At 40.6% G+C, this 113,155-nt stretch overlaps 8 protein-coding genes and 10 pseudogenes across 8 annotated transcripts; 16 read left to right on the top strand and 2 right to left on the bottom strand.

The window, feature by feature from the left end:
- Positions 1-6,479: 6,479 nt before the first annotated feature.
- slc5a3b (solute carrier family 5 member 3b) lies at positions 6,480-13,781 on the top strand. Its single transcript, XM_069153976.1, has 2 exons — positions 6,480-6,779; positions 9,434-13,781. The coding sequence occupies exon 2, from the start codon at positions 9,729-9,731 to the stop codon at positions 11,862-11,864; it is 2,136 nt and encodes a 711-aa protein (XP_069010077.1). The 5' UTR covers positions 6,480-6,779; positions 9,434-9,728; the 3' UTR covers positions 11,865-13,781.
- A 9,170-nt stretch (positions 13,782-22,951) lies between these two features.
- casq2 (calsequestrin 2) lies at positions 22,952-28,295 on the top strand. The gene is made up of 11 exons (XM_069153978.1): positions 22,952-23,474; positions 25,226-25,310; positions 25,468-25,568; positions 25,689-25,800; positions 26,263-26,336; positions 26,413-26,543; positions 26,657-26,702; positions 26,805-26,859; positions 27,297-27,397; positions 27,555-27,629; positions 27,761-28,295. The coding sequence occupies exons 1-11, from the start codon at positions 23,238-23,240 to the stop codon at positions 28,046-28,048; spliced, it is 1,305 nt and encodes a 434-aa protein (XP_069010079.1). The 5' UTR covers positions 22,952-23,237; the 3' UTR covers positions 28,049-28,295.
- Positions 28,296-31,431: 3,136 nt separating this feature from the next.
- vangl1 (VANGL planar cell polarity protein 1) lies at positions 31,432-52,443 on the bottom strand. Its single transcript, XM_069153975.1, has 9 exons — positions 52,283-52,443; positions 46,806-47,057; positions 45,458-45,629; positions 39,183-39,611; positions 38,906-39,081; positions 37,243-37,376; positions 35,468-35,618; positions 34,283-34,517; positions 31,432-33,471 (listed from the first exon to the last, which is right to left on the bottom strand). The coding sequence occupies exons 2-9, from the start codon at positions 46,874-46,876 to the stop codon at positions 33,211-33,213; spliced, it is 1,629 nt and encodes a 542-aa protein (XP_069010076.1). The 5' UTR covers positions 46,877-47,057; positions 52,283-52,443; the 3' UTR covers positions 31,432-33,210.
- Positions 52,444-54,926: 2,483 nt separating this feature from the next.
- LOC138200703 (helix-loop-helix protein 1-like) lies at positions 54,927-57,375 on the bottom strand. Its single transcript, XM_069153576.1, has 2 exons — positions 57,198-57,375; positions 54,927-56,424 (listed from the first exon to the last, which is right to left on the bottom strand). The coding sequence occupies exon 2, from the start codon at positions 56,396-56,398 to the stop codon at positions 56,048-56,050; it is 351 nt and encodes a 116-aa protein (XP_069009677.1). The 5' UTR covers positions 56,399-56,424; positions 57,198-57,375; the 3' UTR covers positions 54,927-56,047.
- A 5,886-nt stretch (positions 57,376-63,261) lies between these two features.
- Positions 63,262-64,514, top strand: LOC138201613 (NAD(P)H dehydrogenase [quinone] 1-like; annotated as a pseudogene).
- A 954-nt stretch (positions 64,515-65,468) lies between these two features.
- On the top strand, positions 65,469-66,784 carry LOC138201612 (NAD(P)H dehydrogenase [quinone] 1-like; annotated as a pseudogene).
- A 1,093-nt stretch (positions 66,785-67,877) lies between these two features.
- Positions 67,878-69,110, top strand: LOC138201611 (NAD(P)H dehydrogenase [quinone] 1-like; the record flags this gene model as incomplete). The annotated part of the gene is given in 8 exon segments (XM_069155229.1): positions 67,878-68,049; positions 68,147-68,277; positions 68,378-68,491; positions 68,567-68,620; positions 68,669-68,719; positions 68,811-68,930; positions 68,932-68,986; positions 68,989-69,110. Coding segments are annotated over 8 exon segments (819 nt in total), but the record flags the coding sequence as incomplete, so codon positions are not given.
- Positions 69,111-69,238: 128 nt separating this feature from the next.
- LOC138201610 (NAD(P)H dehydrogenase [quinone] 1-like) lies at positions 69,239-71,355 on the top strand (annotated as a pseudogene).
- Positions 71,356-72,537: 1,182 nt separating this feature from the next.
- Positions 72,538-73,494, top strand: LOC138200702 (NAD(P)H dehydrogenase [quinone] 1-like). Its single transcript, XM_069153575.1, has 5 exons — positions 72,538-72,619; positions 72,707-72,837; positions 72,930-73,043; positions 73,119-73,211; positions 73,303-73,494. Exons 1-5 carry the CDS (start codon positions 72,538-72,540, stop codon positions 73,492-73,494), a joined length of 612 nt encoding a protein of 203 aa, XP_069009676.1.
- Positions 73,495-73,731: 237 nt separating this feature from the next.
- LOC138201609 (NAD(P)H dehydrogenase [quinone] 1-like) lies at positions 73,732-75,836 on the top strand (annotated as a pseudogene).
- Positions 75,837-76,810: 974 nt separating this feature from the next.
- Positions 76,811-78,089, top strand: LOC138201608 (ribosyldihydronicotinamide dehydrogenase [quinone]-like; annotated as a pseudogene).
- Positions 78,090-79,059: 970 nt separating this feature from the next.
- On the top strand, positions 79,060-80,348 carry LOC138201607 (NAD(P)H dehydrogenase [quinone] 1-like; annotated as a pseudogene).
- A 1,229-nt stretch (positions 80,349-81,577) lies between these two features.
- LOC138200701 (NAD(P)H dehydrogenase [quinone] 1-like) lies at positions 81,578-82,496 on the top strand. Its single transcript, XM_069153574.1, has 5 exons — positions 81,578-81,617; positions 81,702-81,832; positions 81,928-82,041; positions 82,115-82,216; positions 82,308-82,496. The coding sequence occupies exons 1-5, from the start codon at positions 81,578-81,580 to the stop codon at positions 82,494-82,496; spliced, it is 576 nt and encodes a 191-aa protein (XP_069009675.1).
- A 2,762-nt stretch (positions 82,497-85,258) lies between these two features.
- On the top strand, positions 85,259-86,539 carry LOC138201606 (NAD(P)H dehydrogenase [quinone] 1-like; annotated as a pseudogene).
- A 1,050-nt stretch (positions 86,540-87,589) lies between these two features.
- LOC138201605 (NAD(P)H dehydrogenase [quinone] 1-like) lies at positions 87,590-88,865 on the top strand (annotated as a pseudogene).
- Positions 88,866-89,839: 974 nt separating this feature from the next.
- Positions 89,840-91,113, top strand: LOC138201604 (ribosyldihydronicotinamide dehydrogenase [quinone]-like; annotated as a pseudogene).
- Positions 91,114-91,239: 126 nt separating this feature from the next.
- LOC138201603 (NAD(P)H dehydrogenase [quinone] 1-like) lies at positions 91,240-94,937 on the top strand (annotated as a pseudogene).
- A 9,614-nt stretch (positions 94,938-104,551) lies between these two features.
- Positions 104,552-110,192, top strand: ackr3a (atypical chemokine receptor 3a). The gene is made up of 2 exons (XM_069153974.1): positions 104,552-104,657; positions 107,582-110,192. The coding sequence occupies exon 2, from the start codon at positions 107,651-107,653 to the stop codon at positions 108,782-108,784; it is 1,134 nt and encodes a 377-aa protein (XP_069010075.1). The 5' UTR covers positions 104,552-104,657; positions 107,582-107,650; the 3' UTR covers positions 108,785-110,192.
- Positions 110,193-113,155: the final 2,963 nt, after the last annotated feature.

Raw genomic sequence — 113,155 nt, 5'->3', positions numbered from 1 at the left:
CGGGGATTTGGTATAATCCAGGATGTGCAGTGTTTACAAACCTCTCACCTTACTGGCAGATATTTGACCATATATTTCAAAGCAAGCCGCATTAACTATCCGGGTTATGATGGCAACTTTAAATTTAAGATTAGCCGTCATTTTTTTTTAATTGTTACTGACAATAAAAAATATGAAGTTCTCACGGTGTCAGTTTTGTACCATCAAAATAGATAGCTTACATCTAACAGTCCAATGTAGGTAATTTCATAGCAAATATTTATCAATAAACATCTCTTTTTTTTTTAGCTTCAATAGGCAACAAACCTCGAAACAAAGAATCTGCCTGTTAAATTATTGACCCAGAAAGAACAGGCTGCTTTTCATGTTTTCATGCACTATATATAAAAAAAAAAAGACAGTGCTTTGTGTTGCATATAATGTATTCAAATATAGTGAAGCTGGCTGGTGGAGCAAATTCATTTTATATAGTTTGGGGCCTGTAAGCAATGCATTTGATCTTATTAGCATGCCACATGTTATGCATGTAAAATGCTGCAAGGTAACTAATGTTTTCAAGATAAATGCAAAGGGTTAAAAAGTAGGTGCTGCAGACCCCAACTGCAAACTAGTATATTTCATACCGATCAAACTGTTTGAAGTCTGTAAGGAATCTCGACTTTCTTCTTACATATGATTGAAATGTGAGATTTTTTTTTTAATTATTATTATTATTATTATCCCTGCACACACTATAGGTTTCTGAACTGTTACATTCATATTTAATAGTTAAAAAAAAATCTGACATCATGACAAAACACCCTTGTATTGGATAAATGTAACGGTTCTTAACATTATGTTTTGTATATTTTATTATATAATATGTCTTAATTAGAACTCGTCCGGTTATATAATGGCATTACATTTGCTGAACTTGTACACACACAACCTGCAAATACAAGTTTATGTCTGCAGATGGAGCTCTTGTAGTGGCAGATATTTTTTATTCTTCCTCTACCACAACCGCTGAAACTCAGGATGTGACAGTGGACAATGATTTTACAGATGTTCTTATACCTTCCAGGCTTTTGTGATTTTTTTTTTTGCATTGTAGAATCGTTTCAAAAGTAGTAAAGATGTACTACAATTTTTTTTTACACATTTTTAATCATTTAAATGTGCTTCTTGCCATTTGGTGTAACATTCACCTTGGCCTGGAAAGAGTTTTCCTGAAAGAAAGAGATATAACACTTTGTAATTCACTGACTATTTCACTGACAGTCATTTTTTACTGAAATAGTTCACAGATAACCTTGAAGTCGAAGAAAAGAAAAAACTTTATATAGGCCGAGTGAGAAAACCCAGTGAAAAGTACAAGCTCACCGTGCTCCAAAAGTGGAGCAGTGATAAACCTGTTATTTCTACTATGTAGTTGTATGTTTATCTTGAAGTCAAAAGAGGTAGAGAAAAGCCCTGCAGCGAACACATGTCAAAAATGAATACTAATACACTGTTGTTGTTTTTTTGAAGAACTTGTTATTGTTATTTTTTTATTATTAAATATGTGTCATGTGCAATAGTTTGGGCGCCCTAAATGAGAACTGAGTAACCCCCCTGTGGCAGATATCACAGCTTACAAACAGTTTTAGATTCCAGTTAAGAGTCTTTCTCTTCTTGATTCATCTCGTGTTAGTTTCTGTTCAACATTTTATCAGTTTCATCTGAAGGATTTATTGGTCTTCTGAAACATGTCTTCACTTCCAGTTTCCCTTAAATTAATTTCCAAATGACATTTTATGCTCTTCCCCTTTTTTGTAGTTTAATTTTAGATTCTCAGTCGTTTGCTTAGAGGAACCCGTAGCTGTTGACTGAAAGTAACCACAGGGTTTGAAGAGTCAGAGAATTTAGAAAGCTTAGGAAGCTTGGAAAATGAAATCAGCTGACGCCTCATAACAACTCTTGTCCTTCGAGTTTTATAAATAGAAGGGCCAAATGTTTGAATATGCCACATTTAGTTTAATTTAAAGAAAGAAAATCTGTTCAATAAAATTTAAAGAAAGGATAATTTCCCACTTGTTGCTGCAAGATTTGAATTACAAATTGACTCTTCAAAAATTAAAATAAAAAATAGGCTATTTTCCCATGACCAAACTTTGGCGTACAGGTTATAATAAGTGATCTGAAAGAGGTTTCATTTTTCAAACTTGGTCATTACTTTTTTAATGCATTCATTCGATCGACACCAAGGTTATTTGGCAAAATATAAATATAAAAAACCTTTTTATTTTATTTCATTCTATTTTATTGTATATACTGTGCATTTTTATATTTAATATTTTTACTGTTATTTTATTTCTTTCCTGTATCTATAAATGCTGCTGTAGCGAAAAAGATTAATAAAGTAACTATCTATCTATCTATCTATCTATCTATCTATCTATCTATCTATCTATCTATCTATCTATCTATCTATCTATCTATCTATCTATCTATCTATCTATCTATCTATCTATCTATATGGAAGCCTAAGCCATGGACTTTCTCTTGAAGATTGTCTGTTACCATGGATACACATTAGAGATTATAAACTTCTAAGCATTTCAAATATTTGTTGGACTGCGCAGCCTTTGTAGCTCTATAAATTTAGTGTTTTCTAATCATTTACACTAATACAATGTCTGAACCCGGTCTGAACATTTCTTGTTTAGAAAGTTCAAGGTTCCTTGTAACACAAACATTTTACAAGTATCCTTGTAAGACCTGTTATCCAGGTTCACCAACTAGTGTTGTGAAATCAGCTAACTCAAACATAATTGGTTTCGATGCTTAACATGTTTGTGACACAAAAGACGAGCTATGATTATGTATGTACTGTACACACGAAAAGAGGTGTTTGTAATCAGCCACAACAAAGTAGTACAAGAGGAACAAGAAACAGCGGATTTTATATTAATATCTGCCCTGCGTTTTGCTTCCTGACACTGAAAAAGTATTTTAATATTTAGTTACATGAGTTATATATGACCCCCAGAGGCCGAGCTTTTTACTGAATAATATATGCCAGTGTTTATTCACAAAATTGTCGGGTGATTACACACGACACAGTTATGTTGCTTCTCACGTCCTTTGGGACTCTTCCGTATTGACGAAGCTGTCAGCTCACTCGCTGTTTAAATTGCGAGGATGCTTCATTTCAAGGCCTGGACCAAGGATGGACCATTTCACCTGAAAGTGAAGAGCATATCTGTATCGCTGAGTCAGCAGACTTCTATGATTAGCTTACCTCTGTAAAAAAAAAAAACGCATTTTCCTGTGAAAAAAATTACATCTTACATAAGTAAGTCAGACACAAGGCTCTGAAGGTAAATGACTCTTTTATTGAAACACAACATAAACCTCTTACTATTGCCAATAGATTACGTATCAGTTTGTTTTTTTTATGAGATATGTCACATGAAAAACATTATCCTTTTGTAGAGTATTTAAAGTCATTCTTAGTTTAATACCGATTTATGAGTCTATATAAAATGTGCAGGGATTAGGATCAATTTTAACCCCAATTTTAATCAATTAAACTTTTCCTAAAATAGAAAAATGCTTTGGTTATGTTACGTATCCAATCCTCTTACAAAAATCCCGCTTACGTTACCACTAGTGTGGCTATTAAGCGCTGCATTTGTTTATGTCTGAAGGGGGTTGAGGCAAACCTTGAGCTGACCAATGACAAGTCACAGAGAGCTAAGAAAGAAGTCTGCTTAAAATAACTGACTGACCCTGGAGCCAGCTTCAGTTCCACCTGGTCTTCTTCTGTTTTTCAGCAGCAGAGAAAGCTGCGGTCTTCTACCCAGAGACCTATAGATGGGAGGCACAAAGAAAGGTATAAACATTAAAACTGATATACAAACCCCCCAAAAAGCACATCAATAATAGAATGAAAAAAAAACTGTGAATCACTGGTGGGTCCACATATTAAAGTGACCCTGCAGGTGTCACTGGGATGATGAAGCAAAAGATGACCAAACTGTCAAACTGCATTTTCTCTGATTATTAATGTGTTGGGAGATGAGCCAGGCCCGCACAGGATTAATCGCTCATCGCACAATAAAAATGGACATTTATGTGCAATATGCTGACAAGGGCAACAAACTCAGTGACTGACAACATATTTTTAGAGCCAGGTGCTGCAGTTGCTCTCCAGCTTTAATAGCCAGTTTATGCTGTAACTTTCTTTTGGCCAAATAAAAGATTTATCAACGACACAGAGGTTGACACCCTAAGACATACCGTGGGTTGTGTAAAGATGTACTGAATCATTACTGCCCTGAATAGCAGAAATGACAAAAAAAAAAAAAATAAATAAATCATGATTTGCAACAAACAATATACCAAGGTCAGATTAAAAAAAAAAAAAAAAAAAAAAGGACAAAACTACAAAGTGTTTTTATACAATATTTACCTACTTTTTGAATTAACATTAAAACGTGGTGACAGAGAGGAATTCCTGCATAGGCCATGTCTTTATTTGATTTGGTTAGTGAGTCTCTGAAGCTCCTTGTATGTACAGTAGGTTATTCATTTAGTCCATTGATTTATTCTGGGACGTTATAGCCTATTTTAAATTCAACTTCAACTTGAATGTACTATGATGTCAAATGCTGGTGGTTTAACAAAAAGGAGGTTTTGGTTTGTTGTTGTTCTGCTCTGCCACTGGAACTTACTCTTCCTTTAATGTATACACAGAACAAGACGACTGCAATCCAGTTTCCTTTCTCATCCCAATAACACTGCAACACTGCGTGCAAATACATTTGCGTGAGTAAACGACTTTACGTCATTCATTCTCTCCACAATTAACGTGAGACCAGAGACAAAAGAACCATCGTAAGAAACCACTATTTTCTGAACGTTTGAGGCTAAATAGGCTAAATGAAACTTCCCAAACAGCGTTTAGGAAAAGTCCATAGCGGTACGATTCACAAAATAAACAAGCAAACAAACAACAAAAGGAGCAAACTGGTTCATACTTCCTGCTCAAGCCAAATCACATCACTGCGTCGCTCAACAACTGCCAGACACGAACTCGCGAGACTTGCTGGGAAATGCAGTTTTTCACCGAATGGAAATTTCCAAGATATGCGTTTAGAAGAGTGAGTGGAAATTTACTCTGTTTCTCTGCCTTGCTCTGTCTGCCTTGAGGGATGTTTTTTTTGGAAGTCAGACGATTTAACCATCTGACTGTTGACGCTGCTGTCAGTTATCATTATGATTCCTAAAGGCTTTGATTGATTATGACAGTTGCATTTATTACATTTTTATCATTTTTATGTTGTTACACGTCATGTTATGCTACATTGTTTTTGCTGGTATTATTAAAACTGCTAATAGTAGTGGTAGTGGTAGTTATTTTAGGTTATAGTTAAATATATAGCCTATTAAATGTGAATGTGTAGCCTCAGTATAAACAAATGTAATGTGTGCACACATTAGTAAGCACAAACATTTAGGGTGCATATTCAGCAGCTATATTTAAGTCCCTGTCTGCACGGGAGGAGCTGTTGACGATAAGAGAGATTTTCATATTCTTTCATATTTCATGTAATAGGATTATCATTTTTTTTTTTTAAATAGTAAACCCTGCATGGCTTGACCTCCAGAGTATTATGTTGTAATACAGTGATGGCACAATAGTTGGTGGGGCGATCGCTCCTATTGCTAAAACAATGACAATTATTTCCTCTTGATGATTTCCAAAAAACAGCTTCATCAGAACCATCCCACTTATAAAATAAAAACTTGTGTTGTTGCAAAAGCAAATAATGCATAACTTGATATGCCTAATGGGCATTATTGCAGGCAAATGCTTCAGAATATGTGGACCTCTGAATAAGTCAAAGGGAAATGGGTAAAACCTTTGAAAACTCCTTGCCTGGTATTAAAAGAGGCACTTGTTGGCCCTTTCTGGATTTTTCCAGATTACAAATGTCATCCGAAATCTGATTGGGATGTCTGTAATCCATCAGAGCAGAGGTTTGTAGTATTTTCTGTGATGTGCAACCGTTCAGAGACATTAGCTTATAGCCAAGTTATTTTAGGTTAATCAGCTACCTTGTGATTTTATATAATAAAAGGTTTGTTTGATAATCACTTGTGTTGAAAAGTCAATAAAAAGTTACTCTTTTAGTTAAATGTCTAATAATTTAAAGAAACATCTTGTCATCTAAATATTTACTAAAGTAGGTATCTCAATGTTTAGTGCAGCAGTCAATGTTGTTGTTTTTTTTCTTTTTTTTTCTTCCAGTTTTATTTAATATATAGGCCTGGGTGTAATTTGTTTTGTCTCTTTTTCAAGTTAAAAGAGTCAAAACCAAAGTGTGGCAATGCACTTTCCTAAATAAAAGAAAAGGAAGTGTTGTCATGTTTGGTGGACCATAGCTTCCCGTATGCACCTGTCCATTCTCCTCATCTTCACAGCTCAACAAAGGAGAATTTAGCTGGAGAAATATCTTGTAGGCGTCTTGCACCCAAACGCGTCACGGGTGCGCGGGGCGTGGAATCCAACGGACATAAGGAGGACGCGAGGCTGCATTGTCTGACGGGCTTTGAATGTGACACGGGAGGAAGAACAACTGGCTGTTGGAAGTCCAATCAACAAACTCCCAACTGCGCGGTCCGAAGAAGCGGCGGTGCTGTAGGTGGACGGGTCTTCGCCAAGGGGTCAATTCTTCTTTCTTCACATCTTCCATGCGGTGCGTCGAGTGCCGCTTCAGCGTCTGTAGCGTCTGCTAACACTAGCCTCCAAGGTACATGCATTGTGTTTTGACGGTGCAGCCGGCGGGTTTGTTTGTAACCACGACGTGACTGTTTTATTATTTAAAATGCATGTCGGTGTGAAGCGTGTTTTCGGTAATGGCACCTCTCTCTCGATAATTGATTATCTTGTCTTAACTGATTGTCAGACCTACATTTGAGCTTGCCCGAAATATGTTACAGGAAACGCATGTTTGAATTAAATGCAATTCATGACTGACTTGTTTGCCGTGTTTAATCCACATACCCGAGTAACGATGGCTAATAGTTTAGACTACAAGCTCCTTTAAGATCCGCAGCTTTTTGCAGTCGGATGAACGTGTGAGTCTTCTAGAAATTTTCCTTCCACCTGATTGGTGCGTCTGTGCCCACGCGCCTAGCCGTGAACTGATGTCGCCTCTTCCTTTGAATTCACAAAGGCAGTCTCAGGCTGTCAGCCTCATCTGGCCATGAACTCAATCGGCATTGTTCTGGACATTGTGCTTGCTGCTTCAGGACGGAGTCAGCTGTCCTTCACAGTGTGCCCATTATTATGACAGAAAACAGAGGTAGGGTTTCCCTTTTAAAGGGGTGTCCACATGTGTCACTGCTGCTCATCTGAAATTCAGTTTCAAAGAATAAACTGATCTGTAAATGTTTTGACTTTACTTGTTTGGTGCAGTTGATATTTAGTCTGTGGACTGTGCTATACCTCTGGGCATTGATCTAACTTTCTGGCATTCATACATGGAAGAGCTGGTTTGTGTATCTCTTGGCTTTTGAATACCTGGCTGCCATAGACTTCAATGTTAAACCTTTTTTTTTTGCAGCGTTCCCCACTGGTAGAGGTCAGTTGCAGGCTTCTCCTCTAATACATATTGCAGAGCAGAATGGGGACGGAAATAATTGCTATTGTTATTATTTAAAGGTCCCACTTTGTATAAATTAAGATTTAATTTTTTTTTTTTTTTTTTTTTTTTATAAGGCAGATCAAGGTGCAATAAATACTGCTAAAGTGTCAAAACGCTCAGTCCATTGAAAAATGCAAAAAGCCATTACTCTGTAAACTGTGCTGTTGGTACTTTTGTAAGTTTGTGATATGTCTGCCGTCAGCACGGCCCACTGTCCAACCTATCATATGGAAAAAAAAAAAAAAAACACTAAGCGGCCAATATATAATGGAGCTAGTAAAGCTTCAACACTGACTATTTTCCGCGTCACTCAGAAAATAGTCAGCCAATTGGAAGAAAGGGTCATTGATATCAATGCACAGACACAAAACAGCCTGTTCGTGGTCGAGCTCCAGAGAAAAGATTAAGAGGGAAGATGTTTAATTATATTAAGATGTCTTTTGGTACTTAAAACCACAAAGATACCTTCTTGTGTAGATCCAGACTGCAAATAAAACACTGGAAAACTGGTAAGATATGAGACCTTTAAACTTGATACAAAGTTAGTGTCCCTTTGGCACTGGAGGCACTATATTTGATCTTTTTGGCAAAAGGCTGAATGAGGACCATCTAAATATGTCCAGGCATACTGGGATGATAGTGATTATATTTGAATCCTTCATTATATAACTTTGCCAATAAAACGAGTTTCTTGGGCAGTGTACGTTGAGCACATGGCGTGGAGATGATGATGAGGTAAAAGGAAAACAAAGACCTCTTTTGTAGAGAAAGATGGTTCTGCATAAAGCATGGTTGTGAAGACGAAGGCGTGGGGTGATTTTTCTGCCATGCAAGACATCAGAGTGTTTTAGTGTGTTTGAGACTGACACAAAACATTTGCTCACCAAGCATATTACTTTTTTGGTGACATTGGAAGTTATTGAAACCATCTCCGTATCATCTCATGAGTGTCTGTTTAATTTGGATTATTTAGCATGTATGGAGAAAGTTTGGTGGTGCCATTTCCGGGTTGAGCAAACAGTTATTTTCATTTCTAATCTAGGTCCTGAAGAGGTCAGTGTAACAGCTTTAGGTGTGTGTATTAATTGTGGTATGATAAAACAATAAAAAAAAATAAAAATAAAAAAAAAAGGCATTTAGAATTGGTCTTTGTTTTGTGTGAATAGGTAATGTCTTGTTTGCTTGTGGGTCCCTTCACTTATTATTTATTAATGGCATAAAATCGAGGGTCAAAATTCTGTTGTAGAGAAGCTGATTATTTTTTTTGACTACCTACAGTATATGTACCATGTTTATAATCTTCAAAAATTATAGTAGACACAAGTCAGGCTCCATATTAGGTAATGTAGCAATACATAGTCTTTGGCTACACATTTTTGACTCTCGATGTCTTACGTAATGTGTCTTTGAAGTTTTTAGTGGAATGGTTTGAGTTATTTTGTATTTAAAACAATTGAGGAGGAAAGTCATCAGCAGGCTTAAACCCAAGGACTCGCCCTGCAAGTGCTGCAGTTGCAAAACTGAATTAAACTTGTTAATTTTCATGTTGTTTATAGAGCAATGTCATATTTCATAATTTTGTTCATTAGTGATGTTGATAATTCTAAAGTGATGTTCAGTTTGATGTTGGTAACGTTGTGTTTCTGTCCTTTTTGTCTGAGAGGCTGTTGTAAAAGGTAATGCGTTTGTGTTCAGTGTTTTTCCCCCTCAAATCAAATCAATGCCCTAATGAGGTGTTTGTCTTTGCTGTCTTGCAGGAATGTTAACTCTAGGCTTTTCTAGACCAGAGGCCTACAACATCCTCCGCTAAAACTAGAACGACCTCAGTGCCGGTGGATAATCCCATCCGAAGCACACCTAGTGTATTTGACCTGACGGTGGATCCTACAGCTTCCATCCAGACAGCAAACCAAAGCAGAGCATTTCCCCTTTTTTTGTTAATTACATCCATAACCTTGACTATATACATTCCTTTTTTGGAAGGATTTGTGTAACTGTGAGCTTTCCAAGAGGGAGATTTTTTTTTAATTTTTTTTAAAGCAATCTGTAACAATGGGTCCCGGAATGGAAGCAGCGGACATAGCTGTGGTGGCACTGTATTTTGTGCTGTTGCTAGTCATTGGGTTTTTGGCTATGTGGAAATCCAATCGGAGCACCGTGAGCGGCTACTTCCTGGCTGGACGCTCCATGACATGGATAGTGATAGGTGCATCGCTCTTCGTCAGTAACATTGGCAGTGAACATTTCATAGGTCTGGCTGGCTCAGGAGCAGTGAGTGGGTTTGCTGTAGGTGCTTGGGAATTCAATGCACTTTTGCTTCTGCAGCTTCTTGGCTGGGTGTTTATCCCTGTCTATATCCACTCGGGAGTCTACACCATGCCTGATTACCTGTCAAAACGCTACGGTGGCAACAGGCTGAAGGTTTACTTTGCTTTCTTGTCTGTGTTACTGTACATTTTTACCAAGATTTCTGTGGACTTGTATGCTGGAGCTCTGTTTATTCAAGAGTCTTTGGGGTGGAACCTTTACGTGTCTATAGTTCTGCTCATCAGTTTCACTGCTTTACTCACCGTCACTGGTGGATTGGTGGCAGTGCTGTACACAGATGCCCTTCAGGCAGTGTTGATGATTGGTGGAGCCCTGACCTTGGCCATCATTAGCCTTGTCAAAGTGGGTGGGCTAGAGGGTGTCAGAACTAAGTACCTGCAGGCAGTTCCTAATGTTTCTGCTATAATGGCCAGTGGAAACTACACTTACTCGCCTTCCTGTCGCATTGAGCCCAAACCAGATTCGCTGCGCCTCCTCCGAGGTCCCCTGGATGAAGTCACCCCTTGGCCTGGCTTCATTTTTGGCCAGACCCCTGCATCTATTTGGTACTGGTGTGCGGACCAGGTCATTGTTCAGAGAGTACTAGCAGCAAAAAACATTGTTCACGCTAAATGCTCAACACTCATGGCTGGCTTTCTCAAGATCCTACCCATGTTTTTAATCGTCATTCCGGGAATGATCTCCCGCATCTTGTTCCCAGATGAGATTGCCTGCATCGGGCCAGAGCACTGCATGGCTGTGTGTGGTTCTGAGGCCGGCTGCTCAAACATTGCCTACCCACGCCTGGTCATGGCAGTGATGCCTGTGGGACTCAGGGGACTGATGATGGCCGTCATGATCGCTGCCCTGATGAGTGATCTTGACTCGATCTTCAACAGTGCAAGCACCATCTTCACACTGGACATCTACCAAACTGTTCGGAGTGAGGTGTCTCAGCGGGAGCTGCTGTTTGTGGGCCGCATGTTCGTTGTGCTCATGGTGGGGATCAGCATTGCCTGGGTCCCTGTCATTATTGAGATGCAAGGTGGACAGACGTACATCTACATCCAGGAAATTGCTGGCTACCTTACTCCACCAATCGCTGCCCTCTTCCTGCTTGGTGTGTTCTGGAAACGGTGCAATGAGACAGGTGCATTCTGGGGAGGGATGACAGGTTTCACACTCGGCGTTACACGACTGACCCTAGCTTTTATTTACCGCCAGCCTCGCTGTGACCAGCCAGATAATAGGCCTGCCTTCATCATTAATGTTCACTACATGTATTTTGCCGCCGGGTTGTTCTGGCTTTCAGGTTTGGTGGCGGTGGTGGTCAGTCTCTGCACCCCTCCACCAGAGGAAGAGCAGGTTCGCACTACGACATTGTGGGGGCTCCGCCACATTGAAATGGTTCCAATGAAGGGCCAAGAGGAAATGTACCGACTGACCGAGAACAGCCAATGTAATGGCGATGGAAGCCTCCGTAAAGAAATGCCCCCAGATGTCAGAAAGGAGATGTGTTTGGACGGGGCGGACGTTAAACTTCTGGTCCCATCCACTGACCATGACCCAAAGACCCCGAGTACAGAAACATCGCCTGCCACCACCCCTGCAGAACAGTTTGGTAATGGAAGGATGGAGATGAACACAGTGGAGGAAAGCTGCCATGGAAATGGGGAGACCAGTCGTTGCATGCGTTTAATGCACTGGTTTTGTGGGTACGACGAAGGACCACAGAGTGCTCAGCAAAAAGTGTTGCCAGAGGATGCCAGAGTCATTGCCGAGTTGCTGTATGAGCCACCGAGAGTCAAACTTTTCCTCAACTTGGGCTTGTTATTGGTCTGCTCTGTGGGCATTTTCATGTTTGTTTATTTCTCACTGTAGTTGACCGCTGCACTGAACTAAAGGGGGACTGGTGTGAAGGAGGCGGGTTTGTGGGAGGTGTGGAGCTGTTACAAACAGTCGAATTTTTAGAGATTTGAGGAGATTCGTCTGTAATATTTACAGTTGTCTTTTGTAGCACCCTAACAGGGATCTAAGCTTATTCTAATCATTGAAAAAAAAACAGATTAAAAGGTACTTCTCTATGACTCTTGACTGGCGTGTGCATTTTGTACAGCGCTTGTTGTTAATCCTGCATCAAGAATATCTATTGGGATTTTTAGAGTCATTATACTCAAAGTCAATTTAATATTTGCCTTACGTGATATATGCCCTTGTGTCCTGCGATATAAGCTTTTTCTTTCACTCTTGTTGACAGTGACTGTAGGCTTAGTAGCTGGTGTAGCATATACAATGTATGTCTGTCTTAAATTTTAAGTTATAGACCATGATTGTTTTATACTGAACACTTGTTATTATTATTATTATTATTATTATTATTATACTACAGTAAAACTTCAAGTAAGTAATACATTTTCATTGTGTTTTGGATTGTCTTTTCTTTTATTCTTGAGAGAATGAATAGAAATTATATCCAGGGCTCTGTTTTGTAAGGGGACCATTATCATATTGCTAATAGGCATTGCTTCACTGCCGGTGTTGTGTATATAATCATTATGTTTATGATGATTTATTAAAATTGTTTTATTTTTTTTATTATTTGTTTTGACTGGCGGTTTTACATTTTTGTCATCTTACAGTTCACATTTGGTATTTAAAATATGTACATCTTTTGCAACAGGAAAGAGAGGCAAAAGAAACACAACATTATAAATTTCCACTTTTTAAAAAGAAGGTACTTCCAGATTGGCTGTTAAATATGTTGTCATTGTTGACCAAAATTACAGTCTTGTCTGGAGCTGTAATGTTATTTTTGATTTTTTGTATACTGTGTTTCCTACTGTTGTGTTTTTTTTGGGTGTCTGGCTGCATTCTGTGTTAAAGTTCAAAACCAACATACAGCTTTTTAATGGACTACTATTGTATCTTAAGAAAAAGCCACAAGTACCAATGCTCATGATTCTGTATCCGTTTATATTACATGCATATCTCATCTTATTTCACATCATCAAAAAGTGTGTTGAGTCTGTTAACATTATGTAAAATAATATTTCAGAGTTCATTGAATTACCCACAGCATACTGTTAATCTATAATAGGCTATTTCTTATGTACCTGTGTGTTAATGTATTTAGTGTACTGCTGTGCTGAAATGTCATTTAATCTAGTTTCAAGTGCATTTTTTTTTTTTATAACCGTTATACCAAATGTGTCTTAGTAAGCAATGCTAAGGGGAAAAAAAGATAAAAAGTCAAAGAACACAAACACTAAGTTGTTTTATACCCTGAATGTTTTGTGCCGTGAATACCACATCTGTTTAAACTCATGTCATCAATCAGCTTTGTCATGTATGTCTTTAGTTGATTTGATAATGCAAAACAGAAATGACCTTTCAGATTTCGTTGCAGGATTAGCACATCACTTGATGAACTTATTTGTTCGATTTTTAAAGATACTTCAACCAGCTGCATAAGGTTCCTGGCCTTCTGGGTTGTGGTCATCACTTCCACAGCGTAATGTGTCCACATATCAACACCTCACCCTCAGAAAAATATGGGTTTTAGAATTTAGCACCAGTGTTAAATGGCTTCTGTCCAAAACAGTGCAGAGTCATAATGTGAAAGGCCAATCCTTCTTAATGTCAGTCATAAATGATGCATAACATGGAGGATAGTTCACAGATGATCTCTGTTTGGGAAAGAGCTTTAAAACTTTTACTGTCTTTCTGAGAGATTAAACATTGTTATTTTTATGGATTTTATTTTTAGAGATGGGAAATAAAGTTTCTGTGGAGACCAAATGACGAATGTGTTTTCATTCTTTATATTCTGAGAGAAATTAAACGAGAGGATAAACTGAGGAACTTTTATCTTTGTGTCAAGTCAGGTGATTTGTTGACTTGTGGTGCAACAAACACTGTTGCAACATCAGAAACATTTTTACCTATAAATTGATTATGAGCTGGTTTCAAGATAGAAGAACTCAAGAATCTGTTTTAAAGAAAGCAGGTCACATTAGTTGTGTTCCAGACTTTGCAATTCCTCTTATGTGGTTATGTTGGTATTTACACTCATTTTATTACAACTTCTGAATAACTGCTTTGTTTGGCAGTGATGTTTTACAACTTCATTCTTTAAATTAATTCATATTGGGTTCAGATAGTATTAATGTTACCATCCCTTACCAGTGTTTCCTGTGCAGTATACAAGACTCTGTGATATTTTTGACCATGATTACACAACCTCCGGCAATGCCTTATTAATCTGCTAAGCGCCAGACGAGGATTGGGCGACTCCATGCTCCTTTACATAAGATTAAACCAATCAAAAAGCCAGCATCAGTGTTTTACAAACCTCAACTTCACACCAATTTATCTCCATACATCTGTTTATCCTCTGCCTCCCAAAGCCCACACCTCTCTAACTTCCCATGATTAAGAGAGGATTAAAAGTTAGCTCATGAAGTTAGACCTTTGTCACGTAATTCTGCTTGGTATGAAGCACACATGCCAAAATGCAAAATTTAGCAGTTTCAAATTGGATCACAGGGTTAGGTAATGTGTTGACTAAGAGTGACAAAATCAACACTGTTGAATTAATCTCTTGGTCAGAGGGTGGCATTTAGAGGCCATGATCTGTTTTCCTATTTAGACTCATTTGAGTGATGTCCTCTGAATCCTCATAGCAACATGTTAAAATGAAGCACGCACACTTCAAAGAGCAGCGTGTGGCAATAAACTTGAGAAAATCACCTACAATCCTCACAGGTTTTGAGCAGGGGCCTTCACCAAAACAGGTAAACAAAGTAGGTAGGTAGGTAGGTAGGTATTTACTTTATTAATCCCCGAAGGGAAATTTTTTTAACAAGGACTCAAAACGAAACTTGGAATGAAACCTGAAACCTGGCTTTCACTGCCACACATGATTATGGAAAGCGCAGTTGTGTTTTAATGTCATATTGTTGACCTGTGCAGGAAAATGTGATTAATAGTTGTACATCGTTCACTCGACCATGAATGTGAATGACTTTGAATGTTTGAACATGACGTGAGGACGACTTGAATTCACGTCTGCTCCGAGAGAAGTACGCCGTTCTACCATAAACCAGGTATAAGGTCAATAAATGAGTAATTGTAGATTAAATGCCAACGATGTTGTATATATATATATATATATATATATATATATATATATATATATATATACTGTATTGTATATACTGTATATACTGTTATTTTATTGCTTTTTATTGCTTTCCTGTATGCTGCTGTAGCGAAAAAATTTCCCCTTGGGGATTAATAAAGTAACTACCTAACCTACCTAACCTAACCTAACCTAACCTAGGCCGACCGGATAATTCCTCCTTTATGGCTACTTTGGTATCACTTTATTTATTTATAGTGGTCTCAAGTAACTTGCAACATCTACTGAAGTGCTGGGCTTTTGTCAAAGTCAAAGTCAACTTTAATATCAATCCCCCATATGTACAAGACATACACAGAAATCAAAATATTGTTTCTGACAATCCCACGGTCAAACAAATAAATTTGTTTGTATGTAGCAATAAACAGACCAAAAGAAGCAACGTGTTATCTGACAAATCATTTTTGTCTTCAGATCAATGACTACCAATCAGTTTTTTGTTCTTTTAAAACCAGCTACGTTTATTAAATATGTTACATTTTAAGGATATAACTTCCTACTAATCAGGGAAGAAATTAAAATGACCTGCATCTGGGACCAGCTAAGTGCCACTTGTACTTTAATGCATAAGCCATGATAATAGTATTGATATAACTGGGTCCTTTCTACATTATTGGTTCATTTAACTTTAGCTGACCTAAACATCAGTTGTCGCTAATATATTTACTGAAGCAAGACTGTAAATACAGAACTTGTAATGGAGGATTTTCCAGCGCTGTATTGCTATTTTTACTTTTGTAAACAACCTGAATGTTTCCTCCACCTCTGTACAAAATTGCACAGATGGATAGCTCTTATTTAACACTCACTACCTGTGCAAAATAAGCTGATCTCGAGTTTCACTGTTAAAGCCGCAGACCAGAACTTCACACACACATCTCCCCAAGAGGAAACTAATGATATTGTCCTTGTGGAAAAGTACTGGCATCCGGGCCATGCTTTGTTCATTGTCTATTTTGGACAGTGAAAACAGGAGCAATTGTCTGAGGCTAATGCTCAAAATGGATGGATTAGATGGAATGAGTTAGGCAATATGCATTACAGTCTGTGAGCAGCAATGTGAAAAATATTTGTTAATCTGAACTTTGTTTTTGAATTTTTATGCTTTTCAGTTTTGTTTTTGTAAATGCTTGTATGCAGGTTTTAGAGTGATCCACTATGCCTTGACCCTGCAGCTGAATCCAGGTGTATGCACGTTGCATCTTCTGGAATTTTGCAAGCTGCTTCAAAATGCCTTTAACCGCATCATGTTACTGACAACAAAGAGGCAGAAACCAAAGTACCATTCATGTAACAGCTGGCTTTGAGATAAGTAGCAATTAAGCAGTTTAGGGGTGGAGAATTGTGGGTTTCAGGACTTGACTTCACTCCCCCTCATACAAAGATGCAGATTTCTATCTCTCCTACCAGGATGATCCACTCAATGTCAGCTTTGCAGGGAGTAGGCACATAGAAATTAGGATTCGACCTCTTAAAATCCTTTGTTGTTATTAAATGAATACTCGTACTTTAATTCTCCATGCTATTAGTTTACAGAGGTTGCAGTTGTCTTCCAGTCTGGCCTGTCAATAAGGTATGCCGTTCTGCCAAAACATGCCAGTCTGTTGAATGTAATTCAGTGTTTATGTGCAACAATGTTCCAGGAAATATGAACTTCACATTTTTTAAAGACTGAACCACTATGTACTTCAAGTCATTTTTATGATACCATTTTTTCAGTATGGTGATGTAATTTATATGAATGCATCGTCATCTCTTTTGAATAAACTGGATGAAGTCTATCATGCTGCTACATACACACCATTGTAACTTGTATGAAATGGTTTAATGGACTCATGTTCATTTTCATTGCGAAACCTTTACTGGGTAGAATACCATGAGGCATCCATGAGGCATTATCTTATTTGCTATCATGTTGCTTCAACAGCTAGAACACTAAACATAATGAGTAGAGAAAAGTCCCCCCTCCCAGACAGATGTAGTATCGGCCATTAAGTCTGCCATTTTCTTTCATGCACCACAAGCTTGGAATGAGCTTCATTGTATAACTTGAAATCTTTACCCGCCCTTGACAAGTTTATTCTTAAAATTAGTTTTAGAGAACAATGTGATCACTTTTGACAATTGCAATTATCTTATCGGCCTTTGATGTTTTGTACTTTTATGACTTATTTTTTATCTCATTTTGGTGCCAGGCTTTATCAGGATTCCCAGGCAAAATAAATATTATGTCCAAATGGGACTCTTCTTGTACTTAAGCAGACAAACAGGAGCTAGCCAATCAGCCCATTTGGTGACGTCTGTGTTTAAAAACAAACCCTGATGGTTGCCAGTGGAAAGGAATATCACAAGATGTCATCAACTTCAGAAACTTTCCGGGATCTCAGCAAAATCCTCAGATAAGAGATCAAAGAATATTGATACATTATGGGAGTGACTATCCTAGTATGTATTGTTTGTCTGATGAATATCATTAAAGTATAAAATTTTAATCGATGAGATGACGGGTCTGATTTACTATATGAGCTGAGTCAACAGTAGTTGTTACTAGTTGTAGAAAAATACATATTCATTTTTCAAAAATCGGTTTACTTTTCTGCTTCTATGTTTATGTTCCTAATAGGTTTACAGCTACTTTGTACCCGGAGATTTTGAAACTTTAAAAATGTATTTTTTGTTCGTGCCCATTGGGGTGACAACAGAAGCAGTCACGTAGGAATGTGTGTGACCTTTCAAATATACAGCAAACACATAGTCATTGCATTCCTGTCGTTCCCCCTTCACAGCCTGGACTAAACTATGGCGGCATGCCTGGGATTCTGGCATTAATCCATGGAATAGGGCTTCAATGGGAAAAGGACATATTCACCTCCTGTAGAAATAACAGCAGGAAGAGTAATGTCTAGGGCCGCGACATAATGACTGTGAACCATTGAGGCAAACACCAGTGAGGCCTTTCATTGTTGTTCTGGGTCAAACTGAGCAGTCACAACAAAATTCTTGATCAGCTTTTAAACAACACAGCTTATGATGATAAAGAGTTTGCTGATATGGAAACTGAGTTATGGATTCGCTATGCAGGGGGAAAAAAACAGCAGTTTAGTGAATATGTCACAAAGAAAAACTTATCAACACATCTCATTCTTGCACTGTATGTCATGATGTGTTGGCAAGAAAAGCAATCCTTATCACTGCTCTCACATGGTTTATTATTATCATGTGACTGAGCTCACTGAGCAGCTTCCAGGAAATAGGTGAAAGTGAATGGAAAATCTTGAAGAGTAAGTCAAGCCTTCTCTTTCTGTTGGGTAACCCCCCCACAGGGCCTGACCGTAATTTCCCCGCTATGCTTGGCATTTTTTCCCGGGAGAAGAATTTTTCTGGGAGAAATGTTCTAATTTAAAAACAATACTTTACTAAACTATAAGTAGCATTGTTCCCATGGGGGTGGCAATATAAGTAAAGATTCCCATCAAGAGCACATACGCATAATTTTGGGGATTATTGTCAGGTCATAAAAGATCTGACGATCCAGGATTAAAAACATTGTCTTGTACATTTATGGTGTGGAAGCAGAACTATTTTCATTTACAGTAATTAAAGGTAAAGGTATTCCTTTTGAGAGGCTACAACTTCCTGAATGTCTTAGTTTTGAAAGAGGCTTAATTGTAAAGTGTGTTCACTAATGCTGCAATATGACAGTGTTATTGCTTTTAATATGTACAAAGAAAGCAAAGGAATATGAAATATTAGTCTTAACAAAAATGAAAAAAAGACAAATCAATGCACAGATTTGTCTTTTTTTCATTTTTAATGCTGTTCTTTTACCCCAGTGCTGTCTACTAATTTACTATCAATGTTACTAATATGTGTTTTGTGCGTGAAGCATTCGTTCAGGTTAGGGGTAGAGCACGGAAGAAAAATCTACGAAACCAGCTTAAGTCAATTTCCAATGGCAAGACTTGCTTTCCATGAGCCAAGGTTTAGTCAAATCATGATTTATATTCAGTTACAAAATGAAATAAAAAAAACAATTGCAAAACTCTTTCAGGATCTCTTTTTTGAAAATGCATAACATGTCATCACGAGTTGTCAGCGCAAGGCTGACATTTCCAACGGTTAACACTATTCCTCACCGTGTCTCTGGTTCAGGTGTATTTATTTTTGCAGCCGATCAATTCCAAAACAGCAGGGCTCAGAGAGAGGGAGGGGGTAACAAAATAAAGAAGTCCCAAGTGTATGTGTGGAAAAGTACTGCAGTGTCTTCTTCCAAGACACAGCAGTAGTCAAAAACAAACAAGGAAGTAAAGGACAGCTCCCCAATCGAACAGGCTACAACTTCACATTTCTATTGAGTTAAGAGTTAGAGGAACCTGCTGCATTAAAAATGTTCAGCTTTTACTGTAACTGAATTCCTGAGCAGGTGAATGACTACACTCAACCAGCTGAAAACTCGTTGAAGTCGTGATTATGATTACGTAAACGTGATTGCCAACTCTTGTGAATCGCAAAACAAAAAATGACTTTATGAACAGCATCCCAATGACCCTGCACATACACACACATGGGATGAGTGTGTTCCCACCTGTAAAATGAAGGGAAAGTACATAGCTTCAATGTGTGTGTGTGTGTGAATCAGATTTTGAGACTGTATGTAACGTCTGAGCCTAGCTGAGGGTTTATGGTTCGCTGGCTCTGGTGGCACTGCCCTTCTCTTTTGCATGTCACTCTCGCCGTGGGCTTTTTGTTGCTGTTCTAGTCCATCTCTGTCCCCTGTCGTTTAATCCAGCCATGCTCGTAATGATGTTAGATGGCCTATGGCTATAACAGTCACAGTTTAGCTGTCCTTAACTTGTTTACACCCAGTTGGAGCTGTACTCATAACATATTCTGTCACACTTTAATTTCAGATTAAATTCCAGAAAAGGTATTATAACCTTACAACCCAAAACTTGATCTGATTTATAGTTCAAAATTACTATATTGATAACAGGCGTGTCAACCATTAGTAGGATAATAAGTTGTTAGCCTCAAGTCATACAGTAAACCCTTAAGGGTGCTCCATTAAAAAATGTTGAAAAATAATACAAAATTATGCTTTAAAGGCGAAATATATACTTTCGACATGAATAAATGTTGCATTGAATAGATACTGTATTTTTGCATTCAGTGTCATATTAAGGGTGAGGCAGTATTTCTGTCCTTCATTGCGAAAAGCATCAGATGTTCTGGTCCCCTGCTGTCTGTTCATTTCAACACACATTGTGTTGTAACAAGCTTTCATCACACTGAGCCATGAGGGAAAAAACTTCTGAAAACTGACCAGAGATTAACAAAAAAATAAAACACAGTGTCATTGCAGAGATTTTTTGCAGTCTTTGAATTTTTCTTTTCAAAAAACAAAACAAACAAACAAACAAAATAAGCATTTTGCACAAAGGCAGTCCTGCACTAGCAAAGTATGACATTCCCTTCTTTTTTATTTTACAATAATTTTGACATGAGAGCAGTTTAGACACTGAAATAATTCCATATAAATTGTCTTTCTCCTCTGGCTGTGAAATTTTGCATGTTACAAACTGAAGTTGAGTTCCTCTTTTCTTGGTGTGTGTATCTGTTTCTTTGTGTTTGTACTCTGTGCATACTGATCCACTTTTCGCTTGTTTGTCTTTAAAGAGAAGACAGCAGCATAGCGTCCACCCGCTGGCATTGCACAGCAAAACATAAATGATCTGGGAATGATCAGAGGTTGGGGGAGTTTTCTCCTTCAGCAATGTGTCTCTGTGGGGGAAGAAACACAACTCCTTCAAAGAGTCACAGGATACAGTTTCAAGCATTCTTGTAAGAAAACAGATAATACTCTGAAGTGTCCTTGAGCAAGACAATGAATCTCTAATAACTCCTGCCTGTTGACACTGACAACTCACAAATCACCTTAGATAAGGACCCCATTTCATTTCCTTCATTTAGCTAATATGTAACACATATGTGTGTTTATGGGACTTAACAGGAAGATTAATTTGAAGAAACTTCTGACATATTTTCACTCTAAAAAATTGTGCATGTGAATATGGTTCTTAAATGTGTTGCATTATACTGCCATCTGGAGTGAGCTCCTATAAAATGGCTATAGAACGCAAGCAATGATTATGAAGACTTGGACTTGGACACCTGCCCATAATAGTTTGCAACTTTGTGATTCCTACACTGCAGCAGGATAATGAGCCAAAACACACCTCAAAGCTTTGTGAGACCTACTTGAAAACTTTAGAAGACCAAGGAGAGATGACTGTCGGGGAGTTTCCTCCCCAGACACCTGACCTCACCCTTACTGAACACTTGTGGGGCACTTGAAGACTGAAAAACCAAACATTCCTGACAGGTTAGCACTGTCACCTCACAGCAAAAAGGTTCCGGGTTCGAATCCGGTCCTGGGCCTTTCTGTGCGGAGTTTGCATGTTCTCCCTGTGCTTGCGTGGGTTCTCTCCGGGTTCTCCGGCTTCCTCCCATCATCCAAAAACATGCACCTCAGGTCAGGTTACCTGGCGCCGCGCTAGTGGCAGCCTGCTGCAGCAGCTCCCCCCTGAGAGCCCCCCTGCTGTAGTGAAGAAATTTCCCCTCGGGGATTAATAAAGTGTATAAAATCAAAAAAATCAAAATCAAATCGCAAGAAGCTTTTTTATACATTGTATACATTGATTTATACATGTTGAGTTGACATGGTAATCAGGTTTTAACAGGTTTGTGGAGTCAATGTAAACTTGAGTGCTACAAGAGGGGCCAAACCAAAATGCTAAATAAAAGTATAAGAGAGCTATAAGGGATCCAGTAGTATAAAAGTCCCAGTAAATCATTTAAATCATCAGTGAGTCAACTAATATTTTTTTAATGCCATCAATTAAACCTGTAATTTTCCTGCTATGATGTGCCAAAGTATCTGCTGAGAAAAGGGCATGTCCCTGCATGAGGATCACAAGTTTCAGGAGCTTTATTACTGTGGCTCTTCTGATTCAGTAGCTCATACCTACTTCTACCAACAGAGCGCAGCAGGACCTTTTACACAACTCGTGTACTTGAGACAAGAGCAGAGATGAAAAAAATAAAGGTGCAGCTGCTGCTGAATTGTCAGCAGTGTGGACAAAGTTAACGTGGTTATTAGGTATGAAGTTTAGGTGGAAAATCTTTGAGTAAGTGTGTAGGTTTGAAAAGACTGGAAAAATAAAGGAAACTTTAGAAATAGGGTACATTCAGTAATGCCAAACCATCAAGACAAGGAAAACCACACCTCAATCAAAGCAAAAGTTATTATATATACTGTAGATATTCAGCCCCTGGTCAGATAGCACATTGCACGTGCCAAACACATACAGACAAATTGTTTGATGTGTCTTTTGCACACCTGTTGGCAGAATGTCCCATAAGCTGTCACCTAAAATACACCAACATGTTTTACTGTGGCACCAAACCTCATGTCCAGTGTTTCTGCTCTTCATAGACTTTAACACTTCAAAATAACTGAACCCCCAAATCTCATGGGTTCAGCTCTCTCCTCCAACATCAATGAGTTCCTCAAAGAGAAATCACAGGGAGCAAGTACATCATTATTAAACCCCCAACGTCATCCTTTGCTATCTCCCTTTCTCACTTGCTGTTTTATTTTTAGCATTCAAACAACTGGTCTCCTAAAAATGGGCCTATCCTGCATGGCTAGGGAAGAGGATTGCTGCTATGTATGGTATCCACCCTCCCAGTACCTCACAGGCCTGACAGTGCTCCTCTTTTGCCTTTGTGTATGCAGAGAGGAGGCATGAAGGAGTAATCACAGTGGGAGAAAGAGTTTCTGGGTCTTGAGGATACTTTATTGTTGGATTTCTTTGGACAACTGGGGATGCTTGAGAATTGACACTGCCGGACCACTTTTTACCTCAAAATCTTCTTGCAGCACTTTTTACATTTTCCCATCCTTTCACGGGCCTTTAGTGACCTTTCCAGTTTTTCAGTTTCATACTCTGAAAACCAAATCATACTCTGGGGGTGTGTGGTGGCTCTGGACCATGCTCTCCCTGTGGTTGTTCCTGCTCCCTTGCCTGAGCCTTGTGCCTCTGGCCTCAGCTGAAAAGGGCCTGGAGTTCCCACAGTATGACGGGAAAGACCGGGTTCTTGATATCAATGACAACAACTACAAGAAAGCCTTGAAGAAGCACAGCATGCTTTGTCTGTTTTACCATGACCCAATACCAGACAGTAAGGAACTGCAGAAACAACACCAGATGACTGAGTTGGTGCTGGAGGTAAAGTATGAGGAGGAAAAAAATGCATGAAGTTAGGAAAGAAGAGGTGTGGGGTCAGATTAAATCCAGTCAAACACGCTCGTATCAGAAACTCCTTGTTGGTAATAAGCAGAGAGGCAACTGGTGAGATATAAAACTCCACAGCTTTCAATTCTAATGTCAGTCTGTACAAGTTACCTCAAGGTCAGTACTCTCTGAGTGCACAGTAGTGGCAGTGAGATGCAGCACCGTCACTTAAGGTTATTGCAGCCTAATTCAATGTGCACTTCCATCCCTTAGAAATGCACTAAGCCAACTCTCCTTGTTTCACTCCTCTGATGGCAGAAACAGGCCAAGAGCTCATGTGTATTATGTTTTTCAGCCACTCGCATGAAGGGCACAGCTACCTTTTCCTCTCTGCTGTCAAAGCAAAATTAAGACTGAAAGGTATTTTAAATTTGAACTCAACTAAGCAACTGGAAACATTTCTAAATGATACATAAATCAAATCTCTCTGTTTGAATCTCATATAGTAGGAAACTGTGCACTGTGCCTGATCTCATATTACACACGGCTGGAGGGCGAGTGCTCTTTGATATGTTGAAGGTAATCTGAGCTCAGACGTGCAGTCCTGATATTAGCTTCACTGATTTTACACGACACAGGTGGGCCCTGCTGCTGAAGTCAGGCACCCATGAAACCACTTCCAACGAATTTGTAAATGCCAATCACCGTCTACTATACACGAGTGACTGCTGGTCAATGGTCTTAATTATTTTTATACCATAGTGTCCCGTGGAGATTTCCTTCTGACAAACAAATCGTTCACTGTTTACCTTTACATCTTTTTGATGGCAGTTTGCTTTACTGCTATTGCTGCTGCATGGAATAGTGTGAAACTGACAGGTACATCTAAATTGCACTGCCTGTACACTGTGTACACTCTGCACACCTTCATGTGTGCATGAGTGCCCTGGTGAGCAAAACAAAATGGGATCCACTTTTAAAGGAGCAATGTGTAGGATTTACTGGCATTAGCGGTGAGGTTGCAGACTGCAACCAACCCGTACACTGGCCACGAAACTCCTGAAAAACGCAAAAGGCCATCTCCAGATCCAGTGTTTGGTCTGACTCTTCTGAGCTTCTTCAGAAACATGGAGGTGCAACATGGTAGGCTGGAAGAGGAGTCACTCCCTAGATATTAAGGTTTCCTTCTGAGGTAATGAAAACACATCAATTCTTAGTTTCAGGTGATTACACACTAATGAAAACATGATTATGAATATTGTATTCCATTTCTGCCAACAAGGCCCCTTAAATCCTACACACGCATCCATTAAATTCTCTACTACATACCACTTGTGGTCCATAACTGCACAGGATACTTTCAGCTTCATTAGCTTGTTCCATCCTTTGTGGCAGGAGAGTCCAAATATTACGAGAGCTCATCTACTGTACTTCACACAACAATTGCCAAGCCAATTATATACACGCTTACTTTGGTTATATTTAGAACAAAGCAGTCTGGGTGATTATGTAACTCTATCTCTATGGCCTGTGGGCAGCTTGAGCACCTCTGTCATATTGCCAACTTTGGTACTGCTGTCAAGCGCCCATTCATTTTTTCAGAAAATGCAGCCTCATTTGACATTTTAACTGAACCGGTGTTTTTGTTTCCAGAACTCTTTATTGGTTTTGCTTCTTTTCATCTAATGTGCTCAGTTCTGTTTTTACAATAAAGTCCTTCATGATGTTTTTTCTCTTGGCTGCAGCTTGCTGCTCAGGTCATGGAGGAAAAGGACATTGGGTTTGGAATGGTTGACTCCCACAAAGATGCAAAGGTGGCAAAGAAGTTAGGTGAATATTCACGCCTACTTGTTATTAACTGATCTGATAGGGACTGACAAATCTTGAAAGAGAACCGCCTTTGATCACAATTATGTAGTTAAGAGTCAAATAACTTTAGGAACAGTCTGTAAATGTAATTAATGGTATGTTTTTCCTTTGATCACAGGCTTGGACGAGGAGGGAAGTGTGTATGTTTTTAAGGCCGATCGGGTGATCGAGTTTGACGGCTTGCTCTCTGCTAACACTCTGGTGGAGTTCTTGTTGGATGTGAGTGGACTTATTTGAGGGGCAGATTCCCAGCTGCTAGTGCTAATCACCACCTGCCAAAGTTACAAGCTCACGGTGTTACCAGCTAATCTTCTCCCCAATCTATCTGTTTGTCTCCAGCTGTTAGAGGAGCCAGTGGAGGTGATAGGAAATGCCCTGGAGCTGAGAGCCTTCGATCGGATGGAGGAAGACATCCGACTCATCGGTTACTTCAAGAGTGAAGACTCTGAGCGTGAGCGTTAATGGTTGTAAAATGTTTTTTTTTTTTTGCAGCCTGAATACATCTCACTGCTTTGTGAGCTGGGTCTGTGATTGGCTCTCTGTGGCTCATGCCCTTCATTATAACATGAGTGCATTTTAACCCCCTCATCTCCATGGATTTACAGATCCATTTTTACCACTGCTACGCACGCAGCTGCCACTGCCTGGTCACCTCTCACGTGCTCTGGAACAACTGAGTCTAGTGTAGTTTACTTGCAGTGATAAACTCCAGCTACATCACATCTGACTGACTGTGGGAGCTTAAAACTGAGGTTAAAGTTGAGCTATTTCCACTCCCTGATGTGCAAATATCCAGTGTACAACAGCCAAAGAAAGGAACAACAGATGTGTGATCATGAAAACAAGAGTACAAGAAAAATGGAGCACTGAACTGTACATAACCCTTCCTTTTTCCTGTTGTTTATCATCTCAGACTTTGAGGCTTTTAAAGAAGCTGCAGAGCAGTTTCAGCCCTACATCAAGTTCTTTGCAACATTTGAGAAATCTGTAAGTCACAGGCAAACACACAAACACGTAAACAGACAAAGGATTCCTCTTTAATGATATCTGTTTGCTGCTTTAGGTGGCCAAGGAGCTGACTCTGAAACTAAATGAGGTCGATTTCTATGAACCGTTCATGGAGGAGCCCATCACCATCCCAGGCAAGCCTCACTCCGAGGAGGAGCTGGTGGAATTCATAACTGAACACAGACGGTAAATCGGAATAAATTTTGCACTAAATGTGACTCCTTTTTAGTGATTCATGTTTTTGAGGTGTATTAAACAAACATATTTTCTAACACCTAATGTGATCTCTGTGCCATCAGACCAACTCTTCGAAAACTACGTGCAGAAGATATGTATGAGACCTGGGTGAGTGATGGCTGCCTGGCTGCAGAAACAGAAACAACAAACAATAACTTTAGTTTTCCCTGACAGTGACAATAATCTGACATTTCTCTTTCTTTCTCTCAGGAGGATGATATTGAGGGCATTCACATTGTGGCCTTTGCGGAGGAGGAGGACCCTGGTGAGAGCCTTCTTGTATAGTGGTGTACTGCTGTTTGTTATTAAAGGGAATATATGAGACTTTGTAGCATATTTCTGTAGCCATAAGAGTCTCACAGAAATGTATGCAGTAACTCTTCTGTCCTGACAAACCAAGTGAGTGATAAACCAACAATAGGAATAAACAAATATAAAAGGTTGTAAACAATGGCCATAAAACAGTGATTAAAAGGCAGGTTGATTTACCAGTTAGAGATCATCTTTTAGATGTGCTCTCAGATTGTCCGGCTGCCCGTCCCAAAACTAAGAACTTCCTCACCAACAATTTTTGGCAGAAGTCCTGAGGGACCTTCTTGTTTATTCACCACAAGCATGCCTCACAAATAAAGACAATGCAGTGCAGTGCAGATATAATATAAGAGTTATAAATTGTTATTATATGAATTTGCTTTCTTCCAGATGGTTATGAGTTCTTGGAGATCCTGAAGGAGGTGGCCAGGGACAACACTCACCTACCTGACCTCAGCATCGTCTGGATTGATCCTGATGACTTCCCCCTGGTGCGCCCAACATTTCTACACTTAGACAGACAGAGATGCAGGCAGACAACATAGCAGTGAAACATAAAAATAGGAAAGATGTGGATAGATACAGTATTGGGATAACAATGTGCAAAACTTATGCTATCTAATTTTTTTTGTCATTGACTCCTTTCAGCTGATTCCTTACTGGGAAAAGACTTTCAAGGTGGACCTGTTCAGACCTCAGATTGGAGTCGTTAATGTTACAGATGTAAGTCCCCGACAACATGTCCAACTTGTCGTGGATGTTGACAGTGTCCTGACAGTGTTTAACCTGTGTGTGTGTTTGTGTGTGTGTGTGTGTGTGTGTGTGTGTGTGTGTGTGTGTGTGTGTGTGTGTAGGCGGACAGTGTGTGGATAGAAATGGAGGATGAGGAAGATCTGCCCACAGCTCAGGAGCTGGAGGACTGGATTGAAGATGTGCTCTCTGGCAAAGTCAACACTGAGGACGATGATGATGATGATGATGATGAGGATGAGGACGAGGATGACAATGATAATGATGATGATGATGATGATGAGGAGGAGGAGGATGATGATGATGAGGATAATGATGAGAATGATGACGAAGATGACAACGGAGAGGAAGAGGATGACGATGAAGAAGATGATGAAGATGATGATGAGTAATTCAATGCCTGAGAAAATTAAACGTTACCTCTTTTTCAGTCTTTATTCTTCAGGTTGAGCCTAATATGGATTTCAGACAGATAGAAATAACTTTTCACTGAAAATTGAAGATTTGTACTGAATATGTGCCTGCTAATAATATTAAGTATATTCAATATCCACAAATGTCAGTTTTTGACCATGTAAATACGCCTTAATGGGTCTTTAAATATCTGGACCACTAATGGAAAAATATAAATAAAAAAGCCGTGAGTGGCATTTTGTGGGTGCAAGCTCTTTTACGATCAACAGAGGGAAGCAGCTCAACTGGCAAAAAGTGTTGAGGATGATAATATAGCTGGTAAGTAGCTATATGTGGATTTAACATAAACATCTATTACGTTTTGTGTTAATTGGATAAACCCATTGCCATGAGCGATAGATAAAAGGAAAAAGTCAGACAGAACTAGACTCAAAGGTGAGCGGCCATCTGCCGCTGGGGTAAGAGGAAAGCAGAGAGAGAAAAGAACAGTATAGAGATACAAGAGACAATACGTATGTTTGTCGGGGCCAGTAACCACATGCCAGTAACATGTAGCTCCAGGGCCAAAGATACCTGCAAAAGAAACCACAAAACTACGGTAGCGAGGCGAACAGCGTCGAGAAACACCAAACAATGAACAAAACTACAGGAGACAGAAGGCATATAGATAATGAAATGCAATGGTGGCCTATAAGTGCATGGAGAGTAAAAGAGAGAGAAGAGGTGCCCGGAGCATCATGGACGGTACCCCAGCAGACTATAGATTTCTGCTTTAAAGAGTGCATTTGCGTCGTACCGAGGAGCCTCATTTGATTTAATACTTTCTTTTTCAGAGGGGCAACATTCTCCAGCGTTGTGAGTAACGAAGCTGCAGCACGATCGACATGATCATTGTTGTATCCCCAATTGTTTTCCCCGAGTCCGTTGATAGAGGCAGTCTTTAGGCAGTTTTAGTTCTTAGCTTATTTTTTTATTAAGCATAGCATACAAGATATCTTGCATAGCATACAAGACATCTTGGAGAGCCCAACATCAACCAGAGGTCTCTTTGTTGGAGTCTCACTTCCCCCTTTCCGGCACATACACTTATACTATAGGAAGAGGCGTTACATACGAGGCGGGAACATTTGCATATGTTTGTCTCAGTACTTTTCCACTGTCCTCCGTTTAACCCACACCTCCTTTTGCCTGATAGCGAGTTGCACCCCACGTGACCCCGACGTGATAAGTTCCTGCATAAGCAATGTGTTCTACAATGCTTACAGTCAGTATATATTTTGAGCTTCTGTGCTAGGTTATGTTCACAACAATACAACACATATATATATCACATCATATCACTTACATATAGGTAGTACCATCAACTACCAATCTTAAGGTGTAGACAAAAGGCTGTGTATGTAAATGAGAGTGATACTGCTTGGCCAAACCAAAAGGTCACAGGAGGTGGTCTGCAACCTGTGGGGTCACATACTGTTGTTCTTTGAGGCATTAACAGAAACAGACGGCTGTCTGGAGGACTCCAGGGGGTGAAGGAAGACAACCCCCACCTCCACCAACCAACAAAGGATACATCAATACACATGACTTTTTGGTGGAAGACAACCACCACCCCCACCAACCAAGGAGCTTACAACATATGAGCCCTCATATGCACTAAGCAGATCGATATCCCACATCATCTACCTGTGTGGGAATTTCGGTAGCTGCCCTCCATTGTATTAATGCCTGCCATTGAAGTAAATAATAATTGAATCACTTCCTTAGATTTGGTTACAGCATTATCGGACATCCACTGTAACAGAAATTGGCCCCATATGTTGAGTATAACATTACAGTAAATTCCAATGTCATAAAAAAATGGTCAGACAAAAAGGGTTTTGAGGATTCAAGGATTAAATGTTTAGTATCTACGCGCTATATGTCAGGTCAAGATTGAGAGTGTGATTATAGCGATGAGCGGGTGTATTAACATTTTGAGAAAAGTCAGGAGTAATATATAAAAATCTGAATCAGTTAGAAACTCAGAAGTAGGGTGGACGATAAACAACAATAAAACAATAAAAAGAACTATGAAGCCACACATGAAGCCTACATCATTCTCTGGAAACTACCTCAACAGCCAGAGGTTGAATGACAACACGCGACCCAACATGTCGTCACGGGTCAGAAAATGAAGTGGTCCGGAGAAAACAACGGAAACATTGTTCTTCCACATGAATTTCAGTGACCTCCAATTGCCGTAATCAGGTGTTCTTACCACATTTGACTGTTTTTGTGAAAGGTGTTTGTGGTAGACACTGTAAAATTAAAGGTCCAATAATATCAGTAAAAGCATTATTTTATTTTGCTGCACAGGTGTCTTGAGCAGGGGATGAGAGTGTACCCCGTTATATGATATTTCATTGATCGATTTGCTATTATCACCAGAGTGGTGGACTATTGTGTTTCCCATTACAGGTGCACAGTTCTATATGCTGCACCCACACGTCATGCCCCGTAGAAGAATAGTGGTGAAAACATCATGAACTTTAGCCTACAGTAGATTCCAGGTTAGGCGTGCAGACATTTTCTGCAGCACACCAATGACATTACATGTGCAGGCAGATGTGGCGTTTATGTGCACTAAATACATAATGTGCACGCAACCTATCAATTCATGTGAACCAACCTAGAGCCTGTGTCTCTATTGTGAGTCAATGTAAATTGTTGACATGCTTAGGTAGGAACTGAGGTGTTTGATGATAGTTGGCTGAATCATTTGACACCTCATACCCATATTTATGTAAAAAAACCATTTCTTTTATATCAACTCCCTTTCAGGTAATTCAGCTGAAGATGTAAGATGTGTTTGGTTTACCTGGAAACATTTTCTGCCTCAAGGGTTGTAGCTTTGAAATTTTAAAACCACATGCTAACATTTTCTATTTTCAATGGCAAACATGTAATTTCTACTTTAATCTCTCACTATATCTCCATTAGGTTCATTTGTCACTTGAATTAATGGGGCAGGCAGCTGGTGCACATATCGACTATACACCACTGGATAGACACAGGAGAGGCCACTTGGATGTAAATTCCTCCGTTGCTTTTTCTTATTTCTTTTCTGCGACTCGTAGCCTGCTGAAAGAAAAGAATGACATACAGAGGCGGGAGAGGTTTTTGTTTATCCATGGATGGATGCATCCAAGAATTGGTAGTCATCATTAAGCTACTTAGACTTCTAACAGTGAAAATACCTTCTGAATACCGGCTGAAACAGTCCTCTAAAGCTGACCATTTGCTTTACTTGGTGGCGACACGCTCGTTATTTACCATTACATTAAAATATAACAATAATCAAATGCCGTGAAAAGGTCAATACAAATATTTATTTTTTTCTTTTACAAATGTGACTTTGACACCGTTGCTGTATTTTACATGTAATGTTGTATAAAAGAAGACAAGTTAAACTTGGAACTCATTACTTGTCAGCTGCATCACATTTGGATGACTGGGAAAACAATCTCTCTTTTCTTCATTATGTTCTCTTTTGTTTCCCTCTTTTTCTCTCTTCTCTCACACACACACACACACACACACACACACACACACACACACACACACACACACACACTGTTTGCAGAAACACGCACACTTGAAAACTGCACATATATGCTGAGCACATCCTAAATATGTATAACTGAGGCACATGTGTAGTCAGGAAAAAAGGTATTTACAGCCATCAACACTCTTAAACAGTCCTAAACAAAACTACAGCGCCAGTGAGCACAGTAACACTCTTGTAAATATAAATTTACGACACAACAAGCCTCATAAATACAAAGTGTGTTTAAAAATACAGATCAAATGTTCTTACACAGTAACAGTTTGATTGATGCTCGGGACAGTGTTCCAGTAGCGGTAGGTAGGTGGCAGTAGCGTGACACTGTGGTGTCATCGGAGAAAATACTGACAGTAGAAATACTGACACTGGGTTGAGCTAATTTGCACTAAATTATTCATTTTGCATTAATTTTTTAAACACTTGCCAGCATGAGATAAATGGCGATTAATAATGGAGAGCCATTTGGGCAGAATGCCCCAAACTCTTGCGCCAGAAATCTGGTTTTAATCAATCATTTAGGTTGTGCATTGCGTTAAGCTCATGGCGGAGTGTACGTTCCTTGGCCGACAAGATTTATAGTATGCAAAGGTGTAATGAGGGGCATAAATTCAGTGGCATATGTTCTGAAATTACACAGCATGAAGGTAAAAGTTAAACGTGAGAATGAAAAGGTCAAGCACATGAACCTCATAGCTGTCCAAACATTACGACTCTTTGCTGGCCTAGAAAAAGATCTGTGTACACTGCACACAATTAACTGTACAAACACAAAGAGTGGTGCTTCCTCACATTCTATTTACTAGACTACCTGTACTGTGGTTGGCATTCAGTCCATGAGACTCATGGGATTTGTCTGACAATTACAAGCATGTCTTCGGCTATTTACAGTCCAGTTATCTCAACAAATACAGCGCAGACAGGCAAGGTAAAAAAAAAAAATCATTCAAGCATGATTTTGGTATAAAAAGGTCTGAAGGGATAAAGTATATTCGCATATAAATACTGTACATACATCTGCAATACAAGACAATTAAATAATATTTGCTACGACTGAAAAAAAAAAAAAAATTCTGGTGAAAGGGGGTCGCGAAATGTCCTGGTCACCGCAGTGACACTAAGGAGAAAAAAACAAACTGGTTAAGACAGACCAGAGTGTAAACTACAATTAAAAACAGTTGCATCCTAAAATCAAACAATCCTCCTAAATCCTGAACTCTCCTAGGCAGGCACACACTGGCACATGCAAATAAAGAAAGACGAGAGTTTGTGAGGGTCTGTTTGTGCATAGAGGAAAACTAAATTGTGTTCTGATAATGTCAGGACAGAGAAATCCAAGCATATTTCCCTCTGTTTTTCTGTCTTTTATCATCCTTCAAGTCTCCCAAGACAAAGACACAAAGATACTTTATGTGAGAAAACGATATAAACAAAAGTACAAAAAACAGTACAAAAAGTTATTTTTGAAAAATTCAGTTGAGTAACTGTAACAGTTCTGTACGTCCAGAGCAGCAGCACTGGTCCTCTGTGCCGCTGTTAAACTGAGGTTTCCGATTGGAGCAGCAGTATAAACTTGTGTGACTTGGGGTCGATGAACTCTTCAGTCACTCGGATGTAAGGGATGCTCTTGACGGTGACAGCTAAGCTAAAGTCAAGACACCTCAGCAGGAACTCTGCCCCCTCCTTAATGCCGCTGGTGACCGACGCCTCGCTGACCAAAGTCCACTGATCAGCCATCCAGCGTTCAGGACCGTACTGCAGGGTTGGACCAGGGGCTAGATAGGCCTCCAGGAAGGCCTGGGCACACAGAAACAGATAATGATACTACAATATGCACATAGGAAATCATTCTTAAAGCAATACTGAAAAGTTTATTTTAAACCTATTGATGGTAAAAATGATAATTCAATTTTATTATAACCTACCTGGGTCGTATTTGCATAGTTTTAGTCACCATTCCTGCAGAAACAAAGTTCTCCTACATTGAATAATGAGATCTGAGTTTTTTTGAGTTCTTCATACCACTGAGTGCCTACATTTGTGCTATAAAACTAGCAAAATAAATGTTCTTGCTTCATTCTTTCAGTCTGGTCCTTCCCTGTTTTACTCCTTCCACCCAGCAGAAGTCATCAGTGTCTCTGTGCCCGGTTTCCTGTCTGCCCCATGCACCTCACCTGTTCTCCAATCAGCCCACATGTACCAACCTCCCAGCAGTATAAACTGTATGCAGTACCTCCTGTTTCCCTCTACTCTTTATCAGTTCATTTTGAGTGATTCTTGTTTCTGCAATCCTGATTGCTGCTAGTTTCTGTTGCTAGTTACCTGCCTGACAGACTACCAACATGCAAACCAGCCTACAAGCTTTTTTTTTTTTTTTTGCATTTCAAAATCTATCTAAACTACCCCTGCCTGGTTTTTCTGCATTTGGGTTCTTTCTTCCTGCTTTCCTGAACGAATCTTGACACTTTGGATGGAGTGTTTGGTATAACCCTGTTTCTCTGCCTGCACTTCCAGCCTTTATCTTTATTGCTTCTTTTAATAAAAGACACATTGATACAAAAAAAAAGAAAAAAAGTGTGGGCATGTATGCTATCTGGGCCAAGCTGACCTTTGGGCTCATGTTATTGACTAGACAGAAAGCCAGGTGCTTCTGGATGCTCTCCATGCTGTGGCAGTGCTGCCTCCTGGTGGTGCGGAGGTACTTCTGCAAGGCACGAGCCATAGAGGGAAATATGGCCAGAGCTGCTTCACGGACATCCATGATGTCAGACGGTGTTGCGTTCTCGTCCTCTTTCTTCATGCGCCGGACATGTGTGAAGGCCTCCTCCACAGCCACTACCAGCCTGACAGAAAAGGAAATACACAGCAGTTTGAATTCTGTTAGCTCTCCACACTTCCTCATCAATAATCAAGAAGCAACATGGTAATGAAGCAGTCCCACTGTATTTCAGACACAGAATACTGCTGGCATGTCTGTCTGTTAAAATAATAGCTTTCTGTCATTCTGACAAGCAAATGTTACAGATGTTTTATACAGCTTTATTCAGACATTGATCAAAAGATGCTTTAGCAATATTAAGAAGGAGAAAAGTGCTTTTTGTTCACTCGCTTACTGTTCATTTAGTTTGGCATTAAACTCTTGATTAATGACCATTAAAAGGTTGTAGGACGCTCCCACCACCCCCGCCAAATGAAAACCCAAATCAATTCTTATAAATTTCATTATTTATTTGACAGTAAAACTCTCTTGCCCATTACATCTCCAACAGAGTAAAATCACAGAATAACAATATAATAAGTTGAGAGAGAAGAAAGAAAAGTGTTGTACGAGGTATTTGTGTATTCACCCACGAAGCTGTGTATGAAGGAACGTCAAAAATATTCAGAAAGGTATTTTTTGATTTCCTTTTTATTGACATCATGAGAAAAGTCTGGTCAATAACTTAAAATTGTGTGAATGAGGTGTTTTAGGTTAAATTGAAAACTTAAAAAAAACATTTAAACTTTTATATTCTTACTATAGCTTTTGCATTAAGGTGACATCATTCAAAACAGATTTGTGCCATTGTCAAAGTGTTTCTAAAATGTTTGACCCAGTAAGACTACCGTTGTGACTTACACATGAAAGTGATTCGAACTTGATGAGATCAGCATCGGACATTTCCATCAAATTTGCATAATGAGGTGCACGTCTGACATTAGTTTTAGATCATTTAGCTGGCCTCTGTCCATCCCTCTTGTCTCCCTGTGTATGCGCCCTCTAACATGCAGACATTTTGTTTCCATCACCCACCTGGCTCTGCGTTTGCGGACTCTTCTCTCGTAGTCTGCCTCCTCATAGTACAGCTCATTGTGGGCGCTGTCTTTGCGTTTGGAAGCAGCTGTAACCATGGCCCGTGACTGATTTCCATTACTAGGCTGAGCCCCCGCTGTGTTCCCCGGGGCTGCACCGGGAGGAATGGACAAAGGTAAATTGGTTATATGATTCTGAGCTGTAGGAGCCCCTAACTCACCAGTCCCCCCTTTAGTGATTAATGGGCCGTGTCAGGATCGCGGAAGGAAAAACTCACCTTGGAGGAGATCTTATCGGAGGAGGTGTGAAACAAACCGTGTATCAACCTTTCTGATCAGTATCATGCCCGATTTATCTTCCACTCACTTTTGAGAAAAGACTTGAGAACTATGCATGTTACTTATCTGGGGCATTCTGCCAGTCTCAGTCACAGAGCATTTAATTATAGCACTGAGAAAAGAGGTAAATTCCACTGGAAGCATCCACATTCCTCTTTATTGGGGCGGTTTGGATTAAATATTCATCATTTTACACATCAAAGGCCATAGTTCTGTCTGATCTATGAGTTTTCTGGTTTGTGTCACGACCCCATAAAACTAATGGAGCTTATACAGCAGTATATTAGACTTCCAGGGGTTTCAGTGTGGGGGAGTAAGATTTGGTCCATATTCATGATCAGTAAAGTTTGGGGGAGGCTATAGGCAGTAAATGCTGCAGGTCAGGTAAGGATAGAAATCATTAATAATCCGATCTGCATATGTGTGTTTATGCGTGTGTGTGCAGGTGAAATAGAGACACTGACTTCAGTGATAAAATATGGATGAAAAATCATCCAAGTGTGTACTGTGGAAAGAATGCTGTCAGATAATTTGCACAAGAAGCATTGTACATTTTTTCCACTGAAAATATGAGTAAACATCGGCCTCCTTGCCTACATATTCATGCTATGAGTAGAGTGACTGCGAATGAGTGAATGAGAATGAGAGGGGTGTGCGTGGGGATTTGACGAGAGGAAAAAAGGTGAGAACGGAGCGTAGCTGGAGACAGGCTGAGTGTGAGGATGGAGAAATGTGGTAGTACGGGAGAAACGAGCGTTACTCTGATGAATTATTTAAGGTTTGAAATTCCCTGGCCCCCTAGAGGCCTTTCCATTGCTCTTTGATAGGGAAGGGGGTGGGGTGGATGGAAAGTGCTATGAGGACACCATATCCCATACTGCATCCCTGCTATAGAGAACAAATCCACAGTGTTTTGCAGCGGGTGGAGGATTAATGGGTGGTGAGGGAAAAACCCTTTTAACTACAGGAAGAGTGCAATATGTGGCATTACAGGATGGGTGTACTGGATGTGGGTGCCGGGAGGAAATATATCAAGACCATTATAGCGTCACAGTTGGAGTATGTGAGTGTCTAAGTGTGTGTGTGTGTGTGCTGCAGATGCAACATATACTTTATGCCAGAGATGACGGCTTCAGAGTGCAGTAAAGATGGAAGGAGCTGAACCGTGAAATTAGTCGCTATCTGTGACAAAGTGCCGTGTACAGTGATGGCAAAGACTTTTATCTGTACTTACTGTCCAAAAGGTATGTTCTCAGTTTGTTTTTAAAAGCTGCTCATGGAAGAGATGGGGATGGAAAAGAGATCATTGCCACAAAAAAAGCAGAATGAGCACTAGAGCGGGTAAACAAGGAAAAACAAAGGTAACAACAAAAGGGACATCAGCAGAGATGTTTTATGGTATAGGAGGAAATTATTGGAACACATGAGGCGACTAACCGTCTACGTTGTAGACCTTTAATCCAGCCAGGTGTTTGGCAGCGCGGTGCTTGGAGGCAGAGAGCAGGGCTGGGTTATGTAGAGGAAAATCTCTGTAGTAATACTCTAAAATGAACAGAGCAGCCCGTTGAATGCTGTGAGACATGAGAGACACAAGGAGAAAAGAAACACAGTTCACATTAAAGGTGACCGACACAGTTTTAAAAAGTTCAACCTGGAAAAGACATAATAAAGAGAAAAATAATTTTAAAAAAGGCCAGAATTTGAAATGACGGTTCTCCCACTGCAGGTCGTCCCCCTCCCCTCTCTGTCCTAAGCCCCTCCCACCAGACGAGCATAAACACACGCACGCCCTTCAATCACAAAGTTCTCTCCAACTCGGAAATGCTTTTCTAATATCAGCACAGGTTTTTTTTGTGTTTATCGGTATATTGGCCATCAAGAATACCGAGACAAATCCTGTTGGACTGGTGGACCACCAAATAATCCCTCAGGTTTTTACTGACCCTGTCTGTCACCTTGCGAGCCTTCACTTTGAGCCTGTCATTCAGGGTGCACATGCAAGTCAGTCCAGCCTAATTGCATCTATTGTCAGACTCTCTTTTAGACTCTCTTTGAAGTCCATCTTCCTGTTTTTTTGGGTTGCTTTGCAATGCAGGTAGTTGCTGCCAATACTGGAATAGCACATTTTCTCTAGGATTTTTCACAACTGAATCAGGCTTTATATGTGAGAGGAGGTGCATCTGCATTTGTAGGACAGCCAGTAGGAACATCCTATCTCTGAAATGACCCGTGATTGGCCTAAAGTCTCCGTTACAGGGTCGATTTTCTAAAGCCTGAATATAGAGCCAAGAGGAGGTGCAGAAGGCTTGTGTTCTCTCAGATCACTTGAAATACAATATGCTGAAAGATTATAATGGAAATTCTGCTCAGTGATACCAAAAAGAAAAAAAAAAAAGCCTATTCCAGCTTTAATACTGCCCTTTAATCCAGTGAAAAGTAGACACATCTATTGATGTGTTTTTTTTTTTTTTTAGATACAATGAAGATATAATGACGATCTCTGTAAATGTTGTCGAAATGTAAAGACACACTTAAACCGCTGACAGTGGTGAATAAGTGAGTCAGGTAACACCCTCATTAAGTTCTTGTTCACCATCTTTAAAATTCCTTCTGAATCAGAAAAAGACCTCTTTTAAACCCATGAAGATTTTAGCCTCATCACGCAAACCTTATATATATATATATAGATATATAGATATATATCTATATATATATATATATATATTGATGTCTCTCATTTCTGTTGTATTCATATACTTGTTCAAAGCAGAAACAAAGTAAGACAGCCATAGGACGAGTGCCTCTGTCCGGCACTTTCTCATCCCTCCCCCCACACTCCTAGAATAGCCTAGTAGACGAGGAGACTGCTGAGTAACTCAATTACAGCCTGTGCCAGTCTTCCCTGCGGACATGAGCCTCCAATTACACCCATACTTCAACAAAGAGAGTGTAATGACTGTGGCCAAGTGCCATTGTGTGTCTCAGTGTGTACTCGACAGAAGGGTCATAAACATATGTGACACTGTGAAATACTTATTCTATATTTGTTTCATTGGAAATCAGCGATAAGGTTATGACATTGCAAGTACAGCACGCATACCTGAACTGTCCGATGTTGTAGTGGCGCGTCTCTCCGTCTGTGGAGCGCATGACACACACGCTGTAGCAGGGCTGGAGGTGACGGAGCTCCAGTAGCACCACTGCCAGGTAGTGAACAAACAGCTGGGAGTCCACGAGGGACACGGCAAACTGAACGATACCGTGGTAATCCTCGTCCTGCGTAAACCACATCACAGGTTCAGTAACATATTGACTGCTGTTTGATGAAAACTTTGTTTAAATCAGAATTAAACATAATAGCACACTCTCTAACCCACCTGTGCATCCAAGATCCGGACGCCATAGAAGAGCCAATAAGACATGGTGAGCAGGAGTGTGAGTGTGGTGAGGAAGGCACGATACACGCACATCCTCGGCAGGCTGGCCCGGCTCGGACGCAGAAACAAAGCCCAAACAGCCACCAGGAGAATGAGGAGTTTGAAGGAGATGGAGAGGAAGAGGCCTTCGCAGGCTGCGCCACAAGCCTGCAGCCTGTCGGGCCACATCACCGCTGGAAGAAGCAGGAAGACCAGCGGCGTGGCCAGCACCAACAGCCCCATGCATGAAGCCACAGCCAGGGGAAGGTAGCGGCGGAAGCCTTGGGTCCGGTCCTGTATCCCCTTCCCCAGGCCGACCACTTCCTCCTGGGAAACACTGAGCTCTGAGGTGCCGGTCACAGCGGTGGTGGTTTCTCCCCAGTTATCATCCTGAAAGGAAAAACGGAACGAAAGATGAAGGAAAGGTGTGTTACATTTAGATGTGCTGGATTGCCAGTTTATCGAAATACATTTATTTTTATTTTTTTTCAAATATTCAAAGCTGCATCAACTGATTTTTTGGAGCAAGTTGTGAACTTTGTATGTTTTTTTGTGCTCGGTATGGGCTCATCAGAGCCTTTTTTTTTTTTTTTTTTAAATCAATCACAATGACTGCTTGCTTCTGCTGGAGACAGGATTGAGAAGAACAGAGGAGTGATAAGATCACAATCTCTGGTTCAGTATGTCGAAACAATGAGCTGAAAGACTGCTGATTTGGGTGAAAATGTTCAGTGGCTTCACCACTTTCACTGAAACATTACACCTTTTCCATTGTTGATAGAAAAATATTGTCCTTAGATGAAAATCTTCTGTCTTAGAGCAGCTTTAGATGTTATTTTTTTTTTGTTTATTGTTTTTTTAAAGCTGTGAGTGCCTCAAAAAAAAAAAAAATCTGTTCATCTATATTGTTTTGGGCTAAAGGAGAAAAACATATATCTAAAAACCTGGCTGAATCAAGGCCCTTTAAAGTAGCAGAAAAATGGACAAATACAGTTCATGAGAAATGGGGCAAATCAAATAACTGATATAAATCTGAATCACACAGATGACAGTGGTTTCATCTTCCTCTCCCACTCCCTACTGTGCACACAAAAGCACCACAGACTTTATGCACCATGAACACAAGACATCCTTCATGCTATTAGAGTTTTCCCCTCATTATAGCAAACCTTTAAAGTCCTGCTGAAGTAATAAGGGATGACAGGATGGGAGTGCAGTAGGGTTCATGCTGGCAGAAGGATGCAGACAACAACATATTAAGGTACACACAAATGCACACATACCCACACACTGAATAACAACAACAAAACCTGAAGCTTTCCATTCCCATCGTCGCAAATCGAATTTTTTTTTTTCTTTTGCTAACAATCAGGGTCATTTTAAGCACAAATCTTTTCAACAAAGAGACAGACGGAGAATAAATTAGTGACAAGTCTACTTTAAAGAGGCATTTATTTTATTGTGTGCCTGTCATTAATTCACGTAATTAGCCATTCATTGTCCCCCAGAGTGTCACGGCGATGTACCAAGTACAACCAATCACAGGAGCAGCAGCTGCAGAGAGACAGAGACGCGAGCTGGAACAATGACAAGCTGAACAGATAAGCCTTCATGGCTTCACACACACGTGCACACACAAACACCTGAGCACATCAAAAAGCATGCAGAGCCCTAAACTCAAGCCGTATGAGTCTGATGAAGCTGCTGGGAAAGCAGACAGGCTGTTAGTAACACAGGCAGAAGACGGTCACATTATTTGTCAGCTGCCCAGAATGTGTGCTTCTCACTGTAAACTGGGTCATTAAAGGTTATTAAGGAGTTAAAATAAGCGTTTACAGATTAAGTGAAGCCTGCTGCTATTTGTGGAGTGTGGAATATGAACTCAATCTTGCTTTTCCATCTTTTCAATCACGAAAATGCAACATGAATCTCTGAATTCTGTCCTCCATTGCGGTTTACAGCTAATTAACTCAGCCTCGCTGGAGGAGCCAACAGGAGCCAGAAGACGAATGAGCATGAGAGTGGGAGAGGGCAGGAAAGTCAGAGAGGGGGGGATGGCAGCAGTTAAGGTGTAAGATAGCAGCAGATGAATGGAGAGTGAGAGACGGTCCGGGTGGTTGGGGGTGCATAAGTGTTTCATCCTATATGTGTCTGCCAGACTAATGTGTGAAAGGAGAGGTCAGCTATGAACTGTAAACGTAGCGTCGGCTCCACTTTCATTTTTATTCAGCTCACATCTCTCCTCTTCTGCTCCATATCTTTTTTAAACCAACCCCCAGTGATCGGGATCCCGACCTGATCACAGGATCTGTGAACCATCGATGTCATTCCACACTTCAGAGAGAGATTATACAAGCGGGAATACAAAAACAACATCCAGTTCCTTGAACATAGAGGCATGTTTACATAGATAGTAAACAAACAGGAAGCTAAATGTGAAAAATGGCTCCTTTGTTTTCTATTTGCATTCTCAATCCACACTAAACTGATGATTTCTCACAATAATTTTGAATAAATCTTGTTTTTTGTGTATAGGATGAAACATCGCTTTTTAAAAATTATTAGATAAACATTTTGAAATTATATAATTTTTCATTTTTAAATGTAATTTTTCATTATACTTTAATTATTTTATTGTTTAGAATCTAATTCTTTAATATATAATTATGATGAATCAGGACAGTTGAGTCCTGCTTTACAGTGAAACTAAGAATACAAATTCTGTTTTAAATGATTTACACGAGATGATTATTCCTTTAGATCACTGCACAATTATAAGTTCGTGATTAAACTGATGTCCCAGAGAATTATTATTTGGGTCAATAACAGGTAGCACTTATGACTTTATGTTTGTTTTATTTTTTTATGAAACAGAAAATGTGACACAGCAGACTGGGTAAATACCTCTTTGACACTGTTATCAATGCTATTATCATATATAATAAAAATACTGCTGATGCTTTATTTAAATCTCTGGATCCAGAAGTTGATCAGCATATTGACAAAAACTAAAAGTATATTATTCATTCTAGTTAATCTGCAGTACAGGAATCACATCTGAATATGTTTGAATGTAGAAAGAGACCTCAAGATTCATGGCTCACTATTTAACTCATTATATATTTCTAGTTTTATTTGTACAAAACCAAAATCAAATGACAAACAAAAAAAAAAAGGTGTAAAAATGACTTTTTATTTTTTTAGTCAGTGTTTTGTGCAGGACTCTTTCTTGGCTCGGTACAGTGATTGTGGGAGTCTCCACTGCTTTCCTGACAGCTGAACTAAGCTTCATACTGAACAAACAGATGCATTACTGGGATTAATCCTCTCATCTGTCACTCAGCAAGAAAGTAAATAAGCATATATCCCAAAATGTCAAATTATTTCTTTTAAACTCTTTGTGATCACAGAGAACAGGAGGGGACCCATCACAGGTTCAACTCCACAGAGACGGACTCCCCTTCTCCTCCTCCTCCTCCTCCTCACCAGATGTTGGCTGTGAGGCTCAGTTTTGTTGTTTTCAGAGATTTGCTTCATTCTATTTTCATGTCGTTTAGGAGTTTTAGTGTTTTTGTAGTCATTGCCTGGTTGATGTGGAACTTTCCACTTGTAAAATGTGTTTTACAAAGTGTGTCTTAGTCTTAAATAACTATACGTTTTATACAGTAAATTTGAGCATATGCACCCGAATAGTTCGTGTTATAATTCAGCCTCCATCTAGGACGCGTGATTCTCCCAACAATCTATTTGTCAAGGCGTTAATACACACAAGCTTTCATGCTGATGACTCATTCAGAAGAGGAAAACAGTTTATCATCAACTGAGCTAATACACTGTGAAAAACAACCGTTAAGTCTCAGTGGATTAATCTTGAAGATTAATGCGACACGAATCAGGCCTGATCTTTTATATACAGTGTATTGAAGAGAAAGTAATTGGGAGATAAAAAAACAAAACAGAGAAGGGTTACAGGAGAGCGAGAGAGAACGACATGACTGCTGCCTGCATGTTTGGCAGTCTTTTCATCTGGCAGAGGCTGAATATGGATTACGACTGGGCCTGGTCTACCGTCACAAAAAATAAACAACACACAGCAAGCAGTCTGCCAAATACAAAACACAATGGTTCAGCCCCTACTGGCCTGGATGGAGGTTAAAATGACATTTACACGTTGGTTTGTTTATGTTGGTCAAAGTGTGTGCTCAAATTAGTTTTGCTAAAATGTATTTGAAATAATTATTAACTGGACCTGCGAGACACAAACGTTTAAAATGCTTGGCAGGTTTTACTTCAATCTACTGCATTCCTTTTATTGTGGGAGTTTTTTTTTTGTTTACATCTAATTACAAGCTGCTGGTGTGGCAGCTGTGAGTACGTGTATGTGTGTGTGTGTGTGTGTGTGTGTGTGTCCATGTCATGAAGAAAAAGGGCAAAGACGCAAGTAGTGACATGCTAAAACAAGAATATCATATGCTTTGGTGTTGCTGGAGTTAACACTGTGAGGAAACTGAAGCTGCTCCCTCCTGGCACAAAGTCACAAAGTCGAGTCACAAAGCAGCATGGACAGTCTCAGTAACAGAGTTGGCGCTCTCTCTATGACTCAGAGGGAAGCTGTGCTCCAAGATCGTATCCTTATGTCATAGGCATGCGTGTAAACATGGAGGATTATTCATATCAGCTTTCCTCAAAGTGGCATTTGGCTGGTAGCTACGGCTAATCTCGGTCTGTGAGAATGTCTCTGCTCTGGAGACTAGTTAATATTACAGCAGCTCTGGCATCTAACAAAGCAGCTCCAAAACGCATCGGCTGGAGCGGTGAACGTGGTGACGGCGGTAACGGCGGTGGTTCTGCTGTGCCATTTGGACTCATTTGCCTGCAGGGCTAATGCAGTACAATGGCAGATCACCTTACACTGCCGACAATGGACACAAGCTCCAAGCTGGCAATCACATGTCAGCCTGGAATGTGTCTTTCCCGCCAGAAGGGGATGCTGAGCAGAGATGGCAAAATAGGTCAGACCTCTGAAAGATGGTCAGAAAGTCCATTTGAAGACATGTTTATGTCCTAATCAAAATAAATAATGTTATTAGCTTTGGAAAGTACATTTTTCAAATCAGCTTGTACTACAAAATATACAGTTTCTACAAATATTTTAAACATACAAGCTAACAGTAGGCAATATACACCATGCTAAATTGTTCTATTTTTACTAGAGATTTCAAGTAGGTCAGAGACACTGAAGGCAGCCAGAGGCAGAGTTCTCTGAAAAGACGAATATCTATAACTACTCTGGAGGAAACTCTTTCTTTCTCTTCTTCCTGTTCTTCTTGCTTCTCCTCCAGCTTGCTGTAACTTCAAGTGCCTATGCACTGAAAACAATTGTCCTATTGTCCTAAGCATAACAACTAGAAAAAGCTAATCATCTTCCTTCCAGCAACAATGAAAACAGACATGTAAATCTACAAGTTGTCATTTTTTGGGGCCTGGCGTGTCACAGTTCCACTTTTCATGCTGAATTAAGCTAACCATCTGCTATCTGTAGCTTCATACAGGCAGATATCAGACTGGGATAGATCTCCTCGTCTGAATTTCTGCAAGAAAGTGAATGGATATATAAATATTGAACTATTTCTTTACACAATGATCACAGTATTTGGCTGCATCTGTAATATTTGAAGCACTGACTTAGTGAAATACCCACTCAGTCTTTCAGCTGCATTGTCACAACATATTGCCTCTCCGTCTACTTAAAACCTATTTTGCTAACAGAGCTCAGGAAAATCAGCTTTATGGAACGACTGGTACCAGTTTGCTTTGCTTTCAAAGCCATCAGGCATGACAGTTACACCCGGTATCTCTCACTCACACACACACACACACACACACACACACACACACACACACACACACACACACAGCGCTGTCCTGTCTGTACAAATCCATCCAGGCCCACGAGGGGGATGCTAATCCTCTGACCTATTTGATCTCTTGTCATCATTGTGATTATATGTCAGGCAATGGGCAGCCAGCTGTGTGAGGACGAGTTTATAAGGTCACGATACAAAGTTCATACATGGATTACTGGGTCTACCTAAAGGAACGTGATGACTGCAGACACAGTTTCAAAGTACACCGCTCTAAAAAACCAACAACCTGCATTCTTTCACAGCATCCCATTTTGCCAGTTTTGAGTTACTCCAATCTGTACGTCGACAGACTTCAATAACAACAAATACCTGGGCCTCATCTCCATGATCGGATGCTGGTGTGGGTTCTCCAGGCAGCGGCTCTCCGTTGTGAACGGGGGAGTCCTGGGACGGCGTGTCGGGGGGGTTGATGACGACAGATCTCTCAGAGCGACTGCTGTCTTTACTGCTGCTCGCTTTGTGTCGCTCACGACTTCGTTCTCTGGAAAACAAGCGCGTGCACACACACACACACACACACACACACACACACACACACACACACACACACACACACACACACACACACACAATGAACATAGAGAATGGTACAAGAGGAATATTGTACCATAAAGTGTATTCACACATTATTAATATGGAGATTAATTTCCTGCTAAATATTTTATCGATAAAAGTCCAAGTGTTGTTCAACAAACAATCCACAACAACAGCAAAACAAAGAAAATCTCTTTACATGGTTATTTTACTTGTAAAAAATTACAAAACATCTCCCATTTGAAAAGCTGGAACCAGTGAATGACTGACACAATGAAACAGTCAAAAAAAATAATTTAAAAAAAATCAGCCAATACCGTTTCTATTGTTAAAGAAAAAGAAAATTTAACCAAGTACTGTAATCATTTCAGGTTTATACTTATGCACACAAGCAAATTATTTAGCTTATTTATGAGCACACTGACACAAAACAAAAATAATTCATTTTTGATTAATCAAAGCACCAGCGCAAAAATGAAAAAAATAAATAAATAAATAAAATAAAATAAAAAATCCAGTTTATGAAAACTGATAATTAGCCACTTTGTGTGTTTTGTTGGTCACGCCCAGAATAATTTGGGTCTTGAATTGCTCGTTGGACAAATTAATCAACTCCTGACATATATAGGAAAATGATTAGCTGAAAATTGAGAGAATAAGAAGCAGATAACTCAACAATGAAAACAAATGTTAGTTGTAGCTCGTGGAAAGCGTAGGGAAATGAATATGCATGCAGACAATCACAGGCGTCAGGAAAGGAAAAGACGAGAATCAAATGAATGAGTCGACCGAGTCAATCACTGAAATAGGTTAGAGCCACTCAGCTGTGACGACCCTAATCCACAAAGTCTGTCCGTCTCAATCTCTCGCCTCTTCCCTCTGTGTCTGTCTCTGACTCTCTCATCTCATTGTCTACAACCAACATGTAGCTTCCTCAAACAAACACAGCCAACTAAATACTCACTGAAGGCATTCTAGTCAAAATATCAAGGCCATTGCCGGAGTCGTAAAATACAGCATATGGTCGGGTAGAAACACATTAAAATCATGGGAAGGTCAGTGAGACAAAGGGCGAGAAGCGGACAGATGGAACGATGGAAAGGCTACCAGACAGGAAACATACCCGTGTCGGTTTGATCTCCCAGAGCGGCTGGAGTGATAGGAGTAGCCAGAGTGGGTCGACTCGGTGTCCATTCCAACGCAGTATAGAGCCGGCGATTGGGCGGGGGGGGATGAGGAGAGACGTGTCGTGTGGCACAGAGGGGAAGTTGGCAGTGGCGTTCAAGAGGAGGGAAGGGTTGCTATAGAGACAGGCCTCAGGAATCCTCGACGACTGATGACTACCCCAGAGAGCTGCTTTGGTAACCACATTGACCTGAGGGACAGACAGAGAGAGAGAGAGAGTACAGTAGGGTTGCGACAAAACGTCCGTGCAACATCTAAAGAATAATGCATTAGATGTACGAAGCAGGCTTCTGACTTTCTGTTGAGGACTGGGCATTTTCAAAGGGAACAGAATGATATTTAAAAGATTAGTGTCATAGTGCTCTGCTGTATTGTGGGAGTGGTTGGGCAGATTCAGTAGATTACCTGTCATTAATATATCGACCAGGCAGCTATATTCCTGTCCACCTCGGTAAAGTCTCTTTTTCACGTGCCTCACAGCTATAAAATGGATATTTGATATTTAGGAATGTTCAGAGTGCGTCCTGAGCTGCAATTTTCTACTCTGCCCCCCCAATCTCAGAATAATTTACAAGACTAACTTTATTTGGAAACACTGACTTGAAACCAGGCATGCAAACACCACATTCAAAACATGTTTCATGAAGATTGTAATGGTTTTAAACATTAAACATTTATAGCTCTCAAATAGTCAGTTTGCCTAAATGCTGCAATACTTGTAGAGTCTGTCTTGTAAAAATGTTTGCATCTCAGGAGATTTCCTGGTTAAACAAAGGTTACATAAAAATAAATATTTTTCTTTGTACAGAATCCCACAGACATATATTAGGAGCTTTGGGGGAAAAACACAGACCAGTGCATCTAGTTACCACTAGATTCATTATGCTATCAGAAGTTTACAAGATGCTTGATAGCCATGGCTGCAACTAGGATTGTATTGACACCAATGAGCACCCCCTCCCTCCTGCCTGCCTTCCACCACTGTAGAAAAATATTGACCAGAAACTAAAAGGAAGGTCTGTATTTGATTCATATTTATTCAATAATTCAATTGTCCTTTCTCGCAGTTTCATCCTAAATGAAGGTCTGAATTCCCTTTTACAATCTTCTCCTCATGAAAAGGAATACAAGTCTGGGGGACAAATCCTTAGGTCTTCATTTATCTGTTCATTTTCATACAAAAAAAGTAGACTAATTTAAACATCTTGAGTCTGAAAACACTGCTATCCACTTAAAAAAATATCCAATATGTGCACATTTTTAATTAAATCCCCCTCTGGTTGGTAAAACCCATTGATTCACAAAAAAAAAAAAAAAAAAAAAAAAAAAAGAACAAACTCCAGTACTTTGTAAAACGAATTAATTCTAAGCTGTGCTGTACTATTTGTATTATTAATAATGCATTTTTTTTCCCATTTAGGTTGGATAAACAGCAATTTGGACAAGATTTAGAAGCACCTCTGAATAATGACATCATGACTTCGGACTGAATCTGCCAGACTCACTTCCTGGGCCTTAATGTGTGTTGTGTGATGCATGCGTGAGGATGTCTCAGTGCTTCACCATGCATGACCATTCATTTAGACCTCAATCTACACCCTGTCTGTCTCCCAGCTGTTGTCCTGACAACGACCTGCCAATCACCATCCCTTGCAGCCCCATTTCATTTTATTAACTGGGATTATTCTCTCCATCATTTACAAGATATTTGTTATCTCCATAGCCAATGGTGCATATAAACACTAAAATGGTGCATTCAGCATATTGGGATGTGAATGCCATGGAGATCATGTCAGGAACATTATGGCTATAGAGGAAGACATTGCTATGAAGCTGATTTCCATTAAAATGGGTTTGAATGTTTTCTTTCCTTCCACTAGCCATCATGGGAAATGTCTCTGTCGTTTAAGAGAAACCACACATTTTACATTAAAGATTGTCATATAATGCATGTAAATTACATCATAACATTATTACAACCTAAATAATTAGTTGTGTCAGACAAACACTAATTCGTATCATCTTGCAGATCTCTGTCATCCATGTGTAAAATGCAGTACAATTTCTGTGATAGCGGCTGCGTCAGTCACCAGTGGTACAGCTGCTTCTGCTATTGAAAAGAGGGGAACATAATGGTGAACAAGGCAGAGCTGCATACACGCAGAACTTCAATAAATAATGCGCTTGAACATAGTGGAACAAACCAGAATCAAAGCTGATGTCGCAGCATCAAATTTTAAACAGAAACCAGAGTTTTAACAGGAAAGTCATGTGTCTAATCTCTAACCCACATCTGGAGCGTCCACTGTTGCCTTGGCAACACTGGAGACAGGAGGCCCTGTCTAGCTGCAATAATCAATCACCCCTGCTGAGAGTAAATTTGTGTGATACACTACGTGTGCGTGTAGAGGAGAGTGAAGGTAGGAGGCAGCACAGCGAGAGGGGCACAAAGAGCAAACAATAGCTTCCCATCACACCCAGAATCCGTATGCTTTAAATGAATAAGCCTATGATTCGAATGAAAGCTGTTAACCCACTGAGTGCTGATCTCTGAGCGCGTGGCAGTGGTATGTGGGCCAAGATGATCCCACTGAGAAGTCACTCATCCACGAGACGAGCATGAAGAGGGACGGTGAACCAGGCCATGTGGAAAATCGCAGCCACAGGGTAAGAAAAACTATCAGTTACAAACCAACGATAACTATGAATAAAGCATGTGGGAATAATAACGTGTAAAAGAGACGTCCGGAAGCCTGCTAACTCTGAGTTATACCGTCCAAAAGAAACATTTCTGTAGTCCTGTGCGAGGGAGTCGGTGTGGAAGAAAATGTATTCTCTAGTGAAGCACGGTCACATCGCTGCAGACCGTTCTGGTTGGCTGCTCTGAGAAGAGGCTCACTAGGGCAGAAACTGACACTAATGTAAAACAAACACTCATTAATGTGTTTGTTTAGTGGATGGAGGCTGTTGCACAGTGGGAGCTACTGTAGCCACACATACTGTAATCATCTTCAGTGGTAAACACACACGTGGTAGATACTCCTATTATAAAAAGAGACCATAACCAGACTCCATTTCTGCAAGAAATATGGCTCCATGAGAAGAGCTGCAACACAACTAAAACGCTTTGCAGCATTTTTTCCCCCCTACTGATCTAAATCATCAATAAATAATAAAGCTGTAAATATGATATTTTAGTTTAATGTCCTTGGCTGCAGCGACTTTTGCCCTCCAAACTGTGCAGAGAAAGAGACGGGTGTGCAATCTGAGATTCCATTAAAGTGTCCAATGCAGTGTTGGCACCCTAAATGGCAGAGATCAGTCTCATAGCTCATCCAGAGCACATGCTGAGGCCTGGTTACCATGGCATCTGTGCCCTCCCTCACACCCATTAGCCCTGGTGCCTTCCTTCCTCCATGTACGCCCTGCTCTGGTGGCATTACGCCATAATCTGCCAGATGCAGCAGCTGTCTGTCTGCTGTGTTAGTTCATTTCTTTTATCGCTTGTTCCATATATTCAAAGGAATCTACAAACCACAAAACTTCAAAGTACTGTACAAAATATACAACAGATAGTATGGTAGGGCCTCAGCTGTAGCTTAGCCATTTTCATGACTTAAAAACAAAATCTGTTGATTATTTTTGGCAGATGTCAATAGAGAATTACATATTTTATCCAACCAATAGTGCAAATGCTAAGAGTATGTAATTTACTCCCTCAGAAGGGACAGGACCCGTAGCGACTAGCTGTGAACTATTTTACTGTAGTAAAATGCATTATTTAAAAGGAAGGAAGGAAACCTAGCAAGGAGATGCACACACGTGAGTAACACAGTCCTCTAAGCAGGTCGAAACCTCTCTGTAGCCACACAAAGGGTGCCACAGTGTGTGTGCCAGTGTTATTTATAGTGATTACAATCACCAATCCCTCCATGGACTTTAGATAACCCATAGGAACAGCTGCTCATTAACATACTATATTACTTAAATCACATAAACTGAGCCAAAGCCAAAATGTCATGAAAGATAGAAAAAGCTTTTTTTTTTTTTTTTTTTCTTACTTTGTGGACCTCACTATGAGGATACAATTATTAGGATCTTATTCCTTGTGCATTTTCCTCTCAGCATTCACTGTGACACATTTGATAGTGTCCACAAAATTGGTCAAATATGTGCAGAGAGCAAACCTGTGACCTTTGAGTGAGTGAGTAGAGTCTCAGCTACTCCCACCCTGCGGCTCTTTCACACCCACACACACCCCCCCCCACACACACACACACACACACACACACACACACACACACACACACACACGAGTAAAAGGAGAAAGTTAAGACCTGACACAGTTCTCTGGAATGCAAACTTTAGTCCCCTCTGATCCTCTCATGTGGAACTAAATAAAAGTACAGTAGAAAGCGAGGGAGGGATGGAGGGAGGGAGGGAGAGGGAGTGAGGTAGTGCGGGTTGCGGAAGAGATACCTCGGTACATTCCTACTTTAAGAGCAGCACTTTTATGTCTGTAAATACACTTCTCTATTATGCATCATGCATTTCACCCTGCTGCCCAAGCTTTGAGGGATCCTAATGCTCCTATTTAGCCCAAAGGCAGCTCCAGTTCTCATTACTCGTCCGACACTGTGCTAGAGTCAGAAAAACATGGCTTAAAAAGGAGAATAATGGCAACAGCATCGCCAACACCACTTTCTTTTGATCAGTCATGGCCAGAACTGATATCTTCCAAGGGAGAAGTCATCTATTGAAGAGGTCTCCAGACCCCAGTGTCCCCAACCTATCAGCACTGCTCATTAATAACTTACTGCTGCACAGTGTCAGTGCAGCATCATGACACTGAGGGAGACAGCACTGACAGGGAGACAGCACTGACAGCGTCACAGGAGACACGTGAAGCTGCTTTATTCATAGTAGAACAGCTCATCCAGCTGTGCAGTGCGCTCTCCAGACAGCTGCTGCTGCTGCTGCTGCTGCTGCTGATGGCGACACACGCCCCTTATTTTATAAGCTACTGGGTCTGACAGAGCAAGGGATGTTACTTCTCTATTACAGTTTCGGTTACAGAAGATCTCGTTTCAGTCCCATCCTGAGCCCCATTAACCGCAGCAGGATATACACGGTCATCTACAATCACCTCAAATAAACGTGCATGCTGTCGGTTCAGACTAGATATTTACATATAAAAGGTGCTGGAGGAGCAAAACTACAAAGGTTAGCCCCCAAATGAATACGGGTTTGGAGGCTGTATCCCTCCGGTGAAAAGGAAACCATTTTTTTCCACGACGGCAGCATTGAACTTCATCAGTAATTCCTGTGCGGTTGGTGTGTCTACGGCTTTTCGCAAGGACAGCCGATACCCGGTGTAATGAACGCAGCATCACGATTATGGATTCATTTACCTACCTTTTGTCTCAGAAGTGTTTCATCTTCCTCCTCCTCCTCCTCCTGTGTCTCGGTGTCAGTGGATCTGCCGCCGACGTGCTGCTGCTGCTGCTGCTGAGAGGCGCGTCAGTGCTGAGAGGCAGCTCCCTCATACGAGTCTGGCCATTGTGGTTTGCAGGACCAGAAAGGGAGGCAGCATGGATGTACAATACACTCAAGTGCACTACAATGAGTATTTTCTGCTGTGGCCCACAAGAGGTCGTCCTTGAGGACCGGTTTAGAGCTGTTAGGACAGGGAGTGAAGTAGGGGAAGTTTGACCTGTAAAGTTTAAAGTAGACACACGGTTGCTGACTGGGGGAAGTTTACTCTGCTCTCACCGACTGACCCCCGAAACTTGAGGTTGTATCGTAATTAGGGCCATGTAATGTATAGATTATGAGACAATTTGGTGATAAGATTTTGTTGGTGAGGTATAAAAATTACTAGGTTTTTTTTTTTTGTCATAAAGCAGTACACAACTATTTCATTTTTACACGTTTTAAGGAAATTGATGGGTCATTGTATTTTCCATTACATAATGAGATGAACAAAAATATCCACCTCGAACCCTGTCAGTGATCCAAACTATTGAACACCAGCATGGCTGGATTACAACCAGGCAAAGCACCCAATTACTGAGAGGCCCAGACACCTCCAATGGCCCCCAAAAAACAGGTTTGTGTGCAAGGGCCCTAAGGTGCTTTATTCCTAAAAACTTGATCATGATGATCATAATGTCTTTGAGTTGTTATTTTAGCTGATACCGTACTTCAGTTTCTATATTCCACAATTAACAGCGATGTAGTGTAATGAAATACATTTATTCAAGACAAGTATTGTGCTCAAGTTTAATTTAGAGGTACTTCACTTGAGTATTTCCATTTTCTGGTGCTTATACTTCATCTCTACAACATCTCAGAGGGAAATATTGGACTTTCTACTCCACTACATTTATTTGACAGCTTTAGTTACTTTTCCGATCCATATCGAAACCAAAATATGTCAGTTTCTATCTATGCATTAATATACATAGAATAGATGCTTCAACAGCATCATGTGTGTACTCACCTGATTAGTGTCTTACCTGATGTGTAGTTTCTATAGCATATGGCTGCAAGTTCTGGTGCCATTATTACTGTGGCAGTAAAATACACAGACATGCTCATGGTCCTGACTCCTGACCTCTGAACTGTGGAGACACAAACTGTGTTGCATGGATGTGACACTGACGACCCCTGTGTTGGATGAACTGCCACATGGCATTTTATCTCTGGACAGATGAAAGAGGCAACATGGAAGGAAAAAAGGCTCTTTTTTTTTTTTTTTTTTTTTTTTTTTTTTAACTATTATGAAAAGGGTCACTTGTGCACTCAGGAAAAAGGGCAAGAGGAGTGATAAAAAAAAAAAAAAAAATACAGTTCAAGAAAGGTTTGCTAGAATTTCTCTACGGTCTGCATCAAGAGAAAATAACATCAAAATAATAATAACCAAACCAAGCAGTCCAAAGTTCAATGTGAGTCTTGAAAACAGCAGCTGAAGGAACAATTTTACCTTTAAGTCTATTTACAGTAGTCCTTTTGAGCATCGTCACCAGTTAGACATTTTTGAGAGCTTTTTTGAGTCACCGTTCTTTAGCCAACGTAGTTAAAATGTAAATTTAAACATCTGCAATTCAATGGCAACTGAGAAAACTCAATCTGCTATTGAATCACATCTGATACCTTGAGATGAATTGAAAGAGATGATGCGGCCCAACATGTACAGAAAACATGCAGCTGTAACCTTTAAGATCATATAAAAGCATCAACTTCTTACCCATCACAAAACATATTAAAACCACATCTTTAATGTGCATACCTCCAGCAGGTAAACTAAAGCAACAAAAGCAATATTTAGCATAAAAAAAAGAAAACAGCAGGGAGACGCTGGGACGGGAGGACCAGAAATAAAACGGAAAATCTTTCAGTCCACAGAACATACAGCCATATGATGGAAAGATTCCTAAATAATTACTTCAAATCCACACTACGAGTTAGGCCTGTGCTTTGTGGAAAGGCCTCTTTAAACAACAGACAATGTGTGAAAGCAGCTTCTTACTTTTAGATTTTCTTCTCTGAAACGCCATCAGAGGGCAGCGTTGCTCCTTCCAAAAACATCATCTGATAAGTCTTAACCAAACTGAAGGATATTTTTGCAGAAAGTGTTGCTTTGAAACAAGGAATGTCCAGAATAACATCAAATCCCATACATATTTTAATGTTCTGTGTGTGGTCCATTTGTGTGACAGTATTTAATAATAAATAGTTGATAGTGCTATTAAGATTTTACTATTTGACCAACGTTGGCTAAAACTATACCGGATATTAATCCAGATCTACATAGAGCCTTTAGAACTACCCCTGTCCTATTTATCCTAAAGCCTTATATTGGACTGTCCTCCTCCCTCTATATTCTCAGACTATTTTGTATCCAGTGTGTAGTGTGTGTGATGTGCAGTGTGTAGACAAAGGGCTGTCATTCTTGCTGCTGGAGTGGACATAAATAATACCCTGAGCCCCTTGGGCCACATTACACCACAGAGATTCACAAAGGGACAACAGGAGGAGCGCAGACAGCCTCTGACTAATGGAGATGACAAGCAAATGGACAAGTGCATTCACATCCTCAGCCTGGGATCTTATGATATTTTGATGCAGCATGTCAAAACCTTGAATGTTTAGCAATTTATGTTTTTGTCCATAAATTATGTAAAATCTCATTTGACTAAAATAAAATGACAAAAAGAGTCAATCGTGCTGTTTTACATCCATCACTGATATAAACAGACCTCTCACAGAAAATATAATGGCAGCTTCCTTTTCACAGCATGGTGGTGGAACTAGGTTTTTCCAGCTGTGTTGCTTGGATATTTATAGACTGAATTTAACAAAATTATTTATGCAAATCTCCATCAAATCATGTGGGCCTTAATCCCAAAACATTGAGTCAAAATGTGGAAGCTGTCTATCTTTTTTGTCTTTTAAAATTGAAATTGCTGCAGTTGTAGTGTCATGAAAATTGGGAGATACTGACAGTACGACAATTACGAAAAGCTCACAAAGCATAGGCCCACACAGTGTAGGAAGTGAAAAGTACTAGAAAATGTCAATGCTATAGACAGAAATACAATCAGTATCACACGATTTTTTTGGTTGTTTCTTTACATGTTGCATGTTTGTGTGTGTGTGTGTGTGTGGCAGAGATACTGGAAAATGACTGGAAAAGTGTCATTAATCAGGTTTCTCTACACGTCTTAGCTTTAGAAAGTTTCTTTTTAAACATGTGGATTTCAAATGCAATTTCAGCTAGAAATAAATCCCACACAGATAAATCCCACAGAAGATCAGAAGAATACTTTTTGGCAACTGAAATGAATGTATTTACAAATTAGGAAATACAAGGCAGCAAATTCAAGACAGAGCATTGTCATGTTGTAGTAGTTTGGCTCACAAATATTCAGCAGCTTTCAAAGTATTTGTATTCCAATACCATTGTGAAGTCCTGCAGCTGGTTCCCATGATAAAAATGAGTGTGATATAATAATCAGCTGTACAGATTACAGTCTCTGTGTAGGGGCACTCCTTAGATGCAGGATATTCCTCAAACCTTGTGATATCTTTACTGTTGCTCTCAGGGATCCTTCAGCTGTCATGGCTGCTGGTCCTACCTCAGTCCATTCTCCTACTGGGTCTGTTGGTCCTCACAGCTTAAACATCCAGCACGTGGTTAAGGTAAGAGATGTAACAAATGGCAAGACGAAGGATTTCTATCTTGGACAACTTTTTGTCAGGTGGAAGAGTTGGCAGCAGTTTTCTCAATTCTGCGAAGGCCACGTTGAAGGCCACAACACGGATACGCTCCCTCGTGGCATGCGCAGATCGATATTTAGCTGTCGCGCGCCTCCTGCGTCTCTTCTCCTCCCTGGAGCGCGCCTCGCCCTCTCCATCCGCGGACACGGACACGGACGGACACGGCGCGCTGAAATCGTCCAGAAGGGTCTCGGTTTCTGATTGTCCCCAGGGGAGATCAGATTCCTGCTCGTCAGGACTGAGCATCATTTTCCAATCCTTGCTCTCTAAATGTCCTGAAGTAAAACAGTGGAACTTCAGTAAAACATGTTTGGGAACAATTCTGTTTCAACTTTATGATTAAATAAAAGGACCTTAAACCAATACGGTTATTTTACGAATAGCCCACAGTACGTGCCAAACTGGATGCAAATGTAAAAGTTATATTTGTTCGTTCCATATTGCCATCGTGACAACTGCAATTCATTGCATCCCACTGTTTGCTCAATTAACAATCATATTTGTTTTCTTTCTTTGTGAAGTAAAAAAAAAAAACAGTCTGCACAACGAGGGAACCCTGCTGCCCCTTAGTGGCCGAGCTACGATGTTACTGCTTGCTGAGACCGACGCTGTCCGAGGTGCTGAAACAAATATCACGGATCAAACAAACAAACAAAAACCAAACAAGCAAACTGTGTCTTGTTATCTCGAAAGAATTGAGGCATCAGGTCATCACACATAAGTTAGGTGGACTCTATATTGCTCTGTGAAATTAGTAATCCACGATGGCAGTACAAGTGTAAGAGTGATGCATTCCCCCTATTTGTTTAAAGAAATATAGCTGCTGTTTTAAGAAGGCTACGTATTTATTTTCTTTTTTCTGTTTATGCTTCAATTGGATTACATTTCAAGTTAAAAAATATACCATTTAAAATCTTAGCTTGCAGTCAAACTATGAGCGTACAGGACAACCCAAACCTCTCGGTACTGCACAGCAGAGCACAGGGTGAGGTTGAATAACTGCAGAGGCACTGGCAGGACAAGTAAACAGCATTAACATTTAACCTACCTTGCACATTCAAAGAACCAGATTCATCTGATTCAAGAACATCAAGCGGCAATAACAAACAGGTATCCAGCTGGTAAAGTTATCTCCCCATCAGCCTTCATGGTGTCTTGGTGTTGAGTCGAGTTAAACAGCTGGAGATGGGGGATTATGTTTGACTTCAGCTGAGGTAGCGCGCAGTCCTCTTCATCTTTCCTTGCCATCATACTGGCAGGTGCACATCACTCCGGGTTGTTGATCTGTGCGTTTCTTCCATTCAACCTTGCCTGGCTGTGCGTAACATTTACCCCTCCCCCACCCCCTCCCGCCTCTACCTCTCCATAAAATGGAAGCGAATTGACAAGCACAACAGCGGGCATATGAGAGTGTATTTTCCTCTTCTTTCACTGTTATTAGCAGCAGGTGAAACGTGTGTGCATACTTTTTTTGTGCTTACGTCTTAAAGGTTGCAACCTTGTTGTCGAAAAACTTAAATTAATTACAGTTGTGAAACTTCTGCCAATGACTCCATATTTTTGTGAATTCGGTTTCATTTAAGGTTAAGTGTGAGTCTACGTAGAAAGAAAATCAGGTAAAATGTGTCTATAGTCTTGTTGCCAAAGACAAAAACTGCCTCTGAAATACAAACAAAAGAGATGCAGCTCTTTGTAGCCATCACTCTGATAGGAGATTGAATCATATAAACACTCGGGGCTGGAGCTGGTCACAAGATTGGATTTTAAAAGCTCAGTGGGCCTGTAGATAGCTGCGAATCTATAAATCATTGTTGCTTTGGCTATAAGCTATAAAATGTCAGCAGCATGAGGGATTTCGAGCTGACAGACGGACACCAACTTTAATACATTAAAGAGTCTGAAATCTATGAGTTACCATGCAAGTTATGTGCACCATAACATACCATTGGGCCTAATATTGTGTAATAGTTTGTGTGTTTGTAGCCTGCTGTGTATGGCTGAATGTGGTAGGTGTACTGTTGTGGCTCTGGCATTTTGATCTGCTCATCTTTCAGAGGGAAATGTCAGTGCTAATTATTACTAACATAATCACTGTGAATAAATCACCAAAGGGCCTCCACCTCTGTGCTGGTGGTGGAAAATGTTTCCTCACACACTGCCAGAAATGGCACCATAAATGCTCAATTGAGATTATGTGCAGTCATTGAGAAGGCCATGGCATATGCCTAACATCATTATGATTCCCGCCAAGCCACTGTGTGAACATTTTTGCTTTGTTGATTTGAAAAAGTCACGGATACGCTGCTTATCATGTAATGACAAGGAATTCTCCGAAATAGTAGTAAACGTTGATATTTGTTGCCTATTTTCAGTGAGGGTTTATTATTTCTTTAATTAACATTACTGCACTTTTGCTAGATTTGCTAGATGTTTCATTGATTTGAATGTGTGCTGTAAATTCATTGTTATGCTGCAGGTGTTGTTGAACAAAAGGCTTTGGGCATCACATCAAGGCTTTTAAGTCATATCAAAATCACACTGTAGAAACATCTTTCATACTTTTGGTTTGATAATATTTTTGTTTTGCTCCTTGTGTCACTCTCCCTACCCACCAGAGGTTCCTTATATGTCTCTGTCTTTCTGTCTCTGTCTTCGTCCAGTCCCTGTGTCACTCTGTCTACTCAACTACTGTCCCCCGTGTTTCTCTCCATGTCATTCCCTGTGTCCACCCTCGAGAGGTCCCTATTCTGACCTACCACGCCCACCTCACCTGTTCCCTGTTTCATAATCTGCCTCACTTGCACTCACTCTGCAATCAGGATGTTAGTACATGCTCTCCCAGCGTGTCACCACTCTTTGCCAGATTGTAAGTCTGACCCCATGTGGCAGACCTATTGGAAAAAAACAAAACTGTTTTAATTCCTCTCATTTTCAATGTTTCATTTCACGATATATTTTTTTATTTCCAAATGCAGAACAAGTATTCAGATCAGAAAATAGTCTTCACTACGCACAAAAAAACCACAAAAAAACCACAATGCCCGATGGACAGTACAGATGGAAAGCAACAACTTCCAATTCCTTAGAATCTCTTGTGACCAACAGTATTACCGGAAATTAAGACACTGAGGCTTTGTGCCCTTTGATACTCTCCTCCCTGTCGCTCTTGTGTTCCCTTCTGCTTTTCTAATAGGTTCTGCTGGGTTTAACTGCTCATCTGTTTCAGTCTGGACACCATCTGTTCAAAGGACAGAGCCACGAGCATCACATTTTCATCTCCTCCCTCTCATCTGTTCATGCAATAACATGTGCACCTGTTTGTTATGAGCGTGCACGTTAAATCATTTGCTTGCACACAATTAAAAGAAAAATTCTTAGCTGAAACATTATCCGTTATCTATGGGTTGCCAAGGTTTTAAGCAAAAATGTGTGCAAAGTCAAGAAACAACTTTATTCTTTTTCCTTATTTTCCTTTTTCAAGCAAAATGAAGTTCTTTAGAAAATAATGTCTGTGACACAAGCACTCATCTGAAATTATATTATTAGTATTGCGTCATTGATATCAAACAGACTGTGTCAGCTAAGAACCCTGATGACTGAAGACAACATCAATCTGTGAGAAAAAGTGTTTGCTAACACTCATTATTTCTTAGGGTGTTTGTAGGAAAGTGTAATTTGGCACTCAATGGTTACTAAAATAGAACTTTCACTTATTACACCTAATTTTTATAATTACACATGGGCTTAGCACAGCTTCACTAAGTTACTATAATTTCTAACCAAACCAAACCAATGATCACTTAAAATACAATTCAGTTTAGTGTAGCAATTTACTTGCCTTCTGTTTATTCACATCAAAACTTGCACATCCAAAAATAACACCAGGGAAAACTTTTTTTTCCAGAAAAAAAAAAAACAGACTTCATTTTATGCCTTATTCGAACTATCTTCGACTTGCTTAGCCAAAACAGTCAATTCAATTACAGAGTTTATCACTCTAAGTGAACAGTTGAGATGCAGAAGACATTTGAATGTAGAAAAATTAAAAAAAAAAAAGACAGCGGGAGACTTTTACCTCAAAACTTTTCTAGAAGCGTTGGGTCTCGTCTCTGTGCATGCCTGTGCTGTAACATCAAATAAATATGCACAAGGTTTGTCTCTCATCCACTCTATTACAATATAGCTCAGTATTTCCCTCTGAGACACTGTCACAGTTCAGTGAACATCTCTTCATCGTGCTGCCTTCAGGGGCTTTGGCTCAGGAAACTACTTGTACCCTACCCTACCTAAAATAAGTACAGAGCACAGGGATGTGTGAGAAGAAGGAATACACTGAGATTCAAAAAGTGTCATTCACTGACACACTGAAAGGGAGCAGTAATGTACCACTTAACATACATATCACTTTTCAAGGTTTTACATGTTCTATGGGAAGCATACGTATTTTTGCCAAGACACTTTATAATATAATTGAAAAGACAAAAATGTTGACGCTATATACCAACTCAGTCATAAGAAATGGTTATTTCCTTACTACAGATGATGCAGCATCTCGATAATGGATTACTACGCAATATATTATCACGTTTGAGGAAAAATAAATTGATATTCTTTTCAATAATTAAAAAAAAATTATATTATAAAATAAATATCAAATGATGTTAATATATCTGTAAAATACTATATCTGTCAAATGAATTTTGTTTTAAATTACTGTTGTAGCTGCAGTAAATGGGTCAGCATGGATGACATTTTACAAGTCTTTGCTCTTTGTCATTTGCTTTTTTTTTTTGCTTTTCTAATTATAGGATATCTCTGTGTGTTATCACTTGGTTACGATGAAACAGAAGAGAAAGTACCTGGGTTGTGTACTTTAGAATAACTGGTTAGGGTGTGAGTGAAGTGGGGTCAGGCTAAACATCATAAAACACTACCGGTTAGGGTGAGGGTCAGGTTCAGGTTAAGGAAACACATACTAACAGATAAATGGGCTTCTCCTTCCGCAGGACACTCCAGAGTGCTGAAAGACCAACCAATTTGTATCCCTGCCAGACAGGCAGCTGAGAGCATGCCAAAAGTCTCAGTAAATCCTGGGGCTCTGTTTACTTACGGTCATTCTGGTGATTAGATCAGTGACAATAATCTGTTGAAGGTTTCCGTTTGCAACCTTTACAACTATTCTGTTCTGCCAGTGCAAAGCCAAAATTCACAACTCACCATCTGGATGACTATTACTCAATTTGGACATTGACAATTTGTGATTAAGCCATAAACCAAATTAAATGACACTTTTGACCGTAGGAGAACCCAGGCACCGTTGCCATCTAATTTTTAGTAGTTTTCTGGACAATAGAAAAGTGGATGGAAAATGGGACAATTGGCCTCTTGGCAAACAATGTTGCTGTGTTGCTTCTGTTAGTGGTATTTTAATCAAATACAGCATGTGAACTTCACTGTTAAATTTTAGCTGAAAATTATGACAGAAGAAACATTTCTGCTGCAGCAGATCCACAGTTACAATCCTCTCAATAAATATTATACAAAAACTATAGAATCAAAGATACAAACTGTTATCAGAAATCTGTATACTGCTGCAGTTTATCATTAATTGCAGTATGCATTTTAAATAAATGAACAAAATGTCAGTCTAACCACATGATGGCAGTGTAGGCCACTTTTTTGTATTACTCCAGCACCCATAAGAAAGAGCAGTAAGGTGAAAATCATCTGTAATGGTGTGTGTGTGTGTGTGTGTGCACCTTTTTTGTGTCACTATCTACTCTATAATTTATGTGGTTGTGGTTATATCTAAAGAACCCCCTAAATGTTGGCGGCAGATGCTTCTTTAATGTTTTACAGTAAGTTGTGAAGGCTTTATGAAACACATGAACCACTGTGAAAACCCTGAATACCTGACACATGTAGTAAAAAGTGTGATCACAGCACACAGTGTTGCAACTAAACAGTCTGGGATCGAATGGCTCAATACATCACAAACCATGAAAACATAACCCCCGGGCAAAAAACATGATCCCTTCCCGTCACAACAGAGGGAACGCAGCCAGAGGCTCCACATGAAGCACAATGAATACCAACATACGAGTGGGGTGTAAAAAAAACTGGGAGGCCACGGAGATGAAATAAAACCAGCCTCATAAACACCAAAATGCTTCACAATTTTACATTTAAACCATCCAAATGCTGGACTGATAAATTGCTACTGATACCTAAAACTAAAATCACTTTTAATAAGTGAGATTAAAAAAAAGAGACAATATGGTGAGAGAGGGCTGACAAGGCATACTTATGTTTCACTTATGTGGCATGCTTGCAAGCATGTACTCCTACGTACTAATATGTAGCAGTTGTTCATTACCCCCCCTCCTGCTTACAGTGGCTAGTTAGATGAGTGTAAAGACTGCTTTTAGTCCCAGATGTGTGCCAGCTCATGTCTGCCTTTGATGCCCATTGCGTCAATTTTTCTTTCTTCTCTTTTTTACAAGGAAACATTTGTGAGTGGACTTGACCGCAGGCAAGTGTTTCTTTGGAGGAACGTAAAGTAAAGGAAAACAGAACTGAAAACCAGTAACACTATAGTGAGGATCACGCAGCCACGTGTGCTTCATGTGGTTTGAAGACATCAGGAGTGGTATACAATTTTCTAAACGTCTGAAAACAGACAGACAAAGACTGACACGCATGCTCTCAAATATCCTTGCAGTTGCTGAATAAATGACATCAAAACATAGACCATCATGAGCTCTGTCTCTTCGTGGGTAAACCCAAATAGAAAAAGAGATGCTCTGTCTTTAAGTAGAAGGTACACGCGCAAGAATTGATCATGTATATAAAACTGGTTACATCTTCTGCTTGCTGTAAGTGGTATATGAAATGCACTTCAAGTTGATGTAAAATATTTGAAGAATGGATCTGAGGGATAATCATTCGGAGCCAGCTGTTTGATTGATGAGCTTGATTGCTGATTGGCTACACCTGGGTGAGTTTGAGCTTAGGGTATTTAAAAACAGCTCGTTGAGCTCATTCAAGATGAGCAGCTTTTTCCATCAACTCACTGTACAGCTCATCATTGACAGTTAACAGCTTGCTTCAAAATGGGTGTGTTTATTTGCCTTTGCTTGTAATTTGTTGAAAGTTTTGGTTGCTGAAATGCTTCTGATCTGATGGGAAGTTAATCCAATCTTTTATTTTTTTGCTTTGCAGCAAAGAAAGTGTTGATTGTGTTTGCCCACCAGAGCTCCGGCTCATTTAGTGCTGCAGCTAAAGATGCTGCTGTGGAGGTTTTAACGGCTCAGGGCTGCATAGTTGAAGTATCAGACCTGTATGCCATGAAGTTTAAAGCTGCTGCTGCTGCTACTGCTGAAGACATAAAAGGTAAATGAGTGTTTTCCCCCAAAGTGTAAAAATAATGTTTTGATTGCTCTTCACTACAAAGGAAACCTTCATTTGTTACAGGCAATGTTAAGAATGCAGAGCACCTCCCTTATGTAGAGGAGACCAAACTGGCATGGGAGGAAGGGAAACTGTCTGCTGACATCACTGAAGAGCAACGTAAAGTCACCGAGGCAGACCTCATTATCTTGCAGGTAGAGCCTGATCAACAGTAATGTTTCTGACGTTCAAGCCCTTCAAATGAAACCTAGATTTAAACTTTTTTTTTTCTGTAGTTCCCCATGTACTGGTTCACTGTTCCTGCAATCATGAAGGGTTGGCTTGATCGGGTGCTCACGCTTGGCTTTGCCTACACACAAGAGAAGCGATTCACCCAGGGAGTCTTCAAGGTAGGGGAACAGTTCAGAGTTCTGCATTGGTGTCTCAAAATGTTTCTTTTCCTCACTTTGTTTTCCTTTGTCCAGGATAAGAAAGCCATGTTGTCCTTTACCACTGGCTCTCATGACCCCATGTTGGGTGCAAATGGCATTAATGGTGACATGAATGTCACACTGTGGCCGCTGCAGGTACAGTTTCACTCTACATTAAGCTGGTCAAACGATAAACGGGCTGGTACCTGAATCAAGTGATTCTAACAACACTTGTTTCTCTGCAGAACGGCATCCTGCACTACTGTGGCTTCCAGGTTTTGGCCCCTCAGATCTTCTGGGCTCCATATAATGCTGCCTCTGAGGCCCGTGACGCCATGCTGGAGGGCTGGCGTAAACGACTGCAAGACCTGCTGGGAGAGGAGCCGACTTTCCTTTACTCCCTCGGACTGCTTTGACAAGGAGAAGGTTTCCTGCTGAAGCCTGATGTCCATGAGAAACATGCAAGCAAAGAGTATGGACTGATGGTGGGGATGCACCTGGGGAAGTCACTGACACCAAACAACCAGATGAAAGCTGGTGTCTGAAGAATGAGGGGGGCTAATGAAGTGTTGTTTGTCTTGTCCTGTGGTGAATAAATGCTGATTTCATCTGATTTAAGATGTCTTTATTTCTTTTGTATTATAATCTTCTGTTAGTTTAACAGTGGTATTCCTAATGGCCCAGCCAGATTGGCAGTAAATCAAAGGACTTCTAAAAGGAGACTGTTTCAATCTTGTACAATAAGCCCCTGGGTAACCACTTTAGAAGCACAACTGTGGCAGCTAGAGGGGTCTCTGAAATTTAGTATTTACTGGGATACAAGTTGTACACTTATTTCTGAGGCTTAGACTAACTTTGCAAAGGGAAGTAACTTTTTCTCCTGTGAAAGCGAGTATTGAACATGTTCATGAATTTATTGTAAGAAGACTCTACCATTTCCAAATGTTTACCACGTTAAAAGTTTTGTGGAACTCTGATCTTGTGCCGTCATATCAGCTCTCAGAGGAGCCACAATATTGTCATATTGGGAAATGGCACAACTGGAAGTGGTTCTAAAATATTTTTCCATTCTAAGCAGAGTATTATCTCACTGTCAAAGTTTGACTGAACAGACATGAATGGCCTCAAATATTCTAACAGTTACTCTATCAAAGAGGTCGAAAAGGGACACGAGCTCTTTTCCTTAACGAAAATAGAAAAAGAGACTGTTGTGAAGGTATATCTGCAAGAGTGTTTCTGGTGTATAAAACTGGCAGCAACCTCAGCTTACAGTTAGTGGTACATAGACTCCACTTCTATTTAAATATGCTTCCAATTTCAGAAATAGACTGGAGACCTGAGAGAAAATCCATTGGTGTCACCTGATTGGTTGGTGAGCTTGATTGCTGATTGGCAGCACCTGGGTGAGTTTGAGCTCGGGGTAAATAAAAGCAGAATATTGACCTTTTTTTTCCTTCATCTCATCAGCTCATTGTCCACAACAGAAAGCCTGTTTCAAAATGGGTGAGTTGTTGTCTTGTCTTTGCTTGTAATTGTTGAAAGTTTTGATAGCAACCATGAAAGCTCAAGTAACTCAAATATTCCTGATCTGATGGGAACTTAATTTAATCTACATTTTTTTTTGCTTTGCAGATAAGAAAGTGTTGATTGTGTATGCCCACCAAAGCTCCAGTTCATTTACTGCTGCAGCTAAAGATGCTGCTGTTGAGGTTTTAACGGCTCAGGGCTGCACAGTTGAAGTATCAGACCTGTATGCCATGGAGTTTAAAGCTGCTGCTACTGCTGAGGACATCACAGGTAAATGAGTGTTTTCCCCCAAAGTGTAACTTTTTTTTTATTTTGATTGCTCTTCACCTCCAAAGGAAACCTCCTTCATTTGTTGCAGGCCAAGTCAAGAATGCCGAGCACTTCCGTTACGCAGAGGAGACCAAACTGGCATGGGAGGAAGGGAAACTGTCTGCTGACATCACTGAAGAGCAACGTAAAGTCACCGAGGCAGACCTCATTATCTTGCAGGTAGAGCCTGATCAACAGTAATGTTTCTGACGTCTAAGCCCTTCAAATGAAAACTAGCTTTTACTTGTTTTTTTTTTTTTTTTTTTTCTCCCTTCTTTCATTCCCTCTTTCTTCCCTCCCCCTGTAGTATCCCATGTACTGGTTCACTGTTCCTGCAATCATGAAGGGTTGGATTGATCGGGTGCTCACGCTTGGCTTTGCCTACACACAAGAGGAACCATACAACCAGGGACTCTTCAAGGTAGGGGAACAGTTCAGAGTTCTGCATTGGTGTCTCAAAATGTTTCTTTTCCTCACTTTGTTTTCCTTTGTCCAGGATAAGAAAGCCATGTTGTCCTTTACCACCAGGTCCATGTTCAGCGCAAGTCTACTTAATGGAGACATGAATGTCACACTGTGGCCGCTGCAGGTATAGTTTCACTGTACATTAAACTGGTCAAACGATAAACGGGCTGGTACCTGAATCAAGTGACTCCAACAACACTTGTTTCTCTCTGCAGAACGGCATCTTGAATTACTGTGGCTTCCAGGTTTTGGCCCCTCAGATCTTCTGGGCTCCATCTTGTGATGCCTCTGAGGCCCGTGACTCCGTGCTGGAGGGCTGGCGTAAACGACTGCAAGACATCCTGGGAGAGGAACCACTTTCCTTTACTCCTGCGGACCGCTATGTTAAGCAGAAGGTTTCCTGCTGAAGCCTGAGGTCCAAGAGAAACATGCAAGAAAAGAGTATGGACTGACGGTGGGGATCCACCTGGGCAAGCTACTGCCACCCAACAACCAGATGAAAGCTGGTGTCTGAAGAATGAGGGGGGCTAATGAAGTGTTGTCTGTCTTGTCCTGTGGTGAATAAAAGCTGATTACATCCTATTTAAGATGTCTTTATTTTTTTATAATAATCTTCTGTTAGTTTAACAGTGGTCATCCTAATAGCCCAGCCAGGTTGGAAGTAAATAGAGACTTCGAAAAGGAGACTGTCTCAATCTTGTACAATAATCCCCTGGGTTGCCACTTTAGAAGTGCAACTGTGGCAGCTAGCGGGGTCTCTGAAATTTCCAATTTACTGGGCCACAAGTTGTGCCCTTGTTTCTGAAGCTTATTTGGAAAATATTTGCAATGAAATTAATTTTCTCCTGTGAAAAGCGAGTGTTGAAAATGTTTATGAATTTATTGTAAGAAGACTCTATCATTTCCAAATTTTTACCACGTTAAGTTTTGTGGAACTCTGATCTTCTGCCTTCATATTAGCTCTCAAAGGAGCCACAATATTGTCATATTGGGAAATGGGACAACTGGAAGTGGTTCTAAAATATTTTTCCACTCCAAGCCGAGTATTATCATTATCGATGTTGGACTCTACAGACATGAATGGCCTCAAATATTCTAACAGTAACTCTGTCAAAGAGGTCAAAACAGGGACGAACATGAACTCTTTTCCTAAACCAAAATAGAAAAAGAGACTATTGTGAAGGTATATCTGCAAGAGTGTTTCCGGTGTATAAAACTGGCAGCAACCTCAGCTTACAGTTAGTGGTACATAGACTCCACTTGTATCTAAATATGTTTCCAATTTCAGTAAAAGATAGACTGGAGACCTGAGGGAAAATCCATTGGTGTCACCTGATTGGCTGGTGAGCTTGATTGCTGATTGGCAGCACCTGGGTGAGTTTGAGCTCGGGTTGTATAAAAACAGAATATTGAGCCCTTGTAGAATTATCAGCTTATTCCATCAGCTCACTGTCCAGAGCAGACCACCTGCTTCAAAATGGGTGAGTTGTTGTCTTGTCTTTGTTTGTAATTGTTAAAAGTTTTGATAGCAAGCTAGAACGCTCAAGTAACTCAAATATTCCTGATCTGATGGGAATTTAATCTAATCTAATCTTAATTTTTTTTGCTTGGCAGCAAAGAAAGTGTTGATTGTGTATGCCCACCAGAGCTCCGGCTCATTTAGTGCTGCAGCTAAAGATGCTGCTGTGGAGGTTTTAACGGCTCAGGGCTGCACAGTTGAAGTATCAGACCTGTATGCCATGAAGTTTAAAGCTGCTGCTACTGCTGAGGACATCACAGGTAAATGAGTGTATTACCCCTAAGTATAATGTTTTTTTTATTTTTTTTTATTTTGATTGCTCTTCACTACAAAGGAAACACCCTTCATTTGTTGCAGGCGATGTTAAGAATTCCGAGGACTTCCGTTACGCAGAGGAGACCAAACTGGCATGGGAGGAAGGGAAACTGTCTGCTGACATCACTGAAGAGCAACGTAAAGTCACTGAGGCAGACCTCATTATCTTTCAGGTAGAGCCTGATAAACTGTAATGTGTCTGACGTTTAAGCCCTTCAAATGAAAACTAGCTTTTAAATTATTATATATAATTTTTTTTTAAATTTTCTATAGTTCCCCATGTACTGGTTCACTGTTCCTGCAATCATGAAGGGTTGGTTTGATCGGGTGCTCACGCTTGGCTTTGCCTACACACAAGAGGAACCATATAACCAGGGACTTTTCAAGGTAGGGGAACAGTTCAGAGTTCTGCATTGGTGTTTTAAAATGTTTCTTTTCCTCACTTTGTTTTCCTTTGTCCAGGATAAGAAAGCCATGTTGTCCTTTACCACTGGGTCTCATAAGTCCATGTTCAGCGCAAATGGCATTAATGAAGACATGAATGTCACACTGTGGCCGCTGCAGATACAGTATGGCATTAATGGAGACATGAATGTCCCACTGTGGCCGCTGCAGGTACAGTTTCACTATACATTAAGCTGGTCAAACAATAAATGGGCTGGTACCTGAATCAAGTGACTCTAACAGCACTTGTTTCTCTCTGCAGAACGGCATCTTGCACTACTGTGGCTTCCAGGTTTTGGCCCCTCAGATCTTCTGGACTCCATCTTGTGGTGACTCTGAGACCGGCGACTCCATGCTGGAGGGCTGGCGTAAACGACTGCAAGACCTCCTGGGAGAGGAGCCCACTTTTCTTTACTCCCTCGGACTGCTTTGACAAGGAGAAGGTTTCATGCTGAAGCCTGATGGCCATGAGAAACATCCAAGCAAAGAGTATGGACTGACGGTGGGGATCCACCTGGGCAAGCTACTGCCACCCAACAACCAGATGAAAGCTGGTGTCTGAAGAATGAGGGGGCTAATGACGTGTTGTTTGTCTTGCCCTGTGGTGAATAAAAGCTGACTTCATCCGATTTAAGATGTCTTTATTTATTTTTATCGTAATCTTCTGTTAGTTTAACAGTGGTAGTCCTAATGGCCCAGCCAGGTTGGTAGTAAATCAAAGGACTTCTAACAGGAGACTGTTTCAATCTTGTACAATAAGCCCCTGGGTTGCCACTTTAGAAGTGCAACTGTGGCAGCTCGAGGGGTCTTTGAAATTTCCAATTTACTGGGACACAAGTTGTACATGTATTTGTGATGCTTGTTTGGACAATATTTGCAAAGGAAAGTAACTTTTTTTCCCTGTGAAATGTGACCGTTGAACATGTTTATGAATTTATTGTGAGAAGACTAGTATTTCCAAATTTTCACCAATTTAAGAGTTTTGTGTAACTTGATGACCTTCTGCCTTATTTGCTGTCAAATGAGATGCAACATTGTCAAACTGGGAAATGGGACAACAGGAAGTGATTCTAAAATATTTTTCCACTCTAAGCTGAATATTATCTCATTGTCGATGTTTGACTCTACAGACATTAATGGCCTCAAATATTCTAACAGTTACTCTATGAAAGAGGTCAAAACGGGGACAAACATGAGCTCTTTTCCTGAACCAAAACAGAAAAAGAGACTGTTGTGAAGATATATCTGCAAGAGTGTTTCCGGTGTATAAAACTAACGACAACCTCAGCTTACAGTTAGTGGTACATAGACTCTACTTGTATCTAAATATGTTTCCAATTTCAGTAAAAGATAGACTGGAGACCTGAGAGAAAATCCATTGGTGCCACCTGATTGGTTGGTGAGCTTGATTGCTGATTGGCAGCACCTGGGTGACGTTCAGCTCGGGGTGTATAAAAGCAGAATATTGAGCTTTTTTTTCCCATCATCTCATCAGCTCATTGTCCACAGCAGATGTCCTGCTTCAAAATGGGTGAATTGTTGGCTTGTTTTTGCTTGTAATTGTTGAAAGTTTCGATAGAAACCTAGAAAGCTCAAATAACTCAAATATTTCTGATATGTGGGAACTTAATCTAATCTTAATTTTTTTGCTTTGCAGCAAAGAAAGTGTTGATTGTGTATGCCCACCAGAGCTCCGGCTCATTTAGTGCTGCAGCTAAAGATGCTGCTGTGGAGGTTTTAACGACTCAGGGCTGCACAGTTAAAGTATCAGACCTATATGCCATGAAGTTTAAAGCTGCTGCTACTGCTGAGGACATCACAGGTAAATGAGTGTATTACCCCTAAGTATAATGTTTTTTAAAAAAAAATTTTGATTGCTCTTCACTAAAAAGGAAACCTCCTTCATTTTTACAGGCCAAGTCAAGAATGCCGAGCACTTCCGTTACGCAGAGGAGACCAAACTGGCATGGGAGGAAGGGAAACTGTCTGCTGACATCACTGAAGAGCAAAGTAAACTCATCGAGGCAGACCTCATTATCTTTCAGGTGGAGCCTGATCAACAGTAGTGTTTCTGACGTTTAAGCCGTTGAAATGAAAACTAGCTTTTAAATTGTACTTTTTTTTATTTTCTGTAGTTTCCCATGTTCTGGTTCACTGTTCCTGCAATCATGAAGGGTTGGTTTGATCGAGTGCTCACACTTGGCTTTGCCTACACACAAGAGAAGCAATTCACCAAGGGACTCTTCAAGGTAGGGGAGGAGTTCAGAGTTCTGCATTGGTGTCTCAAAATGTTTCTTTTCCTCACTTTGTTTTCCTTTGTCCAGGATAAGAAAGCCATGTTGTCCTTTACCACCAGGTCCAAGTTCAACGCAAATCAAATTAATGGAGACATGAATGTCACGCTGTGGCCGGTGCAGGTACAGTTTCACTGTACATTTAGCTGGTCAAAAGATAAATGGGCTGGTACCTGAATCAAGTGACTCTACCAACCCTTGTTTCTCTCTGCAGAATGGCATCCTGAAGCACTGTGGCTTCCAGGTTTTGGCCCCTCAGATCTTCTGGACTCCATCTTGTGGTGACTCTGAGACCCGTGACTCCATGCTGGAGGGCTGGCGTAAACGACTGCAAGACCTCCTGGGAGAGGAGCCACTTTCATTTACTCCGGCGGACTACTTTGTCAAGCAGAAGGTTTCCTGCTGAAGCCTGAGGTCCATGAGAAATATGCAAGAAAAGAGTATGGACTGACAGTGGGGATCCACCTGGGGAAGCCACTGCCATCTAATAACCAGATGAAAACTGGTGTCTGAAGAATGAGGGGGGCTAATGAAGTGTTGTTTGTCTTGTCCTGGGGTGAATAAAAGCTGATTTCTTCTGATTTAAGATGTCTTTATTTATTTTTTTGTCATCTTCTGTTAGTTTAACAGTGATAGTCCTAATGGCCCAGCCAGGTTGGCAGTAAATCAAGACTTCTGAAAGAAGAATGTTTCAATCTTGTACAACAAGCCCCTGGGTTGCCACTTTAGAAGCATAACTGTGGCAGCTAGAGGGGTGTCTGAAATTTCCAATTTACTGGCACACAAGTTGTACACTTGTTTATGATGCTCATTTGGACTATATTTGGAAATGAAATTAACTTTTTTTTCTGTGAAAAGTGAGTATTGAACTTGTTTATGAATTTATTGTAAGAAGACTACCATTTCCAAATTTTTACCACGTTAAAAGTTTTGTGGAACTCTGATCTTCTGCCTTCATATTTGCTCTCAAAGGAGCCACAATATTTTCATATTGGGAAATGGGACAACTGGAAGTGGTTCTAAAATATTTTTCCATTCTAAGCTGAATATTATCTCATTGTCGATGTTTGACTCTCGACATGAATGGCCTCAAATATTCTAACAGTTACTCTATCAAAGAGGTCAAAACAGGGAGAAACATGAGCTCTTTTCCTAAACCAAAATAGAAAAAGAGACTGTTGTGAAGGTATATCTGCAAGAGTGTTTCTGGTGTATAAAACTGGCAGCATCCTCAGCTTACAGTTAGTGGTACATAGACTCCACTTATATCTAAATATGTTTCCAATTTCAGAAGGAGATAGACTGGAGACCTGACAGAAAATCCATTGGTGTCACCTGATTGGTTGGTGAGCTTGATTGCTGATTGACAGCACCTGGGTGACGTTCAGCTCGGGGTGTATAAAAACAGAATATTGAGCCCTTGTAGAATTATCAGCATTTTCCATCACCTCATCAGCTCATCGTCCACAGCCTGCTTCAAAATGGGTGAGTTGTTGGTTTGTCGTTGCATGTAATTGTTGAAAATTTTGATAGCAACCCAAAAAGCTCAAATAACTCAAATATTCCTGATCTGATGAGACTTTAATCTAATCTTAATTTTTTTGCTTTGCAGCAAAGAAAGTGTTGATTGTGTATGCACACCAGAGATCTGGCTCATTTAGTGCTGCAGCTAAAGATGCTGCTGTGGAGGTTTTAATGGCTCAGGGCTGCACAGTTAAAGTATCAGACCTGTATGCCATGAAGTTTAAAGCTGCTGCTACTGCTAAGGACCTCACGGGTAAATGACTGTTTTCCCCCAAAGTATAACTTTTTTTTTTATTTTGATGCTCTTCACTACAAAGGAAACCTCTTTCATTTTTTACAGGCAGGGTCACGAAACCCAAGGACTTCTGTTACCCAGAGGAGACCAGACTGGCATTGGAGGAAGGGAAACTGTCTGATGAAATCACTGAAGAGCAAAGCAAACTCATTGAGGCAGACCTCATTATCTTTCAGGTAAAGCCTGATCAACAGTAATGTTTCTGATGTTTAAGCCCTTCAAATGAAAACTAGCTTTTAAATTATTCTTTTTTTTTTTTCTTCTGTAGTTTCCCATGTACTGGTTCACTGTTCCTGCAATCATGAAGGTTTGGTTTGATCGGGTGCTCACGCCTGGCTTTGCCAACACACCAGAGAAGCGATTCACCCAGGGAGTCTTCAAGGTAGGTGTGCAGTTTAGAGTTCTGCATTGGTGTCTCAAAATGTTTCTTTTCCTCACTTTGTTTTCCTTTGTCCAGGATAAGAAAGCCATGTTGTCCTTTACCACCAGGTCCAAGTTCAACGCAAATCAAATTAATGAAAACATGAATGTTACACTGTGGCCGGTGCAGGTACAGTTTCACTGTACATTTAGCTGGTCAAACAATAAATGGGCTGGTACCTGACTCGAGTGACTCTACCAACACTTGTTTCTCTCTGCAGAACGGCATCCTGAACCACTGTGGCTTCCAGGTTTTGGCCCCTCAGATCTTCTGGGCTCCATCTTGTGATGCCTCTGTGGCCCGTGACTCCATGCTGGAGGGCTGGCGTAAACGACTGCAAGACCTCCTAGGAGAGGAGCCAGTTTCCTTTATTTCCGCAGACTGCTTTGTCAAGGAGACGGTTTCATGCTGAAGCCTGAGGTCCATGAGAAACATGCAAGGAAAGAGTATGGACTGATGGTGGGGATCCACCTGGGGAAGCCACTGCCACCCAACAACGAGATGAAAGCTGGTGTCTGAAGAATGAGGGGGGCTAATGAAATGTTGATTGTCTTGTCTTATTGTGAATAAAAGCTGATTTCTTCTCATTTAAGATGTCTATTTTTTTTTAAAATCATAATCTTCTGTTAGTTTAACAGTGATGGGCCTAATGGCCCAGCCAGGTTGGCAGTAAATCAATAATTCTAAAAGGAGACCGTTTCAATCTTTTCCAATAAACCCCTGGGTTGCCACTTTAGAAATAATGTTGTGGCAGCTCGAGGGGTCTCTGAAATATCCAACTTACTGGGACACAAGTTGTGCACTTGTTTGTGATGCTTATTTGGAAAGGAAATTAACTTTTTCTCCTGTGAAAAGTGAGTATTGAAAATGTTTATGAATTTATTGTAAGAAGACTACCATTTCAAAATGTTTACCACATTAAAGGTTTTGTGGAACTCTGATCTTGTGCCTTCATATTTGCTCTCCAAGGAGCCATAATATTGTCATATTGGGAAATGGGACAACTGGAAGTGGTTATAAAATATTTTTCCACTCTAAGCTGAGTATTGTGTCTCTGTCAATGTTTGATTCTACAGACATAAATGGCCTCTAATATTCTAACAGTTACTCTATCAAAGAGGTCAAATCAGGGACAAACATGAACTCTTTTCCTAAACGAAAATAGAAAAAGAGACTGTTGTGGAGGTACATCTGCAAGAGTGTTTCCGGTGTATAAAACTGGCAGCAACCTCAGCTTACAGTTCGTGGTACATAGACTCCACTTGTATCTAAATATGTTTCCAATTTCAGAAAGAGATAGACTGGAGACCTGAGAGAAAATCCATTGGTGTCACCTGATTGGTTGGTGAGCTTGATTGCTGATCGGCAGCACCTGGGTGACGTTCAACTCGGGGTGTATAAAAGCAGAATATTGAGCCCTTGTAGAATTATCAGCTTTTTCCATCACCTCATCAGCTCATTGTCCACAGCCTGCTTCAAAATGGGTGAATTGTTGGCTTGTCTTTGTTTGTAATTGTTGAACGTTTTGATAGCAACCCAAAAAGCTCAATTAACTCAAATATTCCTGATCTGATGAGACTTTAATCTAATCTTAATTTTTTTGCTTTGCAGCAAAGAAAGTGTTGATTGTGTTTGGACACCAGAGCTCCGGCTCATTTAGTGCTGCAGCTAAAGATGCTGCTGTTGAGGTTTTAACGGCTCAGGGATGCACAGTTGAAGTATCAGACCTGTATGCCATGAAGTTTAAAGCTGCTGCTACTGCTGAGGACATCACAGGTAAATGAGTGTATTACCCAAAAGTGTAACTTTAAAATGTTTTTTTGATTGCTCTTCACTCCAAAGGAAACCTCCTTCATTTGTTGCAGGCCAAGTCAAGTATCCCGAGGACTTCCGTTACGCAGAGGAGACCAAACTGGCATGGGAGGAAGGGAAACTGTCTGCTGACATCACTGAAGAGCAAAGTAAACTCAACGAAGCAGACCTCATTATCTTTCAGGTAAAGCCTGATCAACATTAATGTTTCAGACGTTCACGCTGTTGAAATGAGAACGAGCTTTAAAATTAGAATTTTTTTATTTTCTGTAGTTCCCCATGTACTGGTTCACTGTTCCTGCAATCATGAAGGGTTGGTTTGATCGAGTGCTCACGCTTGGCTTTGCCTACACAGAAGAGAAGCGATTCACACAGGGAGTCTTCAAGGTAGGGGAACAGTTCAGAGTTCTGCATTGGTGTCTCAAAGTTTCTTTTCCTCACTTTGTTTTCCTTTGTCCAGGATAAGAAAGCCATGTTGTCCTTTACCACCAGGTCCAAGTTCAACGCAAATCAAATTAATGGAGACATGAATGTCACACTGTGGCCGGTGCAGGTACAGTTTCACTATACTTAAGCTGGTCAAACGATAAATGGGCTGGTACCTGAATCAAGTGACTCTACCAACCCTTGTTTCTCTCTGCAGAACGGCATCCTGAAGCACTGTGGCTTCCAGGTTTTGGCCCCTCAAATCTTCTGGGCTCCATCTTGTGGTGCCTCTGAGGCCCGTGACTCCATGCTGGAGGGCTGGCGTAAACGACTGCAAGACCTCCTGGGAGAGGAGCCACTTTCCTTTACTCCCGCGGACTGCTTTGTCAAGCAGAAGGTTTCCTGCTGAAGCCTGAGGTCCATGAGAAACATGCAAGAAAAGAGTATGGACTGACGGTGGGGATCCACCTGAGGAAGCCACTGCCACCCAACAACCAAATGAAAGCTGGTGTCTGAAGAATGGGGGGCTAATGAAGTGTTGCCTGTCTTGTCCTGTGGTGAATAAAAGCTGATTTCACCTGATTTAAGATGTCTTTATTTATTTTTTTTGATCTTAATCTTCTGTTAGTTTAATAGTGATAGTCCCAGTGGCCCAGCCAGGTTGGCAGTAAATCAAGACTTCTAAAAGGAGACTGTTTCAATCTTGAACAACAAGCCCCTGGGTTGCCACTTTAGAAGTACAACTGTGGCAGCGAGAGGGGTCTCTGAAATGTCCAATTTACTGGGCCACAAGTTGTGCCCTTGTTTCTGAAGCTTATTTGGACAAACTTTGCAAAGGAAATTAACTTTTTCTCCTTTGAAAAGCAAGTATTTAAAATGTTTATGAATTTATTGTAAGAAGACTCTACCATTTCCAAAATTTCACCAAATTAAGAGTTTTGTGGAACTTGATGACCTTCTGCTTTCACATTAGCTCTCAAAGGAGCCACAATATTGTCATATTGGGAAATGGGACAACTGGAAGTGGTTATAAAATATTTTTCCACTCTAAGCTGAGTATTGTGTCTCTGTCAATGTTTGATTCTACAGACATGAATGGCCTCAAATATTCTAACAGTTACTCTATCAAAGAGGTCAAAACAGGGACAAACATGAGCTCTTTTCCTTAACCAAAATAGAAAAAGAGACCTGTGAAGGTATATCTGCAAGAGTGTTTCCGGTGTATAAAACTGGCAGCAACCTCGGCTTACAGTTAGTGGTACATAGACTCCACTTGTATCTAATTATGTTTCCAATTTCCGAAAGAGATAGACTGAGAGAAAATCCATTGGTGTCACCTGATTGGTTGGTGAGCTTCATTGCTGATTCGCAACACCTGGGTGATGTTCAGCTCGGGGTGTATAAAAGCAGAATATTGAGCCCTTGTAGAATTATCAGCTTTTTCCATCGCCTCATCAGCTCATTGTCTAGAGCAGACCACCTGCTTCAAAATGGGTGAGTTGTTGGCTTGTTTTAGCTTGTAATTGTTTAATGTTTTGATAGCAACCTAGAAAGCTCAAATAACTCAAAAATTCCTGATCTGTGGGAACTTTATCTCATCTTAATTTGTTTTGGTTTGCAGATAAGAAAGTGTTGATTGTGTATGCCCACCAGAGCTCCAGCTCAATTTGTGCTGCAGCTAAAGATGCTGCTGTGGAGGTTTTAACGGCTCAGGGCTGCACAGTTGAAGTATCAGACCTGTATGCCATGAAGTTTAAAGCTGCTGCTCCTGCTGAAGACATCACTGGTAAATGAGTGTATTACCCAAAAGTATAACGGTTTTTAAAAAAACAAAAATTTGATTACTCTTCACTACAAAGGAAACCTTCATTTTTTGCAGGTCAAGTCAAGAATGCCGAGGACTTCCGTTACGCAGAGGAGACCAAACTGGCAGGGGAGGAAGGGAAACTGTCTGCTGACATCATTGAAGAGCAACGTAAAGTCACCGAGGCAGACCTCATTATCTTTCAGGTAAAGCCTGAACAACAGTAATGTTTCTGACGTTTAAGCATTTCAAATGAAAAGTAGGTTTCAAACTTTTATTTTTCTGTAGTTCCCCATGTACTGGTCCACTGTTCCTGCAATCATGAAGGGTTGGTTTGATCGGGTGCTCACGCTTGGCTTTGCCTACACACAAGAGGAACCATACAACCAGGGACTCTTCAAGGTCGGTGAACAGTTCAGAGTTCTGCATTGGTGTCTCAAAATGTTTCTTTTCCTCACTTTGTTTTCCTTTGTCCAGGATAAGAAAGCCGTGTTGTGCTTTAGCACTGGGGCTCATAAGTCCACGTTCAGCACAGATGGCATTAATGTAGACATGAGTGTCACACTGTGGCCGGTGCAGGTACAGTTTCACTATCCATTAAGCTGGTCAAATAATAAATGGGCTGGTACCTGAATCTAGTCACTCTAACAGCACTTGTTTCTCTCTGCAGAATGGCATCCTGCACTACTGTGGCTTCCAGGTTTTGGCCCCTCAGATCTTCTGGCCTCAATATTGTTCCGCTGAGACCCGTGACGCCATGCTGGAGGACTGGTATACAAGACTGCAAGACATCCTGGAAGAGGAGCACACTTACCTTTACTCCCTTGGCCTGCTATGAAAAGAAGGGTTTCCTGCTGATGCCTGAGGTCCATGAGGAAAATACAAGCAAAGACTATGGAGTGATGGTGGGGATCCACCTGGGCAAGCTACTGCCACCCAACAACCAGATGAAAGCTGGTGTCTGAAGAATGAGGGGGGCTAACGAAGTGTTGTTTGTCTGGTCCTGTGGTGAATAAAAGCCGATGTAAGATGTGTTTTTTCTTTTTCTTTTTTTTACCATAATCTTCTGATAGTTTTACAGTGGTAATCCTAATTGCCCAGCCAGGTTGGTAGTAAATCAGAGCACTTCTAAAAGGTGACTGTTTCAATCTTGTACAACAAGCCCCTGAGTTGCCACTTTAGAAGTACAACTGTGGCAGCCAGAGGGGTCTCTGAAATTTCCAACTTCCTGGGACACAAGTTGTCTACTTGTTTCTGAACTTTATTAGGACTAACTTTGCAAAAGAAAGTAACTTTTTCTCCTGTGAAAAGCAAATATTGAACATGTTTATGAATTTATTGTAAGACGAGCATTTCCAAATTTTCACCAAATTAAGAGTTTTGTGGAACTTGATGATCTTCTGCCTTCATATTGGCTCTCAAAGGAGCCACAGTATTGTCATATTGGGAAATGGGACAACTGGAAGTGGTTCTAAAATATTTTTCCACTCTAAGCTAAGTATTATCTCATTGTCGATGTTTGACTCTACAGTCGTGAATTGCCTCAAATATTCTAACAGTTACTCTATCAAAGAGGTCAAAACAGGGACAAACATGAGCTCTTTTCCTTAACCAAAATAGAAAAAGAGACTGGTGTGAAGGTATATTTGCAAGAGTGTTTCCGGTGTATAAAACTAACGACAACCTCAGCTTCCAGTTAGTGGTACATAGACTCCACTTGTATCTAAATATGTTTCCAATTTCAGAAAGAGATAGACTGGAGACCTGAGAGAAAATCCATTGGTGTCACCTGATTGGTTGGTGAGATTGATTGCTGATTGGCAGCACCTGGGTGGCGTTCAACTCGGGGTGTATAAAAGCAGAATATTGAGCCCTTGTAGAATTATCAGCTTTTTCCATCACCTCATCAGCTCATTGTCCACAGCCTGCTTCAAAATGGGTGAGTTGTTGGCTTGTTTTTGCTTGTAGTTGTTGAAAGTTTTGATAGCAACCCAGAAAGCTCAAATAACTCAAATATTCCTGATCTGTGGGAACTTAATCTAATCTTAATTGTTTTTGCTTTGCAGCAAAGAAAGTGTTGATTGTGTATGCCCACCAGAGCTCCGGCTCATTTAGTGCTGCAGCTAAAGATGCTGCTGTTGAGGTTTTAACGGCTCAGGGCTGCACAGTTAAAGTGTCAGACCTGTATGCCATGAAGTTTAAAGCTGCTGCTACTGCTGAGGACATCACGGGTAAATGAGTGTTTTCCCCCAAAGTATAACTTTTAAAAAAATTTTTTTATTGCTCTTCACTACAAAGGAAACCTCCTTCATTTTTTGCAGGCAAAGTCAAGTATCCCGAGGACTTCCGTTACGGAGAGGAGACCAAACTGGCATGGGAGGAAGGGAAACTGTCTGCTGACATCACTGAAGAGCATAGTAAACTCATCGAGGCAGACCTCATTATCTTTCAGGTAGAGCCTGATCAACAGCAATGTTTCTGATGTTTAAGCTCTTCAAATGAAAACTAGCTTTTAAATTATTATATATATATATATTTTTAATTTTCTATAGTTCCCCATGTACTGGTTCACTGTTCCTGCAATCATGAAGGGTTGGTTTGATCGGGTGCTCACACCTGGCTTTGCCTACACAGAAGAGAAGCGATTCGCCCAGGGAGTCTTCAAGGTGGGGGAGTAGTTCAGAGTTCTGCATTGGTGTCTCAAAATGTTTCTTTTCCTCACTTTGTTTTCCTTTGTCCAGGATAAGAAAGCCATGTTGTCCTTTACCACTATGTCCAAGTTCAACGCAAATCAAATTAACGGAGACATGAATGTCACACTGTGGCCAGTGCAGGTACAGTTTCACTATACATTAAGCTGGTCAAATGATAAATGGGCTGGTACCTGAATCAAGTGACTCTACCACCACTTGTTTCTCTCTGCAGAACGGCATCCTGAACCACTGTGGCTTCCAGGTTTTGGCCCCTCAGATCTTCTGGGCTGCATCTTGTGGTGCCTCTGAGGCCCATGACCACATGCTGGAGGGTTGGCGTAAACGACTGCAAGACCTCCTGGGAGAGGAGCCACTTTCCTTTACTCCCGCAGACTGCTTTGTCAAGGAGAAGGTTTCATGCTGAAGCCTGAGGTCCATGAGAAACATGCAAGAAAAGAGTATGTACTGAGGGTGGGGATCCACCTGAGGAAGCCACTGCCACCCAACAACCAGATGAAAGCTGGTGTCTGAAGAATGAGGGGGGCTCATGAAGTGTTGTTTGTCTTGTCCTGTGGTGAATAAAAGTTGATTTAAGATGTCTTTATGTATATATATATATTTTTTTTTTTATCATAATGTTTTGTTAGTTTAACAGTGATAGTCCTAATGGCCCACCCAGGGCGGTAGTAAAGCAAGACTTCTAAAAGGAGACTGTTTCAATCTTGTACAATAAGCCCCTGGGTTACAACTTTAGAAGTACAACTGTGGCAGCTGGAGGGGTCTCTGAAATTTCCAATTTACTGGGATACAAGTTGTACACTTGTTTGTGATGCTTATTTGGAAAGAAAATTAACTTTTTCTCCAGTGAGAAGTGCGTATTGAACATGGTTATGAATTTATTGTAAGAAGACTACCATTTCCAAATTTTTACCAAGTTAAAAGTTTTGTGGAACTCTGATCTTCTGCCTTCATATTTTCTCTCCAAGAAGCCACAATATTGTCATATTGGGAAATGGGACAACTGGAAGTGGTTCTAAAATATTTTTCCACTCTAAGCTGAGTATTATCTCATTGTCAATGTTCTACTCCACAGACATGAATGGACTCAAATATTCTAACAGTTACTCTATCAAAGAGGTCAAAATAGGGACAAAAATGAGCTCTTTTCCTAAACCAAAATAGAAAAAGACTGTTGTGAAGGTATATCTGCAAGAGTGTTTCCGGTATATAAAACTGGCAGCAACCTCAGCTTACAGTTAGTGGTACATAGACTCCACTTGTATCTAAATATGCTTCCAATTTCCGAAAGAGATAGACTGGAGACCTGAGAGAAAATCCATTGGTGTCACCTGATTGGTTGGTGAGCTTGATTGCTGATTGGCAGCACATGGCTGATGTTCAACTCGGGGTGTATAAAAGCAGAATATTGAGCCCTTGTAGAATTATCAGCTTTTTCAATCACCTCATCAGCTCATCGTCTAGAGCAGACCGCCTGCTTCAAAATGGGTGAGTTGTTGGCTTGTTTTTGCATGTAATTTTTGGAAATTTTGATAGCAACCTAGATAGCTCAAAGAACTCAAGTGTTCCTGATCTGCAGGAATTTAATCTGATCTTTATTTTTTTTTTGCTTTGCAGCAAAGAAAGTGTTGATTGTGTTTGCCCACCAGAGCTCCAGCTCATTTAGTGCTGCAGCTAAAGATGCTGCTGTGAGGATTTTAACGGCTCAGGGCTGCACAGTTACAGTATCAGACCTGTATGCCATGAAGTTTAAAGCTGTTGCTACTGCTGAGGACATCACAGGTAAATGAGTGTTTTCCCCCAACGTATAAAAATGGTACTTTGATTGCTCTTCACTACAAAGGAAACCTCCTTCATTTGTTGCAGGCGATGTTAAGAATGCCGAGGACTTCCGTTACGCAGAGGAGACCAAACTGGCATGGGAGGAAGGGAAACTGTCTGCTGACATCACTGAAGAGCAACGTAAAGTCACCGAGGCAGACATCATTATCTTTCAGGTAGAGCCTGATAAACTGTAATGTGTCTGACGTTTAAGCCCTTCAAATGAAAACCAGCTTTAAAAACTTTCATTTTTTGTTTTTATTTTCTGCAGTTCCCCATGTACTGGTTCAATGTTCCTGCAATCATGAAGGGTTGGTTTGATCGGGTGCTCACGCTTGGCTTTGCCTACACACAAGAGGAACCATATACCCAGGGACTCTTCAAGGTAGGGGAACAGTTCAGAGTTCTGCATTGGTTTGTCAATGTTTCTTTTCCTCACTTTGTTTTACTTTGTCCAGGATAAGAAAGCCATGTTGTCCTTTACCACTGGGTCTCTTAAGTCCTCGTTTGGCCCAAATAGCATTCATGGAGACATGAGTGTCACACTGTGGCCGCTGCAGGTACAGTTTCACTATACATTCAGCTGTTCAAACAATAAATGGGCTGGTACCTGAATCAAGTGACTCTACCAACACTTGTTTCTCTCTGCAGAACGGCATCCTGCACTACTGTGGCTTCCAGGTTTTGGCCCCTCATATCTTCTGGGCTCCATATTGTGCCGCAGAGACCTATGACAACATAATGAAGGGCTGGCGTAAACGACTGCAAGTCCTTCTGGGAGAGGAGCCACTTTCCTTTACTCCCGAGGACTGCTTTGAAAAGGAGAAGGTTTCCTGCTGAAACCTGAGGTCAATGAGAAACATACAAGCAAAGAGTATGGACTGACGGTGGAGATCCACCTGGGCAAGCCATTGCCACCCAACAACCAGATGAAAGCTGGTGTTTGAAGAATGGGGGGCTAATGAAGTGTTGTTTGTCTGGTCCTGTGGTGAATAAAAGCTGATTTCATCTGATTTAAGATGTCTTTATTTATTTTTATAATAATCTTCTGTTAGTTTAAAAGTGGTAGTCCTAATGGCCCAGCCAGGTTGGCAGTAAATCAAAGGACTTCTAAAACGTGACTATTTCAATCTTGCACAATAAGCCCCTGGGTTGCCACTGAAGAAGTACAACTGTGGCAGCTGGAGGGGTCTCTGAAATTTCCAATTTACTGGGACACAAGTTGTGCATTTGTTTCTGAAGCTTATTAGGACTAACTTTGCAAAGGAAATTAACTTTTTCTCCTGTGAAACGCAAGTATTGAACATGTTTATGAATTTATTGTAAGAAGACTACCATTTCCAAATTTTCACCAAATTAAGAGTTTTGTGGAACTTGATGACCTCCTGCTTTCACATTAGCTCTCAAAGGAGCCACAATATTGTCATATTGGGAAATGGGACAACTGGAAGTGGTTATAAAATATTTTTCCACTCTAACCTGAGTATTATCTCACTGACAATGTTTTACTCTCCAGACATGAATGGCCTCAAATATTCTAACAGTTACTCTATCAAAGAGGTCAAAACAGGGACAAACATGAGCTCTTTTCCTTAACCAAAATAGAAAAAGAGACTGTTGTGAAGGTATATCTGGAAGAGTGTTTCCGGTAGTGATGTTACGAGGTGTGCCGACGCTTCGAAGCATGTGTTGAGTAATGGAGGGGGCATTTCCTCGAAGCGTGTGTCGAGGCTTGCTTCATTTAGGGGAGGAGCCAAAAATGATGCTGTCCGAAGCCTCGCTGCCCGGCTGTACCACGTGACTGCTTCGGGAAGTGGTTCAGATTTTGCCGGGAGGTTTGACAGCAATATGAACCCCTCAGGCTCCATTCAAAATGTGGGTTGTTGGTGGAGAGTTGAGGTCAGCTGAGAGTTTGGGTAGTTTGGAGAGTTTAGAGAGAGAGAGATAGTTTGGAGATTTAGGAGAGAGAGAGATAGAGATAGTTTGGATAGCGTTTATATAGTTTGGAGAGTTTAGAGAGAGAGAGAGAGATAGTTTGGAGATTTAGGAGAGTGAGGAGAGAAGGATAGGTGATAAGATGGAGCCAGCTAGGAAGAGGAGGATTTCCCCTGTGTGGGAACACTTTGATTTAATAACTCCTAATAAGGTAAGCTAAATCTAGCTCTATTTCAGACACATTAGGTTTGCTTATCAAGAACTGTATTTTTCACAGTTTCTTATTTTATTCAAAGGTGAGGTGTTTATTGTGCTCCAAGGAGTTGGGGTACAATAACAACACCTCATCCATGCTGAGGCATTACCATGCCTTGCATGAGAATAAGGAGGAAACTGGAGCTTCACCCAGCCAAGGTAAGTCATTACAATATTACAAATGCACCATCACAATTTTTCCCTGTTCACTTTTGTTTATTGTGCAAATAAAGACAGGTAACAGACACTGTATTTATTCTCTTTTAACCAGCCACCAGAAAACAAGAGCTGGATGAAGCCCTCGTCTCCATGATAGTGAAGGACACACAGCCCTTCAGTATTGTGGATGATGTTGGACTCAGGGCATTTGTGTCCAAACTGGATCCTAATTATGTTCTCCCTACAAGGCAGGTATGTATGGGTGCATGCATGAAACAAATGAGTACTTTATTGTGTCTCACAGTTCAGCACTATATATTTTTTCCTTTAGGCTCTGAAGGCCATGGTGGAGGCCAAGTATGAGTCAGCTAAGGAGAAGGCTAAGGCTAAAGTGGAAAAGGTGGCTGCTGTTAGCCTTACTTCTGACATGTGGACATCCACAAAACCAAAAACGGTTGAGAAACTGTTATTTCGGAATAAAAATGAATAAAATGTCCCCTGTCCTGTACATCATTGTCCAAGTTACACAAGCATATTCAGTCCCCTCTTCCTTGTTCCACAAACACTTTCACTGTCCTCTGCCTGCTTAAGCCCATGCCATTTTCCTAAAGTGACAGGAAAACATTATTACACAACCTGCCATATCATATGATACTACCATTTTGGGAAAATTTGCACACACAGAATACATTCAAAAAATATTTTATTATGCACATATGTGATAATTTATGTACAGAAATTATTTGGTCATACATTTTTGTAATTCGTAGTCATTCCCAACAGCCATAACAGACACAAAAATTCAATGCATCACATTATGTGGTTCAGATACAGCTGCCTGTGATTATACACTTGGCCAGTAGGTGGTTTCGTGTGCACATGAAGCTTCCAGTAATGAACCCTTTCTCGAACCAATTGGCTGAAGTGGTACTTCGATGCCTCATGAGGCTTCATCTCACCATCACTAGTTTCCGGTGTATAAAACTGGCAGCAACCTCAGCTTACAGTTAGTGGTACATAGACTCCACTTGTATCTAAATATGTTTCCAATTTCAGAAAGAGATAGACTGGAGACCTGAGAGAAAATCCATTGGTGTCACCTGATTGGTTGGTGAGCTTGATTGCTGATCGGCAGCACCTGGGTGACATTCAGCTTGTGGTGTATAAAAGCAGAATATTGAGCCCTTGTAGAATTATCAGCTTTTTCCATCACCTCATCAGCTAATTGTCCAGAGCAGACCACCTGCTTCAAAATGGGTGAGTTGTTGGCTTGTTTTTGCTTGTAATTGTTGAAAGTTTTGATAGCAACAGAGAAAGCTCAAATAACTCAAATATTTCTGATCTGTGGGAACTTAATATAATCTTAATTTTTTTTTGCTTTGCAGCAAAGAAAGTGTTGATTGTGTATGCCCACCAGAGCTCCGGCTCATTTAGTGCTGCAGCTAAAGATGCTGCTGTGGAGGTTTTAACGGCTCAGGGCTGCACAGTTGAAGTATCAGACCTGTATGCCTTGAAGTTTAAAGCTGCTGCTACTGCTGAGGACATCACGGGTAAATGAGTGTTTTCCCTGAAAGTATAATGTTTTTTTTTTATTTTGATTGCTCTTCACCTACAAAGGAAACCTCCTTCGTTTTATTGCAGGCCAAGTCAAGAATGCCGAGGACTTCCGTTACGCAGCGGAGACCAAACTGGCATGGGAGGAAGGGAGACTGTCTGCTGACATCACTGAAGAGCAAAGTAAACTCATCGAGGCAGACCTCATTATCTTTCAGGTACAGCCTGATCAACAGTAATGTTTCTGACATTTACGCTCTTCAAATGAAAACTAGCTTTTAAAATATTCTTTTTTAATTTTCTATAGTTCCCCATGTACTGGTTCACTGTTCCTGCAATCATGAAGGGTTGGTTTGATCGAGTGCTCACGGTTGGCTTTGCCTACACACCAGAGAAGCGATTCTCTCAGGGAGTCTTCAAGGTAGGGGAACAGTTCAGAGTTCTGCATTGGTATCTCAAAATGTTTCTTTTCCTCACTTTGTTTTCCTTTTGTCCAGGATAAGAAAGCCATGTTGTCCTTTACCACCAGGTCCAAGTTCAACGCTAATCAAATTAATGGAGACATGAATGTCACACTGTGGCCGGTGCAGGTACAGTTTCACTATACGTTAAGCTGGTCAAACGATAAATGGGCTGGTACCTGAATCAAGTGACTTTACCAACACTTGTTTCTCTCTGCAGAACGGCATCCTGAACCACTGTGGCTTCCAGGTTTTGGCCCCTCAGATCTTCTGGGCTCCATCTTGTGGTGCCTCTGAGGCCCATGACTCCATGCTGCAGGGCTGGCGTAAACGACTGCAAGACCTGCTGGGAGAGGAGCCACTTTCCTTTACTCCCTCGGACTGCTTTGTCAAGCAGAAGGTTTCCTGCTGAAGCCTGATGTCCATGAGAAACATGCAAGAAAAGAGTATGGACTGACGGTGGGGATCCACCTGGAGAAGCCACTGCCACCCAACAACCAGATGAAAGCTGGTGTCTGAAGAATGAGGGGGGCTAATGAATTGTTGTTTGTCTTGTCTTGCGGTGAATAAAAGCTGATTTCATCTGATTTAAGATGTCTTTGCTTTTTATCATAATCTTCTGTTAGTTTAACAGTGATAGTCCTAATGGCCCAGCCAGGTTGGCAGTAAATCAAGACTTCTAAAAGGAGATCATTTCAATCTTGTACAATAATCCCCTGGGTTGCCACTTTAGAAGTACAACTGTGGCAGCTAGAGGGGTCTCTGAAATTTCCATTTTACTGGGACACAAGTTGTGCACTTGTTTGTGATGCTAATTTGGACTATATTTGGAAAGGAAATTAACTTTTTCTGCAGTAAAAAAATCAGTGTTGAACATATTTATTAATTTATTGTAAGAGAACTCTAATATTTCAAAATTAACTTTTTTTCCAGTGAGAAGTGTGTATTGAACATGGTTATGAATTTATTGTAAGAAGACTACCATTTCCAAATTTTTACCATGTTTAAAGTTGAATGGAACTCTGATCTTGTACCATCATATTAGCTCTCAAAGGAGCCACAATATTTTCATATTGGGAAATGGGACAACAGGAAGTTTTTCTAAAATATTTTTCCATTCTAAGCTGAGTATTATCTCATTGTCGATGTTTGACTCTCGACATGAATGGCCTCAAATATTCTAACAGTTACTCTGTCAAAGAGGTGTAAACGGGGACAAACATGAGCTCTTTTCTTTCAATCAAAATAGAAAAAGAGACCTGTGAAGGTATATCTGCAAGAGTGTTTCTGGTGTATAAAACTGACAGCAACCTCAGCTTACAGTTAGTGGTACATAGACTCCACTTGTATCTAAATATGTTTCCAATTTCAGAAAGAGATAGACTGGAGACCTGAGAGAAAATCCATTGGTGTCACCTGATTGGTTGGTGAGCTTGATTGCTGATTGGCAGCACCTGGGTGACGTTCAGCTCGGGGTGTATAACAGCAGAATATTGAGCCCTTGTAGAATTATCAGCTTTTTCCATCACCTCATCAGCTCATCGCCAAGAGCAGACCACCTGCTTCAAAATGGGTGAGTTGTTGGCTTGTTTTTGCTTGTAATTGTTGAAAGTTTTGATAGCAACCCAGAAAGCTCAAATAACTCAAATATTCCTGATCTGTGGGAACTTAATCTAATCTTAATTGTTTTTCTTTGCAGCAAAGAAAGTGTTGATTGTGTTTGCCCACCAGAGCTCTGGCTCATTTAGTGCTGCAGCTAAAGATGCTGCTGTTGAGGTTTTAACGGCTCAGGGCTGCACAGTTAAAGTATCAGACCTGTATGCCATGAAGTTTAAAGCTGCTGCTACTGCTGAGGACATCACGGGTAAATGAGTGTTTTCCCCCAAAGTGTAAAAATGGTGTTTTGATTGCTCTTCACCTACAAATGAAACCACCTTCATTTTTTTTTCAGGCCATGTCAAGAATGCTGAGGACTTCCGTTACGCAGAGGAGACCAAACTGGCATGGGAGGAAGGGAGACTATCTGCTGACATCACTGAAGAGCAAAGTAAACTCATCGAGGCAGACCTCATTATCTTTCAGGTAAAGCCTGATCAACAGTAATGTTTCTGACATTTAAGCCCTTCAAATGAAAACCAGCTTTTAATGTATCTTTTTCTTTTATTTTCTGTAGTTTCCCATGTACTGGTTCACTGTTCCTGCAATCATGAAGGGTTGGTTTGATCGAGTGCTCACGGTTGGCTTTGCCTACACACAAGAGAAGCGATTCACACAGGGAGTCTTCAAGGTAGGGGAACAGTTCAGAGTTTTGCATTGGTGTCTCAAAATGTTTCTTTTCCTCACTTTGTTTTCCTTTGTCCAGGATAAGAAAGCCATGTTGTCCTTTACCACCAGGTCCAAGTTCAACGCAAATCAAATTAATGGAGACATGAATGTCACACTGTGGCCGGTGCAGGTACAGTTTCACTGTACATTAAGCTGGTCAAATGATAAATGGGCTGGTACCTGAATCAAGTGACTCTACCAACACTTGTTTCTCTCTGCAGAACGGCATCCTGAAGCACTGTGGCTTCCAGGTTTTGGCCCCTCAGATCTTCTGGGCTCCATCTTGTGGTGCCTCTGAGGCCCGGGACTCCATGCTGGAGGGCTGGCGTAAACGACTGCAAGACCTCCTGGGAGAGGAGCCACTTTCATTTACTCCTGCGGACTGCTTTGTCAAGCAGAAGGTTTCCTGCTGAAGCCTGATGTCCATGAGAAACATACAAGCAAAGAGTATGGACTGACGGTGGGGATCCACCTGGGGAAGCCAATGCCATCTAACAACCAGATGAAAGCTGATGTCTGAAGAATGAGGGGGCTAATGAAGTGTTGTTTGTCTTGTCCTGTGGTGAATAAAAGCTGATTTCATCTGATTTAAGATGTCTTTGCTTTTTATCATAATCTTCTGTTAGTTTAACAGTGATAGTCCTAATGGCCCAGCCAAGTTGGCAGTAAATCAAGACTTCTAAAAGGAGACTGTTTCAATCTTGTACAATAATCCCCTGGGTTGCCACTTTAGAAGTACAACTGTGGCAGCTAGAGGGGTCTCTGAAATTTCCATTTTACTGGGACACAAGTTCTACACTTGTTTGTGATGCTAATTTGGACTATATTTGGAAAGGAAATTAACTTTTTCTCCAGTAAAAAGTGAGTGTTCAACATATTTATGAATTTATTGTAAGAGGACTCTAACATTTCCAAATTTTTACCACGTTAAAATTTTATTGGAACTCTGATCTTGTGCCATCATATTAGCTCTCCAAAGTGCCACAATATTTCCATATTGGGAAATGGGACAACTGGAAGTTTTTCCAAAATATTTTTCCATTCTAAGCTGAGTATTATCTCATTGTCGATGTTTGACTCTCGACATGAATGGCCTCAAATATTCTAACAGTTACTCTATGAAAGAGGTCAAAACAGGGACAAACATGAGCTCTTTTCCTTAATCAAAATAGAAAAAGAGACTGTTGTGAAGGTATATCTGGAAGAGTGTTTCAGGTGTATAAAACTGCCAGCATCCTCAGCTTACAGTTAGTGGTACATAGACTCCACTTGTATCTAAATATGTTTCCAATTTCAGAAAGAGATAGACTGGAGACCTGAGAGAAAATCCATTGGTGTCACCTGATTGGTTGGTGAGCTTGATTGCTGATTGGCAGCACCTGGGTGACATTCAGCTCGGGGTGTATAAAAGCAGAATATTGAGCCCTTGTAGAATTATCAGCTTTTTCCTTCATCTTACCAGCTCATTGTCCAGAGCAGACTGACTGCTTCAAAATGGGTGAGTTGTTGGCTTTTTGTTTTGCTTGTATTGTTGAACGTTTTGATAGCAACCTATCTCAAACAACTCAAAAATTCCTGATCCGTGGGAACTTTATCTAATCTTTATTTTTTTTTGCTTTGCAGCAAAGAAAGTGTTGATTGTGTATGCCCACCAGAGCTCCAACTCATTTAGTGCTGCAGCTAAAGATGCTGCTGTGGAGGATTTAACGGCTCAGGGCTGCACAGTTGAAGTATCAGACCTGTATGCCATGAAGTTTAAAGCTGCTGCTACTGCTGAGGACATCACAGGTAAATGAGTGTTTTCCCCCAAAGTATAAAAATGGTGTTTTGATTGCTCTTCACTACAAAGGAAACCTCCTTCATTTGTTGCAGGTGACGTTAAGAATGCCGAGGACTTCCGTTACGCAGAGGAGACCAAACTGGCATGGGAGGAAGGGAAACTGTCTGCTGACATCACTGAAGAGCAACGTAAAGTCACCGAGGCAGACCTCATTATCTTTCAGGTAGGCCCTGATCAACAGTAATGTTTCTGACGTTTACGCCCTTCAAATGAAAACTAGCTTTTATGTTTTTTTTTTTTTTTCTGTAGTTCCCCATGTACTGGTCCACTGTTCCTGCAATCATGAAGGGTTGGTTTGATCGGGTGCTCACGCTTGGCTTTGCCTACGCACAAGAGGAACCATACACCCTGGGACTTTTCAATGTAGGGGAACAGTTCAGAGTTCTGCATTGGTTTCTCAAAATGTTTCTTTTCCTCACTTTGTTTTCCTTTGTCCAGGATAAGAAAGCCATGTTATCCTTTACCACTGGGGCTCATATGTCCATGTTCAGCGCAAATGGCATTAATGGAGAAATGAATGTCACACTGTGGCCGCTGCAGGTACAGTTTCACTATACATTAAGCTGGTCAAACAATAAATGGGCTGGTACCTGAATCAAGTTACTCTACCAACACTTGTTTCTCTCTGCAGAACGGCATCCTGCACTACTGTGGCTTCCAGGTTTTGGCCCCTCAGATCTTCTGGGCTCCATATTGTGCCGCTGAGACCCGTGACTCCATGCTGGAGGGCTGGCGTAAACGACTGCAAGACCTCCTGGGAGAGGAGCCCACTTTCCTTTACTCCCTCGGACTGCTTTGAAAAGGGGAAGGTTTCCTGCTGAAGCCAGAGGTCCACGAGAAACATGCAAGAAAAAAGTATGGACTGATGGTGGTGATCCACCTGGGCAAGCTACTGCCACCAAACAACCAGATGAAAGCTGGTGTCTGAAGAATGAGGGGGGCTAATGACGTGTTGTTTGTCTGGTCCTGTGGTGAATAAAAGCTGATTTCATCTGATTTAAGATGTCTTTATTTTTTATCATAATCTTCTGTTAGTTTAACAGTGATAGTCCTAATGGCCCAGCCAGGTTGGTAGTAAATCAACACTTCTGAGAGGAGACTGTTTCAATCTTGTACAATAAGCCCCTGGGTTGCCACTTTAGAAGTACAACTGTGGCAGCTAGAGGGGTCTCTGAAATTTACAATTTACTGGGACACAAGTTTTGCACTTGTTTCTGAAGCTTATTAGGACTAACTTTGCAAAGGAAAGTAACTTTTTCTCCTGTGAAAGGGCAGTATTGAACATGTTTATGAATTTATTGTAAGACTCTAGCATTTCCAAATTTTCACCAAATTAAGAGTTTTGTGGAACTTGATGACCTTCTGCCTTCATATTAGCTCTCAAAGGAGCCACAATATTGTCAAATTTGGAAATGGGACAACTGGAAGTGGTTCTAAAATATTTTTCCACTCTAAACTGAGTATTATCTCATTGTCAATGTTTGACTCTTTATACATGAATGGCCTCAAATATTCTAACGGTTACTAGTGATGTTACGAGATGTGCCGACGCTTCGAAGCGTGTGTCGAGTAATGGAGGGGGCGTTTCCTTGAAGCGCGTGTCGAGGCTTGCTTCATTTAGGGGAGGAGCCAAAAATGACGACGTCCGAAGCCTCGCTGCCCGGCTGTACCACGTGACTGCTTTGGGAAGTGGTTCAGATTTTGCCGGGAGGTTTGACAGCAATATAAACCCCTCAGGCTCCATTCAAAATGTGGGTTGTTGGTGGAGAGTTGCGGTCAGTTGAGAGTTTGGATAGTTTGGAGAAGTTAGAGAGAGAGAGATAGTTTGGAGATTTAGGAGAGTGAGGAGAGAAGGATAGGTGATAAGATGGAGCCAGCTAGGAAGAGGAGGATTTCCCCTGTGTGGGAACACTTTGATTTGATAACTCCTAATAAGGTAAGCTAAATCTAACTCTATTTCAGACACATTAGGTTTGCTTATCAAGAACTGTTTTTTTCACAGTTTCTTATTTTATTCAAAGGTGAGGTGTTTATTGTGCTCCAAGGAGTTGGGGTACAATAACAACACCTCATCCATGCTGAGGCATTACCATGCCTTGCATGAGAATAAGGAGGAAACTGGAGCTTCACCCAGCCAAGGTAAGTCATTACAATATTACAAATGCACCATCACAATTTTTCCCTGTTCACTTTTGTTTATTGTGCAAATAAAGACAGGTAACAGACACTGTATTTATTCTCTTTTAACCAGCCACCAGAAAACAAGAGCTGGATGAAGCCCTCGTCTCCATGATAGTGAAGGACACACAGCCCTTCAGTATTGTGGATGATGTTGGATTCAGGGCATTTGTGTCCAAACTGGATCCTAATTATGTTCTCCCTACAAGGCAGGTATGTATGGGTGCATGCATGAAACAAATGAGTACTTTATTGTGTCTCACAGTTCAGCACTATATATTTTTTCCTTTAGGCTCTGAAGGCCATGGTGGAGGCCAAGTATGAGTCAGCTAAGGAGAAGGCTAAGGCTAAAGTGGAAAAGGTGGCTGCTGTTAGCCTTACTTCTGACATGTGGACATCCACAAAACCAAAAACGGTTGAGAAACTGTTATTTCTGAATAAAAATGAATAAAATGTCCCCTGTCCTGTACATCATTGTCCAAGTTAAACAAGCATATTCAGTCCCCTCTTCCGAGTTCCACAAGCACTTCCACTGTCCTCTGCCTGCTTAAGCCCATGCCATTTTCCTAAAGTGACAGAAAAACATGATTACACAACCTGCCATATCATATGATACTACCATTTTGGGAAAATATACACACACAGAATACATTCAAAAAATATTTTATTATGCACATATGTGATAATTTATGTACAGAAATTATTTGGTCATACATTTTTGTAATTCAGTCATTCCCAACAGCCATAACAGACACACAAATTCAATGCATCACATTATGTGGTTCAGATACAGCTGCCTGTGATTATACACTTGGCCAGTAGGTGGTTTCGTGTGCACATGAAGCTTTGAGAAATGAACCCTTTCTTGAACCAATTGGCGGAAGTGGTTCGATGCCTCATGAGGCTTCATCTCACCATCACTAACGGTTACTCTATCAAAGAGGTCAAAACAGGGACAAACATGAGCTCTTTTCCGTAACCAAAATAGAAAAAGAGACTGTTGTGAAGGTATATCTGGAAGAGTGTTTCCGGTGTATAAAACTGCCAGCATCCTCAGCTTACAGTTAGTGGTATATAGACTCCACTTGTATCTAAATATGTTTCCCATTTCAGTAAAGATAGACTGGAGACCTGAGAGAAAATCCATTGGTGTCACCTGATTGGTTGATGAGCTTGATTGCTGATTGGCAGCACCTGGGTGAGTTTGAGCTCGGGTTGTATAAAAACAGAATATTGAGCCCTTGTAGAATTATCAGCTTTTTGCCATCACCTCATCCTCTCATTGTCCACTGCAGATGGCCTGCTTCAAAATGGGGGAGTTCTTGTCTTTGCTTGTAATTGTTGAAAGTTTTGATAGAAACCTAGAAAGCTCAAGTAACTCAAATATTTCTGATCTGATGGGACCTTAATCTAATCTTACTTTTTTCCGTTTTTCAGCAAAGAAAGTGTTGATTGTGTATGCCCACCAGAGCTCCGGCTCATTTAGTGCTGCAGCTAAAGATGCTGCTGTGGAGGTTTTAACGGCTCAGGGCTGCACAGTTGAAGTATCAGACCTGTATGCCATGAAGTTTAAAGCTGCTGCTACTGCTAAGGACATCATGGGTAAATGAGTGTTTTCCCCCAAAGTTTTTTTTTTTATTTTGATTGCTCTTCACTGCAAAAGAAACCTCCTTCATTTTTTGCAGGCCAAGTCAAGAATGCCAAAGACTTCTTTTACGCAGAGGAGACCAAACTGGCATGGGAGGAAGGGAAACTGTCTGCCGACATCACTGAAGAGCAACATAAACTCACCGAGGCAGACCTCATTATCTTTCAGGTAAAGCCTGATCAACAGTAATGTTTCTGATGTTTAAGCCCTTTCAAATGAAAACTAGCTTTTAAATTATTCTTTTTTTTCTGTAGTTCCCCATGTACTGGTTCACTTTTCCTGCAATCATGAAGGGTTGGATTGATCGGGTGCTCACGCTTGGCTTTGCCTACACACAAGGGAAGCAATACACCCAGGGAGTCTTCAAGGTAGGTGTGCAGTTCAGAGTTCTGCATTAGTGTCTCAAAATGTTTCTTTTCCTCACTTTGTTTTCCTTTGTCCAGGATAAGAAAGCCATGTTGTCCTTTACCACCAGGTCCAAGTTCAACGCAAATCAAATTAATGAAGACATGAATGTCACGCTGTGGCCGCTGCAGGTACAGTTTCACTACACATTAAGCTGGTCAAACGATAAACAGGCTGGTACCTGAATCAAGTGACTTTAACAACACTTGTTTCTCTCTGCAGAACGGCATCCTGAACCACTGTGGCTTCCAGGTTTTGGCCCCTCAGATCTTCTGGGCTCCATCTTGTGATGCCTCTGAGGCCCATGACTCCATGCTGGAGGGCTGGCGTAAACGACTGCAAGACCTCTTGGGAGAGGAGCCACTTTCCTTTACTACCGTGGACTGCTTTGACAAGGAGAAGGTTTCATGCTGAAGCCTGAGGTCCATGAGAAACATGCAAGCAAAGATTATGGACTGACGGTGGGGATCCACCTGGGGAAGCCACTGCCACCCAACAACCAGATGAAAGCTGGTGTCTGAAGAATGAGGGGGGCTAATTGAATGTTGGTCTTTTTGTACTGTGATGAATAAAAGCTGATTTAATCTGATTTATCTTTTTGGATTACACTTTCCTGATTGGTTCATGTCCTGGGTTTCGCCTATGGTAGTGTAAAGAAGTCTTAAAGGGGATCATTTAGATAACGTGTAATGAGCTTCTCATCAGTCTCTTTAGAAGTACAGACATTCCTTGTATTTGGTCACAAGTTGTGCACTTCAAGGTTTTTGAAACGTATAGGAGGAAAAGGCTATCTGCTTTTATAATTTATAATAACCCTGGTTGTGCAAAAATATAAAATTTCAGTCTGACTTTTAATACTTGGTATTGTACATAATCACAATGCTTTAAATGTTACGTGGAAGCAGATCTGTCAGTTGGCTAAAAGTCTGTCCTTGTGCAAATTTATTTTGTCACAAGTTCAAGTGAATCTACAAATGTTCTACCTCATTGTCTAACTGACTCCAATGTTAACTTGCTGAAAGTGGAGAATTTGAGCTGTGACTGTCACATATTTCCCTCCCTCCTCTAAACACACCCCACCCAATTCTCCTGGTCTCTCTTGGGACTAACCCTCCTCCAGCAATACTCCCTGTGATTACTTTGATGGGGAAAAGGGATTCCAGCAAAAGCATGCTAAACATGGAGCCTGACAGTGGGAATCCACCTGGGGAAACCAGGTCTTATCCGAGAGACAGATCAAAGCTGGAGGGTAGTGATGAGCGCTCCTTGTCAAGTAAAGCTTGCACTTTGCCTCTTGATGTTTTTTGTTTGAGCTTTGACTTGGATGTTTGGGTGAGCTGAGTTCATGTCTGTTGTAAGTACTTTGTTTCAGACTGGTTATTTTGAACAAATCAGTCATTTCACGCGCACATCTGGTTGAAGCTGAAGGGTTCTGTAACTTGTAAACAGACTGAAAAAGGTCTGCTTGCATGCAGGACTGAACTCTGCAAAGAAACACAAGTGGCTGAGCACTTTTCCCAGAGAAGCTGCTTTTGTTTGGGTATAGAGGAAATGAGACAGGGTGGGGGATAGAGGGGCTGAGGCACACTTAAGGAAATGGCCTTGCACTCTGATGTCCAGACCACAGCCTCTGACATGTAGGAACTCGATGCCGTGTATATTTCACAGCTGAGGTTTCTCAAGGTGACTGTGTGTTTGTTTGCGTTGCGTCAGGTTCGGTCTCATAATCACCTGTCTCTGTGGCCACAACATTTCCAGATCCTGTCCTTCTGTTGTTGTCAGAAAACAGAGAAGAAATTTAGTGATCCTGAGTTAACTACTGACCTGTGTGAGATATTTAATTCATTAAATATGGCGCTAAGACTTGACAAGACTTCTTAGCTAATCTCTCTTTTACCACATTAAACGAGACGGAGATGACTGTGGTTGAACGATTTCTTGACTCTAGTGTTTCAAATGTGCGAGTCATTATGTGCTAATTTGCTTCATCTTTATAATTAAAATATTTGCATCAGCAGATGTATACTCTATCATTAACATGGTTATAACCAGAACATTTTGAGAAGCACTATTTCTATAGACATTATTGCCCCAGACAGAAATCCATAATGTTGGCGTTAAAATGGCCGGGTTTGTGGGCATAAAGTGTTTATGTATGTAAGGGCTATACCACACTGTCTGATTTGATGTCCATCCTGCTCTCCCATTGTCCATCCCAGTTCTCCCACCCTGGCTGCAGGGAAGGCCATTTTTGGCTGGTTCAATGGGAGGAAATGGGCACCGTCTTGTACCAGGCATGGAAAAGAGTCTCCGGAAAAACAATCCTGCTTTACTAAAAGCTCAAATGGACACATTTATTCAGATAAAACAGGAAACTAATGTTGAAGATGAAGTCTGAGATCTAGTGGACTTCTCTGACTTCTCATCTTTTCCCCATGTTTTAATAACTTTGGCCTGGGAATACAGTTTGACATTTTGTGAAGTATTTTTAATGTCAGAAAGCAATGTGCAATATTGCTGTAGATTCCACCAATGACCTGTATCATATAGTACACTATCCTAGCTGCACCTACTTGTGTCATCATGTCAGTTAGAGAGGGTTGCAGGTGATGGATAACAATAATTAATATAAAAGGCTTTGTAACATCATAAACATAATATGTTAATGCATTCACAATAACCAATATGCCAATTTTGTATCCTTTGAACAGATGCAGGTTTATTATTTCCTTTTATTTACAGTCGTTGTGCTTAGCTACGCTAACCAGCTGCTAATTCTGCTGCATAATGAGAGTGACTAAGTGTAATTTTCATATGTCAAACTTCTTTTTAAAGAATTGTAAATATGATTAAAAAAAAAATATATATGGCATAAAACATCTCTTCTTAATCTTGGACTGCTGTGAACCAGATGTGATTAATTGTACTTCGTTGACTTTTGGGTGTTTTGATTAGGCCATAAATCGACTGCTGTGTTTGCACCAGATGTCACAGGGTTAACGACAGGCCAACCATTAAATACTATGACCCACAACAGACAGGGAGAGCAAGAAAGAGAGAAAAAGAGAGATTGTAAGGCAAATCATTTATATCATCCATCCTCTCACTCTTTCAGGGGTCTCATTAAAAACCAATCAATCATGCCTCAAAAAAAAAAAAAAAAATGCAGCTTCTTGAACTTTGCCTGTGTGTAAGAGTGGATGAAGGATCATGAGGAAGGTGAGGCACACTTCAGGACAGCTCTATTAAGATTGGCAGCAGGAAAGGTTTGTAATGAAGAACTACTGTTGCTAACTTTCCAACTACGCCCTTTACCTTTGAGTCACAGAGTGCCCATTGTATGTTCCCCATCATTATGGAACGGAGGAATTCACACTGACATCTGAGCACAATCATCCCCCAAAGTATCGTCTTAAATCAAGTTGTTCTTCCAACTTCCATTCCAATCTATTCCCACAGTGTTGTTAAAGAAAAAAAATCTGTCTGAGAAAACGCTTCTTTACATTTCTCTTCATCAAATATACCACATTGTTAAAATAGATTTTTTTTTTTTTTAGGGAATAACTTGCCGTTAAATGGACTGCATACCTGGCACAGTAGACAACATATTTCAGCTCGATCCTCCTTCGGCATGATGGGAAATAAAGCATTTTGATGGTTTTATTTTTTCATAAATTTAGGGCTTAACTACTTGTATGAGTACACACGTGTGTGTGTATTTGTGTGTGCATCAAAGATAAACCTCTCAGGCCTCTAAAGCTGGATGCTTATGATCACAGTCTGAACAGCTGGTTGGACAAAATATATAAAGAGGGTTGATTACAACAGCTGTGGAGGAACACGACCACAAATGGAGCCAAGGAGTTCTATACAAAGTCCATATAAGAAGGGAAAAACACGGGTGAAAAAATAACAACAAACACCACCTCCTTCCTCTTTTCATGAACCTCTGCAGGATGTGTCTTTCATCCGTTGTTCATTTTATCCTCATTTCCATCCTTCTTTTGTGTTACTCTTCTCCTCTCACCGATGTGAAAATACACAGGAAACTTTTACCACAATGGGACTTTTCACACATCTTTTGCTCAGTGGGGATTCGAATGTTCACTGCGGAGTATTTCTCGGGGGGATTGGACTGTAGTTCACCACATATGAACACAAATTAAACTCCTGACAAGCACTTTACTCAGCTCGGCTGGCAGTGACGGGACTCAGGCAAGCCTGCGCTTTGCAACTTTGTAACTTCCACAGAGGGCCTGCCTGCTATCGTGGTTTTGATGAATGGATGAACATCACGCTCTCGGCTTCCATTCAGGCTCTGATGTATGGGGTGCCTGGTACTGTGAGGCTGACGTGAGGCAGCAAAGCTGTTTCGTATTTACAAGCCAAGGTTGAGTGTGGCTGCAGGGAGGTTCACGGAGGGCTTTTGGTGGTTAGGGGCATCAGAGTGACAGGGTTAAGACTGCAGTCAGCCGATAGGCTCCTCTTTAAACCCTTTTCTATATTGTAATGAAAAGCAGATCTCTACTATCTCCACCACATGCTGCAGAGTGATGGGAGAAACAGACACATGGTGAACACAGCACATCCTGTCGCTCACTCCTGTTTCATCCTTCGCTCCGATTATGACTTCTCTTTCATTTCTACCTTCTTTCTATCTCCCTCGGATATTTCTGCCACTGTCACACATCGGTATGAACAATGAAAGACTACAAATGGCTGCATATGTTTTAGTCTGTGTTTAATATCTGTAACTAGGAGCAGAGTTATAGATGAAACTATGAGAAAGAGTAGATGAATGGGAGTGCTAGTGCGACTGCCCCTCACTAGGAGCTCGAGGCAAACGGGGCTCTACTCCAGATGCTGCATGGCTCGCCACATCCTGGTAATCTCCCTGCAGTGCAGCGTTCGCTTATGTGTGTGCGATTGGTGGCGAGGCCTTGAATGGAAACCACCTGGACTGGAGAAAAATGGCTTGCAGTAATTTTCCATCGCAGTTTGGTTGTGTGATTTTGATCAATCATTTACTGCTGCAGGGGCATTTCTTTTTAAAGGACATGATATTTACAATGTATCGCCATTTAGATCTTTTTCCAATAAACTGAGTCAGGCTTCATTCGGCTAACATGTTTATCTGGACTATTTATTCCATTAACTTGTTTGAACGCAATGGAATTGTGTTTATACCCAATAAAGCCCGCAGTGTTTGGTTTTCCTTCAGTGCTCATGCTGTTAAAAAAAACTTGACATTTCACATTTGCAATTGAAATGTCACCTTGTCTATGTTAAATGAGAATGTTGACACAACTTAAAAAGTTTCAAACTTGAGCTGAACTTGATCTTCGTAGCAATACGTCAGCACTGAGGCCTTCATGTACAGCCATATTCCTGCGAGACACCAACGGGTAGTGTAGTTGGTGAAGCTATTGCTGCAGGCTTCTCCAAAACACCACTGCATTCCAGCTGTGCTGATGGTCCATTTGTCATTTAGGGTGACAGGACAATAGGGGTGAAAGTTACCCACCATATCTGTGAACCCTGTGTCAGCAGCATGGAAAGACGGTGTGTTAGAAAAGCACATATCAGGATTGTCAGGATTGAATTACTAGATTCGAGCTCCAGACCCCGGGGTACGCAGTTCGAAGAACACCTTCTCATGCAGCCTGTGAACAGATTCTGTCATTCACTAATCCATACTGGACACTGTCCCCTGGAGCAAGGCTTTTTCTCAGCTATTACCCATCTTCTTCATGATCCCAGTGACCTGACACATATTATTGAACATGAATGTGTATGTTGGTGTATGTGTGCAAAAGTAGAGAAAGGGTGAGGGTGAACAGAGTAAAGCAGAACTTGTTTTTTTGATCTGAGTTACAGAGATGATAGACAAAGTAAATGGACTATATGAGCTGTAGGCCGTCATGGTCCACGGCAAAGCTTGAAGGCACTGACAGATTCAATGAGGTATGAAAAAGAAAGAGATAGAGGGAGAGCAAAGAGAAAGCGCTTCCAAACAACAAGTGGAAAACAATGGAAAAGATTAAAGCTGCTGTACGATACTCTTCTAATAGAAAATGGGGTCTGTTCATTTCATGAAATGTGAACAGTCTCCGTGTGATGAATCCACAGAAAATTAGTTAAAATTACAGTTCCCTTTAGATTTTTATAGTGTTTTAGGATCTTTCAGCTGATTGTATTGGTTTTTTCACCCCACAATTTAGTTCACTCTTACTGCTCTCATCAGCTTTGTTTCCATCCACATGACGCATCTCTTTTCAGTGAAAAAGCTCCAAACAAGCCATTTTAAGCCCACAGACAGTTCGTAACTAGCAGGTAAACATAGCAGAGCATTTAGCTGAATATTTCCCTCAGGAGTTGGTGTAAAGCAAAAAGGAGAGTAAGTACAGGATACATTTCCCAGGTGGTCAGGGCCTGCTCTCTTTGTGTTGGGTGTTTAAAGAGTCCATTGTTTGCTAATATGTTTTCCATATTATCGTAAAAGCTTATAATATTCCAGGGCTGCCTGTTTTACTGCCCCCAAGTGGCCAGAAAAATCGTTTAATGGAAGTGTAAAATCTATTTCACATCTCTGTTTAACACAAAGCTTCTTTGATATATTTTCACCTTTTTTTTCTTTTTTGGTGCATGTTTGACATCTGAGCAGCTCTCAGGTTTCACTGACATTCATGAGCTGGTGTAAGGGATGCTCTGTCAATGTGAGGAATGCCTTGATTGCTACATTTCCCTGACAGGGACGCAGTCTTCCTGCCAAACATGCACCTGCATGAACAGATCCCGGAGAGACACAAAAGATCACCTCATCTAGAGTGCTGAGAATCTGAGCAATGAGGAAAAAACTGTCTCACTCACTAAAAAATTGGAAGCCAATTTATCAAATGGCTTTCAACCTTTTGTCCGTTGAATTGTTTTAAAAGGTTCCAGTGGTCTCCCCCATGTTCACACACTCCTTGACAAGCTCAATCCACTCCTCGTGCATGCTGCTTTCAGCTTCACTCACGCAAACCCTTCTCTGTTTGACAGGTAATTATAAATGAATACGTAATTAAGTGAAAAATGAGTGAGGTTAGAGCAGGGAATAAGCAGGAATGTGAGGGAGCAGAAAAAAATGCAGGAGGGAGCCTCTGAGCAGGAGGGGAGCTTGACTAATAACAATGTGGTTGAGAAAGTTTGAGGGGGACCCTCTGAATAGACATTTGCACGAAAATAGACTGTCTCTCAGACCCACCACCATGACACAGAACTAGACAACAATAGAAGTAGCAGTCGTTTAAAACTCTTGCAAACTTTCTCTTTGCTTTTCTCATCCACAACTACACCCACCCTCTCTTTTAAGTTTTTGCAACCCTGTTTCCGTTTCTTGTAGTTGCCAATCCCTTTTGATATCCTTATCTCCCGTTTGTTGTAAACTTGGCCTTGTCTAAAATACATTTAGAGGAGAGTAGCCCAATTCATTCCCCTACATTTTACTTGAATGATAGAAAATAATAACTCTTTATAGTGACAGATAACTCTGGATGTCTTGTTTTGAGGGTAAACACACAAACAGAACACACAAACAGAACAAAAGTCAGCAACCAAGGAGTGGATTTTACAAGTGGATTTGACTAAATTACAGCCTGACAAAGTTATCTACAAAAGAGCTTTAAAGTTTTCACGGCACAAGATACCCTCGATCTTTCAATTTTAGATTCATATGAAGAAAATAAAAACTTGTCAGTATTCTTGCAGAATTGTAAGATATTCATTAGTTGTCATATATATTCCATGATTATTTTCAAGGGAAGGATGACTTTAAACAAAATGGAATTATAGAATTATTAAAGCTAAAGTATCTGCTATTCTTCTACTAGGGGGCAGCCAAAACAAATCGTAAAGCCATCACAAACGTACTGTGTCATACAATTTTAGTTGATAAGCTATTCTTTTTGGCAAAGCTACTCTTTTTGTGTAACTTAATTTCATTTTCGCTGACACATTAAAAGGTGTTTGGTTTTACCTTATTGTTGTTTGTTTATGTTTGTGTCCGGGATTTTGCATCATTCAAAATGTATCTGAAGTAATCCTATTCAATCTGATTCTAGTTAGATTCTTATTGAGTGTATTTTTTGCCAGTGGAAAGTATATGGTAACCAATGCTCTTTTCTCAAACACCACACACACACACACACACACACACACACACACACACACACACACACACACACACACACACACACACACACACACACACATCCCTGCTGTTCCCACTCAGGCCTTCATGTGAATGAGGACTGTAGAACAGAGGTTGGCAGCAGTCTGTGGGCTACGGATGCTTATCAGAAAGGCTTACAAATCCCCCCTGATGCTTCTGATATGGAGGACAATGGGTATGCGTGCGTAGTGGGAGCTCTCTTTAAAGCCTCATTGAAACTGACTTCACTTCTTTGCTCTTTAATGAGGTCAGAGTAGCCTGCTGGCTGCATTTCATCACTGAATTCAAGACTTACAGTCATAATAAACTTTAGTTGGGTGACCTGTGCAAGTCAACGATATGGTTTTCATAAGGAAACATGCTTGACACATTGTACCTGGTTAAGTCAATACTTTGCTCGTCAAACATGACTCAAAAATAGTTATTTTCCTCTGACCTTGATCAAGGTATATTATCATGCTTTAACAAGGCAAACATCATCTATCAGTGCATTCCTTAAATATAATTCCACACTTTCTACTTTTTTGTGATCCTCTCTTTGTATTGAACTTGGGGTTAATTGCCCTGGTTGGGAGCAACTGAGGCCACCAGAGTTGCAGGTGAGCTTTCAGCTGCTTTCAGTAAACACATGAGCTTCCCACACAGCTTTGTCCTGCTTCCAAAGACTCTTCCTGAAATGAGACTGAATAAGGCTCAAAAGACAATGAAACAACAAAGCTCCTGCAGCTGATGTCGTAGTTCAGTTTTCAGAACAAGGATAACATTAATTATTAAAATTCAGAAAACCTTCCTTGATCAGATGAGAATGTGAGCCAAATCATGCCTCTGGTTTTCGGTTTTGTTCGTTATTCAGAGGGTGTTTTCAGTTACCTCTGTGGTCTTGATCGTTGGGTTTAACCTCTGTTGGTTTTGGGTGGAAGCTGAAGTCAGTGGATGTGGTTTACCAATGTCTGAAACTTTGCTTTCATATTTAGGTAATTGGGGTGGTGTGCTGTAGGGAGTACGAGGAGTTGAACTTGAATGGTTTATGTGTGTTGCATAGGCTATTATGCATATTATACATATTACCTGCATGTAGGGGTTTACAGGTTTGCATTATTTTATAAAAATCCAGTGTCATTTAAAATGCTAAGAGACTTAATGTAAATCGGAAATCCTACGATAATAGAATGTTCTTTTTGATTATATCCACTTTTCTACTGATTTCACAATCAGACTATATGCCTATTGCATATTATTTTAGACTTGTATTCCTTACAAAAACTTGAATTTAACATACAACATAGTAAACATCAGGAAAAGAAAATCATAAAACAAAAAATAAACAAAAAGCACTAAACATGCCTGCAGATACTTGTCAGAAATATATGAAATATTGTGCTGCATACTAAGTTTAGAATTAAAAAAAAGTTGGCTATAGCCTGCATGCCAGAACAAAAGCAGGTTAAAGCTTAATGTTGCATGCAACATTTTAATAGGGTATGTATATACATTTTAATATTTCTTCAGTTTCCATGCAATATTATTGGATTCCTGCTACATGATAGACATTTAAAAAAAAAAAAAAAAAAAGCAGTATACATAAGACGTTTGGTTTGGCTCACACAAGAATAAATTCACAAAACATTATTCAGGCATGAAGGACATGAATAGACCTGCATGCCATAAATAATTTGCCTGATGAATAACGTTTAGAAATGCAACATTAAATGTTGTATTAAATATACGGGGCGTTGTAAGCAGGAAATTCGGCGGTTTTTCATTCTGTGGCCGAAACCGAAAGAGCTGTCTGACGGTTTATTGAACGCCTGATGTGATGCCATGTCAATACGCATTGCTGGTAGGACCAGCCTTGGAGGCGTAGCCCTTCAGAGTATCAGCAAGTGCAGAACAAGGAACAGATTCACATTCATCTAAGGAGACGGAGGAAAGCACACACAAGTTTCCTGCTGTGGGGCTGAAGTTATACTTCAACATCAAATCTAACCGCAAGCCAATTTCAGATTTCAGAGGGAGAAAGACAAAACAGGTAAGTCGCTTGGAGGAGCTGTCGTTGGGGAGAAAAAGTGTAGTTTTTTGGCATTCTAACACCTCTTTGAAGGTCCATGTGATGCTCGATATACGATGTTCACTACTTAACTCTCATAACAAACTATTTAGTAGTTTAAAGAAATACATTTTAACTGTTTTATTTACTATTTATTGTTAGAGATACTAACACGGCGTAGAATCGGTCCTAAATACTAAAACTTGAACGGAAAGAGAAAGTACTTGTTTAATAACATTAAAAACACTTTTCTTGCTCTCCAACGAATCTTTGCCAATCTGTTTATTTGCCTCTTCAAACTCAAAGTCAGTCAGGCTTCTGTATACGCAGCCCAAATCTGATAACAGAAGTTTGTTTCCAGTCTGATATAAATCAACAATGGCAACAATGACATTGTATGTGATTGCCGTCACCACCAGTCTGGGATCTTTCGTTGGATTTTGTGTTTGTGCGTAATGACGCACAAAACAACACTTTTTCTGTTAATCTACGCGGAAACATTATGTCCAGTCATAAATGGGTGACGATTTGATGCCATGGCAAAGCCTGCAGATCAAGACTGACAGGATAAACTTCTGACAAACATGTTGCACCTGCACGTCAGCATTTGCACATAAAAATGGCCTTCAATCGCTTTTATTTTCTGTGTATTGGGAAACAAAAGAGGCTTTCGCCTAATTTGTAACTGGATGCTGTAGCGGGCTAAACAAGGGGACAGAAGAGACACGGGGAGATCCAGTCAGAGAGCGGGAGAGATGGGCTTCTTGCACTGTATGTGTTATCTGTTGGGGTGTGTGTTAAAAGGTTAATTAGCTTGAAGCCTGTGGGGCTACCTGGCACCTCCAGGTCTTTTCCATATAATATAACAGAATTAGACAAACCATTGTGAGGGATTATCTCTGTTTAGCAAATCCCTCCATTAGAATGAATGGCACTGCCTGGTCTCAAAGTAATTCAAAGTAAAAATGAGTGAGGTATCTGACATCTCTTTAAACAGCGTTATCACAGGTAGTGGCATAAATCGTACTGAGATTAATTGATGTATAAAAGTAGCAATTCCAAACATTAAAAAAAAAATCCCTTAGGCTAAATCCTCATTTTTAAATTAGTAAAAAAAAAAAAAAAAATAATAATAAAAAAAAAATAAATCCAACATTGGCCCATGTTAGATTGCAGTAAGTGATTTTATATCATGAGCTTTTAACAGATACATTAACCAGATTTGAATGGCTGTTTTTGGCTAGATATCTGAAATAAATTTTGTAGGTATTGATACAAAAATCTAATAAAAAAAAATCTAATAAAAATCTAAAATCTAATAAAAAACAAATAAAGCAGTTATGCTCAATATTTTCCAACATTGCCTCCAATGCCAAGAACACTCAGATAAAATAAAAAAGAGCAAAATTATCAGTATCACAAAATCTCCAGTGAGTTATATATTTGTTTCATCTCACAGTATTTTGTAATATCATCTAAACCCAGTCCCTACATCCTTTGATTGTTATCATTGGTAGATGATCAGAACAGAATTTTTTTATCTACTTTACATCCTGGCTAGTTTAATCTATAACTATGAACTATGACCTGAAATGTGGTGTAGCAGAGGTGTAAAATGGAAATACACAAAGTGAGTGCAGACATGACCCTCATGAGACAGCTGCACATCCTAATATGTTCCAGGTGTTCTTTGTTTATACTTATTTTCACCTTGGCTTTTTTCTTTCATCATCCTCTGTGACTTTGTGCCAATTATCCTCTGTACAGCGCAAGTCTCCTACGCAGACAGATGTCTGACGCGGTCACATTTCACTGCTCTCTGGTGTGCTGTGTCACCCAGTCGTCGGTGACCCTCGTTTTAAACCATTGCTGGACTGTTTTGCAGGCGTCAAGCCTCCCGCTGATTTCTGCACACAATTCACTCTGTGGGCGTAGAAGTCAGTTAGGGGCACCAGTGGGGTTAAGTCACTCGTGTTCTGGTTTTGATCTATCACCTTTCACCTCTGATCGTTCACACTGTGGCAAGCTGACAGTTAACTGAGAGAGACATCACAGCAAAACAAAAATACTATGAATGTAGGCCTTTCAGAGGTGAACGTTTCATCAGGTTTAACAGGATCATGGCAGGTTATTGGCATGCCAAGGGGCTCCAAACTACTACTTCTGTACTGCTCCATACCGTTTCATTAATTTTAATGTCTGCATATCTACCCTGTATTTGAAATTGTGTGCATGTGTTCCTGTGTTATGAGAATCAGATGTTGTAAAATGACGTATTGCAGGTTTTGCACAGCCTTTTTCTTTGATCATCTGAGTGGTGACAGCTGATCTCTTGCCCTCTCATTGCCTTCTTCATGAGCAGAAAAAGAAACATAGGATTTGTTTTTTCTTAAATAACAAGCACGTTAAAGGAAAAGTTTATTTAAAGTGGCATCAGATTTCCCACCCTGACCAGTGCTTTATCTTGGAATGCCTGGAACACTCCGGAAATACACCCTGTTTGGATTTCTCGATCCCACTTCCTTATGTCTAATCTGCACTCTCTGCTAGTGGAGCTAATGTAAACATTTATTGTGGTGCCCCCTGACTGCACATCAATCACAGAAAACTCCAGTGTTTGTGACACGATAACAGAGAGCCTCTATTAACTCATGAAAGCAGTGTTTTAACAAGTTAACCGCATTAAGATTCTTCAGGATCTGGTGGCATACCGCAACTGGGTTTATGTTTTATTAGCTCATTCAGTCCACATGAGTCAAATAAGCCGTGCTTTATGCAACACCATATCGCTTCTTAAATATGATACCACAAGGTTACATAAAAAACTGCGAGCGTTTAGAGGCTGGAATTTTATCAAGATGAATGTATGTTACAACAAATGATAAGTTAATGTCTTGTTTTTACAGGATCTATCCCAGTCAGAGGTGGTGTGTGTTACCTCCCAGTGGTCTGTGGTCCTCTTCCAGTGCCGAAAAATGAGTATAAGCACCAGCGATCTGGAGGACCTGTGGGAGACGCTTGGGGAATTCAACTTCTCTGAAACATTTAGCAACATATCAAGTGTGGGCACAATGGTGTGTGCCACTACGTTCAACCGCAGCGCTCTGCTGTACTCAATGTGTGTCCTCTACACGTTCATCTTTGTCATCGGTCTGGCTGCGAACGCTCTGGTGCTCTGGGTAAACATCCGTGCACAAAGAGACTCCACCCCTCGCCACGAGACGCACACGTACATAGCTCACCTGGCAGTTGCAGATCTGTGTGTGTGCGCCACTCTGCCTGTGTGGGTGAGTTCACTGGCCCAGCATGGCCACTGGCCCTTTGGGGAAGTGGCATGTAAACTCACACACCTGCTGTTCTCCGTCAACCTCTTTGGCAGCATCTTCTTCCTGGCCTGCATGAGTGTGGACCGCTACCTATGTGTGACAAAGCACGGAGAAGAGGGAGGCGCGCGCAGGAAGTTGATCCGCCGTGGTGCGTGTGTAGGGGTGTGGCTTCTGGCTCTGGTGGCCTCCTTGCCAGACACCTACTTCCTGCGTACTGTGAAGTCAACCCATGGGGACACCATGCTGTGCCGGCCTGTGTATCCAGAGGACAGCCCCCGGGAGTGGATGGTGGGAGTGCAGCTGAGTTTCATCCTGCTGGGCTTTGTTCTCCCCTTCCCTGTCATTGCGGTGTTTTACGCCCTGCTGGCCAGAGCTTTCACCCGCTCCTCTTCGTCTTTATCGTCTTCCCCGGTGGAGCAGGAGCGTCGCGTGAGCCGCAGGGTGATTCTGGCCTACATTGTGGTTTTTCTGGCCTGCTGGGGACCGTACCATGGCGTCCTCCTGGCTGATGCGCTGTCACAGCTCGGCCTGGTGCCACTGACCTGTGGCCTGGAGAATGTGATCTACGTGGCTTTACATCTCACCCAGTGCCTGTCCTTGCTCCACTGCTGTTTCAACCCCATCCTCTACAACTTCATCAACAGAAACTACCGCTATGACCTCATGAAGGCCTTCATTTTCAAATACTCTACGAGGACGGGTTTAGCACGCCTCATCGAGGCTTCCAACATGTCTGAGACTGAATACTCTGCGGTAGCTGTAGAAAACCCACCGCAGATCTAAAAGGCACAAAACTCAATCAGCATCTTTTGAAAATTTTAAATGAATGAATGAGAGCTGACTTGTTCTATGCATGATCAGCATAAAGTTTGACATTGGATGACAATGAAAAGAGAAAACCCTGCATCCTTTTTTTTACAGACATCCGCTTAAGTCATAGAAAAGCTTTAAGACTGTAAAATATCAACTCTGGTTGACTGACTGAAAAGCACTTAAAAAGCAGTTTTATTTTAACAGCTGATACTGAAATCATATAATTATTGTCACTATAGTTGTAAAGCCACAACAGTGACTAAATGTGTGAAATCATTGCATTTACTGTGTATGTAGGATTTTAATTGAACTGTATGTATGTGCGTTTGTGTGTGTGATGTACCATGTATATTAATACCACCAGCAGAGTATATTGTTAATCTCTTTGTATCTAATTGTATTTATATACATTTAAAGTGTTCTGCCTCTTTCTTGTTGTCCTCACACACTGATGGCTGCTCAGTGCTCCATTTCATACAATGCTGCCTCATCATTTTAGTTGAGCCACTGACTGACTCCGTGTTTTAGTCCTGCTGTCTCATTATTAATCATAACCTCACGTCACATCAGCTGAACAGTTCAGACACATGCATTATTTTTTAGAGAAACATATAGCTTTTTTTGCTGAACTTTGCATGAGATGATTAATGTCACTCTCATGTCTGTAAACTAAATACAAATCTTAGCTTAGTTTAGCGTAGTGTAGCTTATTTTAGCCTACATTATTCTTCACTATTCTATTGGTTCTGAACATTTCCACACATTGTCTGGAGGCTTCAGCTGGGACTACTGAGCTTAAAGAGCAGATACGTGTAGCTCCTGACTCTTCTGGGGGGTATTTTATTATATATTACAATATACTGGGCTGTCACTATACTTTGCATCAGTGCTAGTAGTGAAAATGAACCACATGTCCATGTGTTGTTAATTCTGCTGCGTCAGCACAGACCACAGACAGCTACAACTTTATGACCAAATAACATGAATGAATAGCTTTACTTTTCTCGTGTAGGCAGCAGCTGTGGTGTGCAACACCCAAGTGTTTATTAGAGACCAAATCACAAAAACAGCACAGCATTACTTTAGACTTGAGTGTGAGCCAAAGCATGACACCAAGAGATGACGTTATATATGTGAGAGGTTTACTCACTGCCGGTTGTAGGAATAATTATATTATTTTGATGTGCCCACATAGAGCACATTGTGTCTTGTGATGGGTTACATATGTATGCTTTTACACTGAAAATATGTCATGTTGTGAGTAGAAAAGTATGGAGATGCAAACATGTGTCTACAAGACCAGAGGCATTCCTTTGACATTGTAATGTGTAACATGTGTTTTTCTATACATTAAATACAGAGAAAATGTTTAGCTGCACTGATTTCTTTGGTTTTTGTCAAAATAATCTTATGATTTAATATCCTGCAGCTGTTGATCCCCCAAAAAATGCAGATTGTTTTTCATGCAGAAGTTTTGGTAGAATGTGTTTTGAGTCACAGAATCCATACCAGTAAAAGAAAATATCAAACTTCACCTAAAAACAAGTCAGTGACATATCTAGGCTATGCTTGGTTTACTTATGGAATGTGCATGCTTCATTGTGAAAGAAAATATATATTTTCTAGTTATTGTCACACTATGACAGCAAAGAAACAGACACTATTGTTGCTGCTTCAAAGTATTAGTCAGTCTAACAGATTTAATTTTCAGGGTCAAATGAGAAGACAGTTTGTTGCAGTTGGTTTGGTTTGTGACGTGTGTTCTCATCCAGTGAGACATGAATTGAGGGAAAACAACTGATCTCCATCGAAAATGGCAGCATGCCCCCAATAACTCAGATTAATACATGTTAATATTGTCACATGGGCATCAAAAACAATCAGTATTTGGCACCTTTAAGCGCAGTACCTGACTTACTCTTAAGTGGGTGGGACACCTCCTTGTCAGTGTTATCTTCAGGACACATGACAACCCTCCATTGAGCTGCAAAGCATCTACCCCCTCCTCCCATGGGGTGACACGAGCTTAAAGAGGAAGGCCATCTTGATGGCCGAGAACCACACCGCTGTGTCTGGGCAGAGGGAAGTGGCGATCTCCCTGGGAGATCTCCATGCTGAGGTCACCCCTTATTTTTTCCGAGGAGAGGAGTGTTGACGTAGCTCTTTCCAGTGTTCCCTCCTATCCTGAGGAAATGGATATAAAAAAATAAAAAAATTCTGGCAACTGTATCCTCATGATAAAAAGTGGTCCCTTGGTGTCACTTTAAATTTTCCTCCTGTTTGTATGCCTCCTATTTCTAACGTCTTAAAATAACTTTGAACATGTATATGTCTTCTTTCCATCTTGCCTGCATATCTTCAGTGTCTTAACCTCTTTTCTTAGCATGTTGTCACATCACCAGTTGCAGCCCCCTTGAGACAGTAGTCTTGCGCTGCACTTTTCTTTGCTGAACCACTGGTGCAATCAGGCCAGACTGCAGATTACTCTGATATGGAAGCTGCACAGAGATTTAAAAAGGTCAAACTAAGTGAGTGGTCTGCTAATGATACCCTCCTGGCTTCCCTCTCCTCTCACACACTACCTTGATCTTATACTACTATGGTCACTCTTCCACAACCGTGACCTCCCTCCCCTCTCTTGTGAGTGATTTTTTTCTGACACAAGAGCTGCTCTTCTGACCTGCACCCAATCAATATCTTCCTGATGTTGCAGCCTGCTGATGGCTCTTTCTTGTTCAGTGAACTACCACTAACTAACTCATATGTAATGAATGCATAAGACAGCTTTGGAGTTACTGGAATGCAGATTCCTTTGCTTTTGACAAAGTAATGACCCAGGAGGCAGGTCCCAGAAAAAAAGAGTTATGGGCCCTAATTAAGCCCATGTGCTCCCAAACCTTGTTGTGTTGTAAGTTATAAAATGCACATTAGAAATATGCATGATGTAAGGATATCAACTGAAAAATTTATGATATTAAAAGTAGAGTGGAGACAGGAGCCCTCCATCAGACAGGGCCTAAGGCAAGTGTTGCCTTTAAAGAGCACTCTGGTGATTTAACATTTTACTTCTGCAACACCATCAGACTCATAAAAGCAGTGAAGTTGTAGTTTAAAATCAATCCCATTCCAGTTTCTATTAATCAATACATCAGATTACCACAAAGTCACTGCCAACCATTGAGCCTGGGCTGTTTGTGCCTCCAAAGTCCGAGTAGTTGCCCACTTTGACTAACTGCTAATCTAGTCCCAGACACGGTTTATTTCATGGTTTCTTTAGAGTATAGGCTAAAAACAACATTTGTGCTTTAGGCACAGTAATATTAATCTATGTGCATAGCTGACTCTAGGCATGTTGGCAAACACTTTTATTACCTCAACAACATAAATACACACACACACTAAAGATGGTCAGTAACATATCAGTACACAATTCCAGATGAGGTACTCAATGTATGTCACACGGATTTCCCCAGTTGGCAACATGGTTGCTATCCCAGCATTTTTGTTAATAATGTACTGCAACTTTTATACACTGAGTTGGTAATGCAATTAGAGCAATCTTGTCCAAACATAGCCACAGGAAAGTTTCATTAGTGAGATTGGAGATTTTGGGGAAAGAAATGTTGTCTGTTTACATTTCACTGATTAATTTTCATCTTATGTGTGACTTGCCAAATAAATTAACTTTTCCACATGAAATTGATAGAAAATGTCATACATTGGGATGACATTTCCGTCACACATATTGATGTTGCAAATTAGTTGTATTAGTTGTAGTTTCTGGGAGACGGGGTAACTTGAGGTTAACTGAGGGTAATATACACTTCTGCTGCTGCACAGCTGAACAACCTATGATTCAGTTATGCTGTGCTTCCTTTTATAGTTTACCAGTTATGATTTGCTTTTGATTCACTTCTAATCTCAAGTTGCTTTTGCAGGACATGTCAAACATACTGAGACAGTGGCCTGTGCAAACCAAAACACTCCGTGTGAGCAAAATGTTAAAACAGCTGCAGCAGAGCAAACTCTGGAAAAATTCCCCTTTCAACACTTTGAAAACAGCATCTCATTGCTCACAGTTTTCTGTCACTGAACACATTCAGTAATGTAGACTTGTGCAATCCTTTTCAAGCAAGACAAAAGGCTTACAGCAAAACTTATTAGATTTACAAAGCAGAGTGCTCCAAAACTGGATACTGATATCATCTGATACCGGGTTCAGTCCTTGCGTGTCTTTCAGCTGGTTCATGAGTTACAGTACATTCTTAATGGGGTCTGTCTCCTTTTGTCTGATTTAATAAGTATAGGTAATAGGCCAGAGTGGGGATTATAATAGGGAGT

This window comes from Embiotoca jacksoni, unplaced genomic scaffold (genome assembly GCF_022577435.1).
Source record: "Embiotoca jacksoni isolate LCO1_2020_lvr unplaced genomic scaffold, fEmbJac1.0.p SCAF_2, whole genome shotgun sequence".
Lineage (NCBI taxonomy): Eukaryota > Metazoa > Chordata > Actinopteri > Embiotocidae > Embiotoca > Embiotoca jacksoni.
Note: the sequence above shows the minus strand (reverse complement) of the source record. Positions and strands in the feature narration are given on the sequence as shown.

Coding starts and splice junctions, on each gene's coding strand:
- slc5a3b (XM_069153976.1), top strand. CDS start 9,729: ATGGGTCCCGGAATGGAAGCAGCGGACATAGCTGTGGTGGCACTGTAT.
- casq2 (XM_069153978.1), top strand. CDS start 23,238: ATGCTCTCCCTGTGGTTGTTCCTGCTCCCTTGCCTGAGCCTTGTGCCT. Junction 25,569..25,688: donor TGGTGGAGTTCTTGTTGGAT/GTGAGTGGACTT, acceptor GTTTGTCTCCAG/CTGTTAGAGGAGCCAGTGGA. Junction 27,630..27,760: donor GAGTCGTTAATGTTACAGAT/GTAAGTCCCCGA, acceptor GTGTGTGTGTAG/GCGGACAGTGTGTGGATAGA.
- vangl1 (XM_069153975.1), bottom strand. CDS start 46,876: ATGGACACCGAGTCGACCCACTCTGGCTACTCCTATCACTCCAGCCGC. Junction 34,518..35,467: donor GTCCGCAAACGCAGAGCCAG/GTGGGTGATGGA, acceptor CTTTTCTGTCAG/GCTGGTAGTGGCTGTGGAGG. Junction 33,472..34,282: donor TCAATAACATGAGCCCAAAG/GTCAGCTTGGCC, acceptor CTGTGTGCCCAG/GCCTTCCTGGAGGCCTATCT.
- LOC138200703 (XM_069153576.1), bottom strand. CDS start 56,398: ATGATGCTCAGTCCTGACGAGCAGGAATCTGATCTCCCCTGGGGACAA.
- LOC138200702 (XM_069153575.1), top strand. CDS start 72,538: ATGGCTCAGGGCTGCACAGTTAAAGTATCAGACCTGTATGCCATGAAG. Junction 72,838..72,929: donor CAGACCTCATTATCTTTCAG/GTAAAGCCTGAT, acceptor TTTCTTCTGTAG/TTTCCCATGTACTGGTTCAC. Junction 73,212..73,302: donor TTACACTGTGGCCGGTGCAG/GTACAGTTTCAC, acceptor TTCTCTCTGCAG/AACGGCATCCTGAACCACTG.
- LOC138200701 (XM_069153574.1), top strand. CDS start 81,578: ATGAAGTTTAAAGCTGTTGCTACTGCTGAGGACATCACAG. Junction 81,618..81,701: donor TACTGCTGAGGACATCACAG/GTAAATGAGTGT, acceptor CATTTGTTGCAG/GCGATGTTAAGAATGCCGAG. Junction 82,042..82,114: donor ATACCCAGGGACTCTTCAAG/GTAGGGGAACAG, acceptor TACTTTGTCCAG/GATAAGAAAGCCATGTTGTC.
- ackr3a (XM_069153974.1), top strand. CDS start 107,651: ATGAGTATAAGCACCAGCGATCTGGAGGACCTGTGGGAGACGCTTGGG.